The following is a 121,896-nucleotide window of genomic DNA, read 5'->3' as shown; positions in this document are numbered from 1 at the left end:
GCATTTAAATGGCACGTTTAAGTGGCACGTTCTCAAGATGATTTTAGGGTTGGAAAGAATTTAAGAAATCACAAAGTTCATGATTTCCCACACACCTCCCCCCACCTCTCCACCCCCACCCCCCCACAGGTGAAGAACCTGTTGCCCACAGGTTAAGGGAGAAGTCTGACTGAAAACAGGTCTTTGGGAAAATCTAAAGAATTCCCTGATGGGAAGGAACACCTGAAGCTTGGGCTCTTCTGTCATAACACATTGTATGGATGTGCGTCTGGCCACCGAGGGACTGGAGTGATACTGGTTGCAGACTTTGACTCTTTAGCACTGAAACATTTGTATATTTTAGTTACATTTGTGACGAAAGCCTGTCTTTCTCCCCTGAGGCAGAAGGGATCTTGGTAATGCCTAGAGACTTTGGTTGAGGAGGGAGCTTGCCCAGAGCCTTCCTTTGACTAAGCGTCTTTACTGCCTTCGCATACCTTGCAGTTATGTGCTTTATGTTCTTTCCACAGCCAAAGGTAACCCAATAAATGTGTGTATATGGAATATTGATGACACATAAGGAACATACTATATACTGATGTTTGGATTCCTTCTCAGACACGAAGAGAGAGGAAACTCAAGTCAAATGGGGAGACTACTTGGTCAAGGTGGCTGTATAGATTCTCTGTAGTATCCCTTGTGTTCAGTTCAGTTCAGTCGCTCCGTCGTGTCCGACTCTGCAGACCCATGGACTGCAGCACACCAGGCCTCCCTGTCCATCACCAACTCCCGGGGTCTACCCAAAACCATGTCCATCGAGTCACTGATGCCATCCAGCCATCTCATCCTCTGTCGTCCCCATCTCCTCCCGCCTTCAATCTTTCCCAGCATCAGGGTCGTTTCCAATGAGTCAGTTTTTAACATTAGGTGGCCAAAGAATTGGGGTTTCAGCTTCAACATCAGTTCTTCAAATGAACACCCAGGACTGATCACCTTTAGGATGGACTGGTTGGATCTCCTTGCAGTCCAAGGGACTCTCAAGAGTCTTCTCCAACACCATAGTTCAAAAGCATCAATTCTTCAGCACTCAGCTTACTTTAGAGTCCAACTCTCACATCCATACATGACTACTGGAAATCCTTGTGTACAGACCACTAAACAAATTATGAGGAGGAGCTGTGGCATGTGCTTAGGACCCACCTCTGAGCACCCAAAATTCTTTTTTTCCTGACCATGTTGTGAGGCTTACAGGATATTAATAATTTCCCTATCAGGGGTCTAACCCAGGCCCATGGCAATGAAAGCCCTGAGTCCTAACCACTGATTTTCCTGGGAATTTTCCTTTCCTCCCAGAATTCTTGAAGTGCCTAAGTCTCCAAAAGGTGTGCTATTTTTCCCTCCACTTCCTTATTTTATTTTTTCTCTGATCCTTTTCAATTTTGGTAATATCCTCAGCCACACTGTAGCCAAGACGAACTAAAGTGCTCACCGTTTACACCTCTTTCCACTACAGCTAATAATATTGAGTCAATAAAGTATCTTTTAAAAGAGCAGTCTTTTCATTTGCACTGATAAACGTATGTAACTATATCTAAAATTCAATGCTGTGTCTTAAATTTCAGTAAGTGAAGGTCACTATGATGGATAGTTCTTGACTCTACTGATCACTCTCATTTCTGCCCAGGATGCTGGCTTTTATGTCCTCTGACTTCGTGCTGGGTTTGGCCAGTGGGAGGCAACAGCAAGAAATAGGAAGGTGAGAAGGTAGAGAGCTGAGAAGTTACTTCCCTATGCCTGTCTTCTTCCAGGTGGCGCAGTGGCAACAAATCTGCCTTTCTGTGCAGGAGACGCAAGAGATGCAGGCTGGATCCCTGGGTCGGGAAGATCCCCTGGAGGAAGAAATGACAACCCATTCCAGTATTCCTGCCGGGAAAATTCCATGGATAGAGAAGCCTGGCGGGCCCAGTACATGGGGTCACAGAGGGTCGGATACAACTAAGAACACATACACTCTGCTAGATCACAGGTAGGTTCCCTGTGTCCTCGATCCTTTGCTAGAAGTCGTACTTTCTGTCAGATAACTCTGTCCTGCAGTTGGTTAGCTCCTGTCAGATAAGTCTCTCCTGTCTCTGGGACTTTGTGGTTTCCAGCAGGTTCTTGTTCCTTTGGGTCTAGGGGAGGCAGAAGCTTCCTGCTCTGGCAAGTCCTCAGGTGCTTCGTTCTCCCTTGTTTTTTTCTAACCCTGCCTTCTCCTCTGTAAACAGACCCTTCGATTCAATTGCTTCAATCTTTTCATCCGTTTTTACTCAAAACCCCTGACCTGTTCAGTGAAACTATTCAATTTCTATAGTATGAGATTCCTTATAAATGTCTGTTTGTGATGTTGGATTTATATGTGAATTTTCAAGTTGGAATGCTGTTGGATTTATGTGTCAATTTTCAAGTTGGAATGTTAATGGTCAAGTTTTATTAGACTGAGTTTGAAAACATTTATTAACCTTAAACATTAACCTTTAACCTTAAACATTATTTAAGGTTAAATAATATCTTTGAGAGACAACATCATTTGAACTAAATTAGAGAGGGATGCTCAGAGCTGAGTCTTATGTCCTCTGATACTGGGAAAGGGACAGATTTCAAAATACACAATAGTGGATTAGAGAGAACCCCACTAGTAACTTTACCTTGATGCTATAAGGAGTAATCATATGAGTCGATCAAGGAGAAGTAGTTGTCTGCACCACATTTCCAAAAGTGAAATATTCCAAAAATAAGAAAGGAGATGATGTTGAAAGGTACCAAGTGCCTACAAACTTTATTGTTGAAGATCTACTGGGATAATTTTCAAAATGGCCAGGATCCTAAGAGAATGCTGCTGCTGCTGCTGCTAAGTTGCTTCAGTCATGTCCGACTCTGTGTGACCCCATAGATGGCAGCCCACTGGGCTCCCCCATCCCTGGGATTCTCTAGGTAAGAACACTGGAGTGGGTTGCCATTTCCTTCTCCAATGCATGAAAGTGAAAAGTGAAAGTGAAATCACTCAGTCAAGTACGACTCTTTGCGACGCCATGGACTGCAGCCCACCAGGCTCCTCCGTCCATGGGATTTTCCAGGCAAGAGTACTGGAGTGGGTTGCCATTGCCTTCTCCGCCTAAGAGAATATCAACATGTTTATATAACAGAGAGTTAATGAGTTTTGTTGGAAAGGAATTTATATTAAGCCTAGGTTTCTATGTAAAGGCCAAAGAAAAAAAAATCAGAAAACCAAAATCTCCAAGAAGGGAAAGTGATGTTTGTGTCAAAGATACTCTAAAGCAGGTTGTTTTGACAATAAAATGATTAAGAAGTGAAATAGGGTACTAGTCAGTGCTATAATATCTTGAGGAAATGTCTGATTTTGGTTTGAACTTAGAGAAAGAGGAAGAATGAAAAATTTCTGAAGTCATTTTCTTACATACATCAGTTCAGTTCAGTTCAGTTGCTCTGTCGTGTCCGACTCTTTGTGACCCCAGGAATCACAGCACGCCAGCCCTCCCTGTCCATCACCAACTCCCGGAGTTCACTCAAACTCATGTCCATCGAGTCAGTGATGCCATCCAGCCATCTCATCCTTTGTTGTCCGCTTCTCCTCCTGCCCCCAATCCCTCCCAGCATCAGAGTCTTTTCCAATGAGTCAACTCTTTGCATGAGGTGGCCAAAGTATTGGAATTTCAGCTTCAGCATCATTCCTTCCAAAGAACACCCAGGGCTGATCTCCTTCAGAATGTACTGGTTGGATCTCCTTGCAGTCCAAGGGACTCTCAAGAGTCTTCTCCAACACCACAGTTCAAAAGCATCAATTCTTCAGCACTCAGCTTTCTTCACAGTCCAACTCTCACATCCATACATGACCACTGGAAAAACCATAGCCTTGACTAGACAGAACTTTGTTGGCAAAGTAATGTCTCTGCTTTTTAATATGCTGTCTAGGTTGGTCATAACTTTCCTTCCAAGGAGTAAGCGTCTTTTAATTTCATGGCTGCAATCACCATCTGCAGTGATTTTGGTGTCCAAAAAAATAAAGTCTGACACTGTTTCCACCGTTTCCCCATCTATTTCCCATGAAGTGATGGGACCGGATGCCATGATCTTCGTTTTCTGAATGTTGAGCTTTAAGCCAACTTTTTCACTCTCCACTTTCACCTTCATTAAGAGGCTCTTTAGTTCCTCTTCACTTTCTGCCATAAAGGTGGTGTCATCTGCATATCTGAGGTTATTGATATTTCTCCCGGCAATCTTGATTCCAGCTTGTGTTTCTTCCAGTCCAGCGTTTCTCATGATGTACTCTGCATATAAGTTAAATAAGCAGAGTGACAATATACAGACTTGACGTACTCCTTTTCCTATTTGGAACCAGTCTGTTGTTCCATGAACAGTTCTAACTGTTGCTTCCTGACCTGCATATAGGTTTCTCAAGAGGCGGGCCAGGTGGTCTGGTATTCCCATCTCTTTCAGAGTTTTCCACCGTTTATTGCGATCCACACAGTCAAAGGCTTTGGCATAGTCAATACAGCAGAAATACATGTTTTTCTGGAACTCTCTTGCTTTTTCCATGATCCAGCAGATGTTGGCAATTTGATGTCTGGTTCCTCTGCCTTTTCTAAAACCAGCTTGAACATCTGGAAATTCATGGTTCACGTATTGCTGAAGCCTGGCTTGGAGAATTTTGAGCATTACTTTACTAGTGTGTGAGATGAGTGCCATTGTGTGGTAGTTTGAGCATTCTTTGGCATTGCCTTTCTTAGGGATTGGAATGAAAATTGACTTTTTGCAGTCCTGTGGCCACTGCTGGGTTTTCCACATTTGCTGGCATATTGAGTACAGCACTTTCACAGCATCATCTTTCAGGATTTGAAATAGCTCAACTGGAATTCCATCACCTCCACTAGCTTTGTTCATAGTGATGCTTTCTAAGGCCCACTTGACTTCACATTCCAGGATGTCTGGCTCTAGGTGAGTGATCACATCATCGTGATTATCTGGGTCATGAAGATCTTTTTTATACAGTTCTGTGTATTCTTGCCACCTCTTCTTAATATCTTCTGCTTCTGTTAGGTCCATACCATTTCTGTCCTTTATTGAGCCCATCTTTGCATGAAATGTTCCCTTGATATCTCTAATTTTCTTGAAGAGATCTCTAGTCTTTCCCATTCTGTTGTTTTCCTCTATTTCTTTGCATTGATCGCTGAGGAAGGCTTTCTTATCTCTCCTTGCTATTCTTTGGAACTCTGCATTCAGGTGCTTATATCTTTCCTTTTCTCCTTTGCTTTTCACTTCCCTTCATTTCACAGCTATTTGTAAGGCCTCCTCAGACAGCCATTTTGCTTTTTTGCATTTCTTTTCCATGGGGATGGTCTTGATCCCTGTCTCCTGTACAATGTCACGAACCTCTGTCTTCCATCCATAGTTCATCAGGCACTCTGTCTATCAGATCTAGTCCCTTAAATCTATTTCTCACTTCCATTTACATGCATAGTTTACTCTAATTCTGTTTGATTATTTTTCCCTAAACACTTTTTTTATACTAAATAAGAAAAGGAACTGGTGAAGCAAATCTGGAGATATTCCATGATTTTCATGGTTTAGGTAATTTCTGTTTTCTGTATCCTGCGATGATCAAGAGTTGACTGGAGGTGAAAATCATGTTGAAAATCTTTGTCATTGGGTGAGTTCTTTTCGTACTTCCTTGATTTCCAGTATACACAAGTTATATAATGTCTTATCATTATTTCCTATAGAGAGTCTGTTGTCCAAAGACAAGGTATTAACCTCTGCCTTTACTTATCTGTGTGACTTGGGGCACGTTTCCCAATGTTTTCAGGTTTTGCCCTTAGAAAATGCAGATAATGTATACCTCATAAGGTTGTTGTAAGGATTAAATAATATTTCACAGAAAACACCTGATTTAGAGTCTGGGACAGAGAGGGTATCCTAATAATATATTGTTGTTGCTAAGACAATGATGAGAACTCATAAGTAACATGATCATGCCACAAAGAATGCTTCCTTCACTGAAGGATTTTGTCCATCCTAGGTGCTAGCCCACTCATGACATCTGTTACATTATTCTACATTTTAAAAATTAGCTAGCATAGCATTCTGCTGGACATTTTATGCATGGGAATAATTAGAAATTTTATTTTTGGTTCATTTAATGGCCTCTGAGCATATGGAAGCCTTCTAATTCACTGGCAATGAGTTCATAAACTCTGCTGGATCTACATCTGTGAACCTACAGTACACATCCTCTGGGCATTTAAAACAAACTTTTACTTGGTGATAATTAATAAATTTATAATTGGAACTAAGGGAATGTGATGTATCATGCAAGGAGAAGCAGAAGCAGCAAGTCAGAAATTCATGTGGCTATAAGGGACAGGCTATTAGGACAAAAGGGAAGTTTGAAGGGTGATTTGACCTTGGCTAACATACTAGCATGTTAGATTGATTATTCCCACTCCTTTGTGATGATAAAATGAGTCTCCTTCATTTAAGCACTGATCATCGATGCTATGAACGTTATCTTGGTTTATTAGGCTAGTGGTATTATGGGAACTCCCGAATTATTAATGATTAGTGCTTAAGTATTAAATTCATACAGAATACATCTGCAGCCTTTTAAGGAAAAGTGATGTTCACATTTTCTTTGAAAAATTGTTGCTGTGCAAAGTCTTATTCCTCTATATAATCCCTCTCCTTTAGTAAGGAAGGTCTCTGTATATAGTTTCATAATCATTCTCAATAACTTATCCAATATTCAGTACAATTGCATGCACCCAATGGTGAGTTCAATGCATACAGTGACTTTTAAAGGTCTTCTCCAAGTTGTTTTGCACTAAATATTTTATTACAATAATTATTTTTAGTATTCAGGGGCCAGGAATCTTTGTTTCTCAGAGATTATAGGTTGTAGTGCCCTTCAGAAAGTCATGGCTTCAGAGTGAGTCTGTCCTAGTAAGAATAGTACCTCTGGCTTCATTAATTTCTTTTGAAAAATGGAGAAAGGAGTGAGAGAGGTACATGAAAAGAATGTTGTTTTGATACCTTTTCTTCCTTTTCTTTTTTTTCCCTATGATGAATGTCTAAGTGTGATCAGAGGCCATGTAAAAGGCTTAAGGCCAACACTGCCTCCTACCCACTATTTCCACTGGATGTCTCCAAGGAAACAAATCGCCATGTCTAACTACCAAGGTCACCATTTGGATTCCCCCTTCCCCCACGCCTCACCCCCTTCCTTTTTTGATTTCCCAGCTTAGCAGATGATACTCCAGTTTATTTAGATGCATATGCCAGGAGCTGGGCGTGATTCTTAATCTGGAGACATCCTTCTGCTTCACCTTCCACAACCACAACTGACCAATGTACTTCATATCTTTCAAATGTTTCTCTCCGTTGTTACTGCCCTTGGTAAACCATCCTCACATTTGACCCGTACTTAAGTAGCCATCTACTTGGTCTCTCCATTTCCACTTTTCCATTCCAATCCGTTTTCTGCCACTCAAGTGATCCTTTAAAACCATGTTGGATTACATCACTGACCTATTTCAAATCTTTGCTGTGGGCACAAAGTGTATCTGATCTGGCCCCTGCTTGTCTGTCCAGGTTTGCCTGGCGTCTCCTTTACACTGGCTGCATGCTGTCTTAAAGTCCTTCAGCTGAGAGGTGTTCCTCCCCACAGCAGGGCTCCCTTCAGTCCACACCTTCAGCTCTCAGAGCTAAAGTTCCTCCTGGAGCCTCCTCAGATAGTTCAGGCTTGGTCAAATCCCCATTATGTGCTTTTATTGTACCAGATATTTTTCCTTGGACATTTATCAGACATATCAGTGTTTGCACAATTTCTCTCCTCTCTGCTTGCACATTTCTAGGATAGTTCTAGGGGCTTCCGAAGTAAGAAGGTGAATAGTAAGAGGACACCATTATCTCATCAGGCATACCCTAACAATTCTTTATTTGTGCTGAACCTAAAATTAGGAAATAGAAGGAAACAAATGAATGAACCACTTAATCAATTTTAAAGGATAAAAATAGGCTCCAGGGTAGAGTAAAATCTAGGACAACAGTGTTTTAGAAAATACAATTGAAGATAATAATGCCAAAGGCACACAGTAAATGAAGCCCTTTTCAAAGCAAAAAGGTTAAATTAAAAACTTTCAGGCAGTTCAGGGAATTTAAGAAGCATTTCATCTTGCTGAGCAAGTTGTGACTAGGGGGGAATTCAACATCTGTTTGGGAACTTGTTTTCCATTTAGGTCTCATAAAACCAAATCCTGTCATTTAAGTTTCAATCCTTTGAAAAAGCAAGCCTTTAACAATAAAGGTGCTTTGCTTTATCAATTTCCTTTCACTTGGGATGACACTCAGAGTGCAAATGATGTGTAAGGAGGCTACAGTTCTCTCCTTAAGCTAGTTGAAGATAATTATTAATGCTAAAGTTGGTTGTGTTTCCAGGGGCTCACTAGTGTGCTCTTTAGCATTTTTAATTCTATCATGGATCAGACTGGGGAGGAGGAAAGGTAGATTCGTGTTTTTTTTGTTTGTTTGTTTGTTTTTGTCCTGTTGTCTAAACTTAGATAGGTCCCATTTCTGAAGCATTATCATTTTTGGAATTGAGAAGAGAGAGCTGAATTGAGTCATCTAAGTTTACTTTCTGTTAGTTGGGTGTAGAAGCCTTGTGCATGCCTGCCCTCGCTCCCACGTCCAGGAGGTCATATCTGTTTGAGATTAATCCACTCTTACAGGATAAATGCTCTGAAGCAGACGAAGCAACCAACAGACAAATGCTCATCCCCATTCAACACTGCTATAAAGTATAGAAAATGCTTCACAACGGGTCTAATAAAAGAAGTTATCACTGTTTTCCAAGTTCATTCAAGTACTGAAATTGCACTAGGCACTGAGGTAGGTGCTGACACATATATTATTTCACTTCATTGTTAGTATCATTGTTTTCCCCAAAGTTCCAGTGGGAAATTAAATGATACTGTAAGCCGTTTGTGGGTGAAATTGCTGCCAAATGCTTAGAGGAGATTCAGAGGTTTAATTTAAGACTGAAGCGCACCTACCTCAAATGCTTTTTCATTCCAGTTCAACTGGTGGTGTTTTTGCCTCATTCCTTGAATCTTCCACAAAAGGTCTCAGGTCTGAGACTTGTCACTGTGAGCACTAGAACAGTGAAGACATATTTGAAATCTACAAACTCTGCAAAGACACCAGGACTGACCTACACTTGTCAAAAAGTCCATTTGTTACATTGCTAAGAAGTTTGCATCCCAAGACTTGAAATTTACCAACTGCTTATAAAACCCTTAAGAAAGAATAGCCAGATACGAGGATGCACACAAGAATATTTTATGACAATGGAGAAGTGCATCTCTGAAGCTTAACTCTTTGTCCTCCATTCAGATGAGATGTTGACAGAGGAGCCAGAAGGAAGAGCAGGTGTGTGGGGCTTTCTGGATGACTGGACCTCAATATGTATCTCTAGTCATATTCCAATTCCATATTTAAAAAAAAAAAACAACCTTTTTAAGGCTGCAGGTCAGAGCACCTACTACCTCAGTTTTTAACCCTTACTCCAACTCATTTGGAAAGGCATTTGAGCCCAGAGGTGATGTAATACTGCCCAGACAGTTCAGAGGCCAAGCCTGAAGGCACGCATATGATCTGGTGTAAGGACAGGAGATGAAAGTATAACCAGAGGAGTCTCTAACATAACCATCAGGTCCCTTCACTCCCCTTCCTCGGTAAGGAGTTGGGGTGAGCGCCAGGAGATGTGGGCTCTTCTCTCTCCCTGCTTCACAGTGTAAAGCTTCAACGTCTTCTGCATGTTTAATACAAGTCCACATGATACCATCTCACTGTCAGGATGTTTTCTGAGGGGGCAAGGAGTTCACTGAGTTCAGTTGGCACCAAGAATGGAAGTCATCCCCTTGGGAAAACAGGGAGAGCGCCTGAGTCAGTGGATGTTTCTGTCAGATGTGCTCAGGTGTTCGGGTCCCCTCTGCCTCCTCCGGTACAGGATGAGGGTTTGGCTACCCAGTGTCTGTTGCCACGGACCACAACCTCGGGGGGTTCACAGCTGAAGGTATGCCGTACTTTTTCCACAAAGAAAATCAGTTTTTTAGTAGTACAGAATCTAGCATAGGAGTATGGTTAAGGAACGTTTCATATTCAGAGCCAGGACAGCTCTGCTTGTGCGCTCGTGCACGTGTGCATGTGTGTTTATGTTGTGGTAAAATAATACATAACTTAGACTTTTCCATTTTAACAGTTTTTCAGTGTACAGTTCAGTGGCACTGGATACATTCACAATACCGTGCAACCATTACAACAGTTTTTCCTCATCCCAGATTGACACTCTGAACCCATTAAACATTGACTCCCTGGTCTTCCCTTTCCCCAGGCCCTGGCAACCAGCGTTCTCCTTTCTGTCTATATGAATTTGACTCTTCCAGATACTTCATAGAAGTGGAATCATACAATATTTGTCCTTTTGTGGCTGGCCTGTTTCATGTTTTTAAGGTGTATCCATGTTGTAGCGTGTGTCACAATTTCCTTTGTTTTTAAGGATAAATAATATTCCAGTTTGTGTATGTGTGTGTGTATACAAATATAAACACATATATATGCATCACCATAATTTGTTAATGCGTCTGTCAATAGATACTTGGTTTGCTTTGGTCTCTTGGCTATTGTGAACGCTGCGGCTATGAATACCAGAGCGCAAACGTCTGTTACCGTGAAAAACTACACGTCTACAATTTGGGGTTGGAGCATTATGTATTCTTATTTGGGTTAGCATTTTCATCCTTGAGGAGTGTCCCAGCACAAGAGAAAGGAGGATATTCTTAAGTGTTTGACTAGAAAAACTGGGCCCGGCCTGGTACTCTGAAGCACAGAATTCATGAATTAATGCTAGTTTCAAAGTTTTCTCTGATGACAAAATCTTTCTGAGTAGTATGCTGCCAATTAGCTTTTGAACGTGTTGGTTGGTTTGACTTTCCTAATCCTAACCGATGTTCTTGACGTTTGTTGGTCTGGGGGTAGTTTAATCAAGATAAATTGCCTGCTTCTGGGGACGATGAGGCGGATGCCGCAGGGCAGCCGGCACCACCTGCAGTACCGGATTTGGAGCCTCTTTTCAGCGTGGTGTTCTTCCGAAGATGCAGGACACCCTAGACCTGGGCGTTGACCGTGTTTGGACAGCTTGGGGTGCAGAGGTCCGCCCGCACGACGCAGTGCAGCCCCGTACCAGGGGGAAGCAGGAGCGGTAGTAGTCGCTTCTGGTGGCGCAGCTCCAGTGGACACGACGCACGAAGGTCTGGCGTCTGGCTGCAGACCTGGCCGAGCGCAGTGGGCGTCTCGCTGGTGAGCCTCCTGGGCGGGAGCATCACGGGGGCTGGCTCGGAAGACCTCGCAGAGGCGGTCTCCTAGCGGAGCGCGGTGTGAGCCTATTTCCTTGGGCAATGGGCTAACGGGTGATAGAGACCTTACATAAATTTAAGGGTTTTTGTACATTTTCATTCTCTGGTTCCAGGAGCACATGATCTTTATCTATTCATCTACTGATGGGCACTTGGGTTCTCTGTCTTTGTTTCTGTGAATAATGCTGCAGTCAATACAGGGGTGGTGGGTATCTTTTTGAATTGGTGATTTCATTTTTCTCTGGATAAATACTCAGAAGTGAAACTGCTAGATCATAAGCTAGTTCTATTTTTAATTTTTAGAGGAATCTCCATACTTTTCCACAGTGGTTGTGCCAGTTTACATGACCATCAGCAGTATACCTGGGCTCCCTTTTTCTCTGCATTTTTGCCAACATTTATGGTTGGTTGTCTTTTTGCCACTAGCCATTCTGACAGCATGCGGTGATCTCACTGCAGTTTTTATTTGCACTTCCCTGATGGTTAGTTACATGGATCACACTGCTTCTGTTTGGTGTGTTGTATTCCTTTTTCTGTCTTCAGGAGAGCTGAGATCTTAGGCATTTGCTTCTGCTTGCTGTTGTCGCTGACACCAGGAGAAAATGGGAAGATAGTTTATCACCCCTGAATGTCCACACGACTAAATACACTGTAAAATGACAGTGACCATGGTAAAGGTTTCTCAGAAATGAAGTGATACCTAGGCAAACTGTTGCTAAATGATGGAAATAAAGTGAAGAGCACTTTCTGACATTACGGTAATTATCCCTTGTAGTTTTATCTTAGTAGTAAAGACGTATATATCTGCAATGTGTGCTCAGTCACTTCAGTTGTGTCTGACTCTTTGTGACCCTATGGACTCGACCCCACCAGGCTCCTCTGTCCATGGGATTCTCCAGGCAAGAATACTGGAGTGGGTTGCCATGCCCTCCTCCAGGGGATCTTTCTGACCCAGATCCACTATTAATCAAGAGAAAGGTCAATTTAATAGCTCATGAGTGGCATATGTTATAAAAGGATGTCTTCAAGATTGAATAAGAAAACTTTTTTTTTTTTAACCTCAGGGGCTTTAATGAACTTAATTTATCTATCAGAGAGTTTTACATAGGTATTGGAGTATAGCTGCTTTACAGTGTTGCATTAGTTTCTGCTGTGTGGAAACATGTTTTTAAAAAAGTAGAAGCAATATTTGCATGTAAGAATAATGGAAAATATGCACATGCTTATTGATGTTAAACATGAGTGCAACTGGGATACTATTCTTAAAAATGTCTTGTATTTTTCTGTTTTGTCTCCTTGCATGTATTTTTCTTCTACAGCCTGAAGGATTCATATGGCTGATGGTGGGGATGAAATTATAGGATTGTTACAGTAGGAATATAAAGAGAAAGAAGGAATTCAAATTCAATTTCTGCCATATGAAACAGGATTTTGCATTAAGGCAACAGGCTTGTAAGACAAACTTTATTGAGGAAGAGACAATTTTCTCAAATTTAGCACATCAAGAGCAAAACAAGGGGGGGTTTGGATTAGAGTATCCGAGCTTCTTCAATAAAGGTAAACAAAAATAAATGTCCATCTGTGGCTATTCCATGAGGCATATGGCCTCAAGGATGAAATGAAATCCTCTTGTCATGAGGGATTATGGAATAAAGATGGAGGAGAGAGGTAGAGTAAATAGTGAGAAATGGAGTATTTCCTGCCATGTCAGTAAACAAAAGATATCATAGTCATTAGTGGCTGCAGCCACAGCCTGTGGAGAGCTACTGAGCCTGAGAGAACTCAGCGAAGAAGGAACACTTGCCATCTAGCAGGCATCAGACTGCAACCACTCCCAACGGCTGAACCCTGAGGAACCTCAGGATACGAAAACATAGGATACTGGTCACAAATAGCTGAGGTGCATATCAGAGGAATGATTTCAGTAAACCCAACCTCTTGCATCTTCCCATACATAGAAAAGCACTACATTATTTAACTTGCAATTTCTGGTTTTCTTCAACCGTAATCTATTGATGTTCTGATTACCTGCCCTTTGTTGTGAAACTCATATATATCCTAGCTCCCCCTTCAACTCCTCAGAACAGTTCTCTCAGTGTGACTTGAGATGCTACCTTCCAGGCTTGAAGTCCTAAAAATTCCTGCCAAATGAAAGATTACCCTCAACTTTTATGTTGTGAATATTTTTTAAGTTGACGGTAGAGAATGAGAGACATCCCAGTCTCTCCTCTCTGGGCTAAAATATGTTAAATAATCTAAAGGAAATGACAAGATCAGGGACCTATGTCCCTGATTGGCATTTTGGTGTGGGAGTAGGGGATTAATTTTGTAAGTTACAACCTAATTTATGGAAGTTGATGCTGTTTAGTCTCTAAGTTGTGTCTGACTCTTATCTGATTCCATGGACTGTAGCCTGCCAGGCTCCTCTGTCTATGGGATTTCCCAGACAAGAATACTGGAGTGGGTTGCCATTTCCTTCTTTAGGGGATCTTCCTGACCCAGGGATTGAACCCACATCTCCTACATTGGCAGGTGGATTCTTTACCACTGCACCACCTGGGAAGCCCCAATTTGTGGGAGAGACAACATCAAATTAAACTTGGTGACTTAGTGGTTTTAGTTGTAAAAGAGGGGCTAAGCTTAGTTTTCTCACTCACCTTTCGTTCATGGCCTAGACAAGAACCAGACACTTCCAATATTCTTTAGGAATGACAGAAAATTTTGCCATTTGTTCTAGGTGTGAATAGGGGAGAGTGGGAGGAAATTACCATGTAGCTGAAGACTGCAAGGCAGAACCTGTGGGCCAGGATCATACAAGAGACACACACTTCCAGGGGCCAAGTAAGCCAACAAGTAATGCTAGGCCCACAACAAACCAAAGACACCAAGCTACAAACTATACCAGGTGTGTATTTCTGTTGTAAGTGTTGGCAGAGGGACAAGTGACCAGTCTGACTAGTTCAGTCGATCTAGAGGTCAGAGAAACAAGAGGACACCACTCAGATTATTAGATCCTTTTGTTCATTGCCATGAGCAGCGCCCCATCTGAGGACAAGGGTGGTGGATGGAGGAGTTCTGAAAGTCTGGCCTTGGCCTGAGCCTGAGAGTCCCAGTAGATGTTTGTCTGTATCTCCAATATGATCCCAGGAGAGATCAATGAGTTTCTTCAAGAGATACTTCAGAGTATGATCGCAGACAGACAGATTACTAGATTGGACTGAAATGTAAATGCCTTCCTTCTGCTACTAGATAGTGGGTGTTTCAGCACTTTAGAAGAGTTATAGGCAGGATTTTAAAAATGGACATTTTTTCTGCCTATCTCAACCAAGGGTGGGAAATTGACAGCCTTAATAAATCAATAAAAATTCTTTAACTATATAGTATGACAAATGACAGCCACAACAAATTGAAGTGAGAAAACCCTTGACATTTTTAAATTCTAGAAATGTATTGTGAAAATGCTGAACACCTTGAGGGTTGATTCTGACTGCTGTCCACTCGGTAGGGAATATGGGCTACTGTTCCTAAGGGCAGTGGGTGTAGAGGTGAGAGTGCAGGCTTTGGGCTCAATTCCAGACTGCACCATTCCCTGCACTGGGACTTGGCCAGGTTGCATCTGTGTCCCTGTCTGAACATGGGAAGGATCAAACATCTTCAAAGGGTGGCTTTCAGACACATGGGTTAATATGTGTAATATTTAATAAGTGCTGCACTTTAATAAGTGGCACAGTGGTAAAGAATCCACCTGCCAATGCTGGAGACGCAAGAGACGTGAGTTTGATCCTTGAGTCAGAAAGATCCCCTGGAGTAGGAAATGACAGCCCACTCCAGTATTCTTGCCTGGGAAATTTCATGGATAGAAGAGCCTGGCAGGCTATAGTCCATCGGGTCACAAGGAGTCAGAAGTGACTGAGCATACTTGCATGCACAATGAGTGCTCATAAATATTCACTTTCACTTAAAAATAGGGACTCTCTATTGCCTTATGTGAAAACAAACTTGAGAACTGTCTAGGAATAAATAAATCATAGAGGTGTTGCTAGGGGAGCTTCTCTGTGGGGCATACCTTTTGAGTGTCCTGAGTTTGTATATTTGGTAGCAACTTTATTCTAAATCTTCAGATTCTTTAGTTGATAGTGAATCATTCTTTTACCTGGTTAAAAAAGAGCAGAGAAAAAGACTATAATATGAGTGGTTCATTAAGAAGAATTCCATTGTGTTTCATCATACTAAATTCCACTTTCAGAGATCAGAATATGATCATAAGACTTAAGAAACCAGTTACGAATTAGCTTAGTATGTGTATATTTAATGTCACATTAGAGCTCATTTCATGGTTCGGTATAATTTCCCTTAATATTTAAGTGTTCTGTATAACTTGTTTTGGGCTTCCCAGGGGGCGCAGTGGTAAAGAAGTCATCTGCCAATGCAGGATACATAAGAGACCCAGGTTCGACCCCTGGGTCAGGGAGATACCCTGGAGAAGGGAATGGCAACCCATTCCAGTATTCTTGCCTGGAGAATCCCATGGGCAGAGGAGTCTTATGGGCTACAGTCCATGGGGCCATAAAGAGTCAGACAATACTGAAGCGAATTAGCACGCATAACTTATTTTGCATTTCTTACCCATGGGTTTTTCTAATCTGAAAAAATTCACTGACATAATTTCTTAATGGGGATGAGCTCCCTCAGTTTTCCCCCACACTGTGTAGAAATTCCTTCTATTTGTAATTAAACCACCTCTCTCAAACAAAAAATGTTTCACTTTGTTTTCAGACAAAAGGAATGAGGAAAATGTTGTTTTTGCTTTCATGATGCATACTAATCTTTGAAATGAGGTAGTGTGAAAGTAGACTGGGAACTGAGCTAGATTATTTACCAAAGTTCAGAAGACATTGTTCTTTACATGAGTAAAAAACAGATGATTTCTTAAAATGGCTGTGTACTGTCTATGACTGTGAAATCCAAAGCCCTCTCTCAGGGGTTAGAATTTGGGGACTGTTGTCTTGGACCAACTTTCTCAGTGAGGTTTCTATGCATTTCTGAGTCCTTGTTAAGTACAGCATATAATGTGGATATTCTGGTCCTTACTTTTCACTGGGAAATTAAGGAAACAAGCTCCAGATGACTAGCAGTTTTGAATTGAGTGGTTGTATGTGAACTGACTCACTGGAAAAGACCCTGATGCTGGGAAAGACTGAGGGCAGGAGGAGAAGGGGACGACAGAGGATGAGATGGTTGGATGGTATCACCGACTTGATGGACATGCGTTTGAGCAAGCTCTGGGAGTTGGTGATGGACAGGGAGGCCTGGTGTGCTGCAGTCCATGGGGTCACAAAGAGTGGGACACGCCTGAACTGACTGAAGTGATACTCAGTATACTTCTTGGGCAGAATGAAGTGAAAAACAAAAACTGTGTACATCAGTAGACAGTTCTCCCTGTATCTCATGCATTTCTGTATTTCTTTTGAGCAGAGGCACTGAGTGACTTTGTTTTGTTTTCAGTGTTTGTCTTGACTTAAAGGAAAATACACAGCTTAAGAGTTGTGAATTTTAAATTTAATTATTTTATTATTTTAAATTTTATTCCTGAAGACTGTAGCCCAAGAGGCAATGACTTAGCTCTGAGGAAACTGCTCTGAAAAGGTAGGGGAGAAACCAGTTTATACCTGACTTTTGGCTAGGGAATATATACAGTCAAGCATACATCTTGACAAAAGATTATTGCTAATCACCAAAAACAGATATCTCAGGTGAATGACTTTAGTGCTTTTCTATGTATGAGGAGATGCAAGAACCTGGGGTCAGATACACATCTAACTGTATAAGGGACCTCCTTGTCCAAAGCACAGACTGCCTCATGCCGTTACCTCAGTTTCCTCTCAGAGTGCACTGTGGGTCAGCGGTGGGTCACCACTTAACCCGAATGCAACTAGGGTGGTGAACATCGCACTTTGTTCTGTGTTCACATTTGTATAGCAAACAGCCTTGGAAGACAGAGACAGTGTCTCCTTCTGAAACAAATGAGAGGCAAGCTTACTGTCCTTGTAAAAAAGCTAAGGTTCCTGCAACTCACCCTGCTGTATATGCAGGTGTCCCTTGACTCTTTGCATTGCCTTCCAGGAACCAGGGCCCATGGAGCTGACACAAGAAAACGCAAGTACTCTGGTGACTGCTGTTGCTGTGAGTAGCCAAGTGTTTTTACTCTGACCCGAGAGTTTTGTGTCTTCTGTCAGGATCTGTAAACTGTGGCAGACTGAGAGTGAAAAAGGAGTCAATCTCCAAAGGAAGGCTGGGGTGCAATTAATTACCAACAATGACCAAATATCTGCTCCCCTGGCAGGTATTTTGGTATCAGTGCTCCTTTCCTCCTATTGATTTTCTTACTTAGCAGCTCTCCTTGTCCAAGTCCTAGTCTTCAACGAAGGCCAAGCAAAATCTCTGCAGCCTAGGAATGGCATCAGAACTCTGGTATCTTATTCCTAGAAAAATGCATTGCATAAAGTAGGCATTAAGTAGGTATTTGCTTAATCATTTTGATCTGTGCCCTTCTATGTCTTTTGGCTATAAGATCTTGGGGGACAGAGAGTATAGTATACGGGATTTATTAAACTCTTTATCAAATATGGGTATACCAGGTGAAAAGAATCTTATTAGTCTATAAATACATATTAAAATTAACTATGTTGAAAAATACCTTATTCTGGGGTTCAAACTTATATCACAGGAAAAAATCACTTGCAGTAATAGAAAATAGATAAAGTGTAAACTCTTCCTTCGGTAAAGTACAAGCTGTGTTCTTCTCTGTTCTGAACTTTTGAATCATGCAACTTTTGGCTGTATCCTTGTGGAGAACTTTAAGATTTAGTGTGAAGAGAGATATATACTGGGAAATATTTTTACTTAAAATATTTCACTGGAATTTTGGCAAGTTTGATTAGAAGTTAATAATAAAAATGAAAAGATGAATACAAATGGAAAGGTGGTCTCTGGTTTCAATATCTAAGAGCTAATTTGACCACATATGTGGCTCAAGGTGAACTTCTCTTTGTAAAGATCAACTTAGCATGTCTCAAGACAAATACTATTCTGATCCTCTCTGAGATCATGGACCTCACTTGAAAGTACTCCAAGCCATGAGTACCTCTTTTCCATACTCATATCAAGATTCTGTTAAAACCCCATCTCTTCCTTTATTCTCCAAGGTTAATACTTTATAGACCTTAAAGCTCTAAATGTTTAATCATTCTTTTTAGAGCAATTATTTAAAATGATATGGATTTCCAGTGGGTACAATGATATACTCAAAGGAATTAAATCCGAAGGAGCTTGTTTTTGCCTTTGGCAGAAATATGTATTCTGAGGCAAAGACCTGCAGATTTGTGGATCTCTGGGGTAAAAGCAGGTCCTAAGATCTCAGAGCACAATCAATAGAAAAACATAACCATATATTCAATAAAATATTCTTTTGTTTTTATAAAAGGCTTCATTTTAATACAGATAACCACAAGGGAAAAGTTTAATAAGCATGCAGAAAAAAGTATAACTGGAGCGTTTTGAACTTGAAGGTAGTGAAAACATATAGAAACAAAGAACTGCTATGAAAGCAGCTGTTTCCAAATCTTGTAGCACATTAGAATGACCTGGGGCATCTTTAGAAACTGCTGATGCCTGGTTCTCCTCCAACATTGCAGTTTGTTTGGCCTGGGGGTGCCAGCAGGGCGTTAGGACTTTTCCACATGACTCTAGTGTGTAAGCAGAGTTTGGGAACCACCATGTCAAAGAGTGTTTCCTCAAGAAGATCTCTTACGATCTGTGACAGGTTTTAAATGACATTAGTGACCAGTGGTGGGCTCAGTAGTGGCACCCCAAAACATATGTCCATTTCCTATGGTACTTTATTTGGAAAAAAAGCATCTTTGCAGGTGAAATGAAAGATGACGAGTGAGGAGATCATCTTGGCTTATCTGTGGTTTGGTGGTTTAGCCACTAAGTCGTGTCCAACTCTTGTGACCCCATGGACTGTAGCCTGCCAGGCCCCTCTATCCATGGGATTCTCCAGGCAAGAATACTGGAGTGTGTTGCCATTTCCGTCTCCAGGGGATCTTCCTGACTCAGGAATCAAACCCAGGTCTCCTAAACTGCGGGCAGATTCTTTACCAACTGAGCTATGAGGGAAGCCCTGTGTGGGCCCTAAATCCAATGACAAGTGACCTTTTAAGAGGTGGGCAGATTAGACAAATAAGGGAAAAAAGGCCTTGTGACCATGGAGGCAGAGAGAGGAGTGATGTACCCACAAGCCCAGGAATGCCCAGAGTTTGGGAGAGGCAAGGAGTGGACCCTAGACCCTCTGGAGGGAGTGTGGCCACCAGCATCTTGATTTTGGACTTTTAGAACTGTGAGAGAGTAAATTTCCATTGTTTTTGCTGACTTGTTATGACAACTCTGGAAAACAATACATTACCTAATGCTGCTGTAGTAGGAGAGTAGATGCTAAGATGAGGGATGCAGTTGATGGATGACAGCTTATTGCTACACATGAATTATAGCCACAGGGCAGCTTTGTATCAGGTTCACATGTTCCCATTGTGGGGAGTTCTGCTGGAGTTACAGCTTGGCAGGCCATCGTTTGCTAAAGCAAAACCTCCTCAGCCTCAAATATCTTTTACATGTGTATCATTTAGGAATTTTACAGCTGAGACAGAGAGTTCAACTGACCTCCTCCAAACTGGCATGTAGATGATTGACTGATATGTCCTAGTGGAATGCTCAATAGCTTACATCAAGGATTAAATAGTGGAAACGGGACAGAATTCTTTATGTAGGGCAGCTCTGTCCGCTCCACGTGGGCTGCATTCTCAGACAAGCTCAGTCCTTTGGGGGCAGAGAGGAATAACTGCAGACCTGTGTCCTCACGGCAGCAGCTGCCTCTATCCCAGAAGTGTCAGCAGACCTCTCCCCGTACATCAGTGCAGGGAGCGGTCAGAGGCCTGTCCCCGATGGGCGTGAGCGAGCGTGAAGGGGACACGTCTCTAGACATGCGCTGATGTTCCTGTGTGCTTGATTCCACCTCAAGGCTAAGTTTTAATGACTAGGGGTTCTTATTTACTGTGATTTATTTTTAATAAGTAGAATACTTGTATTTTATTAACCTTTACTATTGTTTCCTTCATTTATTTTTCATTTATTTCTGCTCGGATCTTTATGATTTCTTTCCTAATACTAACACTGGTTTTTTTTTTTGTTTTGTTTTTTTTTTTTTCTTTTCTCAGTTGATTTAGGTGTAAGGGTAGGCTGTCTTTTCGATGTTTTTCTTGTTTCTTGAGGTAGGATTGTACTGCTATCAACGTCCCTCTTAGGACTGCTTTTGCTGCATCCCACAGATTTTGAGTTGTTGTGTTCTTGTTGTCATTTGTTTCTAGAAATTTTTTTATTTCCCTTTTGATTTCTTCAGTAACTTGTTGGTTATTTAGAAATGTGTTGTGTAATCTCCATGTGTTTGTGTTTCTTACACTTTTTTTTTCTCGTAATTGATATCTAGTTTCATAGCATTGTGGTTCTGAGAAGATGCTTGATACAATTTCAGTTTTCTTTACTGAGGTTTTTCCTCTGATGGGCAAGGCTGAGTGAGGTGGTACTCCTGTCTGCTGATGATTGAGTTTGTATTTTTGTTTTGTTTGTTGTTTAGATGAGGCGTCCTGCATAGGGTGCTACTGGTGATTGGGTGATGCTGGGTCTTGTAATAAAGTGGTTTCCTTTGTGTGAGTCTCACTATTTGATACTCCCTAGGGTGAGTTCCAGGCAAGAGTACTGGAGTGGGGTGCCATTGCCTTTTCACTTTCATGCATTGGAGAAGGAAATGGCAACCCACTCCAGTGTTCTTGCCTGGAGAATCCCAGGGACAGGGGAGCCTGGTTAACTGCCATCTATGGGGTCGCACAGAGTCGGACATGACTGATGCTACTTAGCAGCAGCAGCAGCAGCAGGGTGAGTTCTCTGGTAGTCTAGGGTCTCGGAGTCAGTGTTCCCACTCCAAAGGCTCAGGGTTTGATCTCTGGTCAGGAACGAAGATTCCAGAAGTGGTTTTTTATGGCATTAAGGGAGAGTAAAACAAATATCCAAAAATGAGAAATCAAAGATGAACCCCATACAAATGGCAGTTACAAAATCAGGCAGATAATAATTAAAATAATGGAATATACACATATATGTATACACCTATGAGTGAAGTGAAACAGTCCAACAAAAATAAAGTACGGTAGATTGATCCAGCGAACAAAGCAAATAAAAAATTATATTTACCAGTTAAGAACAAAACTAACTTAAACACAAACCAGAAAACAAAACTAAAGCAAGGTGCCAAGTAGGGAATAAAGCAATGAAAACAAAACTAACAAATATGTTGAGAGGAAAGGAAAGAAAGAAAGAATAGATATTCAAAGTTAAATAGAGGAAGATAAAGAAGATTTACATACATTAAAGATTAACTTCAAGGGGAAAAGAACAGTAGGAAAGGCAAATGAAGGAATAAATGTAGAAAAAATATAATAGGTTTAAAAAATTAAAATTATGAAAGAGAGAAAAGAGAAAAAAATGGAAGAAGAAAGAAAAAAGGGGAAAAAAAAAAGGAAAACTCTACAGAACTGCAAAAGCCTAATGTAGAGGCAGAGGTTTATAACAATAGAAAGTGTGACTGAATAAACACATATACATATATACCCATATGCAAAATCAAAACAGTCCAACAAAAATTAAATACAACAGATTGACCCGGCAAACAAAGGAAACCAAAAATTATATCTACAGGAACAAAACTAACTAAAGCACAAACTGGAAAAGCTAAAGCAAAGTGTCAATTGGGGAATAAAGCAATGAAAATAAAACTAACAAATACGTTGAGAGAAAAGGAGAGAAAGAAAAGAATACATATGCAAAGTTAAATAGAGGTAAAGATTTATATACGTTAAAGATTAACTGCAAGAGGAAAAGAATAATAGGAAAGGCAGATGAAGGAATAGATGTAGAAAAAATATAATAGGTTTAAAAAAATAAAAATTAAAAAAAGAGAAAGGAGAAAAAAAAAAAAGTTACACGCCATAGAACTGCAAAAACCCAACATAGAGGCAGAGGGTAATGAAAAAATAAAAAATGTGACTGAGGAAAAAAAAAAGCTTAAAAGCGTAATTGGATTTCTTAGTGCCAATAAAACTGACACCTACAACAGAGGGGCAAAAAAGGTTTAAAAAAATCCAAAATAATCTACAGAACAAGTCAAAAACTGAAAATAATAAAGGTTTTTCTTGAATCACTGCTGTCAGAGTCCTTTCCTGCCCTGGGAATCCCAGTCCACCTTACCTCCCTAGGATGCCCTCCAACACTGTGCTGATCACTGGACCTGCTGTGGGGCAGCTCAGATTCTCATCTGTCCCTACTCCTGGGTGTTCTTGCCTCCAGTGTCCACAGCTATAAGAGCTAGCGCGTTTTCTTCTGTGGGAGCTCTCAGTGGCCTTTTATATATTCCATAGACACAGAGTCTGCCTAGTTGATTGTGTGGATGTAATCTGCAGCTTGTACAGCTGGTGGGAAGGTTTTGGGTCTTCTTCCTTAGCCACACTGCCCCTGGGTTTCAACTGTGGTTTTATTTCCACCTCTGCATGTGGGTCATCCACTGAGGTTTAGGTCCTGAGGCTGCCCTGGAGGACTCGGGTTTGCCCTGTGAGGGCCAGGTGTGGAGGTGGTGCAGCTTCCTGGGTTGCAGGGGTTCTGGCAGCACCAGGTACCCGGGGGGTTGGTGGCTAGGGCAGCAGGAAATATAGCGCTCTAGAAGGGTATGGCAACCAGTATTGGCCAATATGCTACAGTATTCCTGCCTGGAGAACCCCTCTCTGACAGAGGAGCCTGGCAAGCCACAGTCTACAGGGTCGCAAAGAGTCGGACAGAACTAAAGCGACCCTGCAAGTATAAACACAAGACTTTTTTTTTTTTGCCTGTGGCAGCTCTGTCCCAGTGAGGGTTGAGCGTGAAGGTGGTGCAGCTGCCTGGATTGGGGGGACCGTGCCGGTGCCAAGTGTGCAGGGACACAGACTGCCTCCGTGGCAGGAGTTATGGCCTGATCAGAGGCTTTCTTTCCAGCCTCTTGTAGCTGGTGATCAGGAGGCCTCTTTGGCCAGTCTTTCTCCATAGCTCCCCCCATTCAGGCACTTAGAGGGATCCCTTGCCTGGGGTCCATCTCTGTTGTTCCGGCTTCAGGCATTTAGAGGGCCACCCTGGGTGGGGTCCTGCTCTGTATTTCGGTGCATCAGTCACTGAAAGGAGCACAAGGAGTGGGGTCCTGCTCTGTAGTTCAGTGTGTCAGGCGTTTGATGGGCCAGCCTCTGTTGTTCAGATGCTGATGCTGGCATGTGGAGAGAGAAGTATCAGCAGAATCGCCTTGCTTCCATGGCCTCCTGGCTTTCCTCCACAGGCATTTCCCACCACGATCTCCTCCCTCACATCCCCTCAGTCTGTCTCTCCACAGTCAACAGCAGCCCTCGCACTGGGATTGGTCCACAATCCCTAAACACCAGCTCCCAGCCGCTGCCCCTTCCAGGAAATCTGCATTCCTACCCGGCATATGTATGGTTGTGTTCAGTTCAGTTCAGTTCACTCGCTCAGTGGTGTCCTACTCTTTGTGACCCCATGAATTGCAGCACGCCAGGCCTCCCTGTCCATCATCAACTCCCGGAGTTCACTCAGACTCAAGTCCATCGAGTCGGTGATGCCATCCAGCCATCTCATCCTCTGCCATCCCCTTCTCCTCCAGCCCCCAATCCCTCCCAGCATCAGTCTTTTCCAATGAGCCAACTCTTCGCATGAGGTGGCCAAAGTACTGGAGTTTCAGCTTTAGCATCATTCCTTCCAAAGAAATCCCAGGACTGATCTCCTTTAGAATGGACTGGTTGGATCTTCTTGCAGTCCATGGGACTCTCAAGAGTCTTCTCCAACATCACAGTTCAAAAGCATCAATTCTTTGGTGCTCAGCTTTCTTCACAGTCCAACTCTCATATCCATACATGACTACTGGAAAAACCATAGCCTTGACTAGATAGATCTTTGTTAGCAAAGCAATGTCTCTGCTTTTGAATATGCTATCTAGGTTGGTCATAAGTTTCCTTCCGAGGAGTAAGCGTATTTTAATTTCATGGCTGTAATCACCATCTGCAGGGATTTTGGAGCCCAGAAAAATAAAGTCTGACACTGTTTCCACTGTTTCCCCATATATTTCCCATGAAGTGATGGGACCAGATGCCATGATCTTCGTTTTCTGAATGTTGAGCTTTTTTTGTTTTTTTGAATGTTGAGCTTTAAGCCAACTTTTTCACTCTCCTCTTTCACTTTCATCAAGAGGCTTTTTAGTTCCTCTTCACTTTCTGCAATAAGGGTGATGTCATCTGCATATCTGAGGTTATTGATATTTCTCCTGGCAATCTTGATTCCAGCTTGTGCTTCTTCTAACCCAGCGTTTCTCATGATGTACTCTGCATATAAGTTAAATAAGCAGGGTGACAATATACAGCCTTGATGTACTCCTTTTCCTATTTGGAACCAGTCTGTTGTTCCATGTCCAGTTCTAACTGTTGCTTCCTGACCTTCATGTAGGTTTCTCAAGAGGCAGGTCAGGTGGTCTGGTATTTCCATCTCTTTCAGAATTTTCCACAGTTTATTGTGATCCGCACAGTCAAAGGCTTTGGCATAGTCAGTAGAGCAGAAATAGATGTTTTTCTGGAATTCTCTTGCTTTTTCCATGATCCAGTGGATGTTGGCAATTTGATCTCTGGTTCCTCTGCCTTTTCTAAATCCAGCTTGAACATCTGGAAGTTCACGGTTCACATATTGCTGAAGCCTGGCTTGGAGAACTTTGAGCATTAGAATAGGGAAAAGGAGTCCAAAATGGCGGTGACTAAAAGACAAGGAAGGGAAAAGCCTGCGAAAATAGGACAGAGGAAGGTCAGAGGAAGTTCTGAGGACCGGAGTGAGGACTTCAGGTAGAACAGCACTCCTGGCTGAGCCCAATTTGCATAGGGCAGGCCCAGCAGGAAGAAAACATATAAAAGGAGGAGTCCAGTGCTCTCTCGCTCTCTCTCTTCCACGTGTGTACGCTCTCTCTCTCTCTCTCTAACCCCCCTCCCCCGCATGCGTGCTGGCACATTCCTCCACTCTCTTCTCTTCTTCGAGGTTGGATTCTCCTGCTATCTTCTAAATAAAATAGAGCTGTAACACTGATTTGTCTAAGAGTTACGACATGGTTTGTTCAAGACCCGAGAGCTCTCTGTCGCTCCAAATCATTGTTGTGACGAGACAAGAACTGAGACGCATACACTCGCTGGACATCTATGGTGCTATGACTCGGATTTAACCTGGCTGAAACAACCTCTGCGTGGAAGAGGCCAAGCACAGCAGGAGCCCACTCAGTGAAGCTCCTGCGGTAGAAGCGGAACGCGAAGAAAACCCAGCTCTGGGGAAGGCCCATCGTGCTGGCGATCAGGACAGCGAAAAACAAACTCAGCAGAAAGCTCATGTGGCTCAGCCTCAGATTCCAGAAGACCTCCAGTTAAGGTAGGGGATCTTCACCCCTATGGCTGGAGGGACATGCCTAACAAAATCTTAATTCCTTTACAGTCTCTCATTTCTTATTTCCTTGAACCCCCTGTGAACAGACGGGTGGCAGTGGCGCAATTGAGGGACTCTGGAGAGGCTACTCTTTGGTATGTCCCAAGGCACTATCTGCTGGGCCCCAGTAGCTGTTACCCAAGCCGGCGGGGGTTCTTCTGTCCTTACTCTTCTCTGTGCCAAGAATCAGGCCAATGAAAACTGTGAGCACTGGTCAGATATTTAGCAAATTTTCTGGCTGGCTATGAAGGGGATCTCTAGTCTTTCCCATTCTGTTGTTTTCCTCTATTTCTTTGCATTGATCGCTGAGGAAGGCTTTCTTATCTCTTCTGGCTATTCTTTGGAACTCTGCATTCAGATGCTTATATTTTTCCTTTTCTCCTTTGCTTTTCACTTCTCTTCTTTTCACAGCTATTTCTAAGGCCTCCCCAGACAGCCATTTTGCCTTTTTGCATTTCTTTTCCATGGGGATGGTCTTGATCCCTGTCTCCTGCGGCTGCGACCGGTCCACTAAGTGCAGGTGGCTGCGACCGGCGCACTAAGCACGGCTGAGAGGAGCTATCCCACGTTCGAGGTCAGGGGCAGAAGCCGGGAGGACCCCATGCCCGAAAGGCGGCAGCCAAGAGAAGTTACCCCACATCCGAGGTCGGGGGCAGCGGCTGAAAGTGGCAGGCTGTGATGGTGCAGGAACGGCCGAGAGGAGCTACCCTGCACCTGAGGTCAGGGGGGGAAGCCGAGATGAGCTACCCCGCGTCCGAGGTCAGGGGCAGTGACGAGAGGAGTTACCCTGAGTCCAAGGTCAGGGGCGGCGACCGGGAGGAGCTACCCTACGCCCCCAAGCCCGAGGTCAGGGGCAGCGGCTGGGAGGACCAACCCCATGTCCAAGGAGCGGTGGCTGCGCAGGTGCAGGAGGGCCTAGAGGAGCTATCCCACGTTGAAGGACAGGAAGGGCGGCGGTGAGGAGATACCCCTCATCCAAGGTAAGGAGCAGCGGCTGCGCTTTACTGGAGCAGCCGTGAAGAGATACCCTAAGCCCAAGGTAAGAGAAACCCAAGTAAAATGGTAGGTGTTGCAAGAGGGCATCAGAGGGCAGACACACTGAAACCATACTCACAGAAAACTACTCAATCTAATCACACTAGGACCACAGCCTTGTCTAACTCAAAGAAACTGAGCCATGCCTGTGGGGCCACTTAAGATGGGCGGGTCATTGTGGAGAGATTTGACAGAATGTGGTCCACTGGAGAAGGGAATGGCAAACCACTTCAGTAATCTTGCCTTGAGAACCCCATGAACAGTATGAAAAGGCAAAATGATAAGATACTGAAACAGGAACTCCCCAGGTCAGTAGGTGCCCCATATGCTACTGGAGATCAGTGGAGAAATAACTCCAGAAAGAATGAAGGGATGGAGCCAAAGCAAAAACAATACCCAGCTGTGGGTGTGACTGGTGATAGAAGCAAGTTCCGATGCTGTAAAGAGCAATATTGCATAGGAACCTGGAATGTCAGGTCCATGAATCAAGGCAAATTGGAAGTGGTCAAACAAGAGATGGCAAGAGTGAATGTCGACACTCTAGGAATCAGTGAACTGAAATGGACTGGAATGGGTGAATTTAACTCAGATGACCATTATATCTACTACTGCAGGCAGGAATCCCTCAGAAGAAATGGAATAGCCATCATGGTCAACATAAGAGTCTGAAATGCAGTACTTGGATGCAATCTCAAAAACGACAGAATGATCTCTGTTCGTTTCCAAGGCAAATCATTCAATATCACAGTAATCCAAGTCTATGCCCCAACCAGTAACACTGAAGAAGCTGAAGTTGAATGGTTCTATGAAGACCTACAAGACCTTTTAGAACTAACACCCAAAAAAGGTGTCCTTTTCATTATAGGGGACTGGAATGCAAAAGTAGGGAGTCAAGAAACACCTGGAGTAACAGGCAAATTTGGCCTTGAAATATGGAATGAAGCAGGGCAAAGACTAATAGAGTTTTGCCAAGAAAATGCACTGGTCATAACAAAGACCCTCTTCCAACAACACAAGAGAAGTCTCTATACGTGGACATCACCAGATGGTCAACACCGAAATCAAATTGATTATATTCTTTGCAGCCAAAGATGGAGAGGCTCTATACAGTCAGCAAAAACAAGACCAGGAGCTGACTGTGGCTCAGATCATGAACTCCTCATTGCCAAATTCAGACTGAAATTGAAGAAAGTAGGGAAAGCCACTAGACTATTCAGGTATGACCTAAATCAAATCCCTTATGATTATACAGTGGAAGTGAGAAATAGATTTAAGGGCTTAGATCTGATAGATAGAGTGCCTGATGAACTATGGAATGAGGTTCATGACTCGAGCTTTAGAGCTGGGAAAAGGAAAAAGAATAGCCATTTACACTGACTCCAAGTATGCCTTTCTTGTGCTACATGCACATGAAGCTATTTGGAAAGAAAGAGGCCACTTGGTCACCCAAGGGTCCCCGATCAAATATGGTGATCAAATTCTTAGACTCTTGGAGGCCGTCCATCTGCCCACTGAAGTTTCAGTCTCCCACTGTAAAGGACAGCAAAAAGGGAGCACGGAAGTGGCATGAGGGAACCAAGCAGCTGATCAGGCAGCTAAGAAAGCAGCATTATGGAACCATGACCTAATAGGGGTTGCCACCTTAGTTCCACAGACTAATTTGCCAGAAATTCCTTCATATACTGAAGGTGAGACTCTTAAAGCTAAGAGTGAGGGCTTTCAAGAAGATCATATGCAGTGGTTCCAAAAGGAGGGACTCTTTTTTCTGCCTTGGAACCTCCAATGGAAGTTGGTTAACTCTTTACATGCCACCACTCATTTAGGGGAAAAGGCCCTCCAAAAATTACTAGAAAGTTCCTTCAGAGGAACAGGTTTCCAAACAACTATAAGACAAGTGGTCTTCTCTTGTCCCACTTGCCAATTAAACAACCTCCAAGGAGCTTGAAGACCCCAGGTGGCCCAGCCCATCTAACGGCATGGGACCTAACCAAGAGAGAACTGGTAGATGGACTTCACCCGATGCCAGTTTCTCAAGGGTATAAATACCTAGTCATGATAAATACATTCACAGGATGGATTGAAGGCTTTCCCACCCAGACTGAGAAGGCTGAGGAGGGAGTAAAAAAAACTCCATGAAATCATTCTAAGATTAGGTCTGCCCAGGTCATTACAAAGTGACAATGGGACATCATTTACTTCTAAGGTCACCCAAGGGGTCTCTTGCTGCTGCTGCTGCTGCTGCTGCTAAGTTGCTTCAGTCGTGTCTGACTCTGTGCGACCCCATAGACGGCAGCCCACCAGGCTCCCCTATCCCTGGGATTCTCCAGGCAAGAACACTGGAGTGGGTTGCCATTTCCTTCTCCAATGCATGAAAGTGAAAAGTGAAAGTGAAGTCGCTCAGTCGTCTCCGACTCTTAGCGACCCCATGGACTGCAGCCCACCAGGCTCCTCTGTCCATGGGATTTTCCAGGCAAGAGTACTGGAGTGGGGTGCCATTGCCTTCTCCGAGGGGTCTCTTGGTGACCTCTAAATCATTGGGCATTACTTATTATCTCCATTGTGCCTGGAGGCCTTAGTCTTCAGGAAAAGTAGAAAGGACCAACCAATTCTTAAAATCAGCGGTAAAAAAGATAACCCAGGAGACCTCCCTGGGATGGAAGGAGGCTTTACCAATAGCTCTCCTCTGCACCCATATTGGCCCTAAAGAACAGGTTGGTCTTAGTCCTTATGAGATGCTGTATGGGAGATCTTTTGTTTATGTCAGTGACCTCTTCCTAGATACAGAGGTTCAGACACTCCAGTCTTATACCATGGCCATTGGACAATTCCAAAAAGATATACGCTTGTGGGGTATGAACCAGGACCCAAAAGATTCTAAGGAATCACCACTATATGTTCCAAGGACTCAAGTCCTGATTAAAGTCTGGAAAGATGGGTCCCCAAAGGCTCACCTCCAGTCCACATGGAAGGGCCCCTACCCTATAATACTTTCTACCCCCACAGCAGTCAAGGTACCAGGACATGACTCCTGGATTCACTACTCATGGGTCAAGCCATGGAAGAAAACAGAAGAGGACATTCAATACACCTGTGAGCCCCTAGGCGATCTCAGATACCTATTCAGGACTACCAATGAGTGCCATTCTAATGAACACCCCCAAAACGTGGTTTCTGGGGATAAGATTTCTCAGGATAGCTCTAAAGAGCCAGCACAGCTTGGCAGGGATTGTACTCCAAAACAGGCAGGAGATAAATCTTCTGATTCCTCAACACGGAGGGACTTGAGCCATCCTGGCGATGTGAATTTGGAATTGGCTAATGCCCCTACTAGTCCTTGTCACACCATATTGATGCTGTTTATGATTGTTCCGTGCATTATTAATTGCCTAACCTGTTTGTCTCTGCTCAGGTCAACAAGCTACAACATGTGGTCCCAGTTCAACAAAGATACAAAACTACAGCCGACCATGGAAAATACCACTCACCCTTAGATGGACACTGCTATAAGGACTCTGAGGCCTGAGACTAGCAAGAGGAGAGGCCCAATACCCCTCGCCATCCCAGTTCAGCAGGAAGTAGCCAGAAAGACCTCAATGCCCCTATTCCCAAAGAATTGGCCTCCCATCTCTTGAGGGGGGAATGTTATGTAGATAGAATAAGGAAAAGGAGTCCAAAATGGCGGTGACTAAAAGACAAGGAAGAAAAAAGCCCGCAAATATAGAACAGAGGAAGGTCAAAGGAAGGTCTGAGGACTGGAGTGAGGACTTCAGGTAGAACAGCATTCCTGGCTGAGCCCAATTTGCATAGGGCAGGCCCAGTGGGAAGAAAACATATAAAAGGAGGAGCCAAGTGCACTCTCTCGCGCGCGCGCGCGCGTGCGTACACTCTCTCTTCCTCTCTCTGCGTGCATGCGCTCTTTCTCTCTCTCTCCCTCTTTCTACCCCCCACCCCCACCCCAACCCCGCATGGGCGCTGGCGCACTCCTCCACTCACTTCTCTTCTTCTTAGGATGGATTCTCCTGCTATTTTCTAAATAAATAGAGCTGTAACACTGATTTGTCTAAGAGCTATGACACGGTTTGTTCAAGACCTGAGAGCTGTGACACGCTGAGGGCTTTAATGTCCGTCGCTCCATCATTGTTGTGACAAGACAAAGAACCAAGAAGCATACACTCGCCTGACAGTTGCAGCAAGGACTGTCTGATTCTCATTCCATTTAGGCTGCCACAGATCAGCCGTTTCACTCTCAGCCTTCTCCTCTGACTCAGACAGTTGCCCCGCTGTGGGGATCGGACCCCTGCTTCAGTTCCCCCACCTGCCCAGGGCAGGTCTAGTCCTACTAACACTCCTGTTTTCCCCCCTAGTTCCTTCATCCTACTGAGTTTTGCGTGGTTCTGTGTGTTCTTTTCCTCTGGTCAGGTCCTCATGTCTGCTCTCAGCTGGTGTGCTGCATGCACTTCTGTGTCTGAAGGTGTATTCCTGATGTATCCGTGGAGAGAGATGGACTCCATGTCCACCTACTCCTCTGGCATCTTGTTCTCCACAGGCTACATTCTTAAGGCATCTCAGTTCAGTTCAGTCACTCAGTCGTGTCCAACTCTTTACGACCCCATGAATGGCAGCACGCCAGGCCTCCCTGTCCATCACCAACTCCCGGAGTTCACTCAGACTCACGTCTATTGAGTCCGTGATGCCATCCAGCCATCTCATCCTCTGTCGTCCCCTTCTCCTCCTGCCCCCAATCCCTCCCAGCATCAGAGTCTTTTCCAATGAGTCAACTCTTCGCATGAGGTGGCCAAAGTCCTGGAGTTTCAGCTTTAGCATCATTCCTTCCAAAGAAATCCCAGGACTGATCTCCTTCAGAATGGACTGGTTGGATCTCCTTGCAGTCCAAGGGACTCTCAAGAGTCTTCTCCAACACCACAGTTCAAAAGCATCAATTCTTTGGCGCTCAGCCTTCTTCACAGTCCAACTCTCACATCCATGCATGACCACAGGAGAAACCATAGCCTTGACTAGATGGACCTTTGTTGGCAAAGTAATGGCTCTGCTTTTGAATATGCTATCTAGGTTGGTCATAAGTTTCCTTCCAAGGAGTAAGCGTCTTTTAATTTCATGGCTGCAGTCACCATCTGCAGTGATTTTGGAGCCCAGAAAAATAAAGTCTGACACTGTTTCCCCATCTAGTTCCCATGAAGTGATGGGACCAGATGCCATGATCTTCGTTTTTTGAATGTTGAGCTTTAAGCCAACTTTTTCACTCTCCACTTTCACTTTCATCAAGAGGCTTTTTAGTTTCGCTTCACTTTCTGCCATAAGGGTGGTGTCATCTGCATATCTGAGGTTATTGATATTTCTCCCGGCAATCTTGATTCCAGCTTGTGTTTCTTCCAGCCCAGCATTTCTCATGATGTACTCTGCATATAAGTTAAATAAGCAGGGTGACAATATACAGCCTTGATGTACTCCTTTTCCTATTTGGAACCAGTCTGTTGTTCCATGTCCAGTTCTAACTGTTGCTTCCTGACCTGCATACAGGTTTCTCAAGAGGCAGGTCAGGTGGTCTGGTATTCCCATCTCTTTCAGAATTTTCCACAGTTTATTGTGATCCACACAGTCAAAGTCTTTGGCATAGTCAATAAAGCAGAAAGAGATGTTTTTCTGGAACTCTCTTGCTTTTTCCATGATCCAGCAGATGTTGGCAATTTGATCTCTGGTTCCTCTGGCTTTTCTAAAACCAGCTTGAACATCTGGAAGTTTACAGTTCACATATTGCTGAAGCCTGGCTTGGAGAATTTTGAACATTGTTTTACTAGTGTGTGCATGATTGCAATTGTGCGGTAGCTTGAGCATTCTTTGGCATTGCCTTTCTTTGGGATCAGAATGAAAACTGACTTTTTCCAGTCCTGTGGCCACTGCTGAGTTTTCCAAATTTTCTACTAGTTAATTATTACTGCACAAGCATGATATTGAAATTAGAGGGGTAAGATGAAAAGAAGAAAGAAAAAACACTTTAAAATAAAAAGTTAATGCTAGTTAATGAATGCAACTTGATTTTACCAGTACTTTAATTACCTTTCTTCCCTAGTTCCCATTAAAAAACTTTTTTTTTAATTGAAGGATAATTGCTTTACAATATTGTGTTGGTTTCTGCGAATCAACCATAGGATACATATGTCCCATTTTTTTTAATGTTTTTGCTCTGTTTTCTATGACATTTCCTCAACTATATTTTCCAAACCTCCACTGATCTTTTAAATTTTGACTATCTTGTTTTTAATTTCCAATCCTCTGTTCCTTCAAGTATCCCTCCCTTGTTTATTGAGGTAATATCAGTTACTTAGGATGGCAATGATAATTTTCTTCTGTTACTTTCTTTTGCTTCATGGCCTTCCTTTCTTCTTGCTTGTTTGTTTTGGTCTTATCTGTCACATTAGGAGCTTTCTGCAAATGGTTGGTGACCCTGGGCTGTCCATTCATCTTTAAATGAAGCAGTAACAAGCTGGTTTGATGGCGCCCATGGCCAGAGCCTGTCTTTGGCGTCTTCACTGTAGTATGATCCTGGGAGTATGCAGTCACTTATTAGACTTTTCCCTCAGTTGATTAGTTTCTCCAGAATAAAATTCTCCCATCTCTTGTCTGGGGTGAGGTAGTATAATCCTTGCTCCTAGATTCTTACATCCTCAATGGGAGTAAAGAAAAGAAAGATTTTATAGATCAGTATGTAGCATCACTGACTCGATGGATGTGAGTTTGAGTGAACTCCAGGAGATGGTGATGGACAGGGAGGCCTGGCATGCTGTGATTCATGGGGTTGCAAAGAGTCAGACACTACTGAGCAACTGAACTGAACCAAATTGATGTAGACTCTAAATTCTTTCCTTGTTTCATGCCTTATTTTTGCCTTCTAGTATTCAAGAAGCAGGGCAAAGACTAATAGAGTTTTGCCAAGAAAATGCACTGGTCATAACAAAGACCCTCTTCCAACAACACAAGAGAAGACTCTATACATGGACATCACCAGATGGTCAACACCGAAATCAGATTGATTATATTCTTTGCAGCCAAAGATGGAGAAGCTCTATACAGTCAGCAAAAACAAGACCAGGAGCTGACTGTGGCTCAGATCATGAACTCCTTATTGCCAAATTCAGACTGAAATTGAAGAAAGGAGGGAAAACCACTAGACCATTCAGGTATGACCTAAATCAAATCCCTTATGATTATACAGTGGAAGTTAGAAATATATTTAAGGGCCTAGATCTGATATATAGAGTGCCTGATGAACTCTGGAGTTTTGCCAAGAAAATGCACTGGTCATAACAAACACCCTCTTCCAACAACACAAGAGAAGACTCTATACATGGACATCACCAGATGCCCATGTATAGACATAAAGTCCATAAAGTCTTTCCTTTAGCATGTCTCCCATTGAGCATGTAAGAATCTAGGAGCAAGGATTATACTACCTCACCCCAGACAAGAGATGGGAGAATTTTATTCTGGAGAAACTAATCAACTGAGGGAAAAGTCTAATAAGTGACTGCATACTCCCAGGATCATACTACAGTGAAGACGCCAAAGACAGGCTCTGGCCATGGGCGCCATCAAACCAGCTTGTTACTGCTTCATTTAAAGATGAATGGAGAGCCCAGGGTCACCAACCATTTGCAGAAAGCTCCTAATGTGGCAGATAAGACCAAAACAAGCAAGCAAGGAGAGAGGAAGGCCATGAAGCAAAAGAAAGTAACAGAAGAAAATTATCATTGCCATCCTAAGTAACTGATATTACCTCAATAAACAAGGGAGGGATACTTGAAGGAACAGAGGATTGGAAATTAAAATGACCAGTGCATTTTCTTGGCAAAATTCTATTAGTCTATGGAATGAGGTTCGTGACATTGTACAGGAGACAGGGATCAAGACCATTCCCATAGAAAAGAAATGCAAAAAAGCAAAATGGCTGTCTGGGGAGGTCTTACAAATAGCTGTGAAAAGAAGAGAAGCGAAAAGCAAAGGAGAAAAGGAAAGATATAAACATCTGAATGCAGAGTTCCAAAGAATAGCAAAAAGAGATAAGAAAGCCTTCTTCAGCGATCAATGCAAAGAAATAGAGGAAAACAACAGAATGGGAAAGACTAGGGATCTCTTCAAGAAAATCAGAGATACCAAAGGAACATTTCATGCAAAGATGAGCTTGATAAAGGACAGAAATGATATGGACCTAACAGAAGCAGAAGATATTAAGAAGAGGTGGCAAAAATACACAGAAGAACTGTACAAAAAAGATCTTCACGACCCAGATAATCACGATGGTGTGATCACTGACCTAGAGCCAGACATCCTGGAATGTGAAGTCAAGTGGGCCTTAGAAAGCATCACTATGAACAAAGCTAGTGGAGGTGATGGAATTCCAGTTGAGCTATTCCAAATCCTGAAAGATGATGCTGTGAAAGTGCTGTACTCAATATGCCAGCAAATGTGGAAAACTCAGCAGTGGCCACAGGACTGGAAAAGTCAGTTTTCATTCCAATCACAAAGAAAGGCAATGCCAAAGAATGCTCAAAGTACCGCACAATTGCACTCATCTCACACGCTAGTAAAGTAATGCTCAAAGTTCTCCAAGCCAGGCTTCAGCAATACGTGAACCGTGAACTTCCTGATGTTCAAGCTGGTTTTAGAAAAGCCAGAGGAACCAGAGATCAAATTGCCAACATCCGCTGGATCATAGAAAAAGCAAGAGAGTTCCAGAAAAGCATCTATTTCTGCTTTATTGACTATGCCAAAGCCTTTGACTGTGTGGATCACAATAAACTGTGGAAAATTCTGAAAGAGATGGGAATACCAGACCATCTGACCTGCCTCTTGAGAAATCTGTATGCAGGTCAGGAAGCAACAGTTAGAACTGGACATGGAACAACAGACTGGTTCCAAATAGGAAAAGGAGTACATCAAAGCTGTATGTTGTCACCCTGCTTATTTAACTTATATGCAGAGTACATCATGAGAAACGCTGGGCTGGAAGAAACACAAGCTGGAATCAAGATTGCCGGGAGAAATATCAATAACCTCAGATATGCAGATGACACCACCCTTATGGCAGAAAATGAAGAGGAACTAAAAAGCCTCTTGATGAAAGTGAAAGTGGAGAGTGAAAAAGTTGGCTTAAAGCTCAACATTCAAAAAACGAAGATCATGGCATCCGGTCCTACCACTTCATGGGAACTATATGGGGAAACAGTGGAAACAGTGACAGACTTTATTTTTTGGGGGCTCCAAAATCACTGCAGATGGTGACTGCAGCCATGAAATTAAAAGACGCTTACTCCTTGGAAGGAAACTTATGACCAACCTAGATAGCATATTCAAAAGCAGAGACATTACTTTGCCAACAAAGGTTCGTCTAGTCAAGGCTATGGTTTTTCCTGTGGTCATGTATGGATGTGAGAGTTGGACTGTGAAGAAGGCTGAGCGCCAAAGAATTGATGCTTTTGAGCTGTGGTGTTGGAGAAGACTCTTGAGAGTCCCTTGGACTGCAAGGAGATCCAACCAGTCCATTCTGAAGGAGATCAGCCCTGGGATTTCTTTGGAAGGAATGATGCTAAAGCTGAAACTCCAGGACTTTGGCCACCTCATGCGAAGAGTTGACTCATTGGAAAAGACTCTGATGCTGGGAGGGATTGGGGACAGGAGGAGAAGGGGATGACAGAGGATGAGATGGCTGGATGGCATCACTGACTCGATGGACGTGAGTCTGAGTGAACTCCAGGAGTTGGTGATGGACAGGGAGGCCTGGCGTGCTGAGATTCATGGGGTCACAAAGAGTCGGACACGACTGAGTGACTTATCTGATCTGATCTGATTCAAGATGTCCCCAGATCTGGAGTCTTTCAGGTTCAATTGTTCAGAGCACTGATTCTCAAGCTCTTTGGTTTCAGATACTCTCTACATGACTTTAAACGTTACTGAAATTTCCAAAGAGATTCTGTTTTATGTTGGTTATATCAACTGATATTTACTGTGTTGCAATTTTTTGAAACAACAATAGAAACCTGTTGTGTGTAAATATAAACATTTATTAAAAATATCTAAAATTTCCAAAGCAAGCAATAGTGAGAAGAATAGCATTTTAAAATATTTTTGCAAATCATATTTATTGATTGATTGAAGTACAGTTGACTTATAATAATGTATGTTTTAAATGTACAATATAGTGATTTAATACTTTAATAGACTATGTTCCATTTAAAATTATTACAGAATAATGACTACGTTTTCCTGTACTGAATACTATATCCTTGTTGCTTGTTTATTTCATATATAGTTGTTTGTGTCTCATAATTTCCTGTCCTTATGTTGTCCCTTCCTTCTACCCTATCCCCATTGGTAACCACTAGTTTGTTCTCTCAGAGAAGGCAATGGCGCTGCACTCCAGTACTTTTGCCTAGAAAATCCCATGGACGGAGGAGCCTGGTAGGCTGCAGTCCATGGGGTCGCTAGAGTCGGACACGACTGAGCGACTTCACTTTCACTTTTCACTTTAATGCATTGGATAAAGAAATGGCAACCCACTCCAGTGTTCTTGCCTGAAGAATCCCAGGGACGGGGAAGCCTGGTGGTCTGCCATCTATGAGGTCGCACAGAGTTGGACACGACTGAAGCGACTTAGCAGTAGCAGCAGCAGTTTGTTCTCTGTGAGTATATTCCTATTTTATTATTTTCATTCTTTTCATTTCATCCTATTTGCTTTATTTTTTAGATTGCTCATATAAGAGAAAACATGGAATATTTGTCTTTGATTTGTTAATATTTTGCCAAGTATAATATCCTCTTGGTCTATCCATGTTTGCAAATGTTTATTCTTGTACTGTTTATTGTCATTACAGTAAATTTTATACTTTTTGTCTTTTAATTTTCATACTTGGTGATTTAAGTGGTTGATCCACAGCCTTTATTATATATTTGCCTTTACTAGTGGGATTTTTCCTTTCCTATAAGTTCCTGGAGTTCACGCAAACTCATGTCCATCGAGTCGGTGATGCCATCCAGCCATCTCATCCTCTGTTGTCCCCTTCCCCTCCTGCCCCCAATCCCTCGCATCATCAGAGTCTTTTCCAGTGAGTCAGCTCTTCACATGAGGTGGCCAAAGTACTGGAGCTTCAGCTTTAGCATCAGTCCTTCCAATGAACACCCAGGACTGATCTCCTTTAAAATGGACTGGTTGGATTTCCTTGCAGTCCAAGGGACTCTCAAGAGTCTTCTCCAACACCACAGTTCAAAAGCATCAATTCTTCGGTGCTTAGCTTTCTTCACAGTCCAACTCTAACATCCATTCATGACCACTGGACAAACCATAGCCTTGACCAGATGGACCTTTGTTGGCAAACTAATGTCTCTGCTTTTGAATATGCTATCTAGGTTGGTCATAACTTTCCTTCCAAGGAGTAAGCGTCTTTTAATTTCATGGCTGCAGTCACCATCTGCAGTGATTTTGGAGCCCCCACAAATAAAGTCTGACACTGTTTCCACTGTTTCCCCATTTATTTTCCATGAAGTGATGGGACCAGATGCCATGATCTTAGTTTTCTGGTGATGGACAGGCAGGCCTGGCATGCTGCAATTTATGGGGTCGCAAAGAGTCGGACACGACTGAGTGACTGAAATGAACTGAACTGAACTGATAAGTTCTTACTTCTTGTTACAGCCTTTTCTTTTCCACTTAGAGAAGATGTTTTCACATTTCTTTTAGGGTTAATTTAGTTTTGAGGAACTCTTTTAGATTTTGCTCACCTGAGCAATTCTTTCAGTTCAGTTTAGTCGCTCAGTCGTGTCCAACCCCATGAACTGCAACACGCCAGGCCTCCGTGTCTGTCACCAACTCCCGGAGTCCACCCAAACCCATGTCCATTGAGTCAGTGATGCCTTCCAACCATCTCATCCTCTGTCAATTCTTTATTTCTCTTTTAATTCCAAATGATAATCTTGCTGGGTAGAGTGTCTTAGGTTTCAGGCTTTTCCCTTTCAGCCACTGTAAATATTTCATGCCACTGCCTTCTGGCCTGCAAAATTTTTCTAGAAAAATCAGTCGATAGCTTTATGGGGGTTCCCTTGTATATGACTCTTTCTGTAAAATCTTGCTGCTTTTAGAAATCTTTTTATCTTTAAGTTTGCCATTTTAATTATAATATATTTTGATGTGGGTCTTTTTGAGTTCTTCTTGTTTGAGACCCCCTGTGCTTCTTGTACCTAGATATCTGTTTCCTTCTTCAGGTTTTTAGGCATAATTTATCAAATACATTTTCAACCCTTTTTCTGTGTCTTCTCCTCTGGGACCCCTATACTGTGAATGCTGGTGCGCTTGGTGTTGTTCCAGAGGTCCCTTAAACTGTTCTCATTTCTTTTCATTCTGTTCTCTGTTCCCTCAGTCTGACTGACCTCCAAGCTTTTTCAGGTCCTTGAGCTTTCTCTGCAACACTGAGCCACCCTAGAGTCCAGTAAAAGGAGAATCTCTGATGGTCTCCCATGCCGCACCAGGCTGTGAGAGCTCAGTGGGGCTGTCTGAAGTTCCCTCTGTCTGGTCATTATTTCTGCTCCACCCCTGCAGCTGTAGGTAATTTCTAGGACTTAGTTTAGGAAGCAAGGTTCAGATTTTATCTGCTCTCACACCCCTCAAATTATGGTGGTTTCTTTCAGCTGAGAGAGGGCAGAGGTAGTATCAGGGGCGCTCACTGGTCTCTGTCTCTCCTGCCTCCTTTCTGACTGTTCAGGCGCCCGATGGAGCCTCCTCTGTGTGGAAAATTCTGCTGTAAATCGTCTTCTCTGCATTTCCTACCCTGACTTAGAAGATCAAAGAATTGTTTGACTCCTTTGTGCCCCTGAGTTGCCTCTGGCAGTCCCTCTTGTGTCCGTTCACTCCCGGAAAAACTGGGCACAAATTGTGACTTGTCTTTTTGTCAGGTATTTCCTGTGTTGGGTTGGGGGAGGCCTGTTGTCCTTATTTTTACAGAAATTTTATCTTTTGGAGATACCAGAGTGCCCTTTGAGCTTTTTCTTGCATTTTCTCCTCTGGCTGCCTGTAACTCATACATGACACCAGGAACAGCCACAAGGTGTCCTTGAGCAGGTGAGTCAGATTCTGAGGGTGGAAGAGCAGGAAACTAAGAGGAGCTGGATCCCAGATAACTTCAGGGTGCAAAGCCCCCAGCCCTGGACTACCTAACCGCAGACCAACAGCCCTATACCTGAATGCTCTTATGTGAGAGAATACACCCGTCGTGTTTGAGCTACTATAATATTTTTCTTTATATGTAGCTAAACCTACTTCTAATCAGCACTGCTACCCTAGGCATTTCAAACTTGCGTCTTTGAGTGTTGAGCACACACAAAGGTGGCAGGGGATCATCACTGTTCTCAAGGAGCTCATAAGCTGGCATGAAGGGCAGAAACCTGTACAACTCACTCTGGCATGAGGTAAAGTAGCAGAGGTGCAGACGAGATTGCAGAACGCTGTAGGGGTTCAGAGGAGAAAGAGGCATCAAGTTTATCATGGGGCACACATGGTGAGAGACTCAGCAAAAGACGGATCTTGAAGGAAAAGAATAGATTTTGTAAAAATGCTGGAGGCAGGAAGGGAAGGCTTTCGAAGTAGAGTGAATAGCATGAGCAAAGGGGACTACGTGGTATCTGTTGAAGGAATGCTGTGTTGTCTGGATTGGTGATGTTTCCGCCTGGAGAGGAGTAGGGAGAGGTGAAGCTGGAGAGTTAGGTTGAGGCTACTTCTAAGGGGCGTGGAATGTCCATGTGTTAGGGTCAATGTATTGAAAAATGGTAACAAGTTATCTCTTTTTAAATTCTATGTACTTGAGTTTCTCCATCATCAGCCAAAGCATACAGCTTCCTTTAGAGCACAGACATTAGAATTCTTTAAGTTGAAATGCAAATAAAAACCAAGTATTGATATTTAGCTTATGATATTCAAAATAGGGTTTAGCTGCAAGACAATAAGCTTGGGAACCAAGTTTTTTCTTAAAAGGATTGCTTTCTGAATTCCCTTATCAGGCTGAGAACAGAACCCAGGGCTTCAGAGGACAGACTTCTGCTACAGTGTTTAAAGATTCCCCTGTGTCTTTTGTTGTCTATGCCTGGAGGCTTGAATCAGGAATAAGGCAGAGCAGGGCTTCCCAGTCCAGTGAGTGAGAGCTTATCTTCTGTCTCTTAGTTTTCAGGAAAGCTTGGCATGACCTGAGGTAGCCATTCCCCTTGGCTAGTGGCTGTGGCACCTGGCTGGCAGTTTCTCACATGAACAGTTTTGTATGTGGCTTGAGCAATGGAATCAGGCACTCTGCCTATGCTTGGCTTAGGAGATGCTCTGCAGTTTGGACTCCACCAGCCAGCTGCTGGGCAGATATGTTGCTACTCATTGTGGCCACGAGGCTTCCAACGCTGCAAGGGATTGCATAGGGCTGTGGGGAAGCTCATCTTCCAGGTGCTTGGAGTGTGGAGTGTGACCTGAGGGCCTGTGGTCAAAGTTCAGAGGCAGAGAGGCCTGGCACAGACTCCCACTAGACCCATTATGGCTGTTTTCCCACAGATGATATATTTTTGCTCAGCTGCAGCAGATGCACTCTTTCATGGGGCCCAAGCTGTGGGTGGAGAGGCCGCTTTAACAGCGCGTGTGTCCTGTTCAACTTAACTTTATCGTTAATGAGTGTGCATACTTGCATTTGAGGTGCTTTTACATAATCACTTACGATTTCAATATGTCATTTGTCTATGAAAGAAAAGAAAGCTCATAGATTCTTTAAATGTCACTATTTCAACTATTATAAATTTTTGAAGTTTTATACAATCCCCAGATTTTGAATAGTTGCAAAATATTTGATGTAAAAAAAAAATGGTTCTAAATGTATCACATCTTTGTGGGAAAAAAACTTTCTTATCAGGGTCAACTTTCTGAATTTGAAGAGCTCATCATTAAAAACTAGGTCAGAAATTACTTGTATACTTATTTGAGGGATAAAAACTGATACAGAATTTATGCATAAAGAGTCACACCTAAGTTTCTTTTAAAAGATTGAAAAATATTTATGTGTTTTATACAAATTCAAATTTAACAACTTTCTTGTTTCCTGTCTATTTATCAAAATTATAATTACAATGTAATATAATTTTTTAAGCAGGCCACATATAGATGTCCCCAAGTCTCCTCCAGTGAGCAGAACAAAGATCGTGAACTTTTATGATTGTTATGAAAAAAGACTAGAGGCATTGGCAGAGAGAAAGAAAAGTCTGTGGTCCCTCTGTCCCTTCTCTAAGGCTTAGAAAGAAGGGAAGCCAATGAGGTCAGGCATCAAGGATTACAGAATTAGCCAGATAGGTATGAGGGAGCCTAAGATACTAGTTCTAGTAGTAAACGGTCTCAGTTTATGCTATGAGACGCTGCAGGATTTAAAAGCAGCCTTGCAGCTGGCCACTACGAACATGGAAAGTGCAGATGGTACCCAGCAGCAATGGTGGAAACGAACAGGCCTGTGGCAGCCCTTCTGGTTTCATGGACTTGGAGTCATGAGCAAAGGATACAGGAATCCCTTTCTGCCCCAGGGAGGGGATGTGGAGGTGCCATCTGTGATAAGACCTGATGGAGGCCTGGAGTAAGAACATTGAAGTTACCATCTGTGGGGCCATCTAGACTGGGGACAAGCGGCTGGGACAGTAGACGTAGAGACGGATGCTCTCACATCACCTCCAAGCAGCCAGACTTGACCAACTGTATCACGGAGGAAGGGCTTGCTGTCTGATACATGTAGAAGCCGATACCATGGCCCTGGCTTCTGAGAAGAGAAAGTTTTATCACAAGGTCCACCAACAAGGAGACAGGAGGGAGGGGCAAATCCATCTCCCTGATAATGGGTTTGGTCAAACTTTATGAATTAGGGAAGGATGGGTTGGTATGAGGAAGCACTGGCAGGTCAGATTTTGATTGGGAGGATTTTAAGCAAGACAATTTATGATAAAGTCTGAAAAAGGGCTCTACCTGTGGATCTTCCTGAAAATGGACCCCTTCCTCCTCCTGAAGAAAGATCTGGCTTTCAAGGTCTGGTTGTGTCCCAAGGCCTTTGATTCCCTGTTGGGGAGAAACTTGGGTGCCTGGATGTATCTCAGGTCAAAATATCCCCTTCTGCATGTGCTCCAGTTACATGACTCAGTTTAGACTCAGTGCCCCTGTAAGATGACTTTGACATCCTGTTATTGATATGATAGGGCCAGACCAGACCAGTGTGAACTGGTCTGTGATGGATACAGCTGCACCCATGGGGTCAGGCAATCCAGCCACTCAGCAGCAAGGGCCACTGGACTCAGAGGGTGCTGTTATGGTCTGACAGTCCCTCCTTGCCACTACCAGGAGGGCGGGTAAGTGACTTTTATCTATACAGTGGCCATCTCAGGGAAGTTGGAAGTAAGGGCGCAAAGGCTAAAAGACTGAAATTTTGATTATAAGGTCTATGCCATCCAAAAGAGATCAGGAAAACTAGCTGTTGCTATGAGGCTAGCTTTGCCTAGACTATTTAAATGTAATCATTTAAGCTGACTATTTAAGATCAAAGACAGTGAAATATTACTAATGGCACATCTAAACTATCCATGCTCCTGAGCTTGGTGGGAGTTTGATGAAGAATATCAGGTCAGTCTTAACAGAAAGAAAACACTAAGCTCTTCGGTCACATCGGATTGCAGTGTGAGTAAGTGAGTATCCACTCTCCCCAGCAGAGGACTTTCACCTCATTTGCGAGGGAGAGGTGACTTTAAGTGTTTGTTGGCCCTAATGTCTCTCTCTGAGCTTTAGACTGAAGCTATAGCTTCACCTTTTCCCCTTCCATTCGCCTGAACCTCCAGTCTCTTCCAAGACGGACACACGCTGCTGGAACAAGAGCGTCCTCACTCCTCCCAGCAAACCAAAGGAAAACCTCTTTTTAATTCAAATGATGCATTTTCCTGTTACGAATAGTCTGGCCTAATAAATATGCTCATTAGAGCTTTTATTTCAGTTCACACTATCTTTTCTTCCTAAATTCTAAAATATACTAAAATACATTAGGTGGCAGGAGAGTGATGAATCAATCCCCTTATGTAAAGTGGCTATAAGTAGAGATTGTTTGTAAAAAGTTGGCATTGAGACATCACCAAAAGCATCGTCTCAGGTCTGCAGAAAGGATTTTGGAAATGACATGTGATACATTAATTCTAACTTACTGCTTCCCACATACCACGGAATGGAATAATCACTTTTAAAAATGCTGAAAATATTGGATGATTATTTCTAATGTGAAACTTTTAACATCATAAAATATGCATTGTGAAATGCCTGTCATATATATATCTGTTGGGTTGGTAATCTCTAGGATAAAGGCAAATAAATATGAAAGCAGAAAAATGAAAGTTGTGAGGGAGCCATGCCTCTCCCTGAGGTTTCTGGTGTGTCTAGGCCTCTCCCACCAGTGACATGAGATTTTTGCTGAGGATTCTACCTCTTAACTCTCCTGCTTGCTCTGCTGTCCTCCTTGAGATGCATCTCACTGCGTGCCCTTTCTCTTGGAACACTCATATTTTATCACATACTGTATGGGAGTCAGGTACTAAATATCTATGTGATCTAGAAAATGTGATTGCTAAATTTTTTTTTCTTTTTAAAAAGTGAAAAGTCCAGTTAAGATGCTCAGATTTCAGTTATATACAGAAAATGTGACTACAGCTTCTTAACCATTCTCTCTTAAACTACACCGATTTAAATGTAATAAGGAATAGCTGCTCCATGAAATATGATTAAGAGTGATAGATGCTTAAATTTTAAATAAAAAAGGTCAGGTCCTTAATGTATCACAGAATCCTAGTTCATAAGGTCCTGTTTTATCAGCCCGCCCATCTCATTGGTCTCCTGGATTTTCCTTATTTTAAGGACACAACGATGCTGTTGGTTTAGGGCAGGGTCCTCTGCTGTGATAGCAGTAATGGAAGATTAGGGAGAAGTCTCACGTTGACGATGCAGTCTTTCCTTTATTCTGACAGTCTTGTCTTTGAATGGGAAAGGGTCAGTATGTTCACTATGGAAATTAATGATGAGCCTTTTTTCCTCTAGAAAAGAAAAGGAGAAACATTAAGGTTTCAGATGATAATTGCTCTTTGATTCTGGACATGAGTCTTTGGAGAAATTCCCTTTGGTAAACGCAGTTCACTGCCATGCAGTGGAAAAGGCCATCGGAAGCTTTCATAAAGAAGCTAATAGTATAGAGTAATAACTGTTTTGGCAGGGCATTGGGGGAATTCACCAGAGAGGTTCTGTAAAGTGGTTTAGAGATGAAAAGTGCAATATAAATGCTAAGTAGCCACATGTTTTTTCTGGGAAGAGGTGCAGCAAATGTAATCAGGGTTCTGCTCAAGCTGAGCTGCCTGATGGCCACCTCCACGCTCACAGTTCATGTTGAGAGAATCACCCGCAAAACTTCCAGCAGAGCATCTTTTCCGCTGCTACCACAATTTAAGCCTTTTCCACAAAACTTAGGGCAGTTTAAGTCTCTGAAAGCTTTTGCATGATTGTGAAGAAAAAGCCAGCACAAGATACATAGTAGGCACTCTGTTGATTTTGTTTTGTTTTAGTATTGCTTGCTGCTGCTGCTAAGTCGGTTCAGTCGTGTCCGATTCTGTGCGACCCCACTAGGCTCTTCTGTCCCTGGGATTCTCCAGGCAAGAATACTGGAGTGGGTTGCCATTTCCTTCTCCAATGCATGAAAGTGAAACGTGAAAGTGTAGTCGCTCAGTCGTGCCCGACTCCTAGCGACCCCATGGACTGCAGCCCACCACGCTCCTCCGTCCATGGGATTTTCCAGGCGAGAGTACTGGAGTGGGGAGCCACTGCCTTCTCCATGCGGGAGCCCTTTATTCGGTGCTTTTCAGTGTCTCCAGGATGTCAGCACTAGATGGCGCTCCGTCACTGCAGAAGACTGGCCCACCGGCAGTGCTGGCAGCGATGGGAATCGCTCGTTTTGTAATTAGCCAAGGAGGCAGATACGCAGAGGTCTATTTTAAGCCATTTTCTTCCCGTTTTCCTTGATAAGAAATCCTGACCTTTTTATTTTGGAGGAGAAGGGGTGACCAGGGACCTACTGTCTGATTTTACCTCTGCATAAAGCAAATGCAATTTGATTTAATTCTCACTTTGAGGGACAGAGTGCCAGGCTGCTGGCAGCTCTGTGTCACGGCGTGTGGTATTGGTAATGGGCTATATGGCATCCCTCCCGCCACTGACTCTCTCACGTGAGCAGTCGGAAGGTGACTGGAGGTCTGGAGAGACGGAGGTGTGTGATTGATTCTCACGATGAGAATATGTTTACTAGTCTTTCCTTCTCTGAAAGCTAATGACTTTAATTTTCATCAGAATGAAAGTATTGGTTTTCTTATACTTCTTGGAAATTCCCATAATGGACCGAAATGTTCCTTTGCCCTTTAAAAAACAGTTTACAATGATTCAGACTATTAGTATGATTTTTAAGGTAACTGAACAATTAAGCCTTAAGGTAATGTCTAACAGCAAATGCTTAGCAGAAGAGATTACTGGCTTTCACAATAAGCAGAATTATTTTTGTGGGCAGAGGGACTACTCCCCGCAGCTTCCCATTGTCTACAGGTGCTGTGAGGAGATGTGTTTTGATTCGTCCATTGTGTTATGATCAGTTTGGTGTTAAAAACATTCAGAAGGAGATAAATCCTTTAAAGAACTTAAGAGGACAAAGGAAATGAGTTCTTTACCAGAATAAAGGCCTCGGAATGATTGCCTCGTTATTTATACATTTATCCCTTATTGAGGTAATCACGGGGCTTCCCTGATGGCTCAGATGGTAAAGAATCCATCTGCAATGTGGGAGTCCTGGGTTCAATCTCTGGGTTGGGGAGATCCCCTGGTAAGGGCATGGCAACCTGCTCCAGTATTCTGGCCTGGAGAATCCCCAGGGACTGGTGGGCTACAGTCCACGGGGTTGCAAAGAGTCAGACACGACTGAGCGACTAAGCACAGAGGCAATAGGGCATCCCAGGTGGCTCTAGTGGTAAAGAACCCGCAAAAAGATTCCTTATAGCAGATACTCAGAAAGGAAATCGGGGAGGAGGAATTCTTGAAAGAAAAGCCAGAGAAGCTACTGAAGAGGCTAGAAGTAGCTTGATCTAAGAGAAGGGAAGAAGTTCAGGTGTATGTTAACACCACAGATCTTAACCTGTGTGCTGGGACACCCCAGGGAAGTGCAGCAAACTCGCAGAGATGCCCTGTGACTCGATGATTTTTGAGAGACACAGCATCACCTGTCAGAAACCAAGCAAACTACTTCAGAGTTTCAGTATTGGATCCCGCTCATATTCCTTTAAATGACGTATTTCTGCAAAGCTGGTTTTATTGAGGTTAAGGGGATAAAAAGCAAGCACTATTTTAACACCACCGAAGCAATGGACATGAACTCGGACAAACTTTGGGAGATGGTGAGGGACAGGAGTGCCTCGCGTGCTGCAGTCCATGGGGTTGCAGAGTCGGACATGACTGGGCGACTGAGGAACAAAAATTTAAAAATCAACATGTAATAGGGAGGGTGGCAGTGTCTGATGTGATTCTGACACCTGGGGAGTCCAAAAGGCTCAGAGATGTCTCGTTTGCAAGTGACTGTAGTTTACAAGTAAGTGAAACTATTTTTTTCCCCTTCAGTTTATGAGTATTATTTTTTCAAATGGCTACTAAAATTGTTAGGACGTAAATACTTACTTGGTGTTTTGGATCTAACTACTCATTGACAGGAACTATTAGGTATTTATTTTGGCATGGGGTTCCATGAAAAAAATTACTGACAACCTTGGGGTACCATGACCTTTGAGAAAGTTTGAGCACTTCTGGGCTAACTTTTAAGTGGCTGCTCTATCTTCCTTAAGGAGAGGCTGACATGCTCCCATCTCCAAGCCTTTGCATTCACTGTATCTCCATGTGGCATATGCTTCCCTCAGATACCTGATTGATTGAATCCATCACTTGCAGGAAGTCTGCTCGGATCTCACGTATTCACGGAGGCCTCCACGCATCATGCTCACCTCTCCAGTTCTCACCTACCCCTTCTTATTCTATTTTTCCACCATGCATTTCGCTTTGTAAGGCATTAAATTATTTAGTTGTTTGTTATTTTTATTATTGTCTACTCTCTCGCTAAGCTGTGTCATATGGGAAAAGTTCTTTATTTACTGACTTGTAAATTAAAAAAAATGTTTGGAAGAATGACTGGACACAGAGTTCTTTGTAAATATTTATTGAACTAGTGAAAAATTGTTGGTGGTATCTCAAGCCTGGTAAAGCCATGTTTCCCATATGTGTTTTTATACAAAAAGTTTAAAAAATTATCCAGATAAAAATCCCTTAAGAATGAACTCTTCCTTGCTCAGAGATATTTTGTGGTTCATGTACTGGAAGAAAAGTTAACTGAGTCACATTGTTGCTGCTACTTAAATGAATTCCTGTGTTTTTACTTTATAGAATGATAAAGTAAATGAATCCAAAAGTTCTATTTTTGCTTTCCATAGTTCTCCATTCTTTAAGATTAGCTTAATATATACCAAAGCTATACTTAGACAATTCCTTTCATTATCTCCAATAGATGTGATCTTTAGTTCTGTGAAATTAAGTATGTGTGATGGTTCACTTAAAACTTGAGGCCTCTCTGAAGTTAAGAAAACCTCATAGAGGTGTCAGGCCCGCTATAGTGAGGGTTGGAATCATTACAAAGAAATGAGGGAAGAAGGTCAGCTAAACTTGGTTGATTCAAGGTGGAAAGATTCCATGTTGACTCAGTGTATCCGTTTTCTACACTGCATGACACCTTACCACAAACTCAGCGGCTTAAAATAACACACGTGTATGACCTCACAGTTGCTGTGGGGTGAAGAGGCTGTGTATGGCTGGCTGGGCCCCCTGCCCAGGCACTCACAAGGCTGCAGTCAGAATGCCAGCTGGCTCACACTCTTAGGTGAAGGCCTGACTGGAAAGACTGGCTCCAGACCTGAACTCACTCCTGTGACTGAGTGGCTGGGGACCCCTGCTTCTCAGTGGCTCTTGGCTGGAAGCCTTCTTGGATACTAGAGGCTGCGCAGTTACCGGCCATGCGACTTTCTCCACGTCTGGTTTCTGATCGGCACTTTCTCCCCTCTTGGGCCAGGCTGCATGGCATGCAGGATCATAATTCCTTGACTAGGGATCCAGCCTATGCCCCTCGAGCAGAGTCTTAACCCCTGGACTGCCAGGGAAGTCCCCTCCATAGCTGGTTTCTAACATGGCTAGTTGCTTCTTTAAGGCCAGCCCAGGACTCTCGCTAAGACAGAGTCATGTAACATGATCATGGGAGTGATAGCCCATCATGTTTGCTATATTTTATTGGTTAGAACAAGTCATGCATCTTACACTCAAAAGGAAGGGATTTTACAAAGGCATTAGCATCAAGAAGTGGGGATTATTAAGGTCTGCCTGCTACATCAGGTGGCAGAAATGGAGCACTTCTTTATTTTCTGCAAGAATTCTGACTCCTGTTTAAAACATCAGCTCTGTAGTGTACTAATGCCCTTTTCCTTGCCTGTATTCTCCAGCAAGAGCTGTGGAATGGCCACTAACTGTGCTCCTGGTGTGGCTTCATAGTGATGAAGCCCTTCAGCCCAGGCTGCTCTCTGTGCCCCCTGAAGCTCCCTGACCGCCTCTGCTGAGAGTTGCTAGCCCCCTTATCTGACAGAGGTGGTTCAGCTTTAGGCTCTTTGCTGCAGGAACTCCGTGTTGGCTAAAAAATAAAGGTTTGAAAATACATTCTCCTCCTTGAGTTTTAGGCTTCATTATTTTATGTTTATTTTTTTAAAGGTTCTTTGTTACATTTGTGATCTAATGAAGTACTACCTTGGAATCAATGATAACATGTTGTGTCTGGCAAAGCGTGTTTAGATATATTTAGATGATGGGACCTAACACATCACATACGTTTTATTATCACAAATACAAAAAGATTACCGAAAAACTCTATAGCTTACCCCTGCTGCTGCTGCTGCTAAGTCACTTCAGTCGTGTCCGACTCTATGTGACCCCATAGACGGCAGCCCACCAGGCTCCCCCGTCCCTGGGATTCTCCAGGCAAGAACACTGGAGTGGGTTGCCATTTCCTTCTCCAAGGCATGAAAGTGAAAAGTGAAAGTGAAGTTGCTCAGTCGTGTCCGACTCTTAGGGACCCCATCGACTGCAGCCCACCAGGCTCCTCCGTCCATGGGATTTTCCAGGCAAGAATACTGGAGTGGGGTGCCATTGCCTTCTCCAGGCTTACCCCTATTCTTATCTAATTTGAACTGCTCATCTATTTTATTGCTAACAAATGATGCTCTCTTTCTATCAAGACAGACTGCAGTAATAGAGGTGAGCAGCATGGTGGAGCTGCCTTGTAGCTACACTGGATCACCATGGATAGACACTAAATCTTCTGTACCCTGTCTTTCCTCACTCTCAGAGTTTCTCAATAGTCTCATCTATAAAACAGCCTTCAGTCCTTGGAAGAGTACAGGAGGGGCAGATTGTTTTGTTCTCATTGGCTTAAGAAAAGTTTGGGCAAAAACGTGACTCAGGACTGCAGGAAGATATTAAATGCATTTTAAATAACTATATTTTACTTAACTTGACCTTATACTTTCACTGAAATACAGTGTGCATTTTATTAAATATTGTTAACCAGCATCTTCAGAAAAACATAAGGATAGGGCTGCTATTTGGCATTAGAGAAAGAGAAACCAATACTGCTTTCTTGCATTAAGCTCTAAAAAGATGGGTTCATCACCTGATAAATTCTACTAATTATAAAACTGAATTTTAGAAAGAAAAGAAAAACACAAAGTAGTGATTTAACAAAATTAATCTGTCATTTTTACAATGAATATATATAGTTTCAGTAATAAGAACAATTAAATGTTATTAATAAATAAATTAAGCTATCAAAAGACATGTGCAAGCTACTTAGAAGTCAGAAAAAAGTCATTTTTTGAGGTATTATGAAGTAAAATTTCACTGGGGATGAATACTGGAATGTTTTTCCCAAAGCTCATGAGAATCATAAATCCATGGAAACAGAGGAGTCTCATTTTTGCTTTGGTGAAAAAGAGCTGTAGGAAGCTTTGCCCAGGGGTACGAACCTGCCTTTATAAAAGCCATAACAATTTCACTGTTTTTAATCATCTCGCCTTTCTGTGGATTTCACAGTGAGTGAACTCTGTACCCATGGAAAGCCTATGATACATAGTTACCCAACAAGATAGTCAGGATTCAACTATTCTAATAAATCAAAAAGTATTTTTAAAATATTTATCAAGCACTCTTAATATCATGGATGCCATATATAAACACATAGTTTTTCCCCATGGCCTCATAATTCAAGGTATCATGGCGTCTATCCCACCAATGATCATCAGAATGCAGGATTGTATGTATCTGCACATTCTCTTTAGAGGAATGTTGACTTTAATTTCTGAAGGTTTTGTAGGCTTGATGTAGACTTTATAGGTAAGAACAAATCCTTACAGCCTTTTTAAGGTCGAGATTTCCTGTGCACATGCTGGGGGTGCTTTGTGAAGCCAGTCAGTGTCTGTGAAAGAGGAGTTTATTGACAAATAGGTCAACAGCTGCTCCAGATGGGGACCCGCATTGAGAAGGTACTATGTCTGCAACAGCGGACCTATAGCGGTGGTTCTCCAACTGAAGCTTCTATCAGAATCACTTGGAGGCCTTGTTAAAAGAGATTGCTTCCCCACCCCCAGTTTCAGATTAAGTAGATCTGGCTGTGGGGTGTGAGATTCGGCATTTCTAATGACGTCTTAGATGATGTGCAGCTGTTCTGAGAACCACATTTTGAGAAGCAGTGACCTGGAGGGTCATCCTAGAGGAACCAGTCCACCCTAAAGGAAATCAGTCCTGAATATTCATCGGAAGGACTGATGCTGAAGCTGAAACTCCAATACTTTGGCCACCTGATGCGAAGAACTGACTCCTTGGAAAAGACCCTGATGCTGGGAAAGATTGAAGGTGGGAGGAGAAGGGGATGACAGAGGATAAGATGGTTGGATGACATCACCAACTTGACGGACGTGAGTTTGAGCAAACTCTGGGAGATGGTGATGGACAGGGAGGCCTGGCGTGCTGAGATTCATGGAGTGGTGAAGAGTCGGACACGACTGAGTGACTGAACTTACTGACTGCCTGACCTGGACGGTCAGACCATTAGCTAGTTTGATTAGGAGCTGGCCGCTTGCAGGGAGAACATGAGGAGAGGCAAGCTGTAAGGAAGACCTGAAATGAGAGTGAGGACCCTGAGACTTGATACAAAATACTTTCTTAGGGAGTCCATGGCTGACAGTGATCTTGGGAGCAGCCATTCCCTCCCCTTACCTGCTGGCAAGAAACAAGGAATTGCTCACGTGGGGAGGCAGTTCTCATTGTGATTAGGGCCACGGGATTTGGGGTTAGCTGAGAACTGAGTCTAAATTCCTGCTCCACCTCAGCACCAGAGTAAGCCATTTAACCTCTTTAAAGACAGAGTAGGTTCTCAAGAGCAACAGTGTGGTAGTCATCCATCCTTCCAAAGCAGAAGGAACCCCAGTGAATGTAACTTCTGCTTGTCCTCCCTCTGCCCAGCCCTGGAACCAGGGCAGGGTTCACATAACCTGGCTTGGCCCCAGGGCAGGGCAAGACTCTCCTTCCAACCACCTTATGTTTTCAGCTTCATTCTTGTTGTGTAGTCTTTCAGTGTTGTCCAACTCTTTTGTGATACCACCGACTGTGGCCTGCCAGGCTTCTATGTCCGTGGGATTTCCCAGGCAAGAACACTGGAGTGGGTTGCCATTTCCTCCTCCAGGGGATCTTCCTGGATTAAGGATCAAGCCCGCATTTCCTGCATTGGCAGGTAGATTCTTTACCACTTGGGAAGCCACCCTGGTAAAGAATTTGCCTGCTAGTGCAGGTGACGCAGGAGCCTCGGGTTCGATCCCTGGGAGGGAAAGATGCCCTGGAACAGAGAAAGGCACCCCACTCCAGTATTCTTGCCTGGAAAATTCCATGGACAGAGGAGCCTGGTGGGCTACAGTCTGCTGCTGCTGCTGCTGCTAAGTCGCCTCAATTGTGTCCGACTCTGTGCGACCCCACTGACGGCAGCCCACCAGGCTCCACCGTCCCTGGTATTCTCCAGGCAAGAACACTGGAGTGGGTTGCCATTTCCTTCTCCAATGCATGAAAGTGAAAAGTGAAAGTGAAGTCGCTCAGTCGTGTCCGACTCTTCGCAACCCCATGGACTGCAGCCCCCTAGGCTCCTCCGTCCATGGGACTTTTCAGGCAAGAGTACCAGAGTGGGGTGCCATTGCCTTCTCCAGGGCTACAGTCTAGAGGGTCGCAAAGAGTCAGACACTACTGAAATGCATGCTCACATGCAGAAAGCTTTTCAGCTGGGGCTCTTTAAAAAGAAACACATTAACAAGAGACATTGACTAACGTGCAGTGCGTGTCCATTATAAAGAGTAACTCAGATGATGGCTTAGAAGTCTGGCTTACATAGAGTCTTCAGCGAAGAACAGTACATTTGTGGAGAAGTGACAAGACAGAGGAAAGTGATTTTAGGCTTCCAAGGACTGCAAACTTGGAAGGTAAATATCTGGGAGGGAACTAATGAGTAAGGTTTGCACACAGGTTCCTCTGGTGGGGTCTCTGGGCTGGTAAGTTAAAGCAGAATTTATATCCTGCTTTTAGGCAGAAAACGGGGGAGGATATGGGAAGTGTTTCCTGCGTTTGCTGTTGCCCAATTGCCTTCAGCTTGAAATTATTTTTTATATCAGAGGTATATTTTGGAGTGACATATCTTGGTTTCCTTCAGCCATATAGATGTTTTGCTAAGAGTGAGGGGTGAGAACCAGTGAGGGAGACCAATGAAGGGATGGTTAGAATTTGATGGTGGTCACAGCCTCATCGGTGCCATCTGCAGTGGTCGGAGCATCCAGGGGTGAAGGCCCGTATCTACTGCCAGGATTGCTCCATGCCTTCACCTCTGCCAGGACTTTGCTCACATGTCAACTTAAACAGGTGACATCTTCCTGAAACTGTTCTTATTTAAAGGAGCAGCCCGCCTACCCCAGAACTCCCTCTCCCCATCCTAGCTTTAGTTTTTATTTTAGCATCATCTATCATCTTTTTTTGTCTGCCTCTCCTGTTAGAGGTTGAGTTTCATGAAGGAAGAAAATTTGGCTCTTGTTCACTGTTGTATCCCAGTGCCCAGAATAATATCTGACACATAGTAGTGCTTGATAAGTATTTATTGAATGAATGAATTCTAAGCCTGTGATATTCTCCAGCAAATTTACTCTTTGCCTAAGAGAGCTAAAATTCATTTGTTGCTTGTAGCTTTTGACTCTGACCAATACAGACAGCTGTTATTATGAAATTTTTGGTAGTTTTTAGTTACTTTAAAAATCTTTCCATTCTACTTTCATGTAGAAAAAGTGTCAGCCAAGAATGTTTGTTATTAACCAGGATTTGGTGAGATGCAAATGTGAAATAGCTTCGTTTCTTATCTCCTTTTTACCATCAAACATGTGCCGCCGAGTCTTTTCCATCTCAACAGTGTCTTGGGCAGATTTCACTGCTTCCTGGACACTTTTGGGCATAAAATTCCAGGCCAGCTTAATTTATTCAGGCTAAAACCTCAGCCTCATCCCCAGTAGAGAACTCTCCTCTGCCAGGTTTGGCTTGAGTCCCCCAAGACCTGTGTTGGTGAGGGGACTGCAATGGTGGGAGCCTGGCTTGCTCCTTGTTTCGTTCTGAGCTCCCTTTCCTTCCCTCTCCTGGGGCTCCTCTTTCTTGTAGGTTTGGGAGGAAGAATGGAGGAAGGGGCACATGTCTCCTGTTTGAGAATGCTGTTTCATCCTTGGCTGGCCATGTCCTCTGAATGGCTGTTATCAAATGACAATGCTTTTATTGCCCAGTAGGCTGCCCTTTGGCCACACAGCTCAAGCCTGCCTGGCTCCCACAGTGTCCGTTTGACTCAGAGGAGGTACACTTAAGGTGGGGGGCAGACCACTACATCACCGCCCCTTTCTTTGGCCATCATCTTCCCACAGCTAATTCCTTGTATTCTTTGCTGAAAAGGTCGCAGAGGCAGATCAAGAAGTCCACGAATACGTGGCATCTGGCTGGGGAATGGATGTCCGGTGTTCTTTGCAGCCTCTGCTAATTTCTCAAATCCCATACCACTCGGCTCTGGGGCAGGAGAATAGCCTTGTCCTCAGAGCAGAGTGGAGCAGCCATGGGACTTTCACCTTATGCCAGATTTCTTTTTTCATGTTTTAAAGCCCTTTGTTTGGCTATTTATTTGTGTGTGTGTGGATTTTTATTGGGGTGACATTGGTTTATAATATTACAGAAGTTTCAGTTGAACAACATTGTATTTTGGGCTCTTACACACGACAGTGTGCTCATGACCAAAAGTTTAGTTTTCATCTAGTACCATCGAGCTGACCCCCTTTACTCTCTCTTCCTCCATCTACCCACCTTCTTATCAGGTAACCACTACTCTGTTTTCTGTATCTGTGTGTTTATTTTGTTAATTATTTTTTATATTCCACAAATGAGTGAAATCATACAGTATTTGTCTTTTCCATCTGGCTTATTTCACTTAGCATAATACCCCCAAGGTCCATCCATAACAAATGGGAAGCTTTCATCTTTTTATACTTATGCCTTTTTTTTTTTTTTTTTTTTAAGCCTTGCTATTCATCTTGCAGGATCTTGGTTCTCTGATTGAAGCTGGACCCCTCTTAGTGGAAGTGTGGAGTCCTAACCACTGGCCTGCCAAGGAATTCCTAATCCTAGTATTGCTTAATATGAGCACTATTGCAAATTTGGATGGGAAAATTCTTTGCTGTGCAGGGCTCTCCTTATATTGCATTGATCTTTAACATTCTTGGATCCTGTCCATTAAATGCCAGTAACATTCCCCAAAATGCCTCCTCACATTTTCAGCCTCTACTTGGTTGGAGAACCACTGCTAGGCCAACAGCTGAGTAACCCGTAGGGATTCTAGAATTTCCAATCTGTTACTTATACAGGCTGGTGGGAGTAGTGGGTCATGGCTGCATGGCTGTTAGTTCTGTAGAAGCATGCCGGCAGTTCGCTTTAGAATGTGGGGGCTCTTAGTACCTATTATCCTCAGCTGTGGGCTTTAGGTGATATTCTGAGAGAAGAGAGAGGCTTTTAATATCATTTTACAGGCAGCTAGCAGCACGTCTCCAGATCACAGAGTAAGATGTGTTTTATCTAGTATTTCTTTTATTTCACTGGTCCCCTCCTGGTATGCACGTTCCCGTCAATCTCAGTCAGAAAAGCTGCCCCTTTCCTATCTCCTTCTGAATTCTTCTGGAGTACTCTCATTCTTTGGCACAGTATAGTTCCTACTCATCTTCTTTAAATGTAAATCTTATCAGAATCCTAGCAAATTATTTGTGATATGTATAATTAGGGATGTAAAAAGTAAAGGCTAATGGTTTATATTTGGTTGAAACATGGAATGGCCATTCTTGTAGGTTAAAAATGATTGAATATGAGCATTTTGTGTAATTCGGTCTATGGTAGTAAACTTCATACCCAGTTTGAAGCAACTAGAGGGCTTATCATAACTCAGTTTGCGACAGCAAAGGAGCCGCGACGTGACTTACAGGAGAGACGGCCTCGGATTTTACCCTGTTTACTGTGACTCAGTAGTTCCTGAAGAGCACGGGGAATAGGAAGGGGACAAGCCCCTTAGGTTCATGTTGTGTTCTGTGGGTACAGAGTGTCTTCACGTGTGTGATCTCATTTGCTCAAGCCTGTTCTCTAATGGCATCGCTGACTTGACGGATGTGAGTTTGAGCAAGGTCTGGGAGTCGGTGATGGAGCAGGAAGCCTGGCGTGCTGCAGTCCATGGGGTTGCAGAGGCGGATATGACTGAGCAACTGAACTGAACTGATTCTCTAATTAGGCTAAATACTTACAATGTTCAAATAATAAGGAAATACCTTGTTATGATCGTAGCATTACATACTTTGGTTTCAGGGATATTATTATATATAGTTTTATGACTTTTGATGTAGGTCATCAAAATGGAGTTGAAATATTGGTGTTGATTTGAAGACAAAAAAAATCCTTTGTGGGTAACAATAAAAGAGAGAAATTAGTTAATAATAATTAAAAATCCTCAGACTTATTTTTCAGTGTCTACAAATAAGGAGATCTCCCTCATTATTCTTGTAGTGCTAACCCATGGAATTCCATTGACATGGATTTTTCAAGGAAAATCAAGCTCATTCATAATGTGAATGAAAACTTTGTGTCCATGTATGTGAATGTGAAGAATGTGCCCTAGTGAGTAGAGCCCTTTGAAGCTGAATGCTATGTAATATGTACATGGTGATTGTTCAGCTCTCTCTCTCTTCTTGCAGAGAGGAAGTCATGAGAATCCTGGTGCTGTGTCCTTTATTCTCCTCACTCTGGAAGAGTCCACGGTGTCACATGGATCAGTTTGCTTTGAATCCCATCTGTTTAATTGTGGTAATCATTTTTGCTGACCCTCCTTCCTGAGCCTCCTTCTTGAGGAGCAGTCTTGGATCTCTGCAACTCTGCCTCAGCCTCAGTCTGCTCTAATATCTCAATCCTAGATGTTTAGGGATTATTTAGATAACCCCTAAATGTCCTGGAAAATGCTGGGGGAAAGAGGTCAAGAGATGTTGGGCTAGTCTCAGCCACAGACTTATGTTTATCACAGCTTAAATGAAAGCATTACATTTAATTATATTCCCTTTGGCATGCCTCTGTCTCTTGGATGTGATAATTAATGTGACACAGAACAAGCAGTTAATAACTGTTGGTTTTTATCTGTCTGTCTTTAACTAATAACCTTTGACCTGCAAAGATGGTTTAGAAAAATATTAGGTAACTCAGTTTTAGCCATTATGATGTTGTAATGACTTGTGCTGACCTAATGTCCTTGCTTTATTTGGTGGCTCAGATAGTATAGCCAAAATATAAATGTGAAAACTCTCTAAATCAAGGCTAATACCTCCAAAGACAAGACTGCTGTCAAGGTGCTTGGATGGAAGTGACTTTTATAGCTGTACCTTAACTTGGATTAACTTTCATAATACAGGCCACATCAGATGATCTCAATATTAGAGGTAAGGATGCATCGTGATGAAGCTTCCTACCAGTTTTCAAATGTTTGCCACTTCTCAAAGCTATTTTCTCAGTTTCACTGCGGCTGCAGTTGCTACTGTTTACCTGGACTTTTTTTTTCTAATTAATTTATTTGGAGGCTAATTACTTTACAATGTAATGGTTTTTGCCGTACGTTGACGTGAATCAGCCATGGGTGTACATGTGTCCCCCATCCTGAAGCCCCCTCCCACCTCCCTCCCCATCCCATCCCTCAGGTTTGTCCCAGCGCACCGGCTGTTTCATGCCTCGAACCTGGACTGGCCATCTATTTCACATATGGTAATACTCATGTTTCATTGCTGTTCTCTCAAATCATCTCAAATCAAATCATCCCACCCTCGCCTTCTCCCACCTGGACTTATTGAAGACATTCTTCTGAAACCCAAGAAATAACTTTTGCATGGCTGCATGTAGTCAGGATAGTTGTAATGGTATGAAAGTTTTTTGCTTTGAACCAGTTTCCTTCAACAACTGTTCTGTTGCCCCCTTGGAGTGATGAAACTTCTTCATAAATGGTATATTAAACATAGAATGTTTGAGCAACATCAACTATCTCAAGGCAGACATGATGATTTCTGATCAACAACTCTGGGGAAGGGCCTTATCAAAATTTATAGCAGAATTTTAGGTTTAAGGTTTTTAAAAAAATATTTTTAAGCCCCTGCCAAGTTGAGTGGGTCCCTGGTAAATGTTTGCTGAATTAATGAGGGAATGAATTGTGGAAGGCATCATTGTATGTTAATTGATATTCCCTATTTGAAATGGACAGTTCTGTATCCTGTGCATTGTCTATACTGGACCCTTGACCAGTTTCTGGACGTTGCCTGAACTTTCTTGTCTGCTGTGCCTATGGTCACTCCATTTCCTCCAGCTCGATTGCCCTTTCCATCTCTACTGAAATTCTACCCATCCGTCAGCCTGCATCCAATGCTGTCGTTTCCCTAAAGCCTTCTTGGCTTTTTCTATCACCCCAGAGGAAAATATTGTAACTATCTCACATGCTTGTCAGAGTACATTTGCTTGTTTCTTTTGTCTTCAGCACTTTTCTTGTGTAACAGTAAAATGTATACATACATATAATGTCTTTCATTTTAGAACTTAAGTTCTCTAAGAATAGACTGTGTTGTGTTTGTCTTTGTGCCTCACACACACACACACACACTTTAGCATAGTGTTATATATGTTAGTTCCTCAATCTTCTTCTTTTGTTAAATGAATAAAATTTACAGGGGATTAACTTTTCTTTCTATATTGTAATACCTATAAATTCCCCATCCTTCATAGAAATTTTTGACAAAAATGCTGATAAATTGAAAAAAGCATTAAGACTTGATTTTCACTGAAATTTTTAAGTCATTGGTAGACATGGATTGGGGGCAGGAGGAGAAGGGGATGACAGAGGATGAGATGGCTGGATGGCATCACTGACTCGATGGACGTGAGTCTGAGTGAACTCCGGGAGTTGGTGATGGACCGGGAGGCCTGGCGTGCTGCGATTCATGGGGTCACGAAGAGTCGGACACGACTTGAGCGACTGAACTGAACTGAACGGAGACATGTAAATGAAGAACAATGGACCAGGCTCTGGGAAAACTAGATTTTTAAAAGACATTGAGCGGATAAATTTGTTTGGATTGGTTGGGTGGGGATGAACAAAATCACTGTAAGAACCATCGATATTTAGTCTAAAAACCTAGGGAGATAACACAGCCTTTTTCTTCTGTCAAGAGTGAAATGTTTATTAATATTGTTTTCTAGTTTAGAATTCAGCACATGGTTCTCAAGTAGTCTCCAGATCGTTTATTTAACTCACAAACTCAAAGCAGCAGCAACAGAAACAACACTAGAATATTATTTCTAGTTTAGGTAATAGACGGAACAAAAAATGATGAACAGGGGCTTAGCCTGGAGTGGGGGTGGAGCTGGAACCTCCAAAGCTGAAGCAAAGGTGTGGAAGGCTGCAGCTTTTTCTGTTTTACTGTTATACCAGGCAGGTGACTGTTTGGGCTGATTATTTATAGATAAATCGCAGTGTGATAACCAGTTTCCCCAGTGGAGCCTCAGGCAGTGAGGTTGGGATGAAATAGGCACAACACTGCAGATTTCCTCGAGCCATGGGAAGGAACTGCAGGGCAGCTATGCAATATTACCCACACCCCTTCCTGATTTTCCCTTTCGATACCATTTTCCCAGAGGGGTTTGCAAAACATTTATTCATTTTAAAAGGTGTTATGGTAAATTCCCTAGTGGAAGCTTCCTTTCTGGCAGAGACAAGTATTATAGCCTGCAGAAATCTGGGTTACTGACTTGGAAACCAAATAATTGAGACTGAATGAATGGACCAGAAGCTGCACATAAAGGGAATCCCTTCTGACTGCATCTTTCATGCTGCAGGGCATTAGGATGCAGGCAAGGCCGCCCGTGGGTTTGGGTTGCCAGGTAACCAGAATATCCACAGATTTCCATTTTTACTTTATTTCTGATTCAGGAAAGCTGTAGTTCTTTATGCAGAAGGTTAAAGAACCGCCCCACCCTCCAAACACAGACACCTTCCTCCTCATTAAGGTTGAACCAATCACATTCACCTCTTGGTGGCTAATATGTTTCAAGGGACACAATTGTTCTTAAAATCTAAGCTGTATGAAAATCAGAGTTTGGTAATGTCAGAGGTAACAGAGTTCCTGCTTGGCAGCCAGAGGGAAATCCCACACTTTCTGGAGAGGGAAAGGAGGAGTAGGGGAGTGGAGGGACAGGGATTAATCCTGCATTTTCAGCAATTCAAGCTCTTCTGCCCGCTTGCTGTGAATTTTCCTCAAAAACACCCAAAACTTACTAGGGAAATTCTCCCCAATTGCTTGATTTTATTTCCTTTAAAAATCTATTCTTTAGCCATCCTTTTCTAAAAGAAGAACCAGCTTTTATAACGGGTAATTTAGCAATATGGTAAAACCAAAAAGGACTGAGTTCTCACTCTTTTATAGAGAAGGAATATGGGGATTAAAAGTCTTAGGTTAAGCAGTTTTCTTCCCATTTTGTGGAGAGATAGCCAAACTGAATGGTTTTTGAAATTTTATGGAGCAATAGATAAATAAGCTGGTAGCCCAACATGTGATGAAAAGTGAGCTCTTTGGATAGTTTCTATGCCTTTAGGTTGTATGTGGCTGGGTGTGTGTGGGGGTGTGTGTGAGGGTGGTATGTACAGTTGAGGCTCCAGTGTGTGTTAAGTGGTATAATCCCTCTCTGAGAATATTTGGCAGGAGGCTTACAGTAACACCCTGCGTTGAGCATGGCACTCAGCATAAGGCCCAGCTGTGGAAGGAGACACTGGTATATTCCTATAAGTAGACAGTGCTCTAGGCCAGCGGTGGAAGGAGACACTGGTATATTCCTATAAGTAGACAGTGCTCTGGGCCAGAGGTAGAAGACGACTCTAGTGTTTCTCCGTAAGCAGACAGAGCTCTAGGACAGTGGTCCCCAAACTTTTTGGCACCAGGGACTGGTTTCATGGAAGACAATTTTTTCACCGACTGGGGCTGGGGGCCTGGCTTTGGGATGATTGAAGACTTGGGGTGAGGGCCTGGCTTTGAGATGATTCCAAGTTCATTACATTCATTGTGTACTTTATTATTATTATATCAGCTCCACCGCAGATCATCAGGCTTTATTTAGATCCTAGAGGCTGCTCTAGGAAACATTCCAGAGAGAAGTTTCTCCAGCTCTACTTATTGAGAATAAGTAGAACTGGGAAGACAGATCTTCAGTCTACTCTCTTTTAATGCTTACTGCCTGGGAAGTTTGTGCTTTAAAATCTCAGTCATTTTTCCAAGTTCTGATGGGATGAAGGCCAAAGCAAAATGAGCCTTGTTCTGACTAGCTGCCTTTAGCACTTTGGATAATCAACTGTTGATGGATCAGTGAGATCATTTTCTGTTAGTAAAAAACCCGACATTTAGAAGATTCGACTTAAATAAGCAGAGCACAATAGCTTAGTGTTTAGCGGAATTCTTCAAGTCTCTAATAACCATCTGTAAAATTCATCCTGGTTGAATTAGCAAAGCCTGCTAACAGATAATAAGGGACACCGGTGGCTGGGCGTTTTGAAATGCTTTCAGCCCTTGGTCCTTTAATGTTCGGGACGCTTCTTGGGTTAGTTATAAATTACAAATGGGGGGGGCTGCAATTTCATGATTTTAATAATGTGCAAATAACAGTATATTATAAAATGTTATTTCTCCCTCAGCATTTCTATAGAGATGAAGTCTGACTAAGACGAGCATCAAGAGTCATGTAGATGGGAAAAAGACATCACCAAAAAGTAAAACACGTCCTGAATGGTACCCCAGGCTGGCTACATCATCTAGTCCTCTAGGTAAAGGGAGTGATGAGTGATAATTGTGCTTACTTCTATTTGTTTATATATATCTGTATGTATTTATACTTGTGAGCACAAATCTGAATGTGTAATCACATGTACAAATCTCATTTTTAGTGTGAGTGGATCCCACCACATTCTCCTCTACTCTTTTTCAAGGCTTTAGTCCAGTTTAGTTCAGTCACTCAGTCGTGTCCGACTCTTTGCGACCCCATGAACCGCAGCACACCAGGCCTCCCTGTCCATCACCAACCCCCAGCGTTTACCCAAACTCTTGTCCATTGAGTCGGTGATGCCATCCAGCCATCTCATCCTCTGTCGTCTCCTTCCCCTCCTGCTCTCAATCTTTCCCAACATCAGGGTCTTTTCGAGGCTTGGATTCCATTAAAACCAGGGAACTGGAGCCCCCACGTTGGTCCCACTGCAGTCATGTCTGTCTTGTGGAGTGGCCGGGTCAGCTGGCGTATGCACTTCTAAGCATCTAGTGTGTCCTCTGTGTGTTTTATTGGGATGTGAGAGGCAAGGTGGGGGTAGGAAGAAGAGACCCATGGGAGTCAAAGGACGGCTTCTGACTGGAGGTGGACATGCTGCCTTAGAGGGAGTTGAAATGCCAGAATCAGAGTGTGCAGATCTAGAGGCTAGAAGCTGGCTTCTCTGCAGACTGACTCCACTGGCCCACTCTGGTTTTCAGAACTCCCCCGCTAGACACACAGGAAAGGCTGTTTAGAAAAATGAAGAGATTTTCGTCTTCTATTCCTCCAGCGTCTCACAGTCATCTTGATGGCCACGCTCCACTTGCTGTACTGCCTGACACTCTTCTTCCTAAGAGAAAAAGAAAGGGTGAATAACGTTCATTCAAGGGTGGGTGCCTTGTCAGTTCAATTCAAAGTGTCCCCTCCCCCTTTGGGGCTCAAACCAGCAGAGAAATGGTCTTTAAATTTAGAGTTTATCCATAATTCCTGAGAAGCTGAATGTACAGTTTCACAGCATGTAGATGTTGTATGCAGGCTGTCAGATCCGGCTATGCTGTGTTCTCAAGGATGCTTTTAAGGTTGTACCTGTCTCTTCTGCCAGTAATAGGATTTATATCACAGAATTTTTTTGACTTATTTGTATGTATTATGTTGTTTATGCTGCTAAATTGCAAAATGGTATTTACTCTGTGCTGCTGCTGCTGCGTTGCTTCAGTCGTGTCTGACTCTGTGTGACCCCATAGACGGCAGCCCACCAGGCTTCCCCATCCCTGGGATTCTCCAGGCAAGAACACTGGAGTGGGTTGCCATTTCCTTCTCCAATGCATGAAAGTGAAAAGGGAAAGTAAAGTCGCTCAGTTGTGTCCGACTATAATTTCTTGCTGCCTTTTAAAAGCAGTCTCTGGTTTTGATTTAACGTGAGACTTATTATTTAAGAATAAAATCACCAAGAGGAACCAAAGATATTTGCAGTATTTGTGTTTGGCTTGCCTTTGTGTCTGGTTTCCTCAGCAAGCTCTTGGGGTAGAGTGTGCCTGGGGTAGAGATGGATGCTGAAGAAAAGTGTTAATTGAAGGCCCAGTGACTTGGATGATGTCAGAGAGCTCTTTCCTCATAGAAAAAGAGATTCCTCAACCCGAAAGCTTTCAGAAGCCCTTTGATCTATGCGCTGTGTCCCACGTGTGCATGAAAGAAGGGAAGGAACAGTGAGGCAAATGAAGCCCGGGGCCCTTCTCACCGTGTGCACACAAGGAGCCCTTGGGGGCGGACTCCATGTGTGTTGCTTCACAGGCTCAGTGGGTCAGATCCCTCAGGGATGATCACGACGGGGGTCTGGGGAAGAGCCTGAGAACTATGTTCTAGGGAGCACAGTATTTCTCAGAAGTCACAAAATCTGTGTCAGAAATTATCATCTTGAAAACTGTTTATAAGGTAGGGAAGAGTATTTTGAGCTTCATTTGAAACTGTGGAAACAAATATAAATGGTCTGAATATCATGTCAACTGGAGTAAAAAAAGTCCATTTTCTTATAAATTTATCTTAAGTTTAGGATGAGAGCACATGCTTTAGGGTCTTCAGCAGCTGAATGAGGCTTTTCAGGTTATTAAAAGTAGAAAGAAATATGGTGCATCTCTTTGTAGTTAAAGGTATAGGGTTGATTTTGCGAGAGCAGTTGGTCAGTGGTTACCTATTTAATTAGCTTTTCCCATGGATCCTTAATCTTTCTTCTGCTACTTCCTTCAGAAGCGATGACACTGGGTGTTGGAGGAGAACATATGAGAGGGATCTTTTTTATTTTTATACTTTAAGCTTAGAGAAGGAAGGTGTCAATTTTTTAATAAAAATCATGTATTTAATCCCAAAATCTTGCAGTCTCATGGCTGTGCTATCTAGAGATTTTTCAAAGTCTTGACTAGAGTACACAGTGATTAGGATGTATTACTAGGTTAATTAGAAGCTGCTCCTCTTAAAGATTCAAAATTGTTCAGGAGAGAAAATTGCTAGAGAAGGGAGAGTTCAGGGGGAGGATTTGTCTCTAAAAGCTGCTCTCCTATGAAGGTCATGCCATTGTTGCAGCAAGATGTGTCTGTGTTCTTGTTAGGCCTGCTCATTATGCCTGCTTTGTAACAGCTGTGTTACGTGAACAGCAGTGTATTAAGATAATTTTCGCTCATTGACTAAATTAAAGCTAGAATACTAAACCAGCTTTGACCCTGACATTACCAGTGACTTAGTTCCCTTGGTGTTCAGCCCTGGCATTCAGCCCTGGCCAGTGCTCATTCTGCTTCTTGGACCGATGTCTCCTGGTGCCCTTTGCTGGGCTCTGTGGCTGGGTCTGCATGCCCTCTACATGGTTTAACACCACTTACATCCTGATGGCTTGAAACCACTTTCCCAGCCCAGATCTTCCTCCTGACCTGCTGATCCATGAATATGACTGATCCCTCATCCACCTCTCAGGCTCAGTGTTCCCAGCTTAACTTCGTATTCCCCCACCTTCAGATCTGCTCTCATTTCAGTAGAAATGTGTATCAACTTTGGTTTCTCTCCCTTCCACATCCAACAGACCCATGCAGTCGTCACCTCCTGTAGAGTTTGATTTCAGACACATTCTCCCTCTTCAGTTCTGCCAATGCTACTGTCCATCCCTTGTCCTTCTGACCCAAGTTGCTTGGAAGGCTGCGACCTCTGGCCAACCAGTAAGGCCCCCGGAGCATGACTGTTCCTCTGGCCCCTTTCTTTGCTTTCCTCCATACAGTGAAAGTAACTAGTACACACAGCCTGGCCTTGAGGATGTGGTTCATTGTCTGTGAACTGGCTTGGAGTCCTCTGGAGAGGCAATGGAGCTCCAGGGCCCTGGGACTTGTCTCACACGTTGGCAGTTCCCATCTGGGCTTCCCTCTAGGCGGTTCAACAGGGTTCCCTGCTTGCCTATGAGTTCTACCTGCAACAGTTGTGTTTCATATTTCATAAAGGCTGTGGCTTTTTCCTTCTTTAGCACCTATACAACAGTAACTTTAGATAATCCACAGGGCCAGCTAAGGTCCTTCCAAGTGGTTTGCTTCTGTGACCGAAGGGTAAGAAGTAGGTGCTCCCTCCTCACTACATTTCTCTTATGTTGGTTGCAGTTGACCAGCCTCTTTTCTTCTTGTCTTCTCTTTCATCCTCTTCTCTTCCTCTTCCCACATCCCTTCCTCCTTCTTCCTTTCTTCCACCTGCTTCCTCTCCCTTCCTCCTCCTCCTTCCTCCTCCTCCTGTTGATACTGTTGCCTCTTCACCTTCCCCTCCTCCTCTCTGCCTGCCCTCTCCTCCTCACTTATACTCCATATACTTTTGTTTTATGTTTTTAGTAGAGGCCCTTTTTGAGGGAGTTTGTGTTTACTCATTTCTGAGATGCTTTTAGTTTTTTCTTTTTTTGTGCTTTACTTTAGTGTCCATAATTCTCTTCTGTTAAATACTGTGTACTCTGTAATTTTCTGTTTAATTGGCCTCCACTTTTATCTTCTATTACGATTACCTCATCACTTCAGATCCTCTTCTTCCTGTGCTGTTAATAATTTGTCTTCCTGGCTTGAATTTTGCATCCTCCCCCATTTTATAGCAAAAGTCATCTTTCTGAATTGCAGACCTGCTTTGGAGGCTTTTTGTGTGGTATATAAGCACCTTTGTCCCTGGGCCCTCCTGACTCGCCAACATTCTTTCTTGCATTGACTTTCTTTGAAACCTATGTTTCAGCCATGAAGAGTTATCTGTGGCCCATGTGGTTTAACAGCTGGTGTGCTCTTTCTGGAGCCCCTGGGTATGCAGGCTTTCCCTGTCTCTGCAAAGCTCTTGGCTGTTCTCCACTTTATCCATTTGCCTTAAATACACCTACTTAGTTTACATAAGTTATCTCAAGTATGAGCTCAAGCATCTTTGTCTTAAAGACTTTTCTGCTTTTGCTTCTCCCACACTAGAATTGACCACTTTCCCTTGTAAGTCCCCACTCGGCCTTCTTCTCAAGAGTGTTCAGGAGCAGCGTTGAGCTTAATGAAATCTTAATAGAATCTCTTTATGACCCCTACTATGTCCCAGGCTCCGTTCTGAGCAATTTCCACAAACCAATTACCTGGTAACTTATCTGTCTCTGTATATGGACAGGGAATATCTTAATAATATTTTAAAGTTATTAGCTTTCAATAATATAAATAAAAGATGCAATCAGAGGAGAAATGTCAGTTCTTACCACAAATTTTAACTACTTGTATACTCTGCATACCATCTGCTTTTGTTTCTGAGACCCATCCCCCTGGAGCTCTCTCTCACCTTCTCAGGGACTACATTTTTTTTTGTTTGTTTTTTTTAAATAATTATTTACTTTCTTTTGTGCATCTACTTCAGTAGCAGTATTGCCAATTTTCAAATCATAGCTTTGCAAGTGACTAACTGTGTCTTTGTACTTTAGTAGCTTTATTTCTAAAAATTTGATATTTTGATAATTAAAAGAGCAATTCCTCTCCATTGCCTCCCTGCAAATAGGTTCACCAGTACCATCTTGCTAGATTTCATACATGTGTGTTCAATATTTGCCTTTCTCTTTCTGACTTACTTCATTCTCTACAATAGACTCTCAGTTCATCCACCTCCTTAGGACTGACTCAAATGCATTCTTTTTTAAGGCTGAGTAACATTCCGTTGCAGATGGTGACTGCAGCCATGAAATTAAAAGACACTTACTCCTTGCAAGGAAAGTTATGACCAACCTAGATAGCATATTGAAAAGCAGAGACATTACTTTGCCAACAAAGGTTCGTCTAGTCAAGGCTATGGTTTTTCCTGTGGTCATGTATGGATGTGAGAGTTGGACTGTGAAGAAAGCTGAGTGCCAGAGAATTGATCCTTTTGAGCTGTGGTGTTGGAGAAGACTCTTGAGAGTCCCTTAGACTGCAAGGAGATCCAACCAGTCCATTCTGAAGGAGATCATCCCTGGGATTTCTTTGGAAGGAATGATGCTAAAGCTGAAACTCCAGTACTTTGGCCACCTCATGTGAAGAGTTGACTCACTGGAAAAGACTCTGATGCTGGGAGGGATTGGGGGCAGGAGGAGAAGGGGATGACAGAGGATGAGATGGCTGGATGGCATCACTGACTCCATGGACGTGAGTCTGGGTGAACTCCGGGAGTTGGTGATGGATAAGGAGGCCTGGCGTGCTGAGATTCATGGGGTCGCAAAGAGTCAGACACGACTGAGCGACTGAATTGAACTGAACATTCCATTGTATATACGTACCACAACTTCCGTATCCATTCATCTGCTGACAGACATCTAGGCTGCTTCCACGTCCTAGCTATGTAGCAAGTGCTGCAGTGAACACTGGGGTACGTTGCTTCCCTTTCAGTTATGGTTTTCTCAGAGTGTGGAGATGTAGACGTAGAGAGCAGACCTGTGGACCCAAAGTGGGAGGGTCTGCTGCTGCTGCTCAGTCACTGCAGTCGTGTCTGACTCTGTGTGACATACAGATGGAAGCCCACCAGGCTCCCCCGTCCCTGGGATTCTCCAGGCAAGAACACTGGAGTGGGTTGCCATTTCCTTTGAGGGAGGGAGAGGGTGAAACAAATTGAGAGAGTAGCATGGAAACATGTATGTTACCATATGTGAAATAGATAGCCAGTGGAAATTTGCTGTGTGGCACAGGGAGCTCAACCCAGGGCTCTGTGATAGCCTAGAGAGGATGCAGTGGGAGATGGGAGGGAGGCTCAGGGGGAAGGGGCAGATGTATACCTGTGGCTGATTCATGTTGATATATGGCTATGGCAGAGACCAGCACAAGATTGTAAAGCAATTATCTTACAGTAAAAAATTAGCAACCAAAAAGTGCAATACAAGAAAGTATGTGAAACAGTCCCTGATATAATGTAAATGCTGAACAAATGGTAATTATCAGATTATTAAACCTACTCGAAGCAGCCTATGAAGTGCCTTATCATCATGTGGTACCAACATGCTGTGGGCTGCTGTCCCCATCCAGCCACTGGCTCATTTACATCTGTGCTTCCTAACAAATTATTATAAAGAGTTTCCTATATTTGCTGTCTTGGTCTCATTCTCCTTCTTAGCTCATTGAAATGGGGCATTTATCCAAATCACTCCAGTGAAGCAGACCTTATAACATGCATCGAAGTCCCCAGAGATTGACACCATGTCAGTCAATTGTCAGTTCTCTCTCTTCGTCCCAATTGACTTCTTAAGAGCAGTTGACATGGTTGATGATTCCCTCCTTGAAAAAGTTTCTTCTTTAAACTGCAGGCACATGGTAAGCCTGATTCTCCCCACTTTTGGGGCCCCTATCTCTGTTGCTGGCCCCCCTCTTCTTCTCTCCTCTACAAGATCCCTGAAAGTAAGCATCCTCCAGGGCTCAGTCTTTGGTCCTGTTCTTTTATTTGTATTCTCTTTTAACCTGATCTGACCTGGTTCCATAGCTTCAGTTCAGTTCAGTCACTCAGTCATGTCTAACTCTTTGCAACCCCATGGACAGCAGCACACCCAGCCTCCCTGTCCATCACCAACTCGTGGAGTTTACTCAAACTCGTCCATTGACATGGTGATGCTATTCAAACATCTCATCCTCTGTCGGCCCCTTCTCCACCACCTTCAATCTTTCCCAATATCAGGATCTTTCCAATGAGTCAACTCTTCGCATGAGGTGGCCAAAGTATTGGAGTTTCAGCTTCAGCATCAGTCCTTCCAATGAATAGTCAGGACTGATTTCCTTTAGGATGGACTGATTGGATCTCCTTGCAGTCCAAGAGACTCTCAAGTGTCTTTTCCAACACCACAGTTCAAAAGCATCAATTCTTCAATGCTCAGCTTTCTTTAGAGTCCAATTCTCACATCCATGCATGACTACTGGAAAAACCATAGCTCTGACTAGACAGACGTTTGTTGGCAAAATAACATCTCTCCTTTTTTATATGCTGTAAGAAATGGAGTAGCCATCATGGTCAACAAAAGAGTCTGAAATGCAGTACTTGGATGCAATCTCCAAAACAACAGAATGATCTCTGTTCATTTCCAAGGCAAACCATTCATATATCACAGTAATACAAGCCTATACCCCAACCAGTTACACTGAAGAAGCTGAAGTTGAATGGTTCTATGAAGACCTACAAGACCTTTTAGAACTAACACCCAAAAAAGATGTCCTTTTCACTATAGGGGACTGGAATGCAAAAGTTAGGAAGTCAAGAAACACCTGGAGTAACAGGAAAATTTGGCCTTGGAAAACAGAATGAAGCAGGGCAAAGGCTAATAGAGTTTTGCCAAGAGAATGCACTGGTCATAGCAAACACCCTCTTCCAGCAACACAAGAGAAGACTCTACACATGGACATCATCAGATGGTCAACACCAAAATCAGATTGATTATATTCTTTGCAGCCAAAGATGGAGAAGTTCTATACAGTCAGCAAAAACAAGACCGGGAGCTGACTGTGGCTCAGATCATGAACTCCTTATTGCCAGATTCAGACTTGAAGAAAGTGGGGAAAACCACTAGACCATTCAGGTATGACCTAAATCAAATCCTTTATGATTATACAGTGGAAGTGAGAAATAGATTTAAGGGACTAGATCTGATAGATAGAGTGCCTGATGAACTATGGACGGAGGCTCATGACATTGTACAGGAGACAGGGATCAAGACCATCCTCATGGAAAAGAAATGCAAAAAAGCAAAATGGTTGTCTGAGGAGGCCTTACAAATAGCTATGAAAAGAAGAGAAGTGAAAAGCAAAGGAGAAAGGAGAAGCATCTGAATGCAGAGTTCCAAAGACTAGCAAGGAGAGATAAGATAGCCTTCCTCAGGGATCAATGCAAAGAAATAGAGGAAAACAACAGAATGGGAAAGACTAGAGATCTCTTCAAGAAAATTAGAGATACCAAGGGAACATTTCATGCAAAGATGGGCTCAAAAAAGGACAGAAATGGTATGGACCTAACTGAAGCAGAAGATATTAAAAAGAGGTGTCAAGAATACACAGAAGAACTGCACGAAAAAAGATCTTCATGACCCAGATAATCACGAAGGTGTGTTCACTCACCTAGAGCCAGTCATCCTGGAATGTGAAGTCAAGTGGGCCTTAGAAAGCATCACTATGAACAAAGCTAGTGGAGGTGATGGAATTCCAGTTGAGCTATTTCAAATCCTGAAAGATGATGCTGTGAAAGTGCTGCACTCAATATGCCAGCAAATTTGGAAAACTCAGCAGTGGCCACAGGACTGGAAAAGGTCAGTTTTCATTCCAATCCCAAAGAAAGGCAATGCCAAAGAATCCTCAAACTACCACAAGGAGATCCAACCAGTCCATTCTAAAGGAGATCAGTCCTGAGTGTTCCTTGGAAGGACTGAGGCTAAAGCTGAAACTCCAATACTTTGGCCAACTCATGTGAAGAGTTGACTTATTGGAAAAGACTCTGATGTTGGGAGAGATTGGGGGCAGGAGGAGAAGGGAATGACAGAGGATGAGATGGCTGGATGGCATCACCGACTTGATGGACATGAGTTTGCGTAAACTCCAGGAGTTGGTGGTGGACAGGGAGACCCAGCATGCTGTGATTCATGGGGTTGCAAAGAGTTGGACACGACTCAGCAACTGAACTGAACTGAGGTTGGTCATAACTTGTCTTCCAAAGAGTAAATGTCTTTTAATTTCATGGCTGCAGGCACCATCTGCAGTGATTTTGGAGGTGCCCCCCTCCCCCAAATAAAGTCTGTCACTGTTTCCACTGTTTCTCCATCTCTTTGCCATGAAGTGATGGGACCAGATGTTATGATCTTAGTTTTCTGTGATCCATATTTCAGATAATATCCATATGTTGATGAATCCTCTACTTTGTTTCTAGCCCTAATTGCTTCCCTGGGTTCCTCACTCTGATATTGAACTGATTACTGGGCACTATTACAGGGATGTCTAATATGCAACTGGGATGCAACATGCCCAGAATAGAACTAGTAACTCTTCTTCTCCAAAGTTTTCCTTCCCGCCAACCCTACCACGGGTAAGTGGGACATCATCTATACTAGGCTGCAGCCTAGGATTCATCCTGGATTGCATCCTTAATTTTGTTCTCTATTAGTGAAAGTCCCCACAGTCTCTCTTTGTAATACTTCTACAGTCCCTGACTCTACTTTTCATCCCTCCTTTAGTCTTCCTGACTTTCCAAAGTATAAGTCTGATTAGGTCAGCCTTCCCAGAAGCACTCTAAAGCTTGCATTATGCTTAGAAGGAAAGTCAGTTTCCTTGATCTGGCCCAGAAGGCTTCTCATGAGCTTGTTCTTTTCTGTCTCTGGGATCTCATCTTCTAGTTTCTTCCTCGATCCCTTCACTATTAACACATTGGACTTAGACACTGAGCATCCTAAGCCCTTATCAGTGCCTTTGCACTAGCGGTTCCTTCTGTAGTGATATCCTTTCCCCAGATATTTTCATGGATGTTGCCTTCTCATCATGCAAATATCAACTAAAATATAGTACTGAGTATCAACAGAATGGTCTATATTTATTTAGAATTCTTAATTTAAGATGGCTCTTTTATTGTTCTGTATTTTGTTTTTTATAACTGTTATGAAGAAGAGGTTTAACTTTTCTCCCAAAATTTAGCCAATTGTTCTAGGACCATTTATTTAATAGGCAGCTATTTTCTCCACTAATTTGAAATGCCAATAGCAGACACCTCAACTGCTTGTACTGGCATTTCTTGTGAAGGAAGTGGTGAGTGCATTTAACCCAGATTTGGATTTCACAGGATGGCCAGCAAGTCTTGTGGATGGTCCCAAGGTTTATATTTGGTTGAAAATCCTTTGGTCTCCAGGGAATTTTAATTTTATGCTAGCATCTACTATTCAAAGAAATTTATTTGTGAACAACACTCTTGTGAGCATCATAAGAAATGTCTAAGTTAAATACCTATTAACTACCTCCTTATTTCTAAAATATCTGGCCCATATGGTAAAGAGTCTGCCTGCAGTGCAGGAGACCTGGGTTCAATCCCTGGGTCAGGAAGGTCCCCTGGAGAAGGTAATGGCAACCCACTCCAGTATCCTTGCTTGGAAAATTCTGTGGACAGAGGAGCCTGGCAGGCTACAGTCCACAACAGGGTCACAAAGAGTTGGACATGAGTGAGCAACTTCACTCCTATCTGTAAAATATTTTTTTAGCCCCTTTAGCTGTGAATCTTATGATTTTAGGGTTTGGCTATTAAAAAACTTTTCTCATATATTTTTCAATGAACTCTACCCATATATATTGATATTTAAGATTCTGTGTTTCCATACTACTTTTTTTTTTTTTTTTTTTTTTGCCTTAGAGATTAGAGTATAGACATTCAGCTGTTTCTAGGTATTTCTTTTTCTGGAAAAATATTTGTCAACATCAAAGACTGTGCTTGTTAGCATTTTGAGATTCTAAACTTTGCCTCACATCCATCTTTGTTCTCTTTTTAGCTCAGCTGCTGTTTCGTTTTTATGACCAGACAAAATGTTAATAATCGTGGGGCCCCTGGAGTATGCTGGAGTTGTGCAGGCTTTACTCTTTCACTCCTGTTAATGCAGGAAATTTCTGGTCTTCCAAAGGAGACTGAACTGCAGAAATATCAATGTTTGTTCAAGATCTCTTTTTCCCAAATAGCTGTGCTGAATTTATACCTTATTTGGACAGTTTCCATATTGAAAGGCTCAGAATGCTCTACAGACTCCTCTTTTGCCCTCTAAGAAAAAGGTCTAAACATTTAAAATAGAAATAGCAAAGCTATTATGTGGGAAGTGTGGTCATAGGGAAGAATGTCATTTTGATAACAGAAAGCAGGAAAACTCCTGAACAGAGCCTGGCTTCGTTCTTCTCAGGGCTAAATAAATAATGCATTTCTCAAAGCCTGTATCTTTGGATAAAAACCTAGGTTTGGGTAAAGAAGAAAGGCATTTCAACTCTATTATTGGCCTTCAGATTGTTTCTGTTTTCCACCAATTCTGAAATTGCAGTCAATTAGATACTTTTTCTTGTGACAGATTGGAAACCAGAAGGGAGCTTTATGAATTCAAACAGAGAAATTTGAGCTAAAAATGTCTGTAAAGTACTGCTTTGCACATTTTCTCTTTAGAATTTACAGAGTACATTAATTTTCTGATATAAGCAATTATGAGATGTTTTAGGCTTAACCTTCTGTAAAGCTAACAGAAGACATGCCTTATTTTGATTTTCTAATTTTTAAATATATTTATTTTAATCATTTGCATTCTGCTACAAAATTGATAGGCTGATTGGAATGGGATCTCATGAACCTGAATCCCCACGCTTTCTCCTTGATTATCAATTCTTACTTTTTTAGATTGATTCTATGTTGATGATCCATGAGAGCTAAACTTTTTTGAGTTTGTAGCACCATCTGGGCTTCTCATTCTAAGTCTGTGAAGTGAAAATGATATATTTCCTTTTATGGTTGGCCATAAGTTTTTGGTTTCTTAAGAGCAAAGCTTCCCACCCAGGGTTCCAGTGGCCTCTCTGTGTTCATGAGCAGAACTTAGAAGAGGAAAGTTAGGGATGATCTACAGCCTGGGTTGGCATCTCGTGCTCATGGTTTTTCTCCTATATGATCCGTTCTTAATTTCCTTGCTTTCAGTTAGCATTTCTGCTGGTTTTGGTGCCTTACCTGGTGGTGTGACCCAAGCTCTCATTCCTGGGGGGTTTGAGCCCCTGATAATTTTACCCTTCTCCAGTTATGGTTGTTATACATGTCCATTTACAGTAGAAACTGGAGAAAGGAGTACCAGAGTTGTTTGAGTGGATCACTTGAATGCCAAATATATTCCTCCTTGTCTACACCTCCGCCTGCTAATTAGGGCCAATTGCCCTGCCATGATGATGACCATTCTTTTTGTCTGTTGGCCCCTGGACACGGGAGTTCAAAGTACCCAAGTTACAGTCTTAGCTTGTAATTCAGTGAGCTCTTTGTTGTGTTCCCTGACAAGACAGTCCCCCCATCTTTGGACCAAGACTTGAACCCTGCAGGGCCCAGAGCTGTGGGAACAGGAAGCACAAAATGCCCCTGTGAGACACTGGGAATGATGATCAATGGTGGCTATTTCTGCTTCTGTGCTTCAGTCCTGGATCCATGTGGGCTTTTTAGTGAGGAACAGAAGTCTCTGATTCAGTGTGTCTGCATCCTAAAGTACGACACACCCATCGTCACAGAGTATTGCCTCAGAGCTGGCTTTCTAGCCCAAGTGATACACAGTGAAGGGCCAGGGTGAAGCTCGTTACTGAATTCAATAGGATTAAAGAAACGACTGTATACTGAGAATGGGGTACGCAGTTTCTCCTCTCAGGGTGGACTGATTCTCAGGACACATGTAGCCAGAGAGGAGATCAGAAGTTTTGTGTTTGGATAATAAATGCCCATATCAAATGCATTTGATAATGCCTCAGTGAATGTCCAGTTCTCTGCTGATGGAGTGATCACTTTTAAAATCAAATTATCTGAACTGTTTGAACATCTGAAAAATTGTAGGCACTTGGCAGATATGATGGCCACATGGAGAAAAGTTAAGTATAGTACATAGAAAACTAAGAAAGTAGATTTTAAAGAAAAAACCATGTACTAACTTCTCAATTTATTGATTTGTCATATGTATTGTCTCCTACTGGATATCAGAGCCAAGGTGCCTGGGAACTCTGTCTGTCCACAGATATTCCAAATGCTTAGAATGGAGCCTGCCACTTAGGAGAGCTGAAGAAACACTTGAAGATAGCCCCGTTGGTGCCCTGGAATACGGTTAAGCATCAGTAGATATTTGTTGAATGGGCTTGAATGACTTGAGAAATGCTGCCAGGTGGCACTGTGGTAAAGAATCTGCTGCCAGTGTAGGAGATGTGAGTTTGATTCCTTGGTTGGGAAGATCCCCTGTAGGAGGAAATGGTAGCCTGCTCCAGTATTCTTGCCTGGAAAATCCCATGGACAGAGGAGTCTATCCTTGTAGATTGTTGAGCTACGGTCCATGGGGTCACAAAGGGTCAGGGATGCCTGAGTGTGAACACACACACGCACACACACATGAGTAAACTATACCTTGAGCTTTTATTTGTTCTTTCAGTATCAATTTGACCCTTTAAAAATTAATTTAGTTATCATCATATATATTATAATGAGTGTGTGCTAAGTCACTTCAGTCATGTCCGACTCTTTGCGACCTATGGACTGTGGTCTGCCAAAGGATTCTTCAGGCAGGAATACTGGAGTGGGTTGCCGTTTCCTCCTCCAGCGGATCTTCCCAGCCCAGGGATCAAATCCAGGAGAGTTCCCTGGACAGAGGAACTATAATAAAATACAATTATATGTCAGCAATGGAAAAGGAGATCTTTTCAACCAAGGGTACAGTAGATAGATGGTTCAATATAAACACTTATTTTTAAAAGCATCTGTTGTATGAGTTGCTTGCTTGCAGTCAAGGCAGTGATACAGCTTTGAAATTATAGACATACCTTGTTTTATTGCACCTTATTTTTTTTAATTGTACTTCACATGTACTGTGTGTTTTACAAATTGAAATTTTGTGGCAACCCTGCATTGAACAAATTTATTGGGTTTTTTTTCTAACAACATTTGCTCACTTCATGTCTCTGTCACATTTTATTAATTCTTGAAGTATTTCAAGCTTTCTCATTATTGTTATATTTTTAGGGTGATCTATGATCAGGCAATGGCACCCCACTCAAGTACTCTAGCCTGGAAAATCCCATGGATGGAGGAGTCTGGTGGGCTGCAGTCCGTGGGGTCGCTAAGAGTCGGACACGACTGAGCGACTTCACTTTCATTTTTTCACTTTCATGCATTGGAGAAGGACATGGCAACCCACTCCAGTGTTCTTGCCTGGAGAATCCAGGGATGGGGGAGCCTGGTAGGCTGCCCTCTATGGAGTCGCACAGAGTTGTACATGACTGAAGTGACTTAGTAGCAGCAGCAGCATGATCAGTTATCTTTGATGTTATTATTGTAATTGTTATGGGGCACCACAAACCATGTCCATATAAGATGGTAAACTTAATAAACATTGTTTGTGTTCTGACTATTTCACCAACCAGCCATTCCCTACCTCTCTCCTTGGGCCTCCCTGTTCCCCAGGTCACAGCACTGCCGGACTTTGACCAGTTAGCGACCCTACAGTGGCCTCTAAGTGAAAGAGTTGCAAGTCTCTCCATTTTATTTTATTTTATTTTTTTTGCCTTTTTTTTTTTTTTCCATTTTAAATCAAGAACTAAAAATGATTAAGCTTAGGGATCACAGCACATTGAAAGCCAGTTAGGGAGCTAGGCCTCCTGCACCTAACAGTTAGCAAGGCTGTGAATGCAAAGGCAGGACTCTTGAAGGGAATGAAAATGGTATTCCAGTGAACACATGAATGATAAGAAAGCAAAGCAGCCTTGTTGTCTTTGTGATGAAAGTTTTAGTGGCCTGGATAGAAGATCCAGTAAACCACAACATCCCCTCAAGCCAAAGCCTAATCCAGAGCAAGGCCCCCACCTCTCTTCAGTTCAGTGAAGGCTGAAAGAAATGAGGAAGCTGCAGGAGATAAGTTTGAAGCTAGCAGAGGTTGGTTCATGAGCTTTAAGGAAAAGAAGCCGCCTGCATACCATAAAAGTTCAGGGTGAAACAGAAGTGCTGATGAAGAAGCTCCAGTTTCAGAAGATCTACCTGAGATGGTGAGAGTGGCTTCACCAAATAAGAGATTTTCAGTGTAGAAGAAACAGCCTTCTGTTAGAAGAAGAATGCCATCTAAGACTTTCACAGCTAGAGAGAAGAAACCAGTACCTGACTTCAGTGCTTCAAAGGACAATCTGACTCCTTTGCAGCTGGTGACTTGAAGTTGAAGCCGGTGCCTATACTCACTGACCACTTTGGAAGTCTTAGGGCCCTTAAGAATTACACTAAATCTTTTCTGATTGTATTATAGAAATGGAACAACAAAGCTAGAATAGCAGTACATCTGTGACAACTTGGTTTACGGACCATTTTAAACCCACTCTTGAGATCTACTGCTCAGAAAAAAGATTCCAGAGATATTACTGCTCATTGACAATGTACTTCGTCACCCAAGAACTGTAATGGATATATACAGTGAGGTTAATGTGGTGTCCGTGCCTGGTGACACAGCTTTCATTCATTCTCCAGCCTGCAGAGCAAGGAGTCATTTGGACTTTCAAGTCTTTTTTTTTTTATACTTTACAAAATTGTATTAGTTTGCCAAATATCAAAATGAATCCGCCACAGGTATGCATGTGTTCCCCATCCTGAACCCTCCTGCCTCCTCCCTCCCCATACCATCCCTCTGGGTCGTCCCAGTGCACTAGCCCCAAGCATCCAGTATCGTACATCGAACCTGGACTGGCAACTCGCCTCATACATGATATTTTACATGTTTCAATGCCATTCTCCCAAATCTTCCCACCCTCTCCCTCTCCCACAGAGTCCATAAGACTGTTCTATACATCAGTCTTACTCTTTAAGAAGTACACTTTGTAAAGCTATAACTGTCATAGATAGTGATTCCTCTAGTGGATATGGGCAAAGTAAATTGAAAACCTTCTGGAAAGGATTCACCATTCTAGATTCCATTAGGGTCATTTTTAATTCATGAGAAGAGGCCAAATATCAACATTAATAGACCTTTTTGAAACAAGTTGATTCTAACCCTCATGGATAACTTTGAGGGGTTCAACTTCAGGGGATAAAGTAACGGCAGATGGGATGGAAATAGCAAGAGAACTAGAAGTAGATGCTGAAAATGACTGAATTGCTGCAATCACATGATAGATCTTTCATGGATGAGGAGTTCCTTCTTACAGGTAAGCAAATAATGGGTTTCTTGAGACGGAATCTACTCCTGGTGAAGATGCCATGAAGGTTGTTGAGTGACAACAAAGGATTTAGAATGGATTTAGTGGGTAAAGCAGCAGCAGGGTTTGAGAAGATTGAAGCCCATTTTGGAAGAAGTTTTACTTGGGTAAAGTGCTATCAAACAGCATTGCCTTCTGTAGAGAAATCATTGGTGAAAGGAAGAGCCAATTGATGCAGCAGACCTCACTGTTGTTTTATTCTAAGAAATTGCCGCAGCCACCTCAGCCTTCAGGAGCCACCACCCTGATCAGTCCCCAACCATCAGCTTCAAGGCAAGAGCCTCCGTCAGCATAAAGACTTCAACTCACTGAAGGCTTGAACTGTGGTTAGCATTTTTTAGCAATAAAATATTTTCAAAATTAAGCTGTGTACATTGTTTTTAGACATAAACCTATTGCACATTTAATGAACTATAGCGTAACTCAGTATGCCAACAAATTTGGAAAACTCAGCAGTGGCCAAGGACTGGAAAAGATCAGTTTTCATTCCAATCCCAAAGAAAGGCAATGCCAAAGAATGTTCAAACTACGATACAACTGCACTCATTTCACACGCTAGCAAAGTAATGCTGAAAATTCTACAAGCGAGACTTCAGCAGTACGTTAACCAAGAACTTCCATATTTCAAGCTGGATTTAGAAAAGGCAGAGTAACCAGAGAGCAAATTGCCAACATCTGTTGGATCATCAAAAAAGCAAGAAAATTCCAGAAAAACATCTACTTCTGCTTCATTGACTACACTAAAGCCTTTGACTGTGTGGATCATAGCAAACTGCGGAAAATTCTTAAGGAGATGGGAATACCAGACCACTTTACCTGCCTCCTGGGAAACCTGTATGCAGGTCAAAAAGCAACAGTTAGAACCAGACATGAAACAACAGACTGGTTCCAAACTGGGAAAGGAGTACGTCAAGGCTGTATATTGTCACCCTGCTTATTCAACTTATATGTAGAGTATACCATGAGAAATGCCAGACTGGATGAAGTACAAGCTGGAATCAAGATTTCAGGAGAAATATGAATAACCTCACATATGCAGATGACACCACCCTTATGGCTTTTTGAAATAAGTTGATTCTAACCCTCATGGATAACTTTGAGGGGTTCAAGACTTCAGTGGATGAAGTAACTGCAGATCTGATGGAAATAGCAAGAGAACTAGAAGTAGAGGCTGTACTAGAAGTAGAAAGCAAAGAGGAACTAAAGAGCCTCTTGATGAGAGTGAAAGAGGAGAGTGAAAAAGCTGGCTTAAAACTCAACGTTCAGAAACTAAGATCATGGCATCTGGTCCCATTAATTCATGGCAAATAGATGGGGAAACAATGAAACAGTGACAGACTTTATTTTCTTGGGCTCCAAAATCAGTGCGATGGTGACTGCAGCCATGGAATTAAAAGACGCTTACTCCTTGGAAGGAAAGTTATGACAAACCTAGATAGCATATTAAAAAGCAGAAATGCTACTTTGCTGAAAAAGGTCCTTACAGTCAAAACTATGTTTCTCCAATAGTCATGTACGGATGTGATAGTTGGACCATGAAGAAGACTGAGCACCAAGAATTGATGCTTTTGAACTGTGGTGTTGGAGAAGACTCTTGAGAGTCCCTTGGACTGCAAGGAGATCCAACCAGTCCATCCTAAAGGAGATCAGTCCTGAATATTCATTGCTGAAGCTGAAGCTCCAATACCTTGGCCAGCTGATGTGAAGAACTGACTTAATGGAAAAGACCCTGATGTTGGGAAAGATTGAAGACAGGAGGAGAAGGGGACGACAGAGGATGAGATGATTGGATGGCATCACCAACTCGATGGGCGTGACTTTGAGCAACTCTGGGAGTTGGTGAAGGACAGGGAAGCCTGGTGTGCTGCAGTCCACAGGGTTGCAAAGAGTCGGACACGACTGAGCAACTGAACTGAACTGAGTGTAGCTCCAGTATTCTTGTCTGGAAAATCCCATGCTCAGAGGAACATGGCGGGATACAGTCCATAGGGTTGCAAAGAGTAGGACACGACTTAGCAACTGAACCTGCACACACAAACCAAGATAACTTCTGTATGCACTGGGAAACCAGAAAATTTGTATGACTGTATTGCCATGCTCACTTTACTACATTGATCTGAACTCCACCATACATCTATGGTGTATGTCTATACATTTTCTACAACAAGTTCAAAGCATTTTCCATGCTTAAAGTTCTCACAACAGAGTGACAAAGGCATTATGTCCCAGAAATCCTTATGCATATTTTTAGATGGAAAAGATAAAGGCAGAGCCAGGTAGCCATCTAGGTAAGGAGCACTGTGGGAAGATGCTGGTGGAATTTAGGGCCACGGTTGGCTTCTATGATCCATGTCATTGCTCTGCTTGCCGGAGAACTTTGCCAGGCCTCTACCCATAGCTTCAAGCAAGTGACTTTTTTTTTTTAATTGTATTGATATTTATTTATTTTATTTGAGTATAATTGGTTTATGTATTAGTTTCTGCTGTACAACAAGGTGAATCAGCTCTCTGTATACATATATCTCTTCCCTCTTCAACCTTCCTCCCACACTCTCACCCTTCTGTAGGTCATTAAAGAGCGCCAAGCTGAGCAAGTGATCTTTAATATTACTACTTTCCAGAATTTTCTCCTGGTTTTCAGTGGCCCACTTGTTATATATTCTCTCTAATATTTATCTCTTTGCGTTTTTTTCTTAGCCTGTTTTTTTTTTTTTTTTTTTCCCACTTTCTTTTCTTTCTTTGGTCTAAAGGATGTCTTTTATTCAGATTTTAGATCAGCTAAGAATTCCCACCTGGATTAGGTCCAGAGTCATGAAATTGTAATTAAATTGTCAACACCTATAGTGCCCTAATGTTGTTATTCTGAGAAAGGATACAGGACAGGGGTTGGGTCGATGACTCCAGATGAGAAATGGGGGTACTGAGTTGTGAAAAAAAATGTGGCGTTTAAGACACTCTGGGGATAGAAAGGGAATGATAAAGCTACGGACTTTCAGAGCCAAATACATCTGAAACCTAGCAGGAAACCCGTATGAATAAGTCTCAGCTTCCTCTGGATTCAAAGGGCAGAGAGAAACAGTTCTTGCCTTGCAACAAAGAGTAAGGGATGACAGACCTGCCCAATCACAGTTTATAGCTGAGAATTTCCCAAGTTGTAACAAAGCAGATTGTTTAGTTTAAATAGCTAATTCTCTTTGTTTTACTGGAGGAGAACATAGGTAAATGTGGAAGCAGATAATGCTGTGGGCTATAGGGAAGCACCCTCGTGGGGACCTTCTGTACTATAGTAGATGAAAGACACCAAAGTGGCAGATTTCTTGGATAATTGAAGATGAATCATGCAGGCAAGTAGCCTGAACTTCGTGAGACGTATGTTGTTTCAAGCAGCTATTAATTCTGTGCTATAATTAGCAACAGATGATTTTGAGTAGAGCCAATTTGATTATCGTTTCTTTGCTAGTGCATGTAACAATTTCCAAGTGTGCTAGCGCAGACAGGAGTCAAGATAGAGGGTAAGATGCAGATGTATAATTGGACAGCCACAGAGACCACCGTTTGGTGGAGATCTTTCTATTTGAGTATTATACTGTTCAATACATACTTTAAAAAGAGGTCTAACATCCTACCAGTCTAATAAATCTACTTCTCAAGGGGTTCATGTTACTGAATACAGTAAGAACCATTGCAAAACAACACCTGAATAGGTTCCTTTGAGAAGATTTGCAAATCTGGCAGTAACAGAGAATAATGTAGAATTTCTTTTAACACCCACAGTGAAGATTAGCTTCCATTTTACAGCTGCATCTAGTTATATCAGTATATTAATTAATTTTTGTTTATGTATGGAGACAAAGTCTACACTATTGAGAAATGCCAGGGTATATATTCTATTTCTCTTAAAATGAATTAGCTGGAAAGGTCCTGGGGGATGAACCCCAGGATGAGTGTAAGGGTAGAGATCAACAAACGTACAGACACCTGCGGATCCAGTCAGTACTCTGCCTGGGTCTCCTCAGAGTAGCTCCATTTCCCTCTGTTCTGTTTCCTTTGTGCTTCCTTTTTGGAAGGAATACCCTCCAGGATGCTAGAACTAGCTTTGCTTCTGTGCAAGGAGAGCAGGGAGTGTCTGGGCATTTAGTCTCCAGATCCAACCCATAACCAGTGATGGATGTGATGAGGTAATACATCTCAATCTCCCTTGCCCTGGAGGGGACAGTGGTCTGCCCTCAAGTCCCAGTGGGATTGAGCTGAAGCTACATTCTCCGGGACTTGGCTTGAAATCTCAGCTTTGCACGGCTCCCTTCCCTGTCCTGTCTCCTTTCCCCACGTCCAGATTGTTTATTTCAGAATACTTCCTATAAATCAGTTTTACATGAATCTGCATCTTGGGGTCCCCTCATGGGGAAGCCAACCTGAGCACTTGCCCTATGCAGTTAGAATTGGAATGCCATGGAGTGGCAGACTGTTGTGTTATAATTCCTAATGTTTCCATTCTATTTCCATTCATTCCATTACTGACTTTTCTCTTATTGACTTTCCTCTTCGTTTTCCATTACTTTTCCATTTCCATTACTTTTCCATTACTGACTTTCCTCTTCCTTTTCCTAAAGAAATCACCCACTGGTCTTCTGTATGATTTTAGGACAGGTATGCATTGTTAAAGATTCATATTTTATTTAAGTAAGCCTCCATATATGCCTATTAGTAGGTTACCTGAGACTTTAGTTAAATAAATGAGAGACTTCAGTTATTTTTATACTTGGGAAGGGAATTCCTCTTTAGCATTCAGATCCATGAATCTGCTTTGTAAACAGATTACTTCCTATACCAGTTTATTTCAGTGCATTGGAAGCAGCACTAAAAATTTATCTGGTATCTGCATAAATCTGTAAATAGAAGAGGGAAAAAGAAAAATGAGAAGTGGGGGAAGGTTGCTAATATTTATTGGGAATCTACTATATACCAGAAACTGTATGTGACCTGAAGAATGGCAGGGTTAAGGGATTTGCCCCAAGATCACACAATTAATAACAGTCAGGCAGGAATTTAAACCTGAACAGAAGTGAGGGAACATAAGCTTCTGTGTCATTTGAGGGAAACCTGTACCCTTATACATTATGATGATTCTGCTTCTGCTATCTTCACGCAAGCTTGTCAGTCTTCTTGGTTAAATTTACCACTGGCCCATTTTCCCCATTCTTACAGCCAAGGATCTCTGTCGGGCTCAGTGGGCTGCTGCCACCTGCTCTGCGTACTCCCTCTTGCATAGGAAGGCCAGCATCACCTTTTAGAGTGCCATGGCGTCTCCAGAACACAGCTGTCATTCCCCAACCCCTCTTTCCATAAAATTAAAAACATCTTTTATTATGGTCTTAGAGACTTGCCATTAGTTGGAGGGATGTTCTCCTTTTGCCTGTTGCTGCTATTGTCCATTGGCTGTGACACGTCTTAGCAAGATAAACCAACTTGCTTTTAAGCAATGCACAAGCCGGACATGGGCCTAGGACATCTAAATTCTTTCTCTCCTGACTGCTCACATGTGTGCCTTTTCCATGTGATGTCCACCAGGCCCTGGTACCGGAATCCTTACCAGCAGAGAGGAGGCCTCGGTCTTTATCCATCAGGTCCTCACCTGATTATCACACTCCTCCCAGCCCCACTCAGACACTAGTCTGAGGGTCTTCCGTATTCTTCAATGGCCCCGCTCTTTGTTTTCCTGTTGTGAATATTCATGCATTGTTATTCATTCTCCTCAAACTTTCCATCACTTGGTGAAACCTCTGATTTCCTGGTAAACTTTGTGCTATTTTGATAACTTTGAGTTTATTTGTGAGATAGCAGAGTTTAGAGTTTAGAACTGAGAGCAACTTTTGAGGCCCTCTAATCCAACCGTCTCAATTTAATTTGTACAATTTATGACCTAAAACATTTCATAATTTCAGAAGTCATATAATTTTCGGTTCAGGAAACTTTGAAGACAGAAGAAAACAAAAAACAAGGATCACATGTAGTATTAGTGTCCAATGATAACTGTTACTGATATTTTGATGTATATATTTGAAAGAAATATCTTTTATGCTTGTCTTATAAAAATTTAAGTATGAGTATTTTATGTACTTCATATATGTTTTTAAGATATTTTAACTAAGCATGTAATGAGTGCATACTCACTGTTAAAAATTCTAACAATATAGCTAAATTGAAATTTCCCCTTGTTCCCTCTTCCCTGTTCACCTTCCCAGTCTGTTTTCTCCTCAGACTTAATTGCTATTAATCAATTCAGTGTATGTCTTTTCTGTTTCATATACACATATACATACAGAAATATATAGTTTTTCTTACATATATATTTATATTAATTGTGTCATTATCTGCATTGGTCTGAAACTTACTTCCTCACTTAGTAATATGCTTTAGACATCTATCTATGTCAGTCTATCATTTCATTCTGGATCCTGACAGAAAATAAATAGCTCAAATAAAGTTAAGTAATTTCAAGACAGTTTGGTGATAACCTGAACTTCATGGCCAGGGTATAGGGAGATCATAGGAGGCAGTGCCATACTCTGAGGTTAGTAATAATGAGGGCATTGTTTTCACCTCTAGACTGGGGTAGAGGAAATATAGGGGGTGAGTGAGATGGGGTGTGGGGATGGAGGGAAGGAAAGAATGGGAGTGGGGGTGAGAAGAGAGAGACATATGGAATGAGCTGCTTGGCAGGACCAAGATTTAGCAGGGGGAACCAAATGTTGAAGCCCTGCCCCCAACCATAGCGTATTTGGACATGGTGCTTTTGGGAGGTAATTAGGGTTAGATGAAGTCATAGGGTGGGGTCCTCATGGTGGGATTAGTGCCCTCGTAATAGAAGATGAAAAAGCGTGCTCATTCTCGCTCCACACCCAGGCACTGAGAAAAGGTCCTGCTGGCACATAGTGAGAAGGTAGCCATCTGCAAGCCAGGAGCAGCACTCTCACCAAAACCAAACCCTGCTTGGCTTTTTGTTATGTAGCCCCTCTGATCTTGGAGGGGGGTGCTTGTTGGCTGAATCCAGTGGGAACCTGGAGAGCTAGAGAGTTGTTGATGCAGCCCATGTTAGCCTCCCTAGGCTCAGCAGGCATGTGCATGCAGATTTAATTTGTTCGTAAATTTCCAGTCCTTCTAGATGACAGGCTTTGTTCTGCAGGTAAGGCAATAAGGTAAAAAAAGCTATTGTCATTCAGCAGCTCACACCATTGTACTGGAGCTAGTGTTCCATAGACTGCAGTGTTTCTTAACTTCCTTGTGTGACTTTGTTAAGGATTTGTTACTGATAGGAATTTATGTCACTTTAACTTTTCCTTATTTAAACAGTGCTTCATGAATATTCATATTTATGCATCTTTCTGTGCATATAATAATATTTCTCGCTGGTAGAGCCTAAGAAGTAGAATTGCTGGATTAAAGAATATAGGTCTGAAAGTGTTAGTCACTCAGTCGAGTCTGACTCTGTGCAACCCCATGGACTGTAGCCTTTCCCTATGGAATTTTCCAGGCAAGAATACTGGAATGGGTAAGCCATTCCCTTCTCCATGGGATCTTCCCAACCCAGGGATTGAACCTGGGTCTCCTACATTGCAGGCAGACTCTTTACTGTCTGAGCCACCAGGATTTAATATTAAATAAGCTGATCTAAATTATAGTTGTATAAATAGGTTCGGTTCATTTCAGTTCAGTCGCTCAGTCATGTCCAACTCTTCACGACCCCATGAATCACAGCACGCCAGGCCTCCCTGCCTATCACCATCTCCCGGAGTTCACTCAGACTCACGTCCATCGAGTCAGTGATGCCATCCAGCCATCTCATCCTCTGTCGTCCCCTTCTCCTCCTGCCCCCAATCCCTCCCAGCATCAGAGTCTTTTCCAGTGAGTCAACTCTTCGCATGAGGTGGCCAAAGTACTGGAGTTTCAGCTTTAGCATCATTCCTTCCAAAGAAATCCCAGGGCTGATCTCCTTCAGAATGGACTGGTTGGATCTCCTTGCAGTCCAAGGGACTCTCAAGAGTCTTCCCCAACACCACAGTTCAAAAGCATCAATTCTTCGGTGCTCAGCTTTCTTCACAGTCCAACTCTCACATCCATACATGACCACTGGAAAAACCATAGCCTTGACTAGATGGACCTTTGTTGGCAAAGTAATGTCTCTGCTTTTCAATATGCTATCTAGGTTGGTCATAACTTTTCTTCCAAGGAGTAAATGTCTTTTAATTTCATGGCCGCAGTCACCATCAGCAGTGATTTTGGAGCCCCCACAAATAAAGTCTGACACTCTTTCCACTGTTTCCCCATCTATTTCCCATGAAGTGATGGGACCAGATGCCATGATCTTAGTTTTCTGAATGTTTAGCTTTAAGCCAACTTTTTCACTCTCCTCTTTCACCTTCATCAAGAGGCTTTTTAGTTCTTCTTCACTTTCTGCCATAAGGGTGGTATCATCTGCATATCTGAGGTTATTGATATTTCTCCCAGCAATCTTGATTCCAGCTTATGCTTCTTCCAGCCCAGCATTTCTCATGATGTACTCTGCATATAAGTTAAATACGCTTAACATATAAGTTAAATAAATATAAGTTAAATAAACAACTAGGTTATGAGTATTTATTTCTCCTCCCACAGTGACAGTTATTATTCTCTCAAATTTTACCAGTCTGATGCAGGGCAGACTGGGAACAGACATAGTGATTGATTGAGTTTCAGTTTTGCTGACTATTAGTAAGGAGAAGACAATGGCAACCCACTCCAGTACTCTTGCCTGGAAAATCCCATGGGTGGAGGAGGCTGGTAGGCCGCAGTACATGGGGTCACAGTCGGATACGAATGAGCGACTTCACTTTCACTTTCATACATTGGGGAAGGAAATGACAACCCACTCCAGTGTTCTTGCCTGGAGAATCCCAGGGACGGGGGAGCCTGGTGGGCTGCCGTCTATGGGGTCACACAGAGTCGGACATGACTGAAGGACTCAGCAGCAGTAGCAGTAAGAATTAGGAGCTTTTAACATGTTTATGGTTGTTTGTGTTTCCTATTTTGTGAATTCTCTTATTCGTACCTTTTGGCTAATTTTTTTAGATTCATTGTCTTAATTATTTCAGAGTTTTTGGTACATTTTAAGTTGTTCTAAAAGTCTTGTTCTGTTTGCTTTAGTAACACTGTTTAGTCAAGCCTTAGGTGCTACTTATATGTGGTGGTCCCTCCGTCATTGTGCTGATTTTCCTCAGATATAAGGCCGTGTTTGGTTGAGTTCACCTTGTAATTAAGAGTCCCTCTTGGTTTCCCCTTGAATGCCTCGTCTCTTTATGACACCTTATCCCCAACGACTGGAGGTCTGTACTGGTGGGTGGACTGCACCGGCAGCTGCTCTCCTGGGAACGCAATCCCATTGTTTTCCCTGGGGCTTGTGCTACTGCCTGACTCCGTACCCGGATCCCTGCTCCTGGCGTGGATGTCTTTGTTGCTGTAGCCGTGCCCGGAGAGGTCAGTGGGGCCCGGAGAGGTCAGTGGGGAGCGGCCACCTGTTTGCTCCAGCCTCAGGCTCCTTAACCAGCCACCTGCCAGCTGCTCCCTGTCCTCTCTGCCCTTCTGTGAGCTGGGCTTTCCTTGAAGTGACTCCAATTTCCCATGCTCTTTCCTTTTTTAATTTTTATTTATTTTTTTAAGTAATGGACTTTATTTTTTAGAATAGTCGTAAGCTTATAGAAAAACGGACTAGAAGTTACAAAATTTACATATACATCTCCCTCGTCCTTCCTCTCTCCACACATTTTCCTCTGTATTAAGGGCTTGCATTAGTCTAGTACATTGGCTACAGAATGATGAACCAGTATTGATACATTATTGTTATTAACTAGAATCCTTAGTTTACATTAGGGTTCATTCTTGGCATTGTACATGTTCTGTTGGTTTTGCCAAATGCAAAAAACTATTCATACAGAATAGTTTCACTCTGCTAAAAAACCCCTATACTCCTCTGTTTATTCTGCCTCCCCTAAGTTGTGGTGACCATTGATATTTTTACTGTCTCTCTACCTTTTAAAATTTTTTTATGGAAATATAGTTGATTTACAGTATTGTATTGGTTTCAGGTATACAGCAAAGTGATTCAGTTATACATATATAAGTATATTGTTTCATAAAACATTATCTCCCATTGTAGATTGTTACAAGATATTGGGTGTAGTTCCCTATGATATACAGTAGGTACTTGTTACTTACATATTTATATGAGTAGAAAAGGACAACCTGCTCTAGTGTTCTTGCCTGGAAAATTCTGTGGACAAGAAGAGCCTGGTGGGCTACAGTCTGTCGGGTCTCAAAGAGTCAGACGTGACTCAGCAGCTAAACCAACAGCATAGTCGATTCATAGCGCTGTGTAGGTTTCAGGAGTACCACAAAGTGCTTTAGTTATACATACATGTTTATCCACTCTCTTTTAGGTTCTTTTCCCATATAGGCCATTACGTAGTATTGAACAGAGTTCCCTGTGCTATATAGGACATTCTTATTAGTTATTTGTCTTATATAGGGTAGTGTTTATGTATCAATCCCAGTCTCCCAATTTAACCCTTCTGCTAACCATAATTTTTTCTACATTCATGACTCTACTTACGTTTTGTAAATAAATTCTTTTGTGCTTTTTTTTTTGGATTCCACATAGAAGTGATAGCATATGATAGTTGTCTTTCTGTATCTGACTTCACTCAGTATTACAATCTTTAGGTCCATCCATGTTGCTGCAAATGACATTATTTTGTTCTTTTTGTGGCTGAGTAGTATTCCACTAGAACGGAGAAGGCAATGGCACCCCACTCCAGTACTCTTGCCTGGAAAATCCCATGGGCGGAGGAGCCTGGTAGGCTGCAGTCCATGGGGACGCTGAGTTAGACACGACTGAGCAACTTCACTTTCACTTTTCACTCTCATGCATTGGAGAAGGAAATGGCAACCCACTCCAGTGTTCTTGCCTGGAGAATCCCAGGGGCAGGGGAGCCTGGTGGGCTGCCGTCTATGAGGTTGCACAGAGCCGGACACGACTGACATGACTTAGCAGCAGTATTCCATTACATATATCTACATCCTCTTTATTTATCTGTCAATGAACATTTAGATTGTTTCCATTTCTTGGCTGTTGTGAATGGTGCTGCTGTGAACATAATGGTGCATATATTTTATTGAATTATAATTTCATCTGAGTATATGTCCAAGAGTGATATTGCTGGATCATGTGGTAATTCTATTTATAGTTTTTTGGGGAATCTCTGTACTTTTCTCCACAGTGGCTACACCAATTTACTTTCCTGCCAACAGTGTAGGAGGGTTCTCTTTTCTCTACATTTATTATTTGTAGACTTTTTGGTGTTGTCCATTCTGCAGCTGTCCCTTTCTTGTATGTTCCATTTCCTTCTACTCCCATTTGCCCTCTGTCCTTCAGGGGGTCCTTGGAAATTTATGTGCCCAAGAGTACCCCTTGTTGTTTTTCAGGACTATTCCATTCCATTCTCCAGGAGATCTTCCCGACCCAGGGACTGAACCCAGATCTCCTGTATTGCAGGGAAATTCTTTACCATCTGAGCCACCAGGGAAGCCCATTACAGGATTCAAATATATTTTTCATATTATATTTGTGATTGGAGGGAGAAGACTAGCGCATGAACTATCTTAGGTATTGCCAGACTTTTGCTGTGAAAGGCCACTTAGTAAGTGTTTGAGGCTTTGCAGACCAAATGGTATCTCTCATAAGCACTCTTTTCTGTCTTTGTCATGCAGAAGTAGCTATAGATGATAAGTGATGGATGGATTTGGCCATGTTCCAACCAGTATGATTCACAAACAGGTGTTAGACAGGATGTCTAACAGGCAGGTACTGGTTTGTGACTGCCTGACTTTCTCCATTTTGTGATAGGTGAAGACTGAGCCATAGATGAGGTCAAGAAATTTGCCCAAAGCTATCTGCTAGGGAGTAGAAGAACTCAATTGATCTCATCTGCTTACTCATCTGTGATCTTTCCTCCACTTTGCTCTTTTTGCAGTGTTAAAGAATTTCCTAAACATAGCTAAGCTCCCCCAGAGCCTTGGAAACAAGAAAGTTACTTTCAGCTTTTTACTTTTTGTTGTGTGACTTGAAGGGAAATAAAGCCCAGCCCAACTATGGAACTACTGGGGGATCTGAGAGCTGAGGGCTGGTTGGGTTGGTGGCATTAGGACTGGGAGCAGGATTACCTTCCATATTTCAGTCTTTCCTTTTGTCAGCTATAGAAATATTTGACAAGATTAATGGAGCATAAAGCATTTGAGCTCTGCTGAGACAAGGTTCTTTGTTACAATGTGATTCCTTTTGTTTTGTGATTCCTGTTCATCCTGAATGAAACTCATGGGATTTAAGTGTGTTAAATAATTAAAGATGGAATTGCAGAGGAGAGTGTGAACTCCCATACTAGTTTTGAAACATTTGCTATAGTCAGTTCAGTTCAATCACTCAGTTTTCTCTGACTGTTTGTGACCCCATGGACTGCAGCACGCCAGGCCTCCCTGTCCTTCACCAATTCCTGGAGCTTACTCAAACTTATGTCCATCAAGTTGGTGATGCCATTCAACCATCTCATCCTCTGTCATCCCCTTCTCTCACCTTCAATCTTTCCCAGCATCAGGGTCTTTTCCAATGAGTTAGTTCTTCACATCAGGTGGCCAAAGTATTGGAGTTTCAACTTCAGCATCAGTCCTTCCAATGAATATTCAGGACTGATTTCCTTTAGGATTGACTGGTTTGATCTCCTTGGAATCCAAGGGACTCTCAAGAGTCTTCTCCAACACCACATTTCAAAAGCATCAATTCTTAGGTGCTCAGCTTTCTTTATATTCCAACTCTCACATCCATACATGACCACTGGAAAAACCATAGCCTTGACTAGATGAACCTTTGTTGGCAAAGTAATGTCTCTGCTTTTTAATATACTGTCTAGGTTGGTGATAGTTTTTCTTCCAAGGAGCAAGTATCTTTTAATTTCGTGGCTGCAGTCACCATCTGCAGTGATTTTGGAGACCCCCCCAAAATAAAGTCTCTCTATAGTCTGTGAGTGATAAATTAAGAGTATTGCTTTAGATAAGGAACTTGCTTGGCAACATCCTCCAGAAGATGGAAGAAGAAAGGGGCAACTGACAGAAGCCAGACCCCCCATTGTGTAGCATTTACACCCTACTGGCAGACCCCATAAAATGAGACCACTGAGCCCTGTGACTTGAAGGCTCTTGGCTGTAGAACTGACTTCAGGCTGCTGGAGCTGTTCCTGGTGGATATTGCTGGAAGCCTTGTCAGAACAGAGGGCCACTTCCTGCTCTTGCTTGTGGGGAGACCCAGAGCTGCGCCAGGGACCCCTACTCATCTCAAGATGCCTTCTTCCCACACTTTTCTTTGGAGTAGTTCATTACCCGTGTTCTATTTTCCCTACTTTGATTACACTATGTTGTCTGATTAGTGTGATTAAACTATTTTATGCAGTAAACCAAGTGATTTGTGGATTGAATATGAGCTCTGTGTCATATATCTCCAGTCCCATGATTCTTATCTAGTTTTACTACTAGGCCCTGCAACAAACACAGTCTCACTTAACCGTGAATAATATCCCTCAGTTTTAGTCAGCGGGTCCCTCATGGGGAGAATTTGATAGGATGAAAGCCGTTTCTCCTTTTGTATAGCCTGGGTGCAACAGGAAAGGGATTGTACTTGGCGTCTGGATTGAGGGTTGAATGTGTATTCTGGCACTTAAAAACTGGGTAAGTTGGAAAGCATTGCTCGAACTCTGTTTGTCATTTGATTCATCCTAAAATGAGAATTATAGTGCCCATCTCATAGGGATTGTTTTGAAGATGAAGTGAGATAGTGTATTAAAAGGTAATTTATATGTTGAAAAGCATTGTAAAAACTAAAGCTATTAGTATCTTGGAGATAGTAAGGTTGAAGAATAGAAGCCTTGATGCAGATAACAAATTAGTGCCAGTTGCTGTGATTTATTATTTGAAATGCAGGAAATGGGGGAATATAACTGAAACACTTAATGTGTTAGCTAGCAAACCCGTATAACATTTAATAGGAAACTGAATGTTATTTTATTTGTTTAATTTTATTATTCCTGGGAGCTTTATTTCAAGTTAGTGCCTCTATTTTTAATCTTCTTACAATTATCTAGGAGAATAAATTAAACCTGCCTTTCATTGGGGGTGTTTCAGTGAAGTGTTCCTTTTAAAAGTGTACTTGTACAAAATATAGTACTGCTTTGATTTGAGGAATGTGATAGTGAAATGAATTTCACCTGTTTGTTTAAAAAAGTCATTCTTCACTCTGACATCATTGTCAGAGTACAGAGTTTAGATTTCTTGGTTTGAATTTCATCTTTGACATTTATCAGCTTTGTCACGTTGGACAGGTTTCTCACTTTCTCTGCTTCTCACCTACTTCATCCATAAAATTGAGGTAATTATAGTGCATACTATTTTTTTTTATAACTTGTTTTAAGAATTGAATGCATTAGTGTATGTAAAGTATTTAGAGCAGTGCTTGGCAGATAGTAAGGGCTGATTGAATATTAGGTATTATTACTTTTTGCCAACACTGTGCTAAGCATGGTGCTAAGGATCTAGGAGAGCTGATTCATGTGTTAAAAGAGAAAAATGAGCAGATCTGGGATATTGAAAGAATAGTCTACTCTGAGTGATGTGGGTGGGGGTGGGGGGGGGCTGGGGAGAGTTCAAGGAGCACAGAGGCAAAATGGGGAAATGTTTAAGGAATAAATCTGTTGCTTACTTTTCAGAAAACCTTCTCAACAAGCCTTCAAGGCATGTGTCACACTTTGCATTTCTTTTTGCATTTAAAGAGACCCGAGCTCCACAAATGGTGCGTGGTAAAGCCTGGTTTTGACCTCGGAAATCTGTCTTCCACTGTGGAAGGCCATTGCCAGGCCTGCTCTATGGAAATATCTGACAGCCCAATGGTAAAGCAGGGAATAAAACACAGCAGTAGCTATGGTGTATAAAGTGCTTTTTCAGTGCTAATAGCTGTGTTATGTTACGCCATGCAGAGATACATATTGAACCGGAATCTGGATATTAGCTGACTTGACGCCTGGTAATAAGGTATATACCCCTGAGTGCTGGTGCCAATGTGTCCTGTCTACCTCCAGTGCAAGCTCCCTGGTCTAAAATAAGACAAAGATGGCGAATCTGTGGTTGTTGGCTTTTCTGAAGCCCCAGAGAGCAACCATTCAGGCTGCTGTGAGACCCCGCGTAGACTGTAGTCCGCCAGGCTTCTCTATCTGCCAGATTCTCCAGGCAAGCATGCTGGAGTGGGTTGCCACTTCCTCCTCCAGGGGATCTTCCCGACTCAGGTATTGAGCCCACATCTTTTGTGTCCTCTGCATTGGCAGGCCCCACCTGAGAAGCAGGCTGCTGAAAACACTAAAGCTCAGATGCTCCTTCCTGGGGAACAAGAGAGCTGCAGGGGAATTGCATCCAGATACACAGTTATCATAACTTCTTGATCTTGCATGTGCTGTTGCATCACTGTTTACTTGTTCAGTGATAAAACAAAGTGAAAGGAATGAAGTTCAGATCCAGTCATTGTTCCCACCAGTCCTTGGACCCTGAGCCATCTTTGGGCTGGCCTGTTTCCTACCTTAGGGCCTCATACTGCACTGTTACTGAACTTAGACCTTCCTGGGACTCTTCATGATGGAGGTGGGGGAAGAATTCACAGCAGCAAAATCATGACTTTCACCACTGGCAAAGAGTCCAGAAGGACCACCTCACTGTGGGAAAGTGGAATCAGCTGAGCAAGAAACCCAACCCTCTCCACAGTTAACTTTCTCTTTGAAACTTTCTCTGTGGATCCATTTTAATGATTGGAAAATGCTACCCATAAGACAGGGTTCAACTATTAGGAGAACTAACATTTTTGTTGCTTTGTAGCATAGCTGAGACCAATTAAAAATTTTCTAACAATATGAATACTAAGTAATCAGGTGAGATCAGCTTCCAGTTATGGCAGGAGGAAGATCATGGTGATTCCTCTCTGCAAAAATAAGTAAAGAACTGGAAAAATTTGCCCCAGATATGCGTTTAAGGGCATTAGAAATTGACCAAAGACAGACAACAAATTGAGAAGAGTTTAATCTTTGAAGATGAGAAAATTTAACATAAGGACAGCAGGCATATATAGGCTTCTTGTGTGAGGTTCCTTCTGTAACCCTAGGGTTGCTAGATAAAATACATTATGCCCAGAAATTTGAATTTCAGATAAACAATAAATAATTATATTAGTATGTTGAAAATATTGCATGGGGCATACTTATATTAAAAAATTACTCATTATTTATTTGAATTTCAAATTTAACTGAGCAGCCTATATTATTATGATTATTATTTTTGCTAAATCACACAGCTTTCCATCTCTCTCCAACCCCACCCCCTCACCCCAACACCTGAAGCAGCAACAATGTGGGGCTGGAGGGGAAAACTGGTTATTTTGCTGCCAGAGTGAGTAGATTTGATTTAGGATGGGAGGCGGGAATTAAAACCTGTGGCTTTGTCAGCTAAAAGTGAAGAACTTGATTGGGAACAAGAACAATCATCTACTTTATTGACCTGAGGTTGCAATTTTTATTGGGGTGAGTGTTAGACCAGCCAGAAACTTAATGGAGAGATCCTGGAAATGAGATCAGCTCTTCAAAGATTCCTGGCTTAATGGAAAACTACACAGATGCATGGAAGAGACTTGAGAGAGCTGAGGGGCAAATGAATCTCAAAGAAGAGCTGACTGACTGGAAATTTGAATATATTCCCAGGCTGCATATATCAGTCAGCAGAGGGTGGAAACTTTATGGGCTTAAGATGTTTGAGTCTAACCTCCACTCAAAACACTGACTGACCTAGTAAGCTATATAAATACAGGGGAAATCACTAAGAAGTCAGAGTAAAAGATAAAAATTAAAACGAAAATATCTGTCCAGAGACATCAGTGATAGCACATAGCACGGGAGACAGACTTTATAGTTTAAGTCTGTGCAAGTTAGGAAGGAAAGATAAAAAATTCTCAGAAAAATGAAGCAATGTTATTATAATATATTCTCTTAAAATGTCCAGTTTTCAGCCAAAAATTGTGAGAGATACAAGGAAACAGGAAAGTGTGATCAATATTTAGGGCAAAAAGCAGTCAATAGAAACTGATTCTCCTTGGGCCCAAAGGTCTCAAAACGGCTACTGTAAATATGTTAAAAAAAAAAAATGTTGTTAAAAAACTGCCACTGATAGCAAATGCTAAATCTCAGTAGAGAAATATAAACTATTAAAAAATTGAACAGGCAGTCTAACAGTAAAAAGTTAGATAACAAAGTGATAAACTCAGTAAATGGGCTCCAGAGCAGGAAAGTGAATAATCCTGAGGAAGGAAATTATCCAGTTCAAAAACTAGAAAACATGAGGATGAAGAACAGAACCTCAGGAACTCGTGGGACAATGTCAAGTGTCCCAACATTTCTGTAATGAGAATCACAGAGGGAAAGGAAGGAGAAAGGGGAAAAAATATATGAAGTAGTCATCTGAAACCTGTCAAATTTGTTGAAAACCTGTATTCTACATATTGAAGAAGTTCAATAAACTTAAACAAGGATAAACGCAAAGAAAACTACACCTAGTAATGTCACAATGTAACTACTGAAACACAAAGACACAAAGCAAGTTTGAAAGCAGCCACAAGAAGAGTGACTCTCGTTTACAGAGAAACAACAATGAACATAATGCATGGTTTCTCAGAATACGATGGAGTTCAAAGGGCAGCGGAATGACACTTTAAAATGCAGAAACGAAGAAGTTTCATTCAATAATCCTATATCCAACAAAACTATTCTTCAGAAAATGACAGTGAAATAAGGCATTCCCAGATTGACAAAAACCGAGAGTGAAGTTTTTCAGAAGGAGAGGAAATGATAGTAATTCAGGTCCACAGAAGGAATGAGGAACACAAGAAATGATTAAGATGTGAGTCAGTATAAAAGACGGTATATATATATACTTCTTGTCTTCTAATTTATGTAAAAGTATACTACTCTTTAAAGCAATAAATGTAAGACTGTTAGATTTATAACATAAATAGATTTAACATATATGATGATAATAGCCTAAAATAAGGAAGAGGAAATGGAACTATATTGGGTCAACTTTGCTATATTTTATCAAAATTAAGTCAATATTAACTTGAACTAGGTTATGATTAGTTAATGATGAATGCTGCTGCTAAGTCGCTTTAGTCGTGTCTGACTCTGTGCGACCGCATAGACAGCAGCCCATCAGGCTTCACCATCTCTGGGATTCTCCAGGCAAGGACACTGGAGTGGGTTGCCATTTCCTTCTCCAATGCATGAAAGTGAAAAGTGAAAGTGAAGTCGCTCAGTCGTGTCCGACTCTTAGCGACCCCATGGACTGCAGCCTTCCAGGCTCCTCCGTCCATGGTATTTTGAGGCAAGAGTACTGGAGTGGGGTGCCATTGCCTTCTCCGTAATGATGAATAATGATTCCTAAATGAACAAGTACTTTAAGAAAAAAGCTTAAAACCAAAGAAGAATTAAAATGGTATATTAGAAAAAATATATTTAACACAAAGGAAGGCATTAAAAATGAACAGAATAAGTAGGACATTAAACATAGAAAACAAATGGCAGACTAAGTTCAACTACATCGATAATTACATTAGAAAGTAGAGATGGTCAGACTGCATAAAAAGGCAATATCCTACTATGTGCTATCTATAAGAGATACACTGTGTTTAAAGACACAAAATTGGCTGAAAGAAAGGAGATGGAAAAGATTTACTTTGTAAACAGTAACCATAAGAGACCTGGAATGGCTGTATTAATTTCAGGCAAAATAGACTTTATAGCAAAGAGTGTTATTAGAGTCAATGAGGATTGTTTTTAATAATAATACTGGAGTGGGTTGCCATTTCCTTCTTTAGGGGATCTTCCCAACCCAGGGATCAAACCCAGGTTTTCCGCATTGCAGGTAGACTCCTTGCTGTCTGAACCACCAGGGAAGTCATTTTTTAATAATAAAGAGTCAATATATCATGGATATATAACATTTATAAATTGTTAGAGGAACAATTTATAACAACAATTGTTATAGGAACAGAGTCTCAAAATACATGAAGCAAGGGACAGAACTGGAAGATATTGACAATTCAGCAATTGTAGTTGGAGATTTTAATAGTTCTCTGGAAGTATTTAATAGAACTTTTAGACAGAGAATCAGTAAAACAATAGAAGAAAATCACTGTGAAGCAGCTCGGCTTATCTGACATACGTAGAACACATCAACAGCAGCAGGATATGCATTCTTGTTGTGTGTGGCATCATTTTGGCTGAGTACTGGACATTTTGTATAAAAGAGTAGCAGAGCCTGTGCTGAGTAGGGTTCCCACCTGGAACTGGGTATGCCTCTTTTTCTTAGTGATTCACAGGAGGGGATATCGCCAGTCTAGCTTTAACTTAAGCTAATTTCAGGTCTTGTTGATGTATTTAGCATTAATGTATCAGTTTTCAGATCTCTCCAGTGGTGGATGAAATGCTGCTGCCTACTACTTAATATGAACTCTAGGGTGCTGGCGGGTTTTCCTAGTGTTCCTCATTCACCCTTATGAAAGGCTGTGTCTCAGAAGGGTCTGTTTCTGTGCTCTTACCGTCTCCACACTGTGTACTGCCATTTTTGGTTATTTGGTGGGAGGCTAAAAGTGAGGATGGGCTGTGCCCAGTTCTCTTGGTTCTGCTTCTTTTAACCAGATCCTGGTACAGGGGTCTCAGGGATGGGGACTTTTCATTACTCTTGTCTGCCATATGGCTCCTGAAGCTCTGCCTAGAATCTGTGGAATGTTGAGGGCCGGAGTAGCTCCCTAGTCCTCCCCAGTGGTAGCTGACCTCTGAACCTCTGCTTTGTGCCAGCACAGAAGCCCGGCCCTGGGGGATTTCCTGTCCCCTCCGCAGTGGCAGCGGCCATAGCTTTATTCCTCCCTTGACAGTGGCCCTTGACTCGAGAGCACGCAGGTGGTTGCCCCGGACCTCTGTGTCCCAGCCCTAGCGGTGGATTAGTAGCCTTCGTGTTGCCTGGTGCTAGCCTTGGTGGTGAGGTTGAGGGGGTGTTCCCTGATTCTGCCCTCAAAGTTTCCCTTTGCCTGGGGTAAAGACAAGTGACAGCTTCTATTCCATCCTAGAGGCAATGACTCTGCCTGGGCTCTGAGGTGGGAGCACTTCCTGCCCCAACCCCAGGGACCTACACATCTTGGCTCTCACTTTCAGAAGGTCTTCTTCCGGAAGGGAAAATGCATGAGGGTTTGTGTGCAGCACTGGGGACGAGGGTGGGATGGGGTAGGAAGACCTGTGAGAGAATGGGCTTCCTTGTGTTGGGAACAGCAAGAGGCCTCAGCGTCATTCTAGCCCATGCTTTAAGGAATGAACAATTCCTTAAATTTTATCTGTTTCCTGATTATCCTCTTTTAAGATGTTCATCTTGTCATGCTGTACTTTGCCACAGGTAAAGCAGTTCGTGTGTTTGACCTCTCATGAGAGGAATCTATCTTATGAAAATTAGTTCACCTCTCTGCCTTGCTGCCTTGGCTCTCCATGAGCTTAAGGCATTTTATGATTTTATGAGTTATTCCACTTTTTCTTGCTTCCAAGGTGGGTGGGAGTCACATTTTTGTTGTTGCTTTGTAGGTCTAAAGGGAAGAGACACAGGATTCCTCTTTAATTAGTCTTTACCATTTCTGACTTTCTTTTTGGCTCTCCTGTTCCACAAAAGGTCAGAGAAGGCAATGGCACCCCACTCCAGTACTCTTGCCTGGAAAATCCCATGGATGGAGGAGCCTGCTAGGCTGCAGTCCATGGGGTCGCTGAGCTGCACACGACTGAGCGACTTCACTTTCACTGTTCACTTTCATGCATTGGAGAAGGAAATGGCAACCCACTCCAGTGTTCTTGCCTGGAGAATCCCAGGGACAGGGGAGCCTGGTCGGCTGCCGACTATGGGGTCGCACAGAGTCGGACACGACTGAAGCGACTTAGCAGCAGCAGCAGTTCCACAAAAGGTAGCAACTCCTCACACTTTTTGGGAGAAGGTATATTAGGATTCCATGTACCCTTAAAGAAACTGAAGCCATCAAGATACTTCATCTCTTAAGAGTTGAGTAAAGAACTAAAGATTCTAAGGTTCATATTCTCAAGTTTAAAATTTTAATGTTTCAATACTAAATAGTTAATTGCTTTTAAAAAGGAAGTTATGAAAAAATGTGGGATTTGGTTGCAACTTTTGACTGGCTCTTGCTTTGAGTAATTTTAGATTCTTAATAAGTTGCTTACATTTTACAGTCTTATATTATATAGAATATATGTTTTAAAGTGTTAGAACTTTCTGTATGACTTAGACCTACGCACCATAAACATTTGGAAAAGAGTGGATGAAACAGCATTTGGAAGAGACTTTGGCCAGTAGATGAAATTTTATTTGATCTTAATATCAAATAACTTTTAAAATGAAAAGTTTTAGTTTTCCACTTTTCAATTCTTTTGGCAAGATATGATGAAAATAAATCCAAGAGGAGTGCATTGAGTGGGATGATAGACTGTGAGATGCCAAGAACACTAATGACTTAAGAAGAATAGGAAAAAATAGGAAACTGTTTTGAGGCAGAACAGTTCAAATATTGAGAAAAATATCTCACTCAATTTGGTGAGAGGGAAATTCTGGTGATTTTATTTTTCTTAGTAAAGAATCAGTCAGTTCAGTTCAGTCCAGTCACTCAGTTGTGTCCGACTCTTTGAGACCATATGGACTGCAGCACGCCAGGCCTCCCTGTCTATCACCAACTCCTGGAGTTTACTCAAAATCATGTCCATCGAGTTGGTGATACCATCCAACCATCTCATCTTCTGTCGTCCCCTTCTCCTCCCACCTTCAATCTTTCCCTTCAATCAGGGTCTTTTCCAGTGAGCTAGTTCTTGGCATCAGGTGGCCAAAGTATTGGAGCTTCAGCTTCACCATCAGTCCTTCCAATGAACACCCAGGACTGATCTGCTTTAGGATGGACCGGTTGGATCTCCTTGCAGTCCAAGGGACTCTCAAGAGTCTTCTCCAACACCACAGTTCAAAAGCACCAATTCTTTGGCGCTGAGCTTTCTTTATAGTCCAACTCTCACATCCATACTTGACTACTGGAAAAACCATAGCTTTGACTAGACGGACCTTTGTTGGTAAAGAATAGATTAACTTTAAAAATCTGCATTTCATCTGGGAGTACAGCCCTGCTTAACAGATAAAGCAGGCATTTCACATGAACCTCCTACCCATTTGTGAAGCTTTAGATATCTACAGGAAGAATGGTAAACCAACAAGCAAAAAACTCACAAATTAATCCTAAGAAATAAGTACTTGCCTACAAGAACCTGTGGATGTCTGAGGGGCCATTGCACAGTAAGGCAGTTTTTTATTTTCTGCAAATAGCAAATTTTCATTCAAAATACTCACAGAAGCTCTCGCTCTTCAGTTTTTATGCATGAAGCCAAATTACATCTACCTAAGACTCTGCCTAGGTGATGGCTATGTAAAGTTGAACATTGAGGTTTTATTTAGATATAGAATAAACAGAATCTTCACAAAGGAGCTTATTTTTAAAACTGTATGTCTCTTTTATTCTCCAGGTTTTATGAAATCATCTAATTCTCTTACCTACAAATTTTCTTGAGTCCTCCTAGAATAAGACTCTTCTTTTGTGTGTGTGTGTGTGTGTGTGTGTGTGACATGTAAAAATTATATAATATTCAAATTTCAGTGTCATAAATAAGCTTTTATTGGAACACAGCCACCTCATTTGTCACAGGTCATCTTGGTCTGCTTTGCTGTGTGATAGCAAAGAATTTGGGTAGTCTTCTCAGAGATCAGGTGGCCCACAAATCTTAAAATGTTTGTTCTCATTTTTTATAAATTTTACTGACCCTTACTATAGTCAGTAAGTCTAAAACTGTAGTGTAATACCAGTCACCCAGGGATCTTATTAAATGTGGATTCTAATAGTCTGATAAGTGGTGTTCTGATAAGTGGTTAGTGAGAAGGTCTGGGAAAGAGTTACAAACTTCACCACCTTCTCTTCTGGATACTGTCGGCCTTCCCCTTCTTTTTTCTGTTCCCGTATTGGTCCCCCTGGCCCAGAGGAACATGGGTCAGCCAGACAGATGTAGGCTTCATGCAGCCACATGCAGAGAAAGGCAGCTGGCCTGATGCCCTCTGGCAGCCCAGCTAGCTGAGAGGCCTGGGCAGGGTGGCGTAGGTGTGAGGGAGCATGTCCTGCTCTGACACACGCCCCTGCCTACTTCCCATGGCACCCTCTTCTCCCCACCCTTCCCTGGCCTAGACCCCCACCATTACTTCCCTGTAGACATGGAGAACCATCCGTTTGTGTCTCTGGAGCACAGGCTGACATGGTGAGAACTCCTGCCTTTCTTCTCTCTCACCATCTTCTTCACTTTATCCTTTTCCTCTCTTCCTTCCAGCTTATTTACTTCCTTTCTTCTCACTGTGTCTTCTCTTCCCAGGTGATGTCACCTGTTTCCATGGCTTCAGCTGTTATTTTTATATCAAGAACTTCCAAAATGTTTGACCAGGCTTTCTTCTGAGTATTGGTTTGCCTGCTTGAGTTTTCTACTTGCTGCTGCTGCTGCTAAGTCGCTTCAGTCATGTCCGGCTCTATGCGACCCCATAGGCGGCAGCCCACCAGGCTCCCCCGTCCCTGGGATTCTCCAGGCAAGAACACTGGAGTGGGTTGTCATTTCCTTCTCCAATGCATGAAAGTGAAAAGTGAAAGTGAAGTTGCTCAGTCGTGTCCGACCTTCAGCGACCCCATGGACTGCAGCCCACCAGGCTCCTCCGTCCATGGGATTTTCCAAGCAAGAGTACTGGAGTGGGGTTCCATTGCCTTCTCCATGAGATTTCTACTTAGATGTATCAAATTTAATATTCAGGCGTCATCAGTTCAAATGGATTATTCCTCCCAATGAGCTCATCAGCTCAAGACTGGTTCTCCTCCAGTGCTCTCTTTAATGGTGAATGACTGGCACCTCCGACTCAGCCATTCATGCCAGAGACCTGGAAGTTGGCTTGCTTCACCCTCTTTCTTGACCTCCTCAACCTATCATTATTAGCACCTCCTAAAGATCTTTGGAATCCATCCATTTCTTTCCTTTCTCACTGTCACCATTCTAAGGCAGCATCACTTGTCACCTGTTCTTCTGCAGTAGTTTTCTGTTGAATATCCTTATGTCTGGTTTTGCCACACTAAAATCCATTGTCTTCACTGTGGCTGGAGTAATCTGTTTAAAATGAAAACAGGATCATATTCCACTTCCTTAGGATAATGTCCAAAGTCCTTATTATGATCTGCAGGTCCTGCATACCTGGCCCCATCCCAAACCTCTTGCCTTTCTTATTACTTATTCCCTTGCTTCCTGTTTTCTTGCCATATTAGATTTTCTTTCATGTACTTTTCAGCCAAGTGTCTCAAACATATGTTGTTTGTAATCTAATATCACGACATTGTAGGTAATCCATTTGAACGCTCATATTACTATGGCCCCCAGTAGGGAATTCCCATGGGTGCACTGTGCAAACCAACGTTAGGTACAGAATTTCCTAGCAGGCAATAAGCTTTCACTTAGACATATAACGGGTTTTACATTCAGAGGGAAGAACAGCGTAGAGGACTTTCAGATCCGTGTGCCCCTCACATTGCTGAGGAAATGAGTCCCTAGCTCTAGACACTTTTCTAAATGAGGCTTTGAGAAAACATTCATTCTTAGACATAAATCCATTACATATATATATATATATATATATATATATATATATATATAGAGAGAGAGAGAGAGAGAGAGAGAGAGAGAGAGACAGAGAGAGAGAGAAAGAGAGATTTAGTTGTTCTTCCCAGAGATTAGAGACATTATCTCAAGGTGTCTCAGCTTCAGTGATACATATAATTCCATCCTAATGGAATACAGTGGTATACTCAATGTAAGGTAATTTACTGAGAGTTTACTATGGCAGAAAATATTAATCATAATCTTAGATGTCAGTAATATCCAAGATTTATTGAATGATTACTATATAATTCTTACCCAATCATATAAGATAAATACTGTTGTTAACCCCATTTTTGGATGAAGAGATTGAGGTCAAGTAACTTGCTTAGAAACACAGCTAAAGGATTCTGGATTTGAAAGCTTTGAGAAAAACTTATTTTCCTGAGTGTACGTTTACAGTGTAAAGCAATGAGAGATTTCCCAGCCTTTTTGTCATACGTCACCTCCCACCTCCCGCCCCATCCCATGCTAGGCCAGTCTTTCCTTGTTCTGTAAGCTCCCATATCTATCCCACCCATCCCCTCAATAGCCCACATCTTGTAGTTCACCATCTGTGTGTTCCAGGTGAAAGTAGAATGCTCTCACCCTGAGGCATATCAATAATGTGGGCTAAGTGTGGATTGTTTTTGAGAAGTTTTTGCCCATTTAGAAGATTAGCATGGATTGATGGGATAGAGAGGGCTTTGAAGACCTGGCACATCAAGGGTTGAAGGCAAAAGCGTCCATCCAAGAGAGTTGCGAGGATTTCCCCAAGTGGGGAAGGAGACAGGTGGGAATCTCTGAGGACTCAGTGCCACCACAGTGGGAGGGGTCATAGCTGCATAGTGAGGTCACCAAGCATGGAGGCAAAGGTCCCCAAGGCCACACTGGACTTCACGTCCCCAAATGGAAGTAGATCCTGGCTTGGGCCAGCAGCATATCACTGGTGACCACACAGACTGAGGAATCAACCCTTCACTGTGACCCAGCATCCCATAAACCCTGAGATTTTGAAAGGTACAAACTGCATGGAGAGAGGCTTGAAAATTTACTGGTTTATTTGTCTTCATGTAGGTCATTGTCTTTCTTTATTGTCTTTCATGGTAGGTCAGAGCTGAAGCCGATGCAATTGAGTTGTATCTGCACATTTACAATAAAGTGATGTGATATTATTGGCATCTTGAGTGACCAGGAACAACTTGCCTTGTTGGAGTGGACCTTGGTTACTCACCATCTTGCCAGTTGGCCCCAATGAGAATCTCAGCCTCCATATAAAAGTTGGCCAACTGGCACTATTGAGTGATCTTATATTGTGAGAGAGGACAACTTGTGAAGCCATCCTGAGGAAGTGTTCTCTGAAGGACCTGACCTTTGGTTTGCAGCTATATGTTTAGGTTCTGGCATTATTGCTGGAAGTAACATTGTTTTATCAAAGACAAAAGTTATTAAATTTAGTTGAAAGTACTTCCTGTTATAAATAAAGTGAGAAAATACAACCTTTGAATTTACCTGTAATACAGAAGAATGTGATATAAACAACTGTGAAATCTTATTTTTATTTAGCTTTATCGAGTCCACGTGTAATTTTCATCAGACAGAATGCATCCAGTGTAATTTCCTGGTGCTGAATTATCTTAGATAAATGATAACTGTACCTTTTAAAATGATATCTAGAGGACAGTTAAGCATTCTTCAGTTTAGGAGATTAAAAAAAAAAGACACTATTTTTTCCACCAGAAAAGTCTAAATAATAGATGACCTTGAGTTCTTTGTGTTTTATCAGTTGAACCTCTTCATGTGAATGTGAAATCTTTTATATATTTGTAAAGTATGATTTTCAAAGAGGTACAATGATGATTTCCAGGTAAAAATCAAATGAATATATATCATTCACTTTATTTAATTATTAGTGAAGGAATCAGTTAGATGTTCATACCAGTTGAAAGGAGACTTCCCAGGCGGTGCTAGTGGTGAAGAAACCACTTGCCAATTCAGGAGATGCAAGAGATGTAGGTTCAATCTCTAGGTTGGAAAGATCATCTAAAAGAGGAAATGGCAACCCACTCCAGTGTTCTTTTGAATTTAGTTAATTTATTTTTAGTTGGAGAATAATTGCTTTATAATACTGTATTGGTTTCTGCTGTACATCAGCATGAATCAGCCATAGGTGTACACATGTCCCTCCCTCCTGAATCTTCCTCCCTTCTCCCACCCCACTGCACCCCTCTGGGTTGTCACAGAGCACCAGGTTTGAGCGCCCTGTGTCATACAGCAAATCCCCGCTGGTTGTCTGTTCTACATATGGTAATGTACATGTTTCAGTGCTGTTCTCTCAAGTCGTCCATCCTCTCCTTCCCCCACCGTGTGCACAAGTCTGTTCTCTATGTTTGCATCTCCACTGGTGCCCTACAAAGAGGTTGTTCAGTACTATCTTTCTAGAGTCCATATATATGCATTAATACACGATGTTTGTTTTTCTCTTTCTGAGTTCACTTTGTATAATAGGTTCTAGGTTCATCCACCTCATTAGAACTGACTCAAATTTGTTCCTTTTTTATGATTGAGTAATGTTCCATTGTATATATGTACCACACTTTTTAATCCATTCATCTTTCGATTGCTAGGTTGCTTCCATGTCCCAGCCATTGTAAATAGTGCTACAATGAACACTGGGGTACATGTGTATTTTTGAATTATGGTTTTCTCAGGGTATATGTTCAGTAGTAGAATTGTTGGGTCATGCGGTAGTTTTATTTCTACTTTTTAAAGGAATCTCCATACTGTTCTCCATAGTGGCTGTATTGGTGGGAATGTAAATTGATATATTCCAGTATTCTTTCTGGGAAAATCCCATGGGCAGAGGAGCCTGGTGGGCTACAGTCCATAGGGTTGCAAAGAGTTAGACATGACTTAATGACTAAGCATGCACTAGTTGAAAGAACATTTAAGAAACCAGGACATTTATAGGTAACTTGATAAAGAAATATTATCCTAAGGTAGCTGAATTAGTTATAAAACTATTTAATGTATTGCTTTGGCCACAAAGTTTGTTTGGGTTTTTTATAACATCCACTGGTAAAAACCCAATGAAAACTTTGGCCATCCCACTATAACAGGCCATAAATCTTTGGGGGTTGTCTGTCCTACTGAATAGAAGTCTACACACTAATAAGTAAATTCACTTCATCTAGACCCTTTAGATGGCAAAAAGATAGGACACTGAAAGATGAACTCCCCAGGTCGGTAGGTGCCCAATATGCTACTGGAGATCAGTGGAGAAATAACTCCAGAAAGAATGAAAGGGATGGAGCCAAAGCAAAAACAATAGCCAGTTGTGCATGTGGGTGGTGATAGAAGCAAGGTCTGATGCTGTAAAGAGCAACATTGCATAGGAACCTGGAATGTTAGGTCAATGAATCAAGGCAAATTGGAAGTGGTCAAACAGGAGATGGCAAGAGTGAAAGTTGACATTCTAGAAATCAGCGAACTAAAATGGACTGGAATGGGTGAATTTAACTCAGATGACCATTATATCCACTACTGTGGTCAGGAATCCCTTAGAAAAAATGGAGTAGCCATGATAGTCAACAAAAGAGTCTGAAATGCAGTACTTGGATGCAATCTCAAAAACGACAGAATGATACTCTGTTCGTTTCCAAGGCAAACCATTTAATATCACAGTAATCCAAGTCTATGCCCCAACCAGTAACGCTGAAGAAGCTGAAGTTGAACGGTTCTATGAAGACCTACAAGACCTTTTAGAACTAACGCCCAAAACAGATGTCCTTTTCATTATAGGGGACTGGAATGCAAAAGTAGGAAGTCAAGAAATACCTGGAGTAACAGGCAAATTTGGCTTTGGAAAACAGAATGAAGCAGGGCAAAGGCTAATAGAGTTTTGCCAAGAGAACGGTCTGGTCATAGCAAACACCCTCTTCCAACAACACAAGAGAAGACTCTACACATGGACATCACCAGATGGTCAATACTGAAATCAGACTGATTATATTCTTTGCAGCCAAAGATGGAGAAGCTCTATACGGTCAGCAAAAACAAGACTGGGAGCTGACTGTGGCTCAGACCATGAACTCCTTACTGCCAGATTTAGACTTAAATTGAAGAAAGTGGAGAAAACCACTAAACCATTCAGGTATGACCTAAATCCAATCCCTTATGATTATACAGTGGAAGTGAGAAATAGATTTAAGGGACTAGATCTGATAGACAGAATGCCTAATGAACTATGAACGGAGGTTCATGACATTATACATGAGACAGGCATCAAAACCATCCCCAAGAAAAAGAAATGCAAAAAAGCAAAATGGTTGTCTGAGGAGTACTTACAAATAGCTGTGAAAAGAAGAGAAGCAAAAAGCAAAGGAGAAAATGAAAGATATACCCATTTGAATGCCTTGGAGTTCCAAAGAATAGCAAGGAGAGATAAGAAAGCCTTCCTCAGCAATCAATGCAAAGAAATAGAGGAAAACAATAGAACAGGAAAGACTAGAGATCTCTTCAAGAAAACTAGAGATACCAAGGGAACATTTCATGCCAAGATGGGCTCAATAAAGGACAGAAATGGTATGGACCTAACAGAAGCAGAAGATATTAAGAAGAGGTGGCAAGAATACACAGAAGAACTATACAAAAAACAAAAAACAAAAAACTTCACAACCCAGATAATCATGATGGTATGATCACTCACCTAGAGCCAGACATCCTGGAATGTGAAGTCAAGTGGGCCTTAGAAAGCATCACTACGAACAAAGCTAGTGGAGGTAATCGAATTCCAGTTGAGCTATTTCAAATCCTAAAAGATGATGCTGTGAAAGTGCTGCACTCAACATACAGGCAAATTTGGAAAACTCGGCAGTGGCCACAGGACTGGAAAAGGTCAGTTTTCATTCCAATCCCAAAGAAAGGCAATGCCAAAGAATGCTCAAACTACTGCACAATTGCACTCGTCCCACACGCTAGTAAAGTAATTCTCAAAATTCTCCAAGCCAGGCTTCCGCAATATGTGAACCGTGAACTTCCAGATGTTCAAGCTGGTTTTAGAAAAGGCAGAGGAACCAGAGATCAAATTGCAAACATCCGCTGGATCATCGAAAAAGCAAGAGAGTTCCAGAAAAACATCTATTTCTGCTTTATTGACTATGCCAAAGCCTTTGACTGTGTGGATCACAAGAAACTGTGGAAAATTCTCAAAGAGATGGGAATACCAGACCACCTGACCTGCCTCTTGAGAGACCTGTATGCAGGTTAGGAAGCAACAGTTAGAGCTGGACCTGGAACAACAGACTTGTTCAAATAGAAAAAGGAGTACATCAAGGCTGTATCTTGTCACCTTGCTTATTTAACTTATATGCAGAATGCATCATGAGAAACACTGGGCTGAATGAAGCACAAGCTGGAATCAAGATTGCCGGGAGAAATATCAATAACCTCAGATATGCAGATTGCCGGGAGCAGGAGTTCCGCCCCTGGCAAAGGTCATGAGGAAGGAGGCTCGGCATACGCAAAGGCGAGATCGAGCCTCAGGAGTCCCCCTGGAAATTCTCGAGCATCTACCCCCAAAACCAGAGTCTGCCTACTTTCTGCTTTATGCTCTCACCTACACCTCTGACTTTACGGGGGGCTGTCCCCCACTACCTCTCTCTGAAAAGAGTTAACTTACAGCTCCAGTTAATAATTTCTGGGTGTGACAGTGTTTCAACCTACAAACTCCTTTGGAAGTCCTCTAGCCTGCCTGAATAGGTTTTTCCGGCCACATGTGATTGTTCAGAGCCTCCCAACTGTGAGAGGCATGAGATGTTCTAAACTGTCTAAATACAGATTCCTTTGAGCAGTTAAAAGATTGATTAGAAATTGTATTGGTGAAGGGTTTTTCACTTGTTGGGCCAATGTTTGCTGCTAAGTCTCCATATCCCTCACCTGCTGTGTCCCTGGCAGTGTATTGATTAATATAATTGGTGTAAGTAGTAGCTTTAATGTTTGCAACCTTGGACCCTTGAGTTAATTCTTTTTCTTGTTATAGCCCACCACACCTTTGCCCTATAGGAATGTAACTTTATCTAATGCTTTTGGAGGGTGGCGCTTGACTAATCACCTTTAGAGAAAAGTAAGTTTTCTGAAGAAAGGGTCTTAAAATGTTAACAGGCCTCTGGGCCAGAAGATGATGCAAATCACCTAAACTTTTGCATATGATAAGTTTGTAGGAAGAAAGCCTGGCATACTGCATGACTCTACCCCTTCCCCCATTATCCTCTATGCATAACTTAAGGTATAAAAACTACTTTGGAAAATGAAGTACAGGCCTTGTTCACCGAAGCTTGGTCTCCCCATGTCGTTCTTTTTCTCACCTTCTGGCTGAATTATTCAGCCTCTTTTCTCCACTGAATTTCCTCACTGAGCTATCCTTTTTTCAGCCTCTTTTCTCCACTGAATTTCCTCACTGAGCTATCCTTATTTAACCACTCTTTATATCCTTAATTAACGTTTAGTTAAGCAATTGTTTCCTGATCCTCGCCGACGCCGTCCCCGCTTCGAATTCCCTGGATCCACCGGGGCTGGACCCCGGCAAGTGGCACCCGAACAGGCTGTTTGAAGACAGCACCCTTATGGCAGAGAGTGAAGAAGAACTAAAGAGCCTCTTGATGAAAGTGAAAGAGGAGAGTGAAAAAGTTGGCTTAAAGCTCAACATTCAGAAAACTAAGATCATGGCATCCGGTCCCATCACTTCATGGGAAATAGATGGGGAAACAGTGGAAACAGTGTCAGACTTTATTTTTTGGGGCTCCAAAATCACTGCAGATTGTGATTGCAGCCATGAAATTAAAAGACGCTTACTCCTTGGAAGGAAAGTTATGATCAACCTAGACAGCATATTAAGAAGCAGAGACATTATTTTGTCAACAAAGGTTCTTCTAGTGAAGGCTTTGGTTTTTCCAGTGGTCATGTATGGATGTGACAGTTGGACTATACACAAAGCTGAGTGCTGAAGAATTGATGCTTTTGAACTGTGGTGTTGGAGAAGACTCTTGAGAGTCCCTTGGACTCTAAGGAGATCCAGTGAGTCTATACTAAACGAAATCAGTCTTGGGTATTCATCGGAAGGACTGATGTTGAAGCTGAAACTCCAATACTTTGGCCACCTGATGTGAAGAGCTGATTCATTTGAAAAGACCCTGATGCTGGGAAATATTGAAGGCAGGAGGAGAAGGGGATGACAGAGCATGAAATGATTCGATGGCATCACTGACTCAATGGACATTAGTTTGAGTAAACTCCAGGAGTTGATGATGGACAGGGAGGCCTGGTGTGCTGCGCTTCATGGAGTCGCAAAGAGTCAGACTTGACTGAATGACTGAACTTAACTGAGAACTTTTAACCTGTAGTAAGTGTATATTCTTATGTACAATGCTTGGTTAGTCCTAGCCCCTATATTATTCTGAAGGCATGTGCCATGCATCCTTTTTTCCCACTTTCAGATAAATATACTGACATATTTTTTTCAAATTAACTATTGATTCAGCTTATTTCCATGACTGCAGATCCTTTCTGTGACCTGAAGATGTGATCCACCCATGTACACTTTCCTTATACCTCCCTGGCCTTTCCAGCTGGGTTACCACCTACACAGTTACAAGGGACAAGGATGCTGTCTTGGCTGCAGAACAGGGCAGAGCTGATGGCAGACAGCCTCATTCACAGAACACCCTCACAAATACTCCAGCTTCCCAAAGAGTTCTAGAATCTCACTTTAGTAAACAGATGCACAGGTAAACACAAAGCCTCTAGCTCATACTTTTGAGTGAATTTTCAACCATTTCAGAATAAGGAGCTAATAGTCTTTACCAGAAGACTTATTAAATGAACATTAATTTTCTTTTTTTTTTAATGTAAACTTATTTATTTTAATTGGAGGCTAATTACTTTACAATATTGTATTGGTTTTGCCATCCATCAACATGAATCTGCCACAGGTGTACACGTGTTCCCCATCCTGATCCCCCCTCCCACCTCCCTCCCCATACCATCCCTCTGGGTCATCCCAATACACCAGCCCCAAGCATCCTGTATCCTGCATTGAACCTAGACTGGTGATTCATTACTTATATGATATTATACATGTTTCAATGCCATTCTCCCAAATCATCCCACTCTCCCTCTCCCACAGAGTCCAAAAGACTGTTCTATACATCTGTGTCTCTTTTGCTATCTCACATACAGGGTTATCGTTACCATCTTTCTAAATTCCATATATATGTGTTAGTATACTGTATTGGTGTTTTTCTTTCTGGCTTACTTCACTGTGTATAATAGGCTCCAGTTTCATCCACCTCATTAGAACTGATTTAAATGTTTTCTTTTTAATGGCTGAGTAATACTCCATTGTGTGTATGTGCCACAGCTTTCTTATCCATGCATCTGCTGATGGACATCCAGGTTGCTTCCATGTCCTGGCCATTATAAATAGTGCTGCAATGAACATTGGGGTGCATGTGTCTCTTTCAATTCTGGTTTCCTCAGTGTGTATGCCCAGCAGTGGGATTGCTGGGTCATAAGGCAGTTCTGAAGAAGGCACTGGCACCCCACTCCAGTACTCTTGCCTGGAAAATCCCATGGATGGAGGAGCCCAGGAGGCTGCAGTCCATGGGGTTGCGAAGAGTCGGACACGACTGAGCGCCTTCACTTTCACTTTTCACTTTCATGCATTGGAGAAGGAAATGGCAACCCACTCCAGTGTTCTTGCCTGGAGAATCCCAGGGACGGGGGAGGCTGGTGGGCTGCCGTCTATGGGGTCGCATAGAGTCGGACACGACTGGAGTGACTTAGCAGTAGCAGCACCAAGGCAGTTCTATTTCCAGTTTTTTTTGAGGAATCTCCACACTGTTCTCCATAGTAGCTGTACTAGTTTGCATTCCCACCAACAGTGTAAGAGGGTTCCTTTTCTCCACACCCTCTCCAGCATTTATTGCTTGTAGACTTTTGGATCACAGCCATTCTGACTGGTGTGAAATGGTACCTCATTGTGATTTTGATTTGCATTTCTCTGATAAGGAGTGATGTTGAGCATCTTTCATGTGTTTGTTAACCATCTGTATGTCTTCTTTGGAGAAATGTCTGTTTAGTTCTTTGGCCCATTTTTTGATTGGGTCATTTATTTTTCTGGAATTGAGCTGCAGAAGTTGCTTGTATATTTTTGAGATTGGTTCTTTGTCAGTTGCTTCATTTGCTATTATTTTCTCCCATTCTGAAGGCTGTCTTTTTACCTTGCTTATAGTTTCCTTTGTTGTGCAGGAAGCTTTTAATTTTAATTAGGTCCCATTTGTTTATATTTGCTTTTATTTCCAATATTCTGGGAGGTGGGTCATAGAGGATCCTGCTGTGATGTATGTCAGAGAGTGTTTTGCCTATGTTCTCCTCTAGGAGTTTTATAGTTTCTGGTCTTATGTTTAGATCTTTAATCCATTTTGAGTTTATTTTTGTGTATGGTGTTAGAAAGTGTTCTAGTTTCATTCTTTTACAAGTGGTTGACCAGTTTTCCCAGCACCACTTGTTAAAGAGATTGTCTTTTCTCCACTGTATATTCTTGCCTCCTTTGTAAAAGATAAAGTGTCCATAGGTGCATGGACTTATCTCTGGGCTTTCTATTTTGTTCCATTGATCTATGTTTCTGTCTTTGTGCCAGTACCATACTCTCTTGATGACTGTGGCTTTGTAGTAGAGCCTGAAGTCAGGCAGGTTGATTCCTCCAGCTCCATTCTTCTTTCTCAAGATTGCTTTGGCTATTCAAGGTTTTTTGTATTTCCATACAAATTGTGAAACTATTTGTTCTAGCTCTGTGAAAAATACCGTTGGTAGCTTGATAGGGATTGCATTGAATCTATAGATTGCATTGGGTAGTATACTCATTTTCACTATGTTGATTCTTCTGATCCATGAACATGGTATATTTCTCCATCTGTTAGTGTCCTCTTTGATTTCTTTCACCAGTGTTTTATAGTTTTCTATATATAGGTCTTTAGTTTCTTTAGGTATATATATTTCTAAGTATTTTATTCTTTTCATTGCAATGGTGAATGGATTTTTTCCCTTAATTTCTCTTTCTGTTTTCTCATTATTATAGGAATGCAAGGGATTTCTGTGTATTGATTTTATATCCTGAAACTTTACTATATTCATTGATTAGCTCTAGTAATTTTCTGGTGGACTCTCTAGGGTTTTCATGTAGAGGATCATGTCATCTGCAAACAGTGAGAGTTTTACTTCTTCTTTTCCAATTTGGATTCCTTTAATTTCTTTTTCTGCTATGGTTGCTGTGGCCAAAACTTCAAAAACTATGTTGAATAGTAGTGGTTAAAGTGGGCACTCTTGTCTTGTTTGTGACTTTAGGGGAAATGTTTTCAGTTTTTCACCATTGAGGATAATGTTTGCTATGGGTTTGTCATATATAGCTTTTATTATGTTGAGGTATGTTCCTTCTATTCCTGCTTCCTGGAGAGTTTTTATCATAAATGGATGTTGAATTTTGTCAAAGGCTTTCTCTGCATCTATTGAGATAATCATATGGCTTTTATTTTTCAATTTGTTAATGTGGTGTATTACATTGATGGAAATTGAAACTGTAATCAGAAATCTTCCAGCAAACAAAAGCCCAGGTCCAGACGGCTTCACAGCTGAATTCTACCAAAAATTTAGAGAGGAGCTAACACCTATCCTACTCAAACTCTTTGAGAAAATTGCAGAGGAAGGTAAACTTCCAAACTCATTCTATGAGACCACCATCACCCTAATACCAAAACATGACAAAGATGTCACACACAAAAAAGAAAACTACAGGCCAATATCACTGATGAACATAGATGCAAAAGTCCTTAACAAAATTCTACAATCAGAATCCAACAACACATTAAAAAGATCATACACCATCACCAAGTAGGCTTTATCCCAGGGGTGCTAGGATTCTTCAATGAACATTAATTTTCTAGAGTAGGGGTCAGACACCTAGGCACTGGAGTCAGAGAAATCAGAGTTACACTGTTTGTCTACCACTTATGAACTCTGTCATCTTGAGTATTTACTTCTCTCAGGGCCTCAGTCTTCTTACAAGGGTTATTGTGAAGGTTATGGAAAAGAATGACTATAAGTATTCATTACAGTGCCTTGGACACAGTTGTTCAGTAATATAAAATAAGTCACAAACTACGATTCATCATTGTAGGTTAGATGCTATACTAGGCAGGTCTTGGGCATTTAGGGATGATATGATCCTATACCTTAAGATAATGTTATCGAGCCCAAGCTCATTCTGCTCACTGCACGACAGGCCAGTAAATTGGGAGATGAATTTTGGAGCAAGAAATGATGACTTTAATCGAAAAGCCAGGAAACTGAGGAGACGGCAGACTAGCATCTCTAAGAACCGTCTCCTCTCAGTCAAGATTCATGGTCCTTTTATATATGCTAGAGGTGGGGAGGGGCTTCCAGTGGCATCGATCAGCGGCAGAGCAGGGCTGTCAACTGGTTGCTGGTTGACCATTGCTTACTTGGTGGGGAGGAGGGGCCCCCTAGGGTGCCTGACCAATAGCTGAGTAAGACTGTTCAGCTGGTGTCTGTATCAACGGAACATGCAGGCCAGAGCCAGGGAGGGGAAGGCCCTTTATGCCTTGGGTTCCACCTGGGGCCACCACTACAATAAGTGCTTCCATCAGAAGGAGACAGACCTGTAGTCAACAGCTATCATATAAAGTATTCATTGATTTTATAGAGGATGCATAAAGGGCTGTGGACATATTAGTGACAAAGCCATTAATTCAGCCCGTCCGAGGGTGGTATATTGAAGAACGTACAAGACCATCACCTTCAAGATGGGCTTTGAAGGAATCTGAATGTAATAAAGTGCCCCTGAGCACAGCCCTTAGCACACAGCAGTAGTGTGTACCCTTACAAAACCCCTGCCCCCAGTATGTTAAGAGTTACTAGGAACGCTTGTTTGTCCTGCTCAGCCACTGGTTGGTGCCTCAGTGGGCCCTGCCCCCAAGTGACCAGCTGTCAAGGGGCAACTGTCAGTGGGGGCATTTTTAGCCAACAGGTCAGAGAGTAGCGTTTGGTCATCATCAGGCAGAGAGTAAGGTAAGAGGCAGAGCCTGTCTCCCCTGGGGGCCCTAAGCTTACCCTGCCCTGGACCAGCAGGTGAGCTGGGGGTAGGGGGCAGGCTAGGGGCTGTGTCCTGCAGGGCTCCAGAGTATTACCCAAGGCTGCCCAGTGGCTGGCAGAGAGTAAGGTAAGAGGCAGACCCTATCTCCCCAGGGCTTCCCAGCTCACCTTGGGCCAGCAGGTGAGCTGGGAGCAGGAGGCAGGCTGGGGGCAGTGTCCTGTGTCCTGCAGGGTTCCAGAGCATTTGCCAAGGCTACCCAGTGGCTGGGCCCAGGTGCTGAGGAAGCAGAGAGCCTCGCCCCCGCACCATCCCTATCTCTGCAACCTAATGGCAGGGCCCTCTGGGTGGGACACAGCCTGAGAACCTGGTCCACAGGGGCAGTCTCAGGAGCCTGAGGGCCAGTTGGGTCCTGGGTGCCTGGCTCCCACAGCGATGACAGTTGGTGGCAGCGTCTGGGGACTGGCCCTGGGGGAGCTGCCAGCTGAAAGCTGCCTCCTCTTAGCCAAGACCGGGTCCTTGGAGGGGAAACTCATGCCTCGGGACCTCATCCTTTCTTGTCAGAACAGAGAATCATGTCAGTTTGTTAGAGATTTATAGGAATATCATTACCTGACCATGACAGGATCCCTAGAACAAAGGATCTGACACCAAAACGTTTGCAACAACTAACCACGACCCTCCCTCACCTTTCCTAGAAAAGGGCTTTGCTGAAAACTTTTGGGGAGTTTGGGATTTTTAAGAGATGAACCACCCATCTCCTTGCATGGCCTTCAATAAGCCTGTCTCTGTTCCAGACTCCTAAGTTTTGGTATTGTTTGGCCTCACTGTGTGTTGGGCACATGGACTTGTATTTCAGTAACAGGGGTCAGCAAAGTTTTTCTTTACAGGGTCAGATAGCAAGTATTTAGGCTTTTTGAACCTTAAGCATGTTTCTGTCACAGCCATTTTTCTCTGACGTTGCAGCATGAAAACAGCCCAAACAGAAAACACACAAACAAATTTTGTGTGACTCTGTTCCAATAACTGTTTATTTACAAAATCAGGCAGTGCCTGGATTTGGCCTTTCTGGCTTAGAGGATGAACTAAAGAGTATAGCCTATAGTGGCCCCCCATTATCTGTGGGGGATACAATTCAAGCCCCACCATGGATGCCTGAAATTGTGGATAGTACTAAAGCCTAGGTACACTGTTTTCATTTGTATTAATGGGCAGGTAGCATACAAAGTGTGGATACAGTGGATAAAGGGGTGACTCACTTCTGAGGCAGGATAGAGGAGGAGAGTGGAGTTTTCATCATGCTGCTGAGAATGGCATGCAGTTTAAAATGCACCAGTCGTTTATTTCTGGAATTTTCCATTAGTATTTCAAATCATAGTTGGCCATGGGGGACTGAAACCATGGAAAGTGAAAGGTAGGGGAGTGAGGGGATTACTCTCTTTGTTAGAGGTTAAGGATGGACACGGGGTAATGTTGTTTGGTGATCTGATGGTGAAGCTCTCAAAAGGGAAATTGACAGAAGGTGGGAGAAGGAGTTTTCATGGTCTTGAATTTTAAGTGATGTAGTTTCTGGCTATGCTCTTCCCTTGAATATTCTTGTGTTGTCAAGTGGAGCACAGGTAGGGCCAGACCAAGCTTGTCCACAGGCATGAGAGGGCAGGGAGCCGTTAGGGTTTTCTATATGGAGCATCATGCCATTGGCACATACTGACAGTTTTCCCTCTTCCGTTCCAGTTGGGATCCCTTTCGTTTATTTTTCTCATCTGATTGCTGTGGCTAGGACTGCCAATAGTGTGTTGAATAGAAGTGGTGAAAGTGGGTATCCTTGTCTTGTTTGAGATTTTAGTAGGAAGGCTGTCAGCTTTTCACTGTTGAGTATTATATTGGCTGTGGGTTTGCCATAAGTAGCTTTTGTTATGTTGAGATATATTCCATTTATACCCACTTTGGTTTAAGAGTTTTTATTGTAAATGAATGTTTAATTTTGTCAAATGCTTTTTCTGCATCTATAGAGATGATCATGTGGTTTTGTCTTTTGTTGATGTGCATCACATTGATTTTCACATGTCAAACTATGCTTGTGAATGTGGGATGAATCCCACTTGGTAGTGGTATATGGTTGTTATCATTCTTAGTGGCTAAATTCAACTAATTGTGTTGAGACATCACGGTGTATATAATCATTACAAGTAGGGGCATGTTTAGGTTTCTAAAAGGAACTGCTTACAAGGAAGTGAAGTACTGTTGTCACTGTAATACCAGAATATCTACCGGAATACTCACGTTTTTATATATACATGTATATGTGTGTATATACACACACACACTGAAAGATGAACTCCCCAAGTCAGTAGGTACCCAATTTATTACTGGAGAAGAGTGGAGAAATAGCTCCAGAAAGAATGAAGAGGCTGAGCCAAAGCAAAAACAACACTCAGTTGTGGATGTGATTGGTGGTAGAAGTAAAGTCTGATTCTGTAAAGAACAATATTGCATAGGGACCTGGAATGTTAGGTCCATGAATCAAGGTCAAACAGGAGATGGCAATATCTCCTGTTTGTGAATATCGACATTTTAGGAAGCAGTGAACTAAAATGGACCAGAATGGGTGAATTTAATTCAGATGGCCATTGCATCTACTACTATGGGCAAGAATCCCAGAGAAGAAATGGAGTAGCCCTCATAGTCAATGAAAGAGTCCGAAATGAGTACTTGGGTGCAATCTCAAAAATGACAGAATGATCTCTGTTCATTTCTAGGGCAAGCCATTCAATATCACAGTAATCCAAGTCTATGCCCCAACCACTAATGCTGAAGAAGCTGAAGTTGAATGGTTCTATGAGAACCTACAAGACATTCTAGAACTAACACCCAAAAAAGGTGTCCTTTTCATTGTAAGGCACTGGAATGCAAAAGTAGGAAATTAAGAGAAACCTGGAGTAATAGGCAAATTTGAACTTGGAGTACAAATGAAATAGGGCAAAGGCTACCAGAGTTTTGCCAGTGAATGCACTGATCATAGCAAACACCTTCTTCCAGCAACAACACAAGAGAAAACTCTACACATGGACATCACCAGATAGTCAATACTGAGATCAGATTAATTATATTCTTTGCAGCCAGAGATGGAGAAGCTCTATACAGTCAGCAAAAACAAGTCCGGGAGCTGAGTGTGGCTCACATCATGAACTCCTTATTGCCAAATTCAGACTTAAATTGAAGAAAGCAGGAAAAACCACTAGACCATTCAGGTGTCACCTAAATCAAGCCTCTTATAAGTGGAAGTGACAAACAGATTCAAAGCATTAGATCTGATAGAGTGCCTGATGAACTATGGATGGAGGTTCGTGACATTGTGCAGGAGGCAGTGATCAAGACCATCCCCAAGAAAAATAAATGAAAAAAGGCAAAAGGATTGTCTGAGGAGGACTTACAAATAGCTGAGCAAAGAATAGAAGCTAAAGGCAAAGGAGAAAAGGAAAGATATACCTATCTGAATGCAGAGTTCCAAAGAACAGCAAGGAGAGATAAGAAAGCCTTCCTAAGTGATTAATGCAAAGAAATAAGGAAAAAAATAGAATTGGAAAGATTGGAGATCTCTAAAGAAAATTAAAGATACCAAGGGAATATTTCATGCAAAGATGGGCTCAATAAAGGACAGAAATGGTATTGACCTAACAGAAGCAGAAAATGAAGAGTTGGCAAGAATATACAGAGGAACTATACAGACAAGATCTTTATGACCCAGATAACCACGATGGTGTGCTCACTCACCTAGAGCCAGACATCCTGGAATGTGAAGTCAAGTGGGCCTTAGGAAGCATCACTATGAACAAAGCTAGTGGAGGTGGTGGAATTCCATTTGAGCTATTTCAAATCCTAAAAGATGATGCTGTGAAAGTGTTGCACTCAATATGCCAGGCGTTTTGGAAAACTCAGCAGTGGTCACAGGACTGGAAAATGTCAGTTTTCATTCCAATCCTAAAGAAAGGCAATGCCAAAGAACATTCAGACTACTGCACAATTGCACTCATCTCACATGCTAGCAAAGTAATGCTTAAAATTCTCCAAGCTAGGCTTCAACCGTACATGAGTTGAGAGCTTCCAGATGTTCAAGCTGGATTTAGAAAAGGCAGAGGAACCAGAGATCAAATGCCGGCATCCGTTGGATCATAGAAGGAGCAAAAGTATTCCAGAAATACATCATTTCTGCTTCACTGACTACACTAAAGGCTTTGACTGTGTTGATCACAACCAACTGTGGAAAATTCTTCAAGAGATGGGAATACTAGACCACCTTACCTACCTCCTGAGAAACCTGGATGTAGGTCAAGAAGCAATAGTTAGAACTGAACATGGAACAATGGACTGGTTCCAAATTGGGAAAGAAGTACGTCAAGGCTGTATATTGTCACCCTGCTTATTTAACTTATATGCAGAGTACATCATGCAAAATGCTGGGCTGGATGAAGCACAAGCTGGAATCAAGATTGCTGGGAGAAATATCAATAACCTCAGATATGCAGATGACAGCAACCTTATGGCAGAGAGTGAAGAAGAACTAAAGAGCCTCTTGATGAAAGTGAAAGAGGAGAGTGAAAAAGTTTGCTTAAAACTCAACATTCAAAAAATGGAAATCATTGCATCCAATCTCATCACTGCATGGATAATAGATTGGTAAAGAGTGGAAAAAGTAAGAGACTTTATTTTCTTGGGGTCCAAGATCACTTCAGATGATGACTGCAGCCATGAAATTAAAAGGCAGTTGCTCCCTGTAAGAAAAGCTATGACAAACATAGATAGCTTATTAAAAAGCTGAGACATTACTTTGCCAAAAAAGATCCATCTAGTCAAAGCTAGATGGTTTTTCCAGTAGTCATGTATGGATGTGAGAGTTGGACTATAATGAAAGCTGGGTGCCAAAGAATTGATGCTTTTGAACTGTGGTGTTGCAGAAGACTCTTGAGAGACCCTTGGACTGCAAGGATATAAAAAACCAGTAAATCCTAAAGGAAATTAGTTCTGAATATTTATTGGAAGAACTGATGCCGAAGCTGGAACTCCAATACTTTGGCCACCTGATGCGAAGAACTGACTCATTGGAAAAGACCCTGATGCTGGGAAAGATTGAAGGCAGGAGGAGAAGGGGACGACAGAGGATGAGATGGTTGGATGGCAAAACTGACTCAATGGACATGAGTTTGAGTAAACTCTGGGAGTTGGCGATGCCAAGAAAGCCTGGCATGCTGCAGTCCATGCGATCACAAAGATTCAGACACTACTGAGAAACTGAACTGAATTTTGTGTGTGTGTGTGTGTGTGTGCGCGCGTGCTGTGTGCTAAGCTGCCTCAGTTGTGTCCAACTCTGTGCAACCCTATGGACTATAGCCCACCAGGCTCCTCTCTCCCTCGAATTCTCCAGTCAAGAATACTGGAGTGGGTAGTCATTTCCTCCTCCAATCTTCTCAACCCAGGGGTTGAACCCATGTCTCTTATGTTTCCTGCATTGACAGACAGGTTCTTTACCACTAGCAGTACCTGGGAAGCCCATAAGTGTGTATATATATGTTTA

General features: G+C 42.3%; 2 long non-coding RNA genes across 4 annotated transcripts; both read left to right on the top strand.

The window, feature by feature from the left end:
* The first annotated feature begins 10,607 nt into the window (after positions 1-10,607).
* On the top strand, positions 10,608-30,724 carry LOC123328306. Its single transcript, XR_006543148.2, has 3 exons — positions 10,608-11,385; positions 17,565-17,624; positions 30,535-30,724. It is a non-coding gene; the product is annotated as an uncharacterized LOC123328306 (long non-coding RNA).
* Positions 30,725-50,639: 19,915 nt separating this feature from the next.
* On the top strand, positions 50,640-60,230 carry LOC123328261. Of its 3 annotated transcripts, none has more exons than XR_006543101.2 (2): positions 50,640-52,239; positions 57,672-60,230. It is a non-coding gene; the product is annotated as an uncharacterized LOC123328261 (long non-coding RNA). The 3 variants fall into 3 exon arrangements; XR_006543102.2 differs by lacking the exon at positions 50,640-52,239 and adding an exon at positions 52,243-52,301; XR_006543103.2 differs by lacking the exon at positions 50,640-52,239 and adding an exon at positions 53,723-53,849.
* The last annotated feature ends 61,666 nt before the right edge of the window (positions 60,231-121,896 follow it).

The sequence above is a fragment of the Bubalus bubalis genome, chromosome 11 (assembly GCF_019923935.1).
Source record: "Bubalus bubalis isolate 160015118507 breed Murrah chromosome 11, NDDB_SH_1, whole genome shotgun sequence".
NCBI lineage: Eukaryota > Metazoa > Chordata > Mammalia > Artiodactyla > Bovidae > Bubalus > Bubalus bubalis.
The sequence above is the reverse complement of the archived record's forward strand: the minus strand, read 5'-3'. Positions and strand labels throughout refer to the sequence as shown.